The 144,179-nt window shown below is 42.4% G+C and overlaps 1 protein-coding gene across 3 annotated transcripts; it reads left to right on the top strand.

Annotated features, from left to right (window-relative positions):
- Positions 1-68,140: 68,140 nt before the first annotated feature.
- On the top strand, positions 68,141-140,265 carry E2F3 (E2F transcription factor 3). 3 transcript variants are annotated; one of them, XM_081143993.1, is made up of 7 exons: positions 68,141-69,779; positions 127,059-127,170; positions 128,416-128,617; positions 129,888-130,046; positions 133,280-133,394; positions 134,625-134,760; positions 136,883-140,265. In XM_081143993.1, the coding sequence occupies exons 1-7, from the start codon at positions 69,378-69,380 to the stop codon at positions 137,143-137,145; spliced, it is 1,389 nt and encodes a 462-aa protein (XP_081000119.1). In that variant the 5' UTR covers positions 68,141-69,377; the 3' UTR covers positions 137,146-140,265. The 3 variants fall into 3 exon arrangements, with proteins under 3 accessions (XP_081000119.1, XP_081000118.1, XP_081000120.1); XM_081143992.1 differs by having other exon boundaries at positions 128,398-128,617; XM_081143994.1 differs by lacking the exon at positions 68,141-69,779 and adding an exon at positions 70,691-70,972 and having other exon boundaries at positions 128,398-128,617.
- The last annotated feature ends 3,914 nt before the right edge of the window (positions 140,266-144,179 follow it).

Here is a 144,179-nt window from a genome sequence, read left to right as displayed (position 1 = left end):
GAGACAGGGTCTTTACAGAGACAATCAAGTTAACATGAAGTCATTAGGATGAGCCTTAATCCTATATGACTGGTGTCCTCAAAAAGAGGGGGAATTCAGAAGATTCACACATAGACAAAAGACAATATGAATAGATGCTAGGGAGAAGGCTGTCATCTACTAGCCAAGGAGAAAGGCCTGGAACAGATCCTTCCCTCACAGCCCTCAGAAAGAACCAACCTGCCAACACCTTGACCTTGGACTTCTAGCCTCCAGGACTGTGAGACAATAATTTTCAGTTGTTTAAACCTCCTAGTCTGTGGTGCTTTGCTATATAGCAGCCCCAGGGAACCAATTCATATGCCAAGGAACATGCGTGGGGGAACACTGAGGAAGGGTGGGCATGGCATGACTGTTTGATTATTTATAAGAAAAGTAAGAGTTGCTATCACACTGTTTGATTTCAAAGTGAAATAAATAAAGTCATTGTATAGTAATAAAAGGTACAATACACAACATATTTTCCTTGCACGGTGTCCTAAGAACACCAGGACACCATGCAAGGAAAATATAGGCAGAAATAGAATTGAAATTTGAAACATTAGTTCCTACCTGACAAATCAGGAGGATCCTGATTTAATGAAGTGTGGCGTTGATTCATATAATAAATTAGGTGGAATTAACAGACAGTTTTTCCAGTGTAGTGGGTCACCAAAAATATCAATCAAATAAGGCATGAAAATGTTCTTCACATGAAGAAAAAAAGAGAGAGATTCTACTTATCACATTCCCAAAGTAAAAAGGAGTGTGATTTGAAATAAAGAACAATAGCAGAATTCATTAAAATTTTAAATTAATCTCTTAAATAATAACCTTCATCAGAGAATAAATAAACTACATTATTCTAATATATGTAAAACAATATATTCATACTGTATAATACACACATATGAGCAACAATATATAAAATCATACATATGGCTGACATACTTATGTAAACAATATGCAAGTAAATACATCAAAGTTATCTTTGGGTTGTGAGACTGAGCCCTAATTTTTCTTATTTTATAAATTTTCTAAATCATCTGCATTTTAAAAAGATTTAGCATCAAGAGAAACTAAGAAAAGGAAAACTAATAAATTAAAAATAAATAAAGAAGGAAAAAGTTGTAGGATTAATAGCAAGAGGTTTCTTGACATTTTTTAAAGTATTAATCGTTGAAATAAGAGGAAAACCTAAATTCAGTGACAGAATAAAGCTATTACAATTGGAATCAAAATTATTTTATTTCACTGAAATGGAGAGATGTTTTTTCAATTATATATTAAAACACTTGATAACCAAATTGAAATGGATGAGTTTTCAAAAATATAAACTATAAAAGCTGACAGAAATAACAGATCTATAAGACCTCATGCCCACTGGTGTAGCCTCCTGAAGACCATCTTATGAGGTTTTCTGAGAACTTTTTTAAAAAGTAGTCTACAGGCACCAATTACCTCTCTTATTCCACCCTCGAGTAAAAAATTAACTACAGAAGATAGTTTATTTTAATAGGCTTATTATAGTAGAGAGAGAGAAAAAGCCAACATAACTAAACAAGAAAATTGTTTCAACATAATAAAAAGAGAGGGGAAGGAGGAAAAGAGGCACCTGGCCCTGCTGAGTTGGCAGGTCTTTCAAATAAAGAATTCTGTTACATGTTGTTTCAAAAAAACTGGAAAAGACGATACGTTTTCTGAACTGATTTTATAAGTTAAACATGGATTTTTTTCCCTAAGCCTAAGGCCAATATCAAAACAGTAAATTATAATTATCAACATAGATGCAAAGGAAGAAAGGGAGAAAAAATTAAATTATTCCAAACATCTAGATACAAATGATCACAAGTTCAGCTTATTCCAGGAGTGCAAGGTTAATAGAATACATAAAACATTATCAAGATGATTCCTTATGTTAACGGGAAAGAGTAAAGATCATATAATTATATGAATAGGTACAAAGCAAGTATTTGATTGAATACAAAATATTTTCTTGGTTAAAATTCTAGGAATTTTTCTTTCTTAATTTAATAAAGAGTGTGTCTTTTAAAACTGATAGTAACGATCACACTTAGCAAGAACATTAGAAATGATCAGCTTAAAAATAGGCATATGTCAAATTTCCCTTTGTCATTAATTCTACTTAGTATCATACTGGAAAGGTTGTCCATTGTCATTTTAAATAAAATCAAAAAGCAAATATAGAAAAAGGAAAAAATAATGTTACTTTTTACAAAATATTAATGAATTTCACAAAGAACTAGGTCATAAGGAAGATCCATACATTTTCATTGAATTGCCATAAATTAGTGACATACCTTGAAAACAACCAATGAAGCAGATGTAGGAGATGTTTCTTCTAGAAACCAGAAAACAATAATAACCCAGAAGAATACAAATGAGGAAAGGGGTCACTACTTAATGAATATTATTGGGATAACAAGATATCAGTATCAAGAATTATGTGAATTATTACCTTATATTGTACAAAGAAATAAAGCTTAATTTACAAACGTGAAGATATGAGAGTATTACAGCCATGGAGGGTTGGTGGTCACTATTGTCCATCAAAGATAAGATATCACAGTAGCATGAAAAAATATAACAAAGACAACATATACAAAATTCCCAGGCTAACCATTCATTATGGAAATCAAGATATAAATAACTCGAGGATCCACCTTTTAAATGAGCTAAAATTGATTTACATAATAGAAATCCAGTATACCAGGACGAAGTACAGATCTGTGCACTAACGATAGCTGGTAAGCTCTGAAGTGGACTGTCTTTCCAGAAAGCAAACTGACAATATTTTCAAACATTATTAAATTGTTTTGCATGTTGACAAAATAGTCATAACTTGTAGATATAGTCTCATTTCCCTCAAAATTCCAAATTTGAAAAACATCAATTTATATATGAATGTTCAATGGCAGCAGTTGAACAGCAGGATATCACAGACAGCCCAAATGCTCCACAGTAAGTAGCGGCTTAAGCAGATGATGGTGACTGTCATGTGGAGCGCCTTCTTTCTCTTAACGCCCTCTCAGGGAATGACCGCACCACCACCCAGTAACCCAACGGAGAAACCAAGGACTTCTTTCTGTATCTTATTCCAGCCCTTCCCCCATCTATTAGCTTCCTAGATGGTCTCGGCCTTCAATGTCATATTTCTCCAATTCATTTAAAGAGAGAAAGAGAGAGAGACAGAGAGAGAGACAGAGAAACAGAGAGAGACAGAGAGAGAGAGAAACATCGATTTGTTGTTCCACTTATTCATGCATTCATTGGTTGATTCTCGTATGCGCCCTGCAGGGATCAAACCCGTTGCAACCTTGGTGCATGGAATGACACTCTTAACCAGCTGAGCTACCCAGCCAGGGCCGCCAACTCATTTTCTGTAGTAGTGCCAAGGTGTGAATTCTGAAACTTGAATCTACATAAAATCCTGTCATGCCCACCCACCTGCACAATTGCCCATAAACATAAAATCCAAACAGCCTGTCATCCAGTGTCCTTCAAGACCTGACCCTACCTACTAGTTTATTTCCCCACTCCCACCCCAGTGCCTCACACATCCCATTCTCTAGCCATCTGAACAATTCTCAGTTCAAGTCCATCATGCTGTTGACAACCCTATGCCTTTGCCTAAATGCCCTCCCCTGCCCTCTGGTCCTCCTGACACACTCCTCGTCTTTTAACCTAACTCAAGCTTCACTTCCTTATAAATCTTCCGAGCATAGCGGGGTTGAAATGCAGGCACTTCATCTCAGACATGCAAAAATATATTACTGTATTGATTTTCTCTATATTATATTATTCCTGCTAATGATATGAGCTGTGGAGTGGGAGCACCCAACTTGGCAATTAAAGGCAATTCAGCCTCTTTAGATTTAAAACTGTCAATTTTAGGAAGATAGGGAAGGTTCCAACTCTTCCTGAGACAATTTCTTTCCCTGCAAAGGAACTCATGTGCCACCACCCCTACTTCCCAGGGTAGCACCTGGATGCACAGAAATACCCGTCTTCACTGTGGTGAGGTGACACACCTCAGTCTCTTCCCTGGACTTGCTGAAGCATCATTTGCCTTATGAGGTTTCTTGGGGTACTAAACTGGTAGCTGCTGAGACACGGCTTGTCCAGCCTGGTTTTGGACATTGTGATGATACCAGGTGCAAACATGTGTGACCTCTGGCATCATCCCCAATGAGGAAGTCTCCTCATTCTGAGCCCAGGGACGCTCCCAGTCCCCTCGTTTTTCAGTCCTTTAACAGCTGTGCTGTGAGGCACATGGAGCTTCTGGGGGTCCTCAGTCCCCTGTGAGGCTGCAGGCACCTGGAGCACTGACTCAGACTCATCAGGTGAGACCAGCCCTCAGCCAGTGGCAGGCCTGCTGTCCTTGTGTCAGGCTGGAGGTGATGGTGTCATGAGTCGACCCTGAATAACACCCAAAGAAACAAGGGTGCTTTTTTGTGTGTGTTAAGCCTCACCCAAGGATAATTTTTCCATTGATTTTGAGAGAGAGTGGAAAAGGGAGGCGGAGGGAGAGGGAGAGGGAGAGAGAAACATTGATGTGAGACACACCAATTGGTTGCCTCAACGGGGCCAGGGAGCGAGCCTGCAACCGAGATATATGGCCTTCACCGGGAATCAAACCCGAGACCCTTCGGTGTGCAGGCTGATGCTCTAACCACTGAGCCACACCAGTCGGGACTGCCCCAATATTCTTGGTTGCTACAAAACAACCAGGCTGTTTTAACACCCTTTTCAACCCTGAAGAGAGTCCAATACTCATGGCTACACTCTTTTTAAAAATATATATATATATCTTTATTGATTTCAGAGAGAGGAAAGGAGAGGGAGAAACATCAATGATGAGAGTCATTGATCGGCTGCCTCCTGCACGCCCCCGTCTGGGGGTGGAGCCTGCAACCAGGCATGTGCCCTGACCGGGAATTGAACCCAGATCGCCTAGATCCTAGGTTGACGCTCAACCGCTGAGCCACGCCTGGCTGGGCTCATGGCTAACCTCTTGCCCTTCTCCTCTCTCCTCAGCACCTTCTTTTAGTGCTGGAGTGGGTTTCTAATTTACATCAGTGCTTCTCAAAAATTGATGTGGCCTGGCCAGCATGGCTCAGCAGTTGAGTATCGACCTAGGATCCAGGAGATAGAAGTTCAATTCCTGGTCAGGGCACATGCCCGGGTTGCGGGCTCGATCCCCTGTGGGGGGCGTGCAGGAGGCAGCCGATCAATGACTCTCTCTCATCATTGATGTTTCTATCCCTCTCTCCCTCTCCCTTCCTCTCTCTGAAATCAATAAACATATCTAAAAAAAAAAAAAAAGTTGATGTGAATATAAATCACCTGGGGATGCTATTCAAATGCAGATTCTAATTCAATCGGTCTGGAATCGGGCCTGGAAGTTTGCATTTCTAACAAGCTCCCAGATGCCGCCAACTGGGCAGATCAATGACCCCTCTTTGAGAAATAAGGCTGGTCCATTCTCTCTCACTGGATTTTATTTGCTTCCCCCACTCCACTTTCCTGGGACAATAATAGCAGAGGAAAATAGGTGAGCAATGGCGAAAGAGGTCAGGAGGTATTCCATAAATACCCAGTCACACTGACTGCCACCACCTTCCCCTCTCCCACTGGAACCCACTGCTTCTTTGAAACTCCTTATCCACTGTACAAACTTCAGCCGTTGCTCCTGTATTTGATTATATGTGTTTCTCCCTAACTATACTGTAATTGCCTTGAAGGTGTAGAACAGAATCCCCAAACTGGTGGTGACAGGCTGCATATGGCCCCACAGATGTTTTGTGTTACCATCACAGTGTTTTTGAAATATATGAATTGGTTGCCAAATGCAAAGCACTGGTTCTCAATCCCAAACGCACGTTAAAATCACCTGGAAAACTTTCCCAAAATGTCAGTGCTGGAGTCCTACCCTCTTAGTGATTCTGCTTTAATCTGTCCTACACATCATTGTTTGTTTTTGTTTTGCTTTGAGTATTTTAAGCATGAATTTTATTATCTGTCACAAGTAAATTTATACCTCTTCAAGTTCTCCCTAAATTGATGGAGTGACTATTTAGTCTGTAAAGCTAAAAACAGCAACAACAGTAACAACAAAAACACCGCCCCCCCACCCCCAAAAAAGTCTTGGGCCCTTAATTCACTCTATCTGTTCTCTATCATTAGTTTTTCCTCTTATCTTTCCCACAAAGTATCCCTATAAAGTTGTGCAGTCACGAGTAAAGTGGCTAACATATGTTGAGTACTTTTGATCATTACCATTTGTTTTTAATAAACCTTTTAATTCTAGAACAGTTTGAGATTTACAGTTGTGACTATAGTACCTGAGTATTTTCCTATACCCACACCCAGTGTCCCTCTCGACATCTTACGTTACTACGATACACTTGTGACTTAATGAACCATCCTGATACATTAGTATGAACTAATGTGATCCTTTATTCAGACTTTTGTGGGTTTTCCCGGATGTTCTTTTCTGTTCCAGGGTCCTATCCAGGTTACATTACATTTAGCTGTCATGTCTCCTTAGGCTCCTCCAAGTCCTCAGTTTCTCACACTTACCTTGGTTTTGGTGGCCGACACTCCTAAGGAGAACTGGTCAAGTATTTTTAGAATGTCCCTCACTTGGGATTTGTTTGATGTTTTTCTCTTGATTAAACTGGGGTAGGGATCAGTGGTTTGTTTGTTAAGATCCCTAGGTTATTCTAATATGCAGCTAGTGTTAAAAAATAATTGATTTTAAGAATGCGAAGAGGTCACTTGAAAGTTCAGATCCTGGCTTCCTTTGACCTGGGGGGAGATGTGAAAACATTGGGACAGCACAGAAACAAATCTGTGGTTATGAGAAGGGGTTGCCAGCACCCTCCAGTTCTCTGCAAATCACTTCGCCATTGGCCCGCATCTTCTCACCCCCAGTGCAGGCCTTAATGCTATCTTTTATGCATAGCACCTAACGTGGCAAGTGACACAAAGCATGCACTTGATAAATGTTTACTAAGTGAACGAACAAATGAATGAGTTTATAAAGGAAAGAAACATATAGTTACTGAAAGTGGCAAATTTGTGTGTTATATGATCAGGTTAAAATATTCGGGCAAATACTGCCGGTTGATTTACTCAACACTCATTTTAGCCTGCTTTCTAGATTATACAGACTCCAAGGCTAAAAACTCCGTTTCCAGGGCTCCCATGCACTAGGTTTCCACATGAGAAGGCAGTCCTCGCCGAACTTGGAAGGAGAAACGGAGCCACGTGAGGAGGCGGCTGTGCACAGGGAGAGGGGTCTCCCACAGCCCAGTGGTGGTGACACTGGGTTACTCTGAGGCCAGCGGCACCCTGGCTGGCGCAGAGACGGCGTGGTTCTGGGGCCCGGAGGCGGGCTGGTCCCGCTGTGCGGTTCTGGGCGCTGCTCCTTCAGCACAGCCTCAAGTCGGTTCTCCCTTCCTCCCAACAATTGCTCCAAAAATTTACAGGATGAATCTGGGGTTATCTTCTTTGGCTCATCCTGAGTGGTCCGATAATCGGTCAGAAACTGCTAATTGCCTACCCAGTTTCTTCTTCACTAACTTCTATATTTGGGAGGTGTGAATATGTCAGGCTCTAAAAACATACGCTCTATTCCCATATCCCCCTGCGGAGTGAATGGGCAAGGAGGTGAAGTGGAGGACTTTGGACAGGGCTTCTGGGAAAGCTTGTCAAAGGGGTCTTCTCAGCTGGCAGGCACCCACTTGTCCTCCTTTCCAACTTGGATGTGATGTCTTTAGCACCAGTGGCTTCTGGTGAAGATGGAAGCCACGTGCTAAGCATGGCAGAGAAGAAGCCAGGGAGGCTGGATATTGATGCCACTGTGGTGCCATCTCAGCAGCCCTTGACTAACTACCTGCCTCCACCCTTCTTATGTGAGACAAAAACAAAATTGTCTTGCTTAAGCTACTAATATTTGGGGGGGTCTCAGTTCCAGTATAATATAATATAATATAACATAACATAATATCCTGCTGGAAGTTAAACTTTTTGTGTATTTTTAGCTCTAGGGAAAAGGGGTCAACTTGGCCATTTCACCTGCCCAGTCTAATCTCCTTTGAACCATCAAAAGTATCTCCCTCCGCTTTCAGAGTCAGTGTAAGGTCTCTGGATACCTGCCTGGGTGCTCAGGCTGGGAGGGTAACGGATAGTCTGATTATCTGGCAAGAGGATTCAAATCAGTCCTTTCACGTTTTCACAGATGCAGACAGAGCCCTAGGGGGAGACTGAGGGAAGGCTGGTGGTCAGCGCTCTGGACTCCCTGTTCACACAGTGCTCCCTCATTGCTCAGTGGTGTGGACTGCATGCCAGGCGCCCTCCAGGCGCTGAGGCCCGGGGATCAGTGAAAGGTCAGGTCTCCACCCTCAAGGAGCATGCGCTCTAGTGGGGTCTCTGCAAAGAAGCTGAGCTGTGTCGCAGAATCAGCCTAGTGGCGGTGACTGTGCAGGTAGAAAACAGAGAAAGAATCAGCCACCTGCCCTCAGCCATGAAGGCTCTGCAGCCTGGAATGGAGCCCCCGGTCCTTTCAAGGAGGGCTTCTCTCAGGCCAGCTGTCATTCTCTAACCTGCCCTCCCCACCGTGATCCCAGCTGGACACACAGCTCACCAGTTTCCCTGTTACCTTGCAAGTTAGGGATTGGAGCTCCTGCCCTCCTACTCTGGGAACAGAAGAGAACAAGCTGGGGTGCACTGAGCTTGGAGAAGGGAAAATAGAGGGCTGGTGAAATATTTAGAAAATGTTGGCTTTTAGAGACAGAAGTCAATTAAAATATACACTGATTGTAGCCATCCTTTGTATAATGAACATAGAATGTGACCAGCAATCTGCAAGGCACTTGATCTCACTCTTCACAGAAACGCTGGAAGTGAGGTACTTTTATTGTCATTTTACAAAAAGATCAATGTTCAGAGAAGTTAATTATCTTGATTGGCTGCAGTAAGAAATCAAAATAGATCTATCTGACTCTGAGGTCACGCTCTTTCCAATTCACTATTCTGCCTCTCCCATGCCAGCCTGCAACTAAAGACAGTATGTCCTAGAGAATATTATCAATCTCTATCAAGCAAATCTTGCAAATTCAACACACAGCCACAGCAGCCATTCCACAAGAACCGTTGCTGACGGCTGAAGCAGGCTGTCCAGCTTGGAGACCACAGGAGTCATAGAGCATAGGATTTTAATGTTTTTCAGTAGGATTTGTCTCGAGTATATCCAGCCACAAGAAACACTGGACAGTGCAATAAGTTGCACACTTTTTGTAACTTACATGAACTATTCTTGTTATGGAGGAGGTTCCGTAAAGAGAGAAAAATACTTCTCTCAACATTTTCACCCGTTCAGTCTTTAACTAAGACTGTAGGGTCCTCAGCAATATCCTCTAGTTAATGGAAATGCACAGACTAGGGGAAACTGGAGAAAGAAAGGAGTTGCCAGAAATTTTTACCAGACTGCTGGAACCTCCTAGAACTAATTAGCTTGAGGCACGTAGGAAGAGAGATTGCGTGTCCTACGGTCAGTAGGAGTGTAGGCCAGTCCCCAGCGGCTGTCCTTCCTTCCCAGGCTGAGGAAACTTACTCCCCCAGACAGAGCCAGCGGCTCCCCGTCTGCTCTACCCCATCGCACTAGGAACGTCGCTCTAAATGTGCACTCACCACACACCTGCCGCCTCGGTATTAAGAATGATGCCTTTTCATTCTTAACGGAAAGGGGGGTAAAACAAAGGGAATCAGTTGGCTCATAAAATTGGAAAGTTCAGGGCCAGGGCCAGGCTGCTTTAGCCTGGATTCAGAGGCTCTAATAGCATCTTCAGAATTCCACTTTTTTCCATCTTAGCGCTGCTTCCCGCAGTGTGGGGGTTTGTAGCGGCTCCTGGCAATTCCAGGTCACTTCCTTCTTGCCGTTAGTAATCCCGGGAGAAAGGACTCTTCCCGATGCTCCCCTCTTAAACCCTGGATTCATTCTGATCGGAGGAACCTGAGCGACTCGGCCCCCTCTGAACCAGCCTCTAACTAGGTGAGGCACCAGCACCAGCCCAGCTGGGGCAGGGACCCTCTAAACAACTGTGGACTTTGTGAGGATGGGTGGCAGTGGTTCCCTAACAGAAAATCATAGAGTTCCTTCTTATCACAAGGAAAGGTGAAATGGATAGCAAATGACCGAAAACACACACGTTCCTGCAGTATCCTCACTGCCTAAGTGTTTGCTACATTGTCGGAGCTCAGAAGACTTTTTTCGATTTAACGTTGAAGGAGGAGATGCTGTGTGGTGCAGACCTATGCTTGGAGCGGTGCCCAGCCCCAGGCACCCTGTGGTATTGGTGATGCCCATCTTGGCTTTCTTTTCCCTTGGCTCCTCTCCTCTGAATTCTGACTCCAGCCTGCTAAGGTGCACTTGACCCTGGATAATTTCCTCTGTGTCACAGCATGCCTGCTCTTTCCAGTCATGCCCAGGGCACCCTCTTTTCATCAAGGGAGAGCTCTTTAGAAGGCAAGGCCCAAATTTCCTCCCTTCTTGGTCTACAGAACTCATCTGGACCCGAGCCGTCCGGGTGAGACACTCATTGGGCTGAGTGCATCGCTACACCAGGATGAAGGGCAGGAAGTAAAGGAACGCCAGGCTGAAATTATCTTTTCTAGGTCCTCCATCCCATCCTCCAAGCCACCTGAGGCCTCTTTTACCCCCACAGTTTATCTGGGTGATATCCTGAGAGTAAGTCCAGTGGCCTTTCCAAGTGGCAACAGTTAGTGTCTAAACAGTTATAGCGGCACTGGTTAAGTTCCATCTCAGAGTTTTTAATAATTGGCCAGGAAATAGTGTGTCCCTGAAACAGCAAGTCAGTAGCTAAACCCTATATAGCTTCTGTGAAAAGACACCCTCATTTCCAGCTTGCTGTGATTTTGGAAGCAGTCTTCTATTACTCCCAAAGCCCTCAGGCTTGACTCAGTCTTCTTGTATTATAAAACTGATATGCTAGGTCAGCAAAGCAGGATGCTAGCAATCCTCTTTGTTTTTCTACAATAATTACTCTTTCCCACCTTTCTTCCTCATTTATGTACCCATTTAAAATTTTACATTGTACATAACAATGATAAAACTAATCATAAAATTGTGCTCCAGAGGATAAAAATTCAGTTTATTTAAAACACTAAATGCAGCTATGTATTCCAGTTCAGGCATCATTGATGAAGCATGGAGTAACTAATAAACTTTTAAAAATATGTTTTTATTGATTTGAGAGAGAGAGAGAGAGGAAGGGAGAGAAAGAAACACCAACAATGGGCTGCCTCCTGCACGCCCCCTACTGGGGATCGAGCCTGCAACCCGAGCATGTGCCCTGTCCGGGAACTGAACCAGCAGCCCCGAGGTGCATGGGGCAAAGTTAAACCTACTGTGCCACACCAAGGGCACTACTAATAAACTTTTGATTTCTTACACGTTCCAAATAAGAACTTGTGAAAGAAAATGAAGAAGTAGTCGTCCAGGACAAGGAACTTTGATAAGCGCCTGAGGATTTGTCTTGGAATATTACTTTAGTACACTTTAGTCAGAGAAAACTGAAAGTAAAATACAATGAAGCTTATAATAAGGCCTGTAGTCCATATCTGTGCAGTGTATTGCTTCATAGCATTTTTTAAATCTTTATCTTGGTCGTCTTTATAACCACAAGGGGAGTAGGCAGTCAGTGACTCCATTTTACAGATAAAGAAATTGAGGCACAGGATAACCGACTTTCTCAAAGTCACACACATTAGCGATAACACTGGAAATCAAATCTACTCTTAATTATCAGTCAGCCCAGAACTTCACCTACTCCTATTTTTAGATGCTAAGATCCACCCAGCTTGGTTATTAACCTTTATCCTAACACCTTTGTTCTCTGTGTCTTTCTGAAATCCTTTGCTTAATTTCTTCCCAGATGTCAATTCTCTTCCTGACATCAGAACATTTTTTTCTAATCCTTACTTTTCTCAATATGAATCGAGTTCCTGTTTGTGTTGCTGAATCTCAAGAGTGCATTTATTTTACAAGCTAAAAGACATGAGCTAAAATCCTTGTGACATACATTGAAATACAGTGAAGTTGTTAAGTGGAGCACGAAATGTGGAAAAAATAAAAATTCCAAGGTTGGTGGGTGCCCAGTATACAGGTTTGATGCTATTCAGCATTGATTTCCACGAGGCATATGTCTGCCCTTCTCTGATGTAAGTCTAAATATGAGTTGTTGTTTTTCCCCAGCCAGTTTTAAATAACTACTAATCTCCCAGGAGTATAACTTCCCTTAGGGGTAAGAGTGAAATGTCTTTGCAATGCCTGTCATGGTTGGGTGACAGAAAACTTAATTCTTTGGTTTTTAAATAGGCAATAAGTATAATGTTCAGAATGCTTCCTATGGCTTGTACTAACTACTATAAACTCTTTCGTGATCATACCATTTGCTCTTACACAGATTGCAGCTTCCGAGAGGGGAAGCATTTATTTAGCATTAATTGCCTTCTGGATTGCAGGGTTTTCTGGGCGTTGTCTCCCTAATTGAAAATGTATTGTTGAAAATTAAATACAGAGAATAAAGAATCATTATTTGATTAGGCCTTTGATAGGAGGGTAGAGCATATTGATTAGCAGCATGGGCTTCAGAGAGACGTGGACTCAGAGCTCAGCTCCGCTGCCTTGGAAAGTCTCCTGATTTCCTGTGCCTGTCTCCTCACCTGTAAAACCTAATGATTCCCACCTCCTGGCGTCCAGGTGAAGCTGAAATGAGATGATGTATGTAAAGTGCTTATTATACTCAATGAATAGCAATTAGCTGAGGGTATGTTTACAAATAAATCAGGCTTCTAATTGCCCTTGTGTGTATGAGAGTGTTCACAGCGATTTGTCCCTGATGATCAGTGATAACTTGAACCCCGCATCCCCATCTGCCCACTGTACATGTATTGGTATATATCAGGCAAGGTGGCAAGTCACCAGGTGTCCATTTATGATTTGAAAGAGTACAGACAGTCAGTTCTCTGATCTGCGTGTGGTGGAGCTTTATGCTTCCGTAAGAAATGAGAGAATTGATTTCCTGTCTGTACAAAGAGGAGAGACAGAGTTCCTTCCGCTTCCCCAGGGTCACAGAGAGGCAGTGGTATATCCTGGAAGATTAGAGAACTGTGCTGGTCACCTTTTTTTAAATAGAAAATCTTTGTAGATGTGATAGAATTGAACTGTTTTTGCCAATGCTGTAATTTGAAGCTCCAAGGTTAAGGCAAAAACTGAACTAGAACTGGAGCTTAGGGATGTGTCTTTTGACACCACTGTGGCAACAAGGCAGCTGAGCCACCAGGGCTTGGATGTAACCCAAACTCAGTTTCTCTTCCATCTCCTTTTCTGTCTGGTATATTTGATAAATGTGCAGGAAAGCCCTGTGGCCCATCCGCACCTCTTTACAACCAACAAGGCCCCTGGAATTACCAGTGGCTGCCACTAGCAGGGCTTTATTGGGAGTCTCCAATTGTTTCCCCTCAGGCTCACAGTTACAGGTGTATAGAGCCCTGTGGGTTCCCTGCCGATCAGATAGCTGGTGCTCACAGCATGGATGGAGCTCATTAGAACTTCCCTTTTCTGTGTGAATAGGGCCAAAGCCATAGTGCTCTATTGATGGGAATCAGTTAGCTCCAGTCAGACCAATAACCACCTGCAAGCCACTGGCCCCCCACCAGCTGGCCTGCCTGTGGACAAGCGGAACCATCGCACCTCCATCATTTGGCCATCGCCACCACTGGAAGCAAATCAATAGGCTCCTCCGTGCTGGGGGAAGCGGGCAGTCCTGGAGAAAGATCCTCACACCAGCACTGTTGAGAACAGCCATGCTAAGCGTGCATTAGAAATACGGTAGCAAGGGAGAGGATGTGGAATGACTCAGGAAGCGGGGAGCAGAGAAATAAGCCCGAGGTAATGTTGGTTAGCTGTTATTATTATACCTTTTTTTAAAACCACAAAATGTACTTGTGCATATATGAGGGCCACAAAGTCAACTAGTATCTATTAAGCAACAACTTTGATCGCAATATTGAATTGGATGTGGTTGAAAGTACATCAGAAGTACCTAAATTCCACCCATGTTTTAGGCCTAACTTAAGTACCATGGCCCTAAAAGCCTACCAGAACATGAAGAATCTCTCCCTGCCCTGACTTCTATTCGACTTAGTGTCCACCCAAAGGTTTCATACTTTTTAAAGCTATAAAAGTCTTTCTTGAGGACAAAGCTTTGGCAGAAGCTAGTATGGAAACCAGATATAAGCAGAAGGGCTCTGCAGAAGCAGAGATGTTTTTCCCTATGTATCTCCACTGATAGCCCGAGGAACCCTGGGCTCCCAGAGAACACGGTCTGAGAAATGCTTGTCTATGTCATTTACTTGGCAGTTCATCGGCATCACTATCATGTTTTTTCCTGATTCTTGTAGATATGCTAACTAAATCACAAATTTCTGAAGGACAAAGATCCAAATGCAAGAAAACAGAAACAGCAAGGGCCGGGAGCCAGGAGCCAGAGGTTCTGGGCATAGCACTGCCACCAGCCGGACCTTACGTGTGAGCCCACTCAGTTCACTGGGCCTGCAAAGGCCAAACTGGACAGTATATGAGAAACGTCACCATGCTTCCCAGGCTCCCGTGACAGTCCTATAAACCTGGTTCACACGTGCTATAAACCATTAACTTAATTGTTTCTAAGGCCCCATTCACTCTCAAAAGTCTCCCAAGTTAGATGACCAATCATATGACCTCCCTAGATACACAGCTGCTTTTTGCTACACGATGCTATGCTTGTGCTTCACCCAACCACTCACCTACACCCTAGGATCGAGCTTAGGACTAAGGACATAGTAAGGACTCAATGTATATGAAATTAGCTCAGAATAAGACATGTTTATTAACTAAAGGGGCTCGAAATCCAATTGAGGAGATGAGTTACATATACGAAGCTTCTAGAAATCAATATAGACCAGTGTGTGGTGAAGGCGGGTAAATGGTGAGACAAGCAAGAAGGGACACGAGCAGACCCCATGTTCTCTGTACTGCAGGCAGGCATTCCCATTATAGCACATTAGATTCTGAACACGAGAACCAGGGGCAGAGGCCAGATGAGGAAAGGCCAGGACCAGACACTGGACAGACCACCATGTGGAACATGTGATTGGGCGATAGGAGTTACAGGGTAGTGGGTGTCAGGGAGGCAGAGTGCGGGCCTGGTTAGATGTCCAGCCGGCTGGCAGTGCTCCACTGAGTGAGGCAATCAGCAGCAATCCAGGGAGGCAATTGGTGTCAGTGAGATCCGTGTGTGGATGGACCAACTGCAGTGGGAATGGCATCATATGAGAAAGCCAGTCCTTGGGTCCTGGCCACCCCATGCAGCCTCCAGCCCTGGGGAAAGGGAGTCCTGAGGCAAGAATAGGGCACAGTGGTTCAGGCAGCTACATTCTGAAATTCAGGGGAAACTGGATGCTATAATTTGGGCTGACATGGCCACAGGGCATGCTGGGATCTCAATGGTGGGTGAGCACTCAAAGAAAGAGCTGAAAATTGGCAGTGACAAAGCAAGTGGGATTAATTTGGTCTTGGGCAGAGCCCCAAGGAGAGAAGTCAGCTATCCAAACCACAAACTAGGATCTGACATGGGTTGGTGCCAGTGTTCAAATCTGCCAGCAGGAGCCTAACCCTTGCCTCTTCTGTTAGGCAGAACCAGGCAAAACCACTAGGGCAAATCCCACGAGTTAAGATAGGTCACTGGGCATGACACGTCCTCCCCAGGGTGATAGCTATAGAGGGGTGAGGTTGAAGATAGAGACTGGGAATCATGTCAGATCTTAGACAGCCAATCTAAACCTGGGTCATAAAATAAGAATTTGACTGAAAATAGTTTTTAAGTTAAAGAGCCCAATGGGAAATCATGAAACTAGAGGGGGGAGGAAGGTAAAGAGTAGAGAGTGAGGGTACATAGAACATCTCCCAGAACAATTTCATAACCAAGTGCAAACCCCTATGGTGGCCTTATATATAGCAGTCCCAACGTGGACTGGCATAGATGCGCTTGAACCACTGGGAGAAAAGCCAATGGTGCATGGCAATGACCATCTCCAAGTAGAGATCATGCATGTTGTCAAGCAGGAGGAAGGTTCATGGTTCTAGGAGCATCTAGACAATTGAACATAAGACTCCATCTAGCAGCTGGAGGGAAGAGGGGCAGCCCTCCAGGACAGGAGGTAGTCAAGACCCAAGGCAGAGTGTGAAGGCCTTGGCAAAGTAGACAGGGGGTCAGGGTGGTGCTTCAGTCCAGGAGTAGAAATCAGGATCTAGGACAGAAGCACAATCACACAGACAAGGCACACACATGAGGTGAGATGGGAAGCAGGAGTGTGTTAGACCTGCCCCAAGCCTACCCGATACTGACAGGGGTCAGCAGAACTGTGGGGTGGTACAATTTGGTCAATGGTCTGGACTCAGACTAATTGGGGTTTTAATGATTCCACCATTCGCTGGCTGTGAGACTGTCAGCTAGTTAATTAACATCTCTGAGTTTGGTTGCCTCATCCTTAAGATGTGGATAACAGCATGTACTTGGCACGGTGGCTGTGAACCGTGAGTGATGTAATGTGTATGACGCACCAAGCTTGGTGCCTTGCACCATTATAGAAGCTCCATAAACAGAACTATTACTATCATTAAGTCTAAATCCAAACCACACCTACTGGAAGGGAGGCAGATGGAGCTTTTACTACACTGCCAGGCTGGTCCAGATCACCAAAGGAAATGGTTGATGTCCAGCCCGGAGATTTGAAGTTCCATGTGCTGAATAGGCGGGAAATAGGTGTGGGCTCAGTCTTATGGAAAGAGCAAGGGCCAGTTTTCTAAGAACAGGAGTTCAGATTCAGAGAAGGACCAGCTGTGAGGTACTGACTTACTGGCCTCTGTTTCCAGCACTAGGAGCACTGAGCCTACAGGAAGGGTCCTAACAACTTTTTCACAAAGAGGGAAGGGACATGGAATTAGGCAACCAACCAGCTCATTACACTGAGAGCCAGTGTGCCCTGTCCTACTCCCACCCTCACACTCCTTAATTCAGGACCAATGGTACCTAAAATTCCACTATTATGGTAAAGAGTGTTCTCTAGTTCCTTCCAGGATGTCGTGGATCTAGTTTACACATTCAGATCTCTTTGTGGAACAGAGGGTCCTGAGAAAGATGACTAGAGCATCTGGTCCTGGGGAAGATGGTCTAGAAAGGTTCACAATTTCCTTTCCCTGGGGTTCAAACCCCTCTATGGTCTCCAGACTTTCCCTGAAGAAGCGCATACCTACAAGCCATGGACATTAAGCTGGCTGAGGCAGCTTTGCATTTAGGCACCAAAGCTATGTTGGAAATGTATGTGTGTGCTAAGGTTGTCTTGCAAAGGTTAAGTTTTGACTTGTGCTGTGCAACATATGGGAGCCCAAGCCATGCATGTCTCCCCAGCCCTTAAAATGTGGCTGGTACAAATTGAGATGGGCTATAAGTACAACATACACACTGGATTTCAAAGATTCCTTACAAAAAGAAAAAACAATGTCAAATGTCCCTTTAATAATTTTATACATTGATTACATGTCAAAATGATAATTCCTGGGATGTGTTGCATTAAATAAAATAAATCATTAAAATTAATTCCTCTTTTTAAAGTGACTAATAAAAATTTTTAATCCTGTATTTGACTTGCAATATGTTCCTATTGGACAGCACTGTTTTTTGTTTTGTTTTTTAATATTTTTATTGATTTTTAGAGAGAGAAGAGGGAGGGAGAGAGTGAAACAGAGGGTCCTGAGAAAGATGAGGAGAGAGAAAAAGAAACATCCCTGTGAGAGTGGAACATCAACTGGCCGCCTCTTGCAAGTCCCCCACCGGGGATGCAGCCCACAACTCGGGCATATGCCCTGACCAGGAATCAAGCCGTCGACCTCTTGGCATATGAGACAATGCCTAACCAACTGAGCCACACTGGCTAGGGCATGGACAGCACCATTTTAAACTGATGAATTAGTTTTGCCCAAGGAGCCCCAGCACCTGAAGGTCTGGGCACCCGCATTGTAATGTGTCGATCTGGCAGGGACCTGACCTCTGCCCGGTCACAGAGAAGTTAACTCCTCTGGTGAGAGGGAGGGTGGTAGCTCCAGACAGCCAAAGATAACTGAACATTCCCTTAATCCCTACTGTTGGGATCCATTAGGGACGTGCTGTCTTGCTTCTTTTTAGACATGAAGGGCACTCAGGGAGTTGAGAATCTCTCCTAGCCCTTTGCCACCACCACCACTTTATGGCTCCTACCTGTGTTGAGAAACAGAAACTGAACTCTCTTCTTCGTCAGCTAGTGCTCTGGAGGACAGAGACTCCTTCAAAGCATCTTGTGCTTTTCTATCTCAGTGAGCTCAAGACTGTGTTAACACCCTCTTATTAGATCAAAAAAACAAAACAAAACAAAAACTGTTCTAGCTCCACCTCTGAAACCAGAACATTTGTTCTTTGTCAGATTAATAAGGACACCTCATTTCTTTATTCATTCAACACATATTTGTGTAACATCTACAACCTGCTCAGCATCAAAAAGAAGCGATAGCAAAGCAGGCGCCTGACTCTACCAGCAGCATCTGATGAGTCCATCACTCTGTCCTTGTTGAAAAACTTGCTTCCTGTAGTCCTCAGACATCCTTTACCTTAGTTCTTCCTATTTCACTGTCTACTCCTCCCTCTCCTTAACTAGTTCCTAATTGCCCTGATCTTTGAATATTGGAGTTCCCTCAGTCTTCAGGCATCCTCTTTTTTATTGTCACAAACTCCCTAAGTTGTCCCTCTGTTCCAATGGCTGTAAATGTACTCGGTGCACTGACATTGCCTCATCTTCTTCATGACCAAATGCCTGGTCCCAACCTCTCTCTTGGACCCCAGACCCATATGTACAGCTCCCTCTTCAACATTTCCACTTGCATGTCTACTAGCCATCTCAAAAGTAACATATCTAAAGCTAAATGCTGGTTTCTCCTCCAAAATCTGCTCCAATTCTGCATACTGAGAATTCATTCTTCGAGTTGTTTAGGTTAAAAAAACAACAATACACCTTGGGATCACCCCTGACTCCTAGTTCTCTCACATCCCACTTCTAATCTGTCATCAAGTCCTATGAGCTCTTTTCGAAATCTGTCCACATCCTGACCACGCATTCTCTCCATCTCAACCTTTGCTCCCGTGGGTGAAGCCACTGGCATTGAGTTTGGGGGTTATTGTAATCGTTTCCAATTGGTCTTCCCATTATCCTTGCCTTCCTACGTAGTCTATACTTAGGTCAAAAGCCAGAGTGACCCTCAAAAAGTACAAGTTCTAGCATGTCATTCCCCTGCCTAGAACCCTCTAACAACTCCCATCTCTCTCTAAGTCAAATCCACAGTATTTACTGCACCTATCAGCCTCCCATACTCTCCCTTTCTATCTCCAATTCAGCCACTCTGGCCTCCTTGCTTTCCTCAGATATCCCGGCCAAGCTGCTCCCGCTTCAGAGGCGTTGAATTAATTTGCCTCTACCTAGAAAACTGCCCCCCTCCCGATATCTGCAAGGCTTTCTTTCTCACCTCCTTCAGGTCTCTGCTCAGATGTCCCCTTCTCCAGGGGGCTTCCCTAACCACCTCTCACAAAGCACACTCTGCACCGTGCCTTTCTGCCCCCTTACCCTGCTTAATTTTTCTTCCTGCCACTCAACACCGCCTGATCCATCCCCTATTCACTTACCTGCCGGTCGCCTGCGAGCTCTGACAACAGGCAGCACATTCTTTTGTTCAGCACCGTCTCCCAGTATCTGGTACAGCGCTCGGCACATTGTAAGTACTCAGTAAATATTTGTTGAATACATGAAGGTAAAGAAATGGTTTTCCTTCATGAAGATCATCATTGTAAGAGGCAGACAATAAACAAGGAAAAGAATAAATACTTATAATTCCAAGTGTGATGGGCGCTGGGAGGAAGCTAACAGGTGCAGCGGGGGAGAACCCACTTTAAACAGGGTGGTCAAAAGCAATCTTCTGAAAGAAGTGACATTTAGTTTGGGATTCGAAGAATGAGATGGGACCAGCCCTGCAAATAGTGGGAGAGAGACTATTCTTGTAGGAAAACAAATAATGTATTCAAAGATCATGAAGTGGGAATGAGTTCGACATCTTCAAATAATTGAAAGGGGACCAGGGATAGTGAGAAAAATGGCAAGAGATGATTCTCAAGAGGTGTCCAGAGACAGAGCATAAAGGGCCTGGTGGAGAATGGTGGAGTTTAGCTCTGATTCACAGTTTGTCTAAGGCTAGACATGTTACTAGCAAGGTAAGAGGCATATCTGAGAAGGTGTCTAGACATGGAATTTGGATTTCTAGACCATTCACTTAAGCTTCTGCATAAAGCTTCTTAGTTAGGAATGGAGTGGTCTTTATAAGAGAGAGTACACTGATCCTCCTGCAGCAGGGCTTCCAAGAATCCCTATGCAGGAAGCAGCAGCATACACCCTGCCCTGTCAGGGGAGCCCATCTGCTCCAGCTCCTCTGTTCCTTGGTCCCTCTTTCATTACGTAGCCAGTCTGATCTCACTCTACAACCAAATATCGCATATGACATTTCCAGTCCAATTGGTCCTATGTCTTCACAGTTGCCCCTGGGCCTTTGCTCATGCTATTTCCCTGGAAAGAAATGCCCTGTACCTCATCCACACCTAAAACCCAGCTCTAGTTGTAAGATAACATGAGACCAGGTTTATAGGCCTGGATCATGATTTCAAATTTACTTTGTTTATTACTGTCATAGACTGAATAATGCCTCCCCTTCCCCCCTGTAAAATACCCACATCCTAATCTCTAGAATCTGGAGATGTTACTTTATGCGGCAAAAAAGGACTTTGTGGATGTGACTAAATTAAGGATCTTGACGTGGGGAAGTTATCCTGGATTATTTGGGTGGATCCTAAATGTAATCACATGTCTTTGTAAGGGAGAGAACACAGAGAAGGGAAAGGCAGAGATCAGAGTGATACAGCTACAAGCCAAGGAACACCAGCAGCCACCAAAAACCAGGAGAGGCAAGAAACAGATTCTCCCCTAAAGCCTCTAGGGAGAGTGTGACCCTGTAACACCTTGGTTTTGGCCCAGCGGTACTGACCTAGAATTTCTGGTTCGCCAGAACAGTAAGAGAAAACATTTCTGTTGTATTCTGCAAACCTGTGGCAACTTGTTATAACAGCCACAGGAAACTAATGCAACTGCCTTGCCCTTGACCTTGACACCTTGTCCTCCGCTTCCCTGTTGGCTTTCCTGGTGACTTGCTAGATATTTCCCATTCTCTCGCCCTTCTTGATGTCATACCCACTCATATTTATTGTATACTAGTTTCACAGGTTTGCGTAAGTATTGTCTTCCTCTCGCTCTCTCCATCTTAAAGCCACATGCTCAAGCCAGCCAGACTCCGGGCAAATATCTCCTGGGTAGCAGGATCCAGGAGCGATCATGCTCAGCAGGACTGGTTGGCTACAAGGTAGTTCAGTACTCTGTACGTGAGGCGACTAGTAGATGGTTTGAGTTAGTGAGGTTGTTTTTATAACTTTGACAATACTAGGTGCCTGGAACTGCGATGACTAGAGGCAGAAAACAAAGGCTCTGTACCTTATTGTACCCAGGGATTTGGGGACTGAAATGTAAGGAAAAACTGACAAGAGTTAATTGCTGATTGGCTCTAGGGGAAGAAAACAGAAACACCAGGTTTTAAACCTGAATCACTGGGAAAAATAAATAGTAACACTATTTACAGAAATGGACACATTAGGAAGCAATGAGAGTTTGTGAGAGGAAACGATTAATTCTTTACTTGAAATGTTGAGTCTTAGGTAAGTGGAAATGACCCTTTGAAAGATTGTCTCCTATAGAAAATTCCCTCCCCAACTCTGGTGCTTCCAGGATCCTCTGGTTATGCCTTTGTTGTAGCCCTGATAGCCCTGTATCATGATTAGTGGCTTTTCTGTCCCCCTAACAGTCTTTGAACTTCTTAAGGAAAGACATCATGTCTTATTATGCCTCCATCACCAATTATACTAAGTAGATTCTTGATAAATAAATTGGAAATGAATTAATAAATGAGACTGATCTCAGCCAAAAGGTCCATGCTGGAGATTAAGAGCTTGGAGTTCATAGCCCGCTTGCACAGGTGGCCGTCGAAGCCATGATCAGCAGGAGACAACTGAAGGATGGCAGTGTGATCTGTCATCAGCTGGGTTCCATAATGATAGGAGGTAATTCCAGTTAAGTCCATTTTTAAACTTTGACCTAATACTCGGGTGTCAGGGATCATAATAATCAAATAAGGAAGCAGACAGGAGTCTGGGACACTGTCATCTATCCAGAGCTTTCACGAAACCAAAAGTAATTTTTCATTTGCCAGCCAGTTCAAAGTTCACACACCCTTATCCCAGTTGTCACGCAACATTATCATAAGCATCAGTCAGAGGCATAGAGGTATTCTGCGAGTGACGTATCTGACTTCTGGGTACTGGTAATTCTATTTTATGCCATATCAAAGATCTGGTCAGGTGAAATGCTCTATAGGAAATATACTTCTTTGTTGGATATTACTTCACCTAAAATGCTGCCAAAGGTATGGGGCATTCTTAAAATTGCATTTCAAGCTGTACTGCAGAATGTTCTCCTTTATATTCCCAGCCAGATCCTTTTTATACCTCCTGTAGGCATCAGGATATGGAGATCAACTTGTTCTGAATGCCAAGAGAGATAGATAAGAATCCTAGCTGTTTTAGACACTGTTCTTACCTTCCTGGCCTGGACCTATAATTGAATTTCCCTGGGAATTTTATGATCTATTGATTGAACCTAATTAAGTCAGGGATTCGCTCTCCGTTATCTGCCTTAGCAGTCTCTACACAGAGCTATTCAATTCAAACAACATTTACTAAGCTACTAATAAGTACAAAGCCCTGTGTTGGGCCTTAGCTAGACACAAAGAGAAATAAGACCTAGTCTCTGTCATCCAGCAAGCCACAGTCTTAGGTGTTAGGGTTTATGTACATATACTCTTATACAAGAGACCTAAGATAAATAATTTAAAAGAAATGTAAAGAGCTACCAATTTGGCCTGGCCAATGAACCAGGAGGTCACCATTCAATTCCCGGTCAGGGCACATGCCTGGGTTGCTGGCTCGATCCTCAGTGGGGAGTGTGCAGGAGGCAGCCGATCAATGACTCTCTCATCATTGATGTTTCTCTCTCTCTCTCTCCCTCTCCCTTCCTCTGTCTGAAATCAATAAAAACATATTTTTTTTTTTTAAAAAAAAGAGCTACCAACTTGATCACAAAGTTTACCATTAATTATTGGGTTGAATGGTAAAGATGTAAGTTACTTGTGTGAAATAGTAATGACTCTACCTACAAGATTTTAAGCACTTTTTCTTTACACAGAGAATGAGGAATACTGACTCACTGGGTATTATGTCTCCCAGTCACTTCCTTCATAATGAATCCAGACACAATCTTCTGGAAACCATCAGTCTCGTTCCTGCACTTCTGAAGCCCTTGTTTGAACTTATACAAAAAGACTGTGGTATATCTCCTAGGGAAATGCAGGAACATTTTCAGGATGACCTTGGGTAGCTTTTGTTTCTTTTGTTGCAGAATTCCTTCCTCACATTCTTGTTATGGTATTTGATTTCCAGTTCCATATTACCCAGAGCTTTCAACCATTAAGTTTCAACACTCATGTGTGTGGCTTTCCTCTCTGGAGGACCATTCCTAGGATCTTAGCAAAGACTGTGGTGCTGACCTAACATTCTTCCCAACTGTTTCCCACTCTTTCCTCTTGAGAGACACTAGTATTCTTACATGTTCCCACCACCACCAAGGCTCTAAGCCTGGCATTCAAGAATTGGATGAAACCAATTCCAAATAGATATCACTCCACTCCAACTTTTGAGAGAAAATTATATTCAAGGAAAATCTTAGCTACTTCTCAATGTCATTTTACAAAATTCTGTCTTATAAATTCAAGGTAAATCAAAGTACTTGATTGTGTGTGTGTGTGCATCCTAATGAGTAAGTCCTCACTTAACATTGTCAATAGGTTCTGTGACTTTAAGTGAAATGACATAACTAAGCCAATTTTACCATAGTCTAATTGATATAAACAAGAGTTAGGTTCCTACATTGTTGTAATGAAACAACATTAAACAAAACAACGTTATACAAGGACCTGCTGTGTGTGTTTCCTAATGCATGTATATGGTGTGTGTGTGTAAACTTGTAATTTCAAACTTCCTGGTTATTTTCAGAAACTGCACCCACAATTAGAGCAGACTGCAATGAGGCTGCAAGTGCTTTGATTGTGTCGCACAGACTTCCAGATCGAAACTGTATGTGTGGTTAATTTAGAAAGAGATTACCATGCTTTTCCTCCACATAGTAGCTTAAGCAAGTCGCTTAACCTAAATCTTAGTTATTTTTACAAAACGGGAGTGATAATATCTGCCTTTCTGAACTTTCAGTGGTTACGAGGAACAAATAGGATTATATTGATAAAACCACTTTTTATAAAACAAGGGAGTTGTGACTATTATTACAGTCATGCGCCACTTAACAAGTGGAATACAGTGGGGACACGGTCTGAGAAATGCATCAATAAGTAATTTTGTCCTTGTGCAAACATCGAGTGCACTTACACAAACCTAGATGTTATAGCCTACCACACACCTAGGCTGTATGCTATAGCCTACTGCTCCTAGGCTACAAACCTGTACAAACAGTATACAGCATATTACTCTAAAACAGAGATTAAAGCAAGCACAAGAGAAAATGTTGCAATCAAGAGACATAGTAAACAGGAGCTGTTGCTGCCAGTGTAACATAGCACACTGTTTTACAGCAAACTATTTTTTATAAGTATAGAGAATACACTCTAAAATAACGATAAAAGTATAGTATAGTAAATACATAAACCAGTATATAGTTGTTTGTTATCATTATCAAGTAGTATGTACTGTACATAATTGTATGTGCTATAATACTTTTATATAACTGGTAGCTCAGTAGGTTTGTTGACGCCAGCATCAACACAAACACATGAGCAATGTGTTCCACTATGATATTACGATGGCTACAATGTCACTAGATGATAGGGATGTTTCAGCTCCATTATAATCTTATGGGACTACTGTCATATATGTGGTCCATCATTGACCGGAATGTTATCATGTGGGCATGACTCTATTCAAAAGTGTGTTTGAGACCTTTGGGAGCTTTGCTACCTATAGACCATTAGCAACGTAGCTATTGTGGGTATTGAAGGTGACCTTCTTTGTCTTTCCATTAAAATTACTTATAATCTTAGACCCAAACATGTAAGACCAGAAGTTATTCTAATCACAAAATTCTAGAGCCTTACCAGTCATTTATTCAACAAGTGTTTTATTAAATGTTCCTCTATGCAATAGGCATAGCATTAGACTTTGGAGATGCTAAGACAAATAATTCAGAGTCCCTGCCTATAAAGGGCTTGGAATATAGCCAAAGGAAACAAATAAATACATACGATAAAATTTTATAGGTGCTATAAAGAAGCATGTATGGAGAAGAAACAGCACAGAGAAGGGAGTGGTTGAGTCCAGTGTGGGCGAGGAGTGTGACAAACTTTGCCGATTGCCTACTGAACAGTCATCCTTTCCCCTTCCCCCACATCACCTTCCACTAAATAGACTTGAAAGGCAAAAACTCCCTTTCTCACCCTCCCTAGCAACTTACCGTGCATATGACATAGATGTGTTCAGTGAGGTATGTGTAGCCCTGGCTGGGTAGATCAGTTGGTTAGAGTGACATCCTGATATGCCAAGGTTGTGGGTTCAATCCCCAGTCAGGGCACATACAAGAATCAATCAATGAATGCATAAATAAGTAAAAAGCAAATCCATGTTTCTCTCCTCTCTCTCTCTCTCTCTCTAAAAAAAAAAAAAAAAAAGTCAATTAAAAAATAAAAAGAGCCCTAGCCAGTTTGGCTCAGTGGTTAGAGCGTCAGCCCACAGACTGAAGGGGCCAAGGGCATGTACCTCAGTTGCGGGCTTGACCCCCGGCCCCAGTCCAGGGCACATGTGGGGGGCAACCAATCGATGTGTCTCTCTCATATTGATGTTTCTTTCTCTCTCTCTCTCCCCCTTCCACTCTCTCTGAAAAGCAATGGAAAAAATATCCTCGAGAGAGGGTTAAAAAAAAAGAAGATACTGTAAATTTGCCAGGTGGTTTCCGGGAAAGCGTTGCTTTCTTAATAAAAGGGCTCATGGCAGATTGCATTTTTCAAAGATGGCCAGAACAACATCTCCCTTCCCATGAGCTCTTCCTACAATGATCTTAAATCTCCTCCCATTAAGGGACAGGGTCAGTGTCCTCTCTCCCTGGATCCTGGAGTGAGTTTTGTGATTGTCTTAGCCAACAGAGTACAGTGGAAATGATCCTGTGATATCTGAGCCTAGATCATAAAATTGCCATGCATCTCAACTTCATTCTTTTGGGAGACTTGCTTCTAGAAGCCAGCACCCATGCTGTGAGGAAGCCCAAATTAGCCTATGTCAAGAGACCACAGGGCCCTGGCCGGGTGGGTCAGTTGGTTAGAGCGTTGTCCCGACACACCAAGGTTTCGGGTTCGATCCTGGCCAGGCAGGGCACATACAGGAATCCACTAATGAGTGCATGGATGGTGGAACAACTAATCGATGCTTCTTTCTCTCTCTCCTTTCTTCTCCTCCATGTCTAGATGGTCTGGGTGATAGCACAGTGGAGGCCCCAGTCACAGTCAGCACCAACCACAAGACATGTGAGTAAGGACACATTGTAGGCCCCACCACTGAATCATGCCCAGCCATCTAGCCTTCCAGACACTGTGGAGCAGAAGCAATCTTTTCCCCACAGTGCTCTATACAAACTCCCATGCCACAGAACCTGTGAGCATAATAAAATGGTTATTTTCATGCTACTTAGCTTTGGGGAGATTTATTTTACATCAGGGATGTGGATATGACTGACGTTACTCTTTCCCTCTTCTTCCAGCCTTAATTCTAGGAGCTGAGCAGAGTGGAAGTGGGGAAAATCTTAAGACCACATGGTGAAAGTATGATGTTGACCTTGACATTGTTTTTTTTGTGTTTTTTTTGTTTGTTTTTTTAATATATCTTTATTGATTTCAGAGAGAGGAAAGGAGAGGGGGAGTGAGAGAGAGAAACATCAATGATGAGAGAGTCATTGATTGAGCCCGCAACCCGGGCATGTGCCCTGACTGGGAATCGAACCCCGATCGCTTGGATCCTAGGTCAGTGCTCAACCATTGAGTCATGCCCGGCTGGGCAGACCTTGACCTTGTTGATCTGCTGAGCCAACACCCACAACTGTCCATCTCCAGACCTCTGGGGACATGAGAGAAATAAATAAATTCTTGTTTGTTTATGGCACTGTATGCCATATCATCTGTTACTTATAGTTAGAAGCACCCTTAACTCAAATGATTGACTGGTAAGATTTGGTAGACATTTTGAGATGATATTTGATTTTAAAATATCAAAGGCTACTCAGAATAAAATTAGAAATAGCAATTTTAGCCCAGTCTTCTGAGAAGTTTGTGAAAGAAATGAGAGATTTTTATTACCAACAGATTTTTGTCTTAATGACATTATATTCCTCTGATTTTAAAAAACATGGTACATATTGTCATACAGACATGTCTTCAGATGGCCATCAAGACAGTGGTCTTTTTCATCTGGGAAATTTTCTAGCCCCATGGAGTCCTGGGCAGATGATCACAAACCTAGTTAGACTCCTGGCAGCTTCTTGTTAAAACCCTGGCACTCCAGGCCATGCATCCTTTGCCCAGCACCTGAAACACTATGGTTAAATGGATTAGATCCCTGTGAATCAATTCCTCAAGAAGTATACCACATAACACCCAGATAATGGGGAAGCTTAGTGGCCCACAGCTGACTAATACCTTCTGTACGACCAGCTGAAATATTCCTTCCATAGTAATTAGGAATTCTCTCATCCATCCTTCTCATTCACGCCAGAACTACAATTGTACCTAGAGCAAAAGATCCAGGTCAATCTCTGGGACACACTTCATGGGGCAAAAGTTTGGTATGAAGTCTCTTAAAAAGTGCAGCCAACTAAAGGGGATTATCTATAGATGAAATGACCTTGGTTGCCATACTCTTTATATGTCATCTCTCCAGCTCCAGAAAACCTCAGGCTGTCTCTCTGAAGACACGGGTAGCTAAAAATGATAAAGTGAGAGGTTTCAACAACTTTCACTGATGTGGAAAAACCACCATTCTCTTTTTCCTGTGTCAAGATTACCAGAACCTGGGACTTCACCCATTGCTCCCCATAGACACTCCTTGAGGTGGGACAAAGGGAACATCAGAGCGTTCTGCAAAACTGTTATTTTGAAACCATCAGGAATGTGCCACAACTATAGATCCGGATTTCCTGAGCCAGAGTTCATTCCATTTCTAGATACAGGCACGGTGATGATCAGGTCTCCAGCCAGCTGGGCTGAGTTTCAGTCCTACTAAGAATGAACACCAGGAATAGGAATAATCGATCTGCTCTGTGCATGGGCCACATATGATGAGGGTTCTTTGATAGAGACAGATGCAGTGGATGTCCATGGGATGTCTGTGGCCCCATCTCCCGCTGAAATAAAGTAGCAGGCTGCCACCAAGCTCCCTCATGCTCTCCCCCAGTGGGCGGGGAGCTGGTAACATGCGCCACCTGACCTGACTCTAACTGGCTCAGGGCCTGTGGGGAGGCAGATGGTTATTTCTAGCAGACAGGGGTGTGTTGCTGTGAGTTAGGGACAGTGAAGGCAGGAACTTGCCTTCTCTCCCCTCTCCCAGTGCTAAGGAAAATGACTATCACTTTTTTTTAATTGAATTTATTGGGGTGACATTAGTTAATAAAATTATATGGGTTTCAGGTGTACAATTCTATAACACATCATCTGTATATTGAATTCCGTGTTCGCCACCCAAAGTCAAGTCTCCTTCCGTCACCATGTGTCCCCCCTTTACCCTCTTCTACCTCCCCGTTCCGTCTTTCCCTCCGTAATCACCATAATGTTGCCTGTGCCTATGAGGGTTTTTTGTTTTTGTTTGTTTGTTTGTTTGTTTGGGGGGTTTTGCTTAATTCCTTCATCTTTTTCACTCAGCCCCCTTATACTGCATTTTTATTTCCTTGAGTTAGTAATTCACTTTGTTTGCATAGGTTTCCATGTACTTATGCTAATTCAACCCAAAACTCTACTAGATGTATGTATATTTTCTTCATATGTTCATTTTCATCCCTCTTCTTGAAGAAATTGTTACTGTTTTGTCCTGTTTGGATTTCTTGCCTTCTGTGGCTGGTACCTAGCTGTCATCCTAGAATTTCCTTTCACCATCATCCTGGGATTGCTTGCCTCTCCCTATGTTGGATTGCCTGATTTCTCACTTCCTGTATCATGTCTTTCTTAGATTTAGTCCATCATTTGTATGGATCATAGCCTCAAGTGGCTTCCTTTCTTCTAAGGAGTAGAAACATCTTGCTCTTGCTTAGCCCAGGCTGCTTCACCGTCTCTTGCAGGTTTCTTTTATCCTTGCCTACACTCTACTTACTCCTCTGGGGTGTGCCATCTCTTCTCAGCTGCAATTCTCGATCTGGGTGGCTTAAACAGCAGAAACTTATTTTCTCACATTTCTGGAGGCTGGAAGTCAAGATCAAGGTATCAGCAGTGTTGGTTCTTTCTGAGACCTTTCTCCTGGCTTGCAGATGACCACCTTCTCACTGTGTCTTCACATGGTCTTCCCTCTGGGTGTGTCAAGGCTAGCATGAAGTTATGCCTGCACTTTTATTAACTAGACTTAGCAACCACTGATAAAATAAATTTTAGTATTTCTTTTTAATTACAAATGGACAAATACTAGCAGAAAACCAAAATCAGATAATGGAATTCTACCCAGCCAGAGGAAAAGCCAGTAAAAATCCTGGGTATTTGATATATATCATCAAGACCCATTTCTATGTCCCTGATAGAGAGACCATATGGCTCAAGGCCTACATATTGTAGCAGCCTGAAATAATTCCAGCCCAATTATCTTGAAGAAGCATGTGGTCCACAGCCATACTTTTTAAGAAAAAAAAAAAACCTTTTTCATCTCCCACCCACTGTCCCACACACAACAGCTCACTCCTCACTTCTCAAACCCTTCAGAAAATATGCCCTTAGCCCCAGCCAATATGCCTCCCCTCCTTCTCTCTCTTTTTCTTTCATCTCAGTTCTCATCAGGACAGCCCAAAGGAGTTCATCTGACAAGGTAGGTCCTTCCATAAAGAGTGAGGAAGAGAAAGAAACCTACTGGGCAGAGTTAGGATTCTCCTTTGCAGGTGGAGAGAGGGGAAAGCTGAGATTGCATACACTAACAATCATTTTCTTGTCTTATATGTTCTTTTTTAAAATGAATGCTTTTCTACATCAATAAATATTCTTCTAAGTAATATTTTTGAATGGCATCATATTATTTCATTGTATAGATGAATTATAATTTCTTTAACCAAACCACTATTTAGTTTATTTTTAACTTTCACATAAAAACAAATTTCATTTTTACCTAAGTTTTTGCACATATCCTCAATTATTGACTTAGGATAAATCCCCAAAAGTAGGAATTCCGATGCATTAGTTAGGATATTTTTGGTCACATGTGTGACATGCAGTGGCTTAAATAACATGAGACTGTATATATACCTGGGATAAAGTCAGAGCTGGTATGGTAATTCTATTCCATGATGTCAAAGACCCAGGTTCTTTCTATCTTGTGGCTCTGTCATCCCTAGATGCTGCTCTTGTTCATGTAACCCAAAAGCACATCTCTATTCCAGACAACAGGACAAGGAAAAGGGGAAACAAAAGACCACACCCCTGCCTTTTTAGGGCTCAACCCTGAGGCTATACACCACTTCTGCTCTCATCCTATTGGCCAGCAGGTATCCATGTGCCCATTCCTACCTGCAGGGGAAGTTGGGAATATAGTCTTTATTTTGAGCAGCCATGCTAAAAATTTTAATACCATGGAAGAAGGAGTTAACTTGCTTACATGTTTTTAAGGTTATTTATATATACTACCTTATTGGTCTGCAGAAAGATTGTAGGAATTTGTACTTCCATCACCCTGCCAACACAGGACATTTAAAATATCTTGCAGAATTAATACCTGAAGAAAAAGATCATCGTACTATTTTATTTTGCATTGTCTTCATCTCTGGTAATGCTTGCATCATTTTTTTTTTTTTCTGTTGAAATACATGTCAGAAGTGGCTTCAGCAATTGACTCTAAATGCAGAGTTAAGTGGGAAGCCCAGATTTCAAGATTGTAGACTCTCTCTTCCAGCTTGTCCACCATCTTCCAGGGCTGATTTGTTAAAGACAATTCTATAGGAGCATCTGAGATCTTGTTCTTAGCATATGTCATCACTTTGGCTCAAATAAACTCTTATAAAAGTAAAAAAAAAAAGACAATTCTAATCCTAGTCCTCAGGGATGGTCCCTTTTCTTTCACTACTATTGCCAAAGTAGGTCTTCCCTTGGGTTTTACTATTTCAAATATTTTTATGGCACGGTGAGCAATCACTCTGAGGCTAAGAGGAAATTACTCAGAACTTGAAGAATTGTTTCTTCTGGAAATTCCAGCTAGACAAAGTTGAATGTTATCTTTTGTGTGTGTGTGTCTATGTGTTTGCAATTATCTATGCAGGGTGTGTCTCTATGTCTGGGTAGTGTGTGTATTGAGCTTAATTGAATGTATGTCCGTGGTTAGGGGCGTGGGTGTGGGGTGTGCGAGGTGCATGGTGGGAGGTGTGGATGTGATGTGGAGTATGAGTGTGAGCTCTGTGACTTTTCTCAATGTTATCTTCATTCACTTAGTGTTGCAGGTCACCCAGGATCACCAGTTCTAACTCAGACTACATAGCCTGATCCAGGGCCACAAAAACTCTTGCCAGGTCTGGCAGATATCCATTGTCTCTCTTAGGAAAGGCTAAGTTATGTTGAGGTAACAAATACTCCCAAGTTTCAGTGACTTAAAACAACAATTATTTTTCATGCTTTGACCATTGTCTATCGAGGTTCAGTGTAGGGGGCTCTTCTCCAATCACCCTTATCATAGGACCCAGGCTAATACAGCCTTACCTCCCGGAACATGGCCAGTCAGTAATATGGCAAATCATGCATTCACGCATAAAGGCTTTTACTCAGAAGTGGCATATGTTACTTCCACTCACATCTCCTTGGCCAAAGCAAGGCCAATGGCTCCACTTAACTTTAAGGAGGAGAAAAGTGCAATTCTACCATGTGCCCCGAAAGAAGAGAATCAGAAATATTGGGGAATAGCACTAATGACTACTATGAAAGTATAGGGTGAGGAGTCGACTTCAGATTTCAGCCATCTCCAGAGTCATCTTTGGTTAGTTTCCTAAAGGTCTAGGCATGTTTTCTATGGTCCTTATGAGCCTATAAACTCCTTAAAGACAAAATCCTTACTCACATTGGATCCCCAGCACCTGGCATATCTTCTGGCACATGGCAATTGCTCAGAAAATATTTATTAAATGGGGAATGAGACAGGGAATGCCATCCCTGGAATAGCTATTATATAAAAATACTGCAGACTAAATAGTATAAGACCAAAATGCTAGGAAGGGTGGCTACTTGCTTGGTGCACTCCAAGTCACCACATGAAAGAAGCCAGAAATAACAAGTCCAGACAATTTAACTAGAAGGTGCCAGTAAAATGGTGGGTGGCTAGCTAGATTAGATGGATATTGAAACACTATTCTCATTAGCATACAATCATACCCATACAACTTTGACTCACACATGCCCCAGTCTGTCTGAGTTCACGTATTTACCAGCTTAAGTTCCAATGATCACATAACACTATGTGTGTGTACTCAAAAACATACACACACATACACCCAGCACTAGTTGATTATAAATGTCTTGTTCAATCTCTAAAGAAACTTCAGAATAATCACCACCACCTTGAAAAAGGCAAGAACGAAAACACTGAAAATTTCCCATGATTTAACTCTTCATAGGTAAGGGACAAAATAAATCCATTCTTTATGTTTTATCTTGTTAATTTTTTAAACTAAACAAGTAACTCATGTTGTCAGTAAAGACATTTTTGTTGCAAATCCCCATATTTAGGCTAACTTAAACCGAAGGCAAAACAAATAGAAGAAACTAAATAACCCTAAAAAATCAAAGTAACTCCTAAAACCTCAAGAAAGACAGAAACCAAGGGAAGTCCCTGGGATCTGTTTTGACAACACCAACAGAAGATTTGACTCCAAAAACTATGCATTTTTATGTGTCTGTATCAAGATTCAGATTCAAAGAATATCTGATTGGCCAAGTTCAGATGATATGTATCCATTTTTGTGTTGGGTGGGATGGGGAGGTGGGAGATGAGAGGGGAGAAATGTAGGACATACAGACTTACACAACTGAAGGCAGGGCAGTTGCCCAAAGGAATGGACACTGATTAGAACAAGAGTAATAGATGCTTATGACATATACTTCTATTTATTTATTTATTTTTAAAATATGTCTTTAGTGATTTCAGAGAGAGAGCAAGGGAGAGGGAGAGAGAGAGAGATAGAAACATCAATGACGAGAGAGCATTGATCGGCTGCCTCCTGCACGCCCCACACCAGGGATTGAGCCCGCAACCTGGCCATGTGCCCTGACCGGGAATCGAACTGTTATCTCCTGGATCATAGGTCAATGCTCAGCCACTGAGCCATGCTGGCCAGGCTACACTTAAAACAGAAAATAAGTATACAGAAAAATAAATAAATTCACCTATATTCCCACCACAGTTTGCACTTTGGTATATAGCCTTCCAGACATTTTTCTAGTCGCTATATATTTTTTCCTTGAAAAACAGTCATATTATATATCTTACATTGCAATCTGCTTCTTTTCACTTAATGTACCTTTCAAAAACTCTATATATAGCAACAGAATTAAAATATAATTTTTAATTCAGGGTAAGGAGACTCAGATGAACTATAATCAATGATAGTGATCATAGACTAATTAATCAATATTAATGTAAGAATTTTGGAGTCATGATTCCTAGACATATAGTTCTATCCATGAACAACTACTACTGTATATCTGAATTTCCATCTCTCTTGTATATCTGTCTACCTACATACACACCTACCCATCATTTACCTCGCTACCTACTTTACCAGTCATGATGGACTAAGCTATGCTCTAGTAACAAGCAACCCTGAAATTTCAGTAGCTGAATAACTGCATTTCTCACATGTCCAGTGTAGTTAGGGGAGACTCTTCCCATTTAGGCATTTGGAACCAGGGAAATCAAAGCTCCATTTCAACCCAGCAGGGGCACAGAACATGACAAAACACGCCCTGGTTGTCAAAGCTTTGGCCCAGAAGTGATACCTCTTTTTACTTCCACTCACAGTTCATTGGCCAAAGCAAGGCCCATGGCCAAGCTAACTCCAAAGCAGCAATCCTGCCATGACCCTACCATGTCCACAGAAGAATTACAATATTTGTGAGTGGCAAGTGGCAAAAATGACACTTTGTTTGCCTGAGTTTACAAACAATTTAGTAGTAGAAATTGGGTTGGAATGGGGAATAAAATCTTTATTGATCTGCAAATCTTTTAAGAGGATCAAATGATTTAACCATGGTAGGCAGAGTCTGCATCATAAACCATTTCCATTTCCATCTTAAACTATATTTTGTCCCTCCCCTAATCCTCTGCTCATATAGCATCACACAAACCAGAAAGTCAGCTGGTGCTGGTAACTCACACAGAAGGTGATTTTGTGATACCCTAAAAAGCCCACTGTCATTCATTCTACATGATCTAAAACCAAATAGGAATAGCTTTGATTATTTAAACTGTTTTAAAAATTATCCTGAGGGACTGAATGTTAATATTAGAGAGCGATCATCAGTGAGTCTGACCAGGAAACTATTATGAAAATAATACCGATAATAATATGTAGCTTTGGAACTAGTTCATTTCAAATGTTGCCTACTGAATATATTAACTGATTAAGTGTTAGAGGGTCCTTTTAAAAAGTAACATATTATAGCCCGGCCGGGCGTGGCTCAGCGGTTAAGCGTCGACCTAGGATCCAGGCGATCAGGGTTCGATTCCCGGTCAGGGCACATGCCCGGGTTGCGGGCTGCAGCCGATAAATGACTCTCTCACCATTGATGTTTCTATCTATCTCTCTCCCTCTCCTTTCCTCTCTCTGAAATCAATAAAGATATATATATAAAGTAACATATTATATAGAATATAAGGAAACTACATCTGTGGCCACTATATGGTGTGTCTAGGGTATTTCAATCTGTTACATTTATTGACGGATCCCGAGAGACCTTGGGGAAGAAAAAGATGGAATAAGTCATCATCAGAGGGCACCTGAGCCAAGAATAAGTTGCGTACCTCTGGAACCAAGGCATACAACCACATACATGTCTTAGGTGGAATCTGAAAGAGAAGCGAAGGTGGCCGACCGAGTCCTGCCGAAGGCTACAGATTGCGGGCACACGGTTTCCAGGGATGACCTCTGATGAGACTAGACACAAATGCTCATTATATCCAACCTCATCAACTCGCTGGCAAACGTGCATCTGGCATGGGAAGAGAGAAAGGGGACAAATGACAGGACTCCAGAAACAACAGTTTGCAGCTCTCAGAAAGGGGAGCTGAGCCAGTGGGGGGCACAGCAGAGGGCGTCCTGAGGCCCAGGGAAAGGCACAGTGGGATCTGGGCAGGGAAAGACTTCTGCGTGTGGGCTACTGGAGGAAGGATGCTTCCCGGGAACAACCATTGCAGAGGAAAACTCTCAGGTGGGGGTAAGGGGCTGGGGTTTAGCTTCCTGGTCCTGTCTTCTATTCCCGACCAGGCAGGAAGGGTGGAAATGTCCTGTGTCAAGCACACACTCTCGTGCCAGGCCTCCACTACTCTCAGGGGAAAGGAGAAGAGCTCCCAATCCTAAAAACAGAGAGAAGGGTGAGGGAAGAGGTATGAATGAGGCCAAACTGCATTCAGAAAAACCCAGCCAATTCTTTACTGTTCAGTTAGTCTACCCTCCCTTTGGAGTCCAGAGGGCTTGGTGATGTAAATGAAATTTAAATCAAGTCAGCAAGCATTTAGTCAGTTCAATATAACAAGCAAAAATGGTTAAGAGCCATTATTATTTTTCAAATGCCTCAAAGTATTGGAAGTTTTTAAAAGTTTATTTCTAATTACATAAGTAGTACATGGAAATTGTAGGAATTTTTGGAAAAGCAGAGAAAAAAATCTTAAGTAACAATCTCATTGCCTGGCGATGGCTACTGTTAATATTTGATGTATTTCCTTCTTGTCTTTGTCTATGCAATTTTTTTTAAAAATGACTTTAGAGAGGAAAGGAGAGAGAGAGAGAAACATCAATGGGAGAAACATTGATCGGTTGCCTCCTATATATGCCCCGACCGGGGATGGAACCTGCAACCTAGGTATGTGCCCTGACTGGGAGTTGAACCCACCACCTTTTGGTGTATGGGACAATGCTCCAACCGAGTCACGCCAGATAGGGTTATGCAATTTTTAACAAATTAGATTTTTAAAAATATTTTAGATTGTATGTTATATACAATATGAATTCTACAGTTTTTCAAAATTAAAATATGAACATTTGCCTATGTATTAAAAACTCTATCACTATTTTAATGACTTTACACCATCTTAGGGGTTCACCAACATTTATTTATTTATTTTTCTATTTTAGTCATTAAGCTAATTTCTAATATTTTAATATTATAACATATTGAAATGTATTATTGTGTGTATATTTGAACATAAAACTTTGTCCACATTTTGAATTATTTCATTAAGATAAATTCTTAGAAGTGAAATCACTGGGTCAAAAGACAAACATATTGAGGCAGTTTTAATCCATGACCTCAAGCCCTGACCAGTGTGGATCAGTGGTTAGAGCATCGGCCTGTGCACTGAAGGGTCACGGGTTCCACTCTCTCTCTCTAAAGACAAAAAGAAGAAAAAGAAGAAGCAATGGGGAAAAATATATATATCCTCAGGTGAGGATTAATAAAACATGACCTCAAAATTCTCTGACTCTCCTACCATGAGACCTGGAGTCTATTTCCTCTCTTTTGAATCTGGGCAGGTTTGTGGCAGCTTCAATCAATGGAGAACTGATGCTGTGTAATTTCCAATCTTTGGTAGCTTGGAGCATTCACACTTGAGCCACCATATAAACAACCTGACTGCCCCAAGGCCACCATGCCTCGAGGGAGGCACTCCAGGGGATAGTCCTAGTCCCTGCATCACACCAGTCTTGGTACCAAACTTGTAAGTAAACAGCTCCCAGCCACTGAGTCATCCCCAGCCTTCAAATCTTACAGAGGCCCTGCATGTCATGGAGCAGACAAGCCATCTCCTCTGTTTGAATGCCTAATTCAGAGAATCTGTGAACTTAATAAAATGGAGTTCTAAACCAAGTTCCTGGGTAATTTTTTGTGTAGCAATGGTAAACAGGAACAAACATTTTTAAGGCTCTTGATGTATCCTGTCAAATTGTTTCCTAGGCAACTTGTAGCAGTTTGGCCTCCCATTTAGAGCATATGAGAGCTCCAATCTCACACTGCACTTTATCCACACTGACATGGTTGAGAGTTCATCTTTTGCTTAATTTTTTAAATTTTAATATGGAAAACAAATATTCACAAAAATGAGAAAATAGTATACGAACCAAAGCCCATGTACCCATCATCCAGCTTCAACAATTCCCACTCTTATTCCATCTCTTCCCCTTCCTACTCCCACCTCCTCTTTCTCTCATCAGAGATATTTTATTTCTATATCACTCTTCTTAAATAAAAGTATATTTGCTCCTCTTGGTCAATGAAGACCAAAACTTGCCAGAAATAGATAGATTAAACAATAAACACCAATGGAGTAAGGAAACAAGATATTAGCCACTACACGTAAAATAGTTACTGGAAGCTAGAGTCCATTTTAAACATCACACATAATAACTCATTTAAACTTCCTAGGAACTCTAAAAGGTAAAAATGATTATCATCATCCCATTTTACAGATGAGGAAATAGAGGCACAGGAAAGTAAGTAACTTGTTCAGGTTTGCACAGCTAGCTAGTGAGTGGTAGACAGAAACTGACACCAAGCAGTCTGGCTCCAAAGCCCAGGCTGATAATCACTCTACAACATCACTGCTCATGAAGGTGAATGATTCCTGGGAAAGTTTAGAGCAAGCTAGTTTGCATGCACACTGAACTTGTTCTCTGATCCATTACCCCCCGTTATTGGGGAGATAGTTGAATGCCGGAGATAATATATGGAGCCATTTTACGGGATGGCTCAAGTAGAAGTATTGCTGGTTTATGTGTGGAGGCTTGTAAAGAAAAAGCCAGGCCAGAAAAGAGGAAAATGTGTTATTGCCCATTAAAGTCAGGCTAATAACACCCTACTATATGTGGAGTAAGGGTCCATATATAGTATTACTCATATAAGATATTACTCATATTAAAGGGGGGCGGGAATCCAACTTCTGGATTAAAATGGAGGAATGGAGCTGCCTCACAGCTAATTCCTAAGGAAATAATGAAAAAAAAAAAAAAAAAGCAACTCTTTTAAAAATTCACCAGCAGCAATCAAATGAGGAAAGGACACACTCTACAACATAAACCTCAAAAAGGTAGTCCAGGAAGGACACAAAATCTGGGAGCCAAGCATAGCAGCATCTTGGTAGGGCTGCCAGTCCCAACTCGTCCTGTCATAAGTCATAAAATGCTAAGCATTCCCATCAATACTAAAATCTCCAAAGAGCTGATCTATGCGGTTATTCTTATCTTTCTATTTTCCGATAGCAGTGAATGCAAATTGCTGTTGAGGCAAAACTAGGTGAAACAGTCAACTGGAAGCACGTGGATGGGAGAGCTGTGGGGCCACCCTCTTAATATGAGAAGGGATCCAAAGCCTGTGGAAATGGAGTGTACTAGATGGAACAAATTCTCAGATAGAAATAAGCACAGGGCTTAGGGTTCCTAGTGATGAGTGCACCCACCTTCAGCCAAACCCCCTACCATACAAGGTGCAAACAAACAGGAAACATTAAGCCTGCCAATTATACCACTTTGGGGAAAACAAACTGGTCTCAGATAAGGAGGGAAGCAGTCACGAAGTCACCCACACTCCATGGAGCAAACAGGGAACTTGAGCAAGACGAAAACAATCAGCCCTGGCAAGGAGGCACCAGCCCTGCGGGGCTGGGGGTGGAGCGGGGGTGGGAGGAACAGAGTCTAACAAAAGACAAACACACACCGCAGCCTGCAAGAAATTTAACTTTAGGGAAAGAAAGAACTGTCCTTACCTGAGTTTCAAGGACAAGGCAGAAGCACCGGGTCATCAGGACATCCAGGAGAAGACTAAGAGGAGGGGTTAAAGGGAAGAAGCGGGCCAGCAAGAGAATTTCCACATGAGACATCCTCTTAAGGCCCAGCCTGGGAGGTATGAGACCCAGATTCCTCTCAGGGGAGTTGTGCATGGGGGGAAAAAAGGAGGGGTTCTACAGAAAGAAGTCTCACGGGGTCATCTGACCAAACATTTGTGACTGGGTGGGTTTTCGTGGGTAGTCATGCCCCAGGCATAAAGCCTTTTTACTAACACGTTTATCTTTGCCTTAAGCAAGCCCTGTCCATTGTTTTTGTGCATCTAGGTTAACACACCTTTGAAGTAAGTGAAACCACCCTTAAGAGCACACAATCTTGTTAACTATCCAATCCCCGCCTTGCTTTCTCCCACCTTCCTGTCATCTCCCCTCCTTAATCCCAAAGGCATAAAAGAAGCATTTGAAATCTTGCTTCTCGGCAGCAATTGTCATCAGTATTGTCTCAAATACACTCCTATAAAGATTGTCTACAGGTTTGCACGTTTCTTACATCCACGGAGTGAACCAGCTCCAGATTTAGGACCCTCACTAAGCCCTTCAGAAAGAAGGTAGCTATTTGAGCACCGCGCTGTGTTAGCTCATTTAATCCTTACAGCGACCCAAGAAATAGGTACTATTATAACTGGATTTTACAGATAAGGAAGCTTTTGCCCTAGGCCACGCAGCTAGTAAGGCGGTCTGGATCCAGAGTCTATCCTCTTATCCATTCATTATATTCCCTCCGCTCTCCTTTACTCAAAACAGGTTTAATCTCCCTCCAGAAGTGGAGGAGCCTCTGTGGTTTACGAGGTAGACAGGAGACTACCCAGGCTGCCTCACCTCGGAGAAATTCAGTCCTCTGATTCTCCTCCCCCCTCCTATCCTCAGAAAGTAGCTGGGAAAAAGGGCACTTGCCACGTGGTTACACTTTCTTTTGCTAACAAGCTTCATTTTACATGTAAATAACCAGTTGAAATTAACCTGAGCTTTATTAAGTGTTCAGATCTTTCTCTTAGGTAAATGAAAAATCCCTTCACCAACAGGTTTAGCTTCCCAGGCTGTAGACTACACCCCTACATAAAACACCCACACAGGTACACACAGCTTGCAGCAGTGTTTTAGCACAGACATAATTATGACTCACAAATAAGCGTGGCTGGAGCAGAAAGCACTCAAACAGGAGCTCCATAAGCATCGATGACATCCATTTTCACTGGAGCAGCGCTAACACCACACACAGTGGATTGGAGCTTAAATGAACAGAAGGCAGGAATAGGCCACTGATGGTAATGAATTCCTGAAGTGAGGGCTCTGTCCTGTAATCGCTAGTTCACTGTGGGGAGGGTAATTTCCACCAGTTAACAATGAGCTCGATGATAGGCCCAAATGCTGATTTTAGAGAGGCATTTGGCCTGCACACCTGTGGCTCTAAGATGCTTTTCCTGTGGACTCAGTATCTTGAGTAACCTTAAGTAACTCCCACATGTGAATGATGATGAATTTTAATAACTTCAAGAAAAAGTACCTAAATTGTTTCAAACTCCTCAAATCAAGGATAAGAAAGAGCACTCGGCCGGCGTGGTTCAGTGGTTGAGCATCAACCTATCAACCAGGAGATCACGGTCCAGTTCTGGGCCAGGACACATGCCCAGGTTGTGGGCTCGTATCACCAATAGGGGGCGTGCAGGAGGCAGCTGATCAGTGACTCATCATTGATGTTTCTCTCCCTTTCCCTTCCTCTCTGAAATCAATAAAAACATATTTAAAATATATATATATATATATATATATATATATATATATATAAAAAAAAGAATAGGAAAGCGAGAAAGTCAAGAGCCTGAGGGAATATAAAATGCCTACAACGGAGCAGCAAAAGCATTTGGCCCAAATGTCACACTTGCCTCTCTGTTTAGTCCCCTCTATCTTAATTGTTCCTTGATCCCTGTCTGAAATTTTTGATGTATGTGTGGATGGAAAACTTGTGAGAATAGGAGGGGCAGAAGAAGTTGATTATGGCCCTACCACCAATGATCTATTCTTTATAACTATTTACCATACATCATCATCATCAACATTATTAATTATTATTATTCTCTATTGTACACCCACCCAAATATTAGGCTCTTGAAACTTTTCACTCCTTAAAAAAAGTTTTTTTTCTGGATTCTACATATTCTCCTCACCAGCTCTCCCCAACTATTGTCCAACCACACACACTCTTCCTGAAAAGAAATCCTCAGACCTTTTCTCACTCCCGACCTGTCGCTGAGTAAGCCAATCCACCTGCATTGTTTCAGCCACTCCCCGACTACATGCTGAAAACTCCCAAATCTATTCCTCCTGCCTAGACCTCCCCCTGCAGTTTAGGCTCCTGTTTTTCAACTACAGGCATACCTCAGAAATATTGCAGATTCAGTCCAGACCACCAAAATAAAGCAGGTTTCCCAAGAAAGCAAATCGTAATCATTTTGCTGCGGAGGGTCTTGCCTTCAATTTGTAAAAAACACAACATCCATGAAACGCAATAAAGTGAAGTGCAATAAAACAGGGTATGCCTGTTCTTGCCAAGCATTTTGTTGCTAAGCATTTTCACCTGGATGTCCCACAGACCCATCCGAATCCTTCATTATTCTCTTTAGTCTGCAACTCTCAGCTGGACTCACCATTATCGATCTAATGATTACCCAAGCTGGAAACCTGTGGATTATCTTTGATAACTTCTTCTCAACCCTCATTTCTAATCCTGAAGCTTGCCACTTTTGACTCCTAAACATTTCTCAAATTCATCCCCCCTTTTCCAGACTGAGTTTTAGCCACACCATTTCTCTCCTCTACCACCACTGTGGTCTTCTGTTATTGGTCTCCCCATCTCTGGTCCTTCCTCCCTCAAATCTGTCCTTCCCGAATTCTCAGAGTCACCTGATTGCAAACCTCACCATTTCACTCCCCTGTTTAAAACTGTCTATCGGTGCCCATCATCTATGGACACTGTGAAAGCAACCTAAGTGTCCATCGATGGAAAAATGGATAAAGAAAATGTGGTATGTATATACAATGGAATATTACCAAGCCTTAAAAAAGGAAATAAATCTTGTCATTCGGGACAGCATGAATGAACCTCGAGGGCATTATGCAAAGTTAAGTAAGTCAGACAGGGAAAGACAAATATCATATGATATCACTTATATGTGGAAGACAAATTTTAAAAGCCCTGGCTGGTGTGGCTCAGTAGTTAGAGCATGGGCCCATGAATCAAAGAGTTGACGGTTTGAGTCCCAATTAAGGGTATGTACCTGGGTTGCAGGTCTGATCCTCAGCCCTGGTTGGGGTGTGTGTGGGAGGCAACCAATCCATGTGTCTCTCTCACATAATGTTCCTCTCTCCCCCCACCCCCTTCCACTTTCTCTAAAAAGCAATGGGAAAAAATATCCTCAGGTGAGAATCAACAAAAAACAAAAACAAAAAACAAGCTCATTGATACAGAGAACAGACTGATGGTTGCCAGAGGCAGGGTAGGGCAGAGCGTCGGGGTGGGCAGAATGAGCGTCAGTGGTCAAAGGTACAAATTTCCTGTTATAAAATAAATAAGTCATGGGGATGTAATGTACAGCATGGTGACAACATTGTACATTTGAAAGTTGCTAGGAGAATAGATCTTAAAAATTCTCAGGAAAAAAAAATCCTACTGATGTTACTGATGTTAACTACACTTATTGTGATTATTTCACAATATATACAAATATCAAATCATTATGTTACACATCTAAACCTAACATAATGTTATGTGTCAATTATATTCCTTTTCTTAAAAACAAAAGAAAACATAAAACATCCATTTGCTGCCCAGCAGCCACTGGATAAAATGAAATGGGTCCTTTACCATCCAGCCCCTGCCTGCGTCTTCAACCTCCTCAGTGCTCCTTCCCCAAACTCCAACCGCAGTGAGCTTCATGGGTTTCCAGCTACACGTGATGTTTTTATTCCTCTGTATCTCTGTGCGTACCCACTCCCCAAACCCAGATTAGCCTGACCAACTCACTCCATACTCTAAGACTCATCTCCATTCTGCTTCCTCAAAAAGCTTATCTGATCCTTCCAGACTAGTTTTCTCCCCAACACCTTGTACACTGTAGGCTCATTGAAGGTAAAATACTCAAAATAGTGCCTGACATATAATAATCACTCTGGTGTACTGTATACAGATACCCCATTACATCCCATATTGTATTAGAAGAGCCTGTTTCTATCAGATCCCGACCTCCTGAGGATACCAGCTCCACTCTAGCTCCTTCACACTCTGCTCCGGGAAGCTGATGTATCGATTGCATCAAATGGCTTCCCCTACACACACACTGACTTCCATTGACTTCCAGTTGGTTTGGAAGGTACACGGGGGTGAGGGGGGTCGGTAAGGAGAGTAAGGTCAAGGTATTTATTCCCCAGCTCCCTCCTGGCTAGGTTGACAGCTGCTGACCGTGCTCTTGACTAAAGGCCACTCCCTATCAGGAAGCTTCTCTCCATGGCTTGCTGGTGCCCCTCCTTTGCTTCCCATGTTCCAGTAGCTATGCCCCGCCCCCCTTGCAGGCCTAAGGTTGGTAATCTCCACTATTACTAGCCTAACACTATCCCATGTGGTTTCCCTAAACTCTCTCTACATTCTCCTCAAATGATCCAATTTGAAATGCCATCTGTTTCCTGCTGGGATCCTACCTGATACAAGGACAAAGGTGGTTTCTTACTCATCTCTGTAGCCTCACATCCAGCCTGGTGCTTGGCATACAGCAGGTGCTCAATAATGGTGGAATGAATAATGAAAAAAGGTATCATCCTGTTGAAGTTTGCCAAGTCATGGTCAACTGTGTCTGAGATACAGAAAGTGGTGGTTATTAATGAACTATAAACTTAGGTTCAAGACGAGATAGAAGGAGATGCTACCAAAAGCAGAGGTGGAGGGTTACTCTCCACAGGGGGACTCAGATTGGTTAGGATTAGAAAAAGTGGGGGTGGTCCGAATGTTCCTGGTAGATTTAGAAGTTCACTTTTGGAGTGTGCTGAAGGTTGGAACAATTGATGTGAAAGGTGAGATATGGAAGATACAGAAAAATGAACTATTAATTAGCAGAAAAACCTGAGTTGATGTTAGGTTTTCTTTTGTGTGTGTGTTTTGTTTTTTTTTGCATTTGCATTTGCATGTATTTATAGTATGCCAGGGCAGCAATTCTCTGACTTGGACGTAGGAACAGAATAAAACAAACATTGTATTGAACGCTTCCACATGCTAGACGTTGTGGTAGGATCTGGAGACACAGGAATAAATAAGACAATTTCTATCCTTGAAAAGTTCACATTAGAGAGAGGAAGACAAACACATAAACAGAGCATTTCAAGGCCACCTGGTAAGTATTATGGTCTGTGGGGAGTGCCAACAGGAAGGGTCATCTAACCCAGCCTTGGGAGAGAATGGGAAAGAAGTCCAGGAAGACGTCCTGAGGAGCTGGGCTCTCTGAGATATCCTAAGACTCAGTAGGTGAAGGAGTGCAGCCTAGAGATGAAGTCTAGTGAGAGGAAAAGAAAGTCAAAGTGGAGGAAAGCACGAGACCCCTTCACCCAAACCCAGGCCCAAGATCCAAACACTATGACCTGCTGAGAAAACACTATTGTTTTTATCATTAGTTTTAATTACAAAAGATAGCATTAAAACATGTCTATAAATCATTCAAAGAGCCCTAGCCATTTTGCCTCAGTGGTTAGTGCGTCAGCCTGTGGACTGAAGGGTCCCGGGTTCTATTCCAGCCAAGGGCACATACCTCGGTTTCAGGCTCGATCCCAAGTGGGGGAGGCAACCCGTCGACGTGTCTCTCTCACATTGATGTCTTCCCCTCTTCCTTCCACTCTCTCTGAAAAGCAATGGAAAAAATATCCTCAGGTGAGGATTAAAAAATAATAATAATTCAAAGAAACCAAAAGAAGTTTTCAGAGTAAAAATAGTAAGTCTGTTTTCACCTCATTGTCAGTCCCCTCCATCCCTCAGAGGGAAAGCCTGCTAACTGCTAGGTCAGTTTCCCAGATTTTCTTCTATGTGTGGTGGAATAATATTTTGGTATATTAATCAGAATGGTTTGTCTTCAGTGTTTGTTACTTTTGCTAATTTGGGGGGTAATTCTTATTTATTTGTTGGCCCTTTCAGTCGAACTTCTCACGTCCATACACCATTAAAGAAGGACCCTAAGGCAGGGGCATCACAGGTACCAAGGTGACGCATGGCCAAAGCTTTAGATTCCAAACACCTGAAGGAAAGGTATTCTCAGCTGCCAAATTTTGATGTTATGGATCAAAATCAAAGCCCTGAAATATTGGGGCTAAAAGCTCATGGCATGACCAGTAGTTTGGAAACAGAATAGATGAAGAGTCCAATTTCCTGCCACCAGAGACTAGATAGGAAGGGGAGAGGTGGAAAGGCCAGGGGTGGGGGTGGGAGTGTCTGTGTGGCTCAGGATGGCAGGCAGGACGTGGAGCCACCACACCTATAAAAGAGGAGTCCCCACCTCCCTTTCTGTGAGCAGCAGAGAGCCAGCAGGGGCCAAGGCGGGGTCTGCAGAGGGTCCAGCAGCCATTTAAGGAAGCGGAGCTAAGAAACCCTTTAGCTGTTCTTCTGGTTGCCTTACAAACAGAAGCCTGGACAGCCATCAGATGTCCAGCAGATATGATGACAGTTCATGTCCCAGAACCTTGCCCTTTTCAAGGCTCAGGCTACTTATAGGCCTCTAACATGGACGGCAGGGCCAGGATACGAAAGAAGAGTCAATGTGGTAAAGCAAACCCCAGCATCCACATGAGGTAGCCTGGGAGAGCCAGCTTGAGGCCTCTCCACTGCCGGGACAGAGGGACCACAGCCCAGTGTACATTTGTACACAGGTGCAGAATATTGGTTAGCACTTATTGATCATACTACATGGACTATGCCATAATTTAATAGTTTTAATGTTCAGCGTCTGGAGCAGTAAGGAAACGTAAGTCCTCAATAAATATTTGTTTAATAAGTGAATATATGGTTGATCTTTCCACACAGAACATGCAGATTTCTATTATCTTTTAACTGGCTGCACAGTACTCTATCATATGACATAATCCAACTATCTCCCTACTAATGAACATTTCAGCAAGTGCATTTCTTTTTTTTTTTTAAATATATCTTTATTGATTTCAGAGGGAGGGAGAGGGAGAGAGAGAGGTAGAAACATCAATGATGAGAGAGTCATTGATCGGCTGCAGCCCGCAACCAGGGCATGTGCCCTGAACAGGAATCGAACCCCGATCGCCTGGATCCTAGGTGGATGCTCAACCGCTGAGCCACCGCCGGCTGGGCAGCAAGTGCATTTCTGTAGATTACATACAAAGTGCAACTGCTGGGCCAAAGTATAGACATTTTGAGAGATGTTGCCAAATTGTCCTCCAAAAAGGATATACCAATTTATACTCCTAGCAAAGGTAAATGATATGATAGCCAATGCTTATTGAGAGTTTATTGTACCCAAGGCAACTTCCCAAATATTCAGCATGGATTGATTAGTTTATTCCTTAAAACAGCCCTTTGAGACAGGTACTTTAATCTTCATTTTACATAGTATTTAGAAACTGAAGCACAGACAAGTTAAATAACTTGACCAAAATCATGGGTTACCAAAGCATATGTCCTTAACCATGTGCCTCTCTAAGGAAGGGTGTATATATCCCCACATCTTCATTAATAATAGGGGTTTATGCATTTTGTCAATAATGTGGGTGAACATAACATATGAGCTGGCAGCTCAAAGTGGATATAAAGGATAAAAGATTAGAAAGTTGACTCCATTTGGCTGCTTTTCCAGTAGGCACAGATTTTAATATTTTTGTGACTAAACGAAAAGTTCTAACGTTCTTGCTGACAGCGTGAGAGTATCAATTGGGGATTGCTGCCTGTCACTCAGAACACATTTTGTGTTCGTGTCTTTCACCCACAAATTTAATGCCTTTTCCATCTTAACTAAGCACTTATTAGTGTAGCCATAAGTTTTGCAGTTTGAGGTGTAAGAGCAAAACTAGCACAATTTTTTTTTCCTTCATAATTTCACAAATTTAAGATTTGTATGTTTTCTTGCCGTAGATCTGAGCAACCTCAGCATATAATTTTTTTCTTTCCTTATCAAGTTGAGAATGTTCACCTTTTCACTCAGAGGAAGCACTTCACGGCTTCTCGTCGGCATATCCCAATTGCCAGCATCACTCCTCTTGTGCTTTGGAGCCATTATTAAGTAAAATAAGAGTCACTTGAACACAGGCTCTGTGATACTGGGACAGTCCATCTGAGAACCTAGCCAGTTCCAAAGTGACTAAGAGGAATGTATACAGCACGGAGACACTGGACAAAGGGATAATTCAAGCCCCCAGGGGGACCTCAGGAGATTCCATCACATTACCCAGAATGGCACACGATTTAAAACTAAGGAATTGTTTATTTCTGGAATTTTCCATTATATATACATATCTATATATTTTATAGAGAGAGGAAGGAAGAGGCAGAGAGAGAGAAAGAGAAACCTTGATGTGAGAGAGAAACATCGATCGGTTGCCTCCCGCACCTGCCCCAACTAGGGACTGAACCCGCAGCCTGGGCATGTGTCCTGACTGGAAATCAAACCGGTGACCTTTCAGTGCACAGGATGACACTCAACCAACTGAGCCACATGAGCCAGGGCTGGAATTTTCCATTTTATAGTTTTGGACCTTTGTTGACCATGGGCGACTGAAACCACAGAAAGCAGAAGCATGACTAGGGCGGGACTACTACACACATAAACTTTTTCTCCCTAAAGAGTCAATAAAATTTGCCCTCTGAATGAGAAAAAAAAAGTGATCTATATACACCTTTATTTTTGCTAAATTGGCCCCCTTGCATTGTGTTGTACAAATGAGGGCACTGCTATGAGTGAGAACTAGTGGCCCTGGCTGTGAGAAGAAGGAAGAACAGAACTGGAAAATGGCAAAGACTGAACATTCCCAACATAACTGACCACCTCTTAGTATACATATAACAGTGGTGGGTATCAGTGGCATTGTCCCTCTGGCATGGACCTCTCTGCTCCTGAGAAGTGCACTCCCACCACCACAGCCATCTACATGGCTACTATGGGGACTTCCTTATTTATTTATGCTCTTAATAATTTTTAAACCACTACATCTCCCCAGCCAAATGTGACCAATATCAGGGAAGGCACCTGACCCAAGCTACGACAACAAGTGCCTTTACTACTAGTTTTGAATTTGTGATTCAGAGGTGGAACCCAGAAGGTATGAAACTAAAAAGCTATTGGTAGCCCCATCTCTTGCATGTAGAGGAAGCCAGTCCGCAGTGAAGGAAATGAAGCCAACCCAAATGAGGGAAGCGTGGTCATAGAGAGAAAGTTCTAGTACTGTTTGAGCTTCTGGTTCAAGTAGGCCCTGCGTCCCAGCTGCATTGCAACCTCTTGTGACTTCCCATATCTGATCAAGTTTAAGACACCATCAATTAAAAGATGCATCACTATGGGCCCTGGCTGGGTAGCTGAGTCAGTTAGAGCGTCATCCTGATATGCCAAGGTTGTGGGTTCCATCCCCAGTTAGGGCCCACGCAGGAATCAACCAGTGTATGCATAAATAAGTAAAACAACAAATTGATGTTTCTTTCTCTCTCTCTCATGTTAAAAATTTTTTTTAAAAAGATGCACCACTATGTTATATATACATATATATAATGTAAATACACTTGCAATTAAAGTATAATATGCGATGAGTTGTTACTCATTTTATTTCAGAGATATTTTTTTTAATTGTAAAGCAACTTTAAGTTATTTATTTATTTATTTATTTTTGTTTTGCTTTGTTTTCTAATGTCAATTGACATTTTACATTCCCATCCTCTCACTCTCTGCCCTTTGGCAGCCATCAGCTTGTTCTTTATATCTATGGGTCTGTTCTGTTTCGTTTATTCATGTATTTTGGGTTTTTTTAGATTCCACGTATAAGTGAAATCATGTGGTGTTTGTCTTTCTCTGTCCGACTTATCTCACTTAGCACAATGCCCTCTAGGTCCATCTATGTTGTCGCAAAGGCGAGATTTCATTCTTTTTTAGTGTTGAATAGTAGTCCATTGTACATATACCACATCTTCTTTATCCATTCATGTATTGACAGACATCTAGATTGCTTCCGTATCTTGGCTGTAACAGGAGTGCATATCGCTTTTTGAATTAGTGTTTTTGTTTTCTTCAGATAAATACCCAGAAGTGGAATTGCTGGATTATATTACAGTTCTATTTTTAACTTTTTGGAAGAATCTCTATACTGTCTTCTGTAGCATTAATTTACAATCCCACAAACACTGTAAGAAGGCTCCTGTTTCTCCACATCCTTGCCATAAAACTGAAATGCAGATTTTTAGAATTAGTGAAATAGAGCTGTTGTTCAACTCCTTGATGTCTAAGCAAATTCAAGTTGGCCCGCTTGACTTACATTTGCAAGAGCAACTCATATAGTATGGGCTAACACATGTGAATATAATACAAAGATAAGCTCCGGCCTGGGAACAGAATAATGTGAAAAAGACACAGCAGTAGGTATTTCTTAGGGGGGAAATTATTTCATGCAAGGATTATAGAGAGCATAAATTACTTGAAGTTATTGTGATTGTAAGTGTCCTCATTTGCTCCTGGATTACTTGGAAGCTCTCCAGTGACCCATTTTGAGGTGAAGAATTAATGGCAGTAACAATAGTTTCAAGCAAGTGGATTAAGCTGTTTTCCTATAATTATCTAACGTAATTTGAATATTGGTTCATATACATGAGCATCTTTCCAAGTGTTAGCCAGTATTCAGAATCCATCCTCCTAGTATAATTAAATTAATTCTAACAATTAATGATTCAAACTAAAGAAAGCTTTGAAAGAAAGAAAGCCTGAAACTCCACAAATAAGCAAACTTTTCTTTGGTAACAAAACAATTTGGAAACTCAGATTTACCTTTGTCAGAGCAGGAAAAGGACCCTATCTGAAAGTCTACAGAGATTTACAAAATCAGAACACCAAAAAGAATCTATAGAGCTAAACGAAAATGCATCCTTATGTGCCCAACTGTCCTGTAGCCCACTTTTACTTTAAATTTGGCTTGTGGTCTTGCTCTGCCATAGTCTGAGCTGTGAACTCACACAGTCTGCCAGATGGCAGTGGGAAGCCCATTAGTTATGCATCACACATCCTGATCAAAACTGAAAGAAATTATGCTCAGATTGAGGAGAGATGCTCAAGAGTGAGACAATGATTAGAATTTTTCTGTATTTTTACAGAAGATTTCACATAATCATTGTCCATAAATAAACTTATTCTTATGATCTGCAGACCCAAAATCTGGGATAACTTCCAAAGGAGCGCTTCTCATTGTTTGGGTCAAAACGTGTATGTTCCCATGATATTCATTAGAGGATGCCATAGAGCTGATGATGCTCTTTCAAGGTTATCTTGAAAAGTCTGAGAATCAAAGTGTAAGTTAATACACTCAGTGTTGCGCCTTTCAGAGGAGGTCCGTTCTGTAATAGGTACTGGGGAGGAAATAGAGGAATTCAGTTACAAAGGAAGCTTATTAGAATCTTGGAGAGAATGGGCTTGATGAAAATAAGTGGGAAATGCAGTGTAGAAATACTGCTAATGAGGAAGATTCTAAGCAGTACTTTGAAAGGGGCTCAGGGACCCAAAGTGTATAAAAATCGTAAAGTGTGTAATCTTTGAAATAAAATATAAGATTGTGTTTGTTGCGCAACAAAATCATAAGATTGTATTGTAACCATACATTACCAGTTTTCTGCTAAGCAGAAGACATTTCTATAAGGGCTTGTTCTAATTTACTCTCCTGAGAAAGCATCTTCCTTTGTGTTGCTTGAGGAGAGCCAATCACTGTAAATACGTCCATGGAAGCTAGTTCCAGCTCTGCTTTGAATTGTCTTTTTGGCAAGGAGAAAATATATACTCCTAGCCCTCTATTTCCCCATCTATAAAACAAGAATAAAAATGCCTGTCTTTCCCCACCCACTGAAATGCCTTGAAGAAAAATGTCAGAGAATGACATTTCAAAGGGGGAAAGCCCTGTCTCAGATGAAGAGAGGAAAAAAATATCTCTCTCTCCTATCCCCAAATTGTCTTAGAAAGCTAGATGAAATAAACAGATATTCAGCGAGCGTCTATTATAACTTCCAGATCAGCTCTGAGGGGAGCTTAGAAGACCACAACATGCAAGTGCAAAAGTAGAAATAGGGAAAATAGTGCTGGGGTCCAGGGTGAATGTGGTCATCTAGTCATGGGGGATACAACACAGATGCCCTGCTCTCATGCAGCATCCAGTTTGGTGCCCTGGAGAGCCCCTGGTGCTTGGGTGTCCAACCCTGGCACTGCATCAGAACCATCTAGGAAGCTTCCTAAGAACACAATCTCAGAGTGCCTCTCTCAGATCCAGTGAACTGGGCATCTGGAATGAAGATGGTAGACTGGTAGAGATGATCTGATGGCCTCATTGGACTCCCCATTTGAACTTGCATCGGTGTCGATGTGCCCTGATTTATGTTCAGCAAGATTTTGTTTGAACAGAGAATTCAGTGTCTAAAATGAAATAAAATAAACCTTTGACTTTGAAAAACCACAGTTTCCTCATAGGGAGGAAATTATTTCTAGAGTTTTATTCATTCTTTCATCTATTCATTCAACAAATATGTATATTGTATGCCTATTGTGGCACTAGGTCTCAACAGTGAAAACAACAAAGTCCCAGCTCTTATGAGGCTATCACTAATATGCACTGGACATCCAGGCCTCCAGTTTTTGTGGGTTTTTTTTAAGATTTTACTCTTTAACTGAACCAGATGTTCTTGCCATAATTCCACACATTCCTTTTTACCCCACCCCCTTTCTGCCACCCTTTGGTCCCTCCAGAAAGTCATTTCTACTTAGTTACAAACACAGATTTTGACATTTGCTCATCTGAAGTATATTAGTCCCTTCATATTTATGCCATTGGTTCTGAACCAGGCACTCAGTAAAACAAGTACGTCTGTGTAGCATGTGCTCATTCTCTCGTTTCCTTTTCTTCTGTTTTATATTCAATATGACATGTGGGAAATATGTCTTGGAGCAGGATGTTTACATGTACCTACCCTGGGTAGATATGACTTGATGGGCAACATAGACATAAGCAATCAATCAACAAATATATATGGAGACAGTCCCGAACATAGAAAACAATGTCCTCATTTTCAGGAAGCATATTGAGTTTCCTGTGAGGGACAGCTCAGTAAAGGGACCCGTGGCCTACCCTCTCTGTTCAGTCATCTAAGAAGAGGGGAAGGAAGAATTTTAAAGGTTCTGGGTAAATTATTTCTTCTTGGTCGCCAAAGCCAAAATGACTGCCTCAGCACGAACAGTTTCACATTAGGTTCCGTGTGTGTGTGTGTGTGTGTGTGTGTGTGTGTGTGTGTGTGTTGCTAAGAACAGGACTAGTGGGTACCTAGAGGGAAAAACTTTTCACTGTTCCTGGTGGATAGCTCACCAACTTTGGGCAGGATGAAAATGAGGTTAACTCTAGATAAAACCAACCAAAGGGAAGGTGGCCCTCTGAGTGTCTCCTCCTTTGTTCCTCCTGCTCCTCCTCAGGTGGGCTTTCTCATGGCCTCATCAGCCCCAATACCCATCTTTCTGCTCCTACAAAACTGCTCCTCAAGACCCCACTGTGTGTCCTGCCTTCTTACTAGGATATGAGGATTCAACATTCATACCCACCCCTAACCTCCATTCATTAACAGGGTGGATCCAGCTGCTCTTTGGTAGGTAGACCTTGCTTCCTCCCTGCTGCAGAATGTAGCTGGTCAAAGGGAGAAGATGCCCTTCCCTGATAGAGAATGACCATTGTCCACGTAAGGAGTCTACCAGCATCTCCAACAACCCTTCAAGATCTTATTGTGCTTTGTCCGCCACCAAGTTTAGCCTCTCCAATCCAGAGTCCTTGACATTGCTGGTAAATTTTAGCAGATCAAGTAAGTGGTTTCATGCTAATCAGCCAATGGGAAAAGAGCCACAGAAAATCTGAACACTCACCCTCTACCTCTCTCAGGTATCATCTGTGAATTTTTACACCCTCTAGAGACAATATCACAACGTTTGTTCTCTAGCCCAAAGAAATGACTCTAAGGGAAGGAATTTTTGGCCAGAGTACAAAGGAATGTTAATATTACTCATTCATAGTTGAGAGTGAAGTAAAAACAAAGGACGTCAAATAATCATAATAATGTTTTGTCAAAATAGCAAATATAGAATATAGATGTAGGCAAAACAGCAGCTCCTAAAACTCATGAGTAAGAGGCTAGATGTAGGGTAGGTAACTTAAATACCAATCTGCTTCTTGGAACCTGCCTCTGAGATCACCCCACAAATTCCAAACCTGGCTCTTTCAGAGCACAACAGCCCAATGTGACCAAACTCCCCTTATAGGTCATCCCCAACCTGAAATTAGTTCAATAAAAAAAATTTAATGACCTTCTTCCAAGCCCTCTTCTGCAAGGAGAGAAAAAAATTAATATATACTTCAAGTAGCATTCATGCTTTATAAATGTTCTGCCATAGTTTAAGCTGAAAAGGTCTTCACACTACCATAATGTATAAATATTTCTCTCTATGTTTCCAATAAAATAACCTCAAAGTTCAAAAAATTTTCTAACGAAATGTTGGGGAAAATAACCTTAGGAATTAAATATCAATTATTTGCTCTAAACCAAGGCCATATTATTTTTCTTTGAATTCTTAAACCATCACTGAGCAACTGAAAGACAAAAATCATAGTATTTCTGGCTTTTCATAAGAGCTTTTGTTTTGAGCAACTTAGGATATAAACAGAAATTTGTATCCTGACCAAAAGAGTGTGGTCATTACTTACGAATAAGTTGTTAGCAAAGGCAGTCACCTTCGTTATGGAAAATTTACTTGGCGTATTAGTAGTCTAGGGCTGTTGTAACTTGGTGGCTTAAAACAACAGGAATTTATTGTCTCACAGTTCTGGAGGCTAAAAGTCTGAAATCAAGGTGTTGTCAGGACCATGTTCCTTCTTAGACCTGTAGGGAAATTCTTCCCTGCCTCTTCTAGCTTCTGGTAGCTTGCTGGCAATCTTTAGCATTCCTTGGCTTGCAGCTACACATTCCAACCTCTGCCTTTGTCATCACATGCATTCTCCTTGTGTCTCTGTGTCTTTTCATGGCCATCTTCTTATGGGAACACCAGTCATATGGGATTAAGGACCCACTCTATTCCAATATGATCTCACTTAATTAATTATATCTGCAATGACTCTATGTCAAATAAGGTCACATTCCGAGGTACTTGTGGTTAGGACATTGAGCTATTTCTTTTGGGAGGTTGGGGGTACATGATTCAACCCATAGCTTTTGGGATCTGCAATTTTTTTGAGAATGCCTTGGAAACAAGATAGATCTTGCTGTCTAGAGAAGCTAGCTACTCAGTTGAAACCAGTTATCTCTTTCCAGAGCGGTGTCATCCATAGGCCACCGGGCTCCCATTTAGAGTGTCATACACTTAAGAAGGATCACTGACAAACATCTGAGTCAGAAAGTCACCTCAGCCATGTAGCAGGTGAAAGACTTTGAGCTTGGCATTTAATATCTATAACCCTCTGTATTAAGTTTTTCAGGTTAGAAACACCTACACATTACAGAGGGTAAACGCTCCTAGCCTGGTGTTTTATTGTAAATATTCTTTAGAAAAAAAATTTTTTTTAAATATATCTTTATTGATTTCAGAGAGAGGAAGGGAGAGCGAGAGGGAGAGAGCTGAAACATCAGTGATGAGAGAGTCATTGATGGGCTGCCTCCTGCACGCTCCCTACTGGGGGTAGAGCCTGCAACCCGCGCATGTGCCCTGACCGGGAATTGAACCATGATCTCCTGGATCCTAGGCCGATGCTCAACCACTGAGCCACGCCTGGCCAGGTTAGAAAATTTAAAACAAGAATATATATTGTAAAATTAAAATATTTTAATGTAAAAAGCATAAGGCTTTATAATCTGTAAAGTTCTCACAAATTGAGATAGCATTACATTTTATAAATCATACCCAAATTCTTAAAAATACTATTCCTTCCAAAGAACCTACTATTCACCTTATATTTCATGTGTGTAAAGAAAGCACTAGCAGCAGTTGTTCATGGCACTCTCACAGCTCCACATTCTACCTTTCTTTTTCTCCATTTTACCTTTCACCTTTTGCATTTGCTCTTCTGCTGTTCTGCCGTTGTTTCTCTTAGGGCTTCTTCTCCACTCAAGGGCATTCCTAAAACCCCACAGGATGCTCTCATCTACGTGCCCACCCTGGCCAGTAGGTTCTGTCTCCCACGTGTGTGTGTGTGTGTGTGTGTGTGTGTGTGTGTGTGTGTGTGTGAGCACATTCCACTCAAGAAGGGGACTCGTGAGCACCTAGAGGGATAAACTTTCACTTTTCCTCATGAGTATCTCTCCAGCTTTGGGCAGAATGAAAGTAAAGTCAACTCTAAGCAAAATGAAACTAACAGGAAAGATGGCCCTATGAGCTTCCGAGTATTAAAACCAAAGACTTAGAGAAGACTTACTAGCCAGGCCTGGATCACAGTCCCAGCCTTAGAGTAGGGGTAAAAGGGCTCAGCTTTGACTAAATCATGTGGCTCCTGGCTGTGGGGAGAAGGGCCAGCAAGCAAAAGCAGCAGATGCTTTATGTGTGTCTGTGTGATGATCACACCCAGACAATCCACATATATCTATTTACCCAGCAAACATTTACTAAGCATATACTATGTGCTAAGCTCTGGAAAGATAAAGTGGACTGAAGAAAGACATCTACTTTCAAGATGTTCACACTTTTGTGGAAGAGAGAAAAATAGAAAACAAAAAGAAATCAATAGTTTCATTTTATTTTTTTAAAATATGTTTTTACTGAATTTTTAGAGGGAGAGGAAGAGACAGGGAGAGAGAAACATAGATCAGATGGGCGAGCTCTCGGTACACAGGATTATGCTCAGCCAACTGAGCCACACCAACCAGGGCTAGAGTTTCATTTTAATTCATATGTTATGGAAACAGGAAAAAGGAGACATCTAAGTCTGAGTTGTCTGATCTAGTTCACTATGATGTCTCCCTTAAATAAAGCAGAGGTGGGCAAACTCTTTCTGCAAAGGGCTAAATAGTATTTTCAGCTTTATGAACTAACTGCCTCTGCCACCACTACTCAACTCTGCCCTACTAGCCTGAAAACAACCATAGACAATCTGTAAGCAAATATGCTTGGCTATGATCTAATAAAACGTTATTAATGGAAACCAAACTTTGAATTTTATTTAATTTTCATGTGTCATGGGATATATTCTTTTTTTTTTTTTTAGTAGACCAGCTGCTAACTTTATTAGGGTATTAACAAGAAAGCACAAATACTTCAATATCATAAATTTGAAAAGTATCTAATCACTGCATCTCATAACCCCGTGTATTTAATTTTATACATGTAAAAGCATTATTCTGGAATATATTCTTTTGATTTTTTTTCAACTATTCAAAAGTGTGAAATGTGTAAAAATCATCTTGATTGTAGGCTGTACAAATACAGATTGTGTGTGAGATATGGCCCAGGGCCAGTTTGCCCATTCTTGACCTAGATTATTGCCGCAGTTCTGGCTCCTCAAATGCATTCCCCGTATCCCAGCAAGGAGTCCTTCTAAGACCAAATCTCACCATGTCACAACTCTGTCACAATGGTTTTTCATTGTCTTCAGGATAAATTCCAAATGTCTTGATGATTATTTATAAGATTCGTCACAATCCCCTGCCGAACCATTTTCATTTCCTTCAACGAGCCATGCGTTCATGTTCCCTGCTCTCATTCTATATTACCTAAATAATTCCTAGTCATTCCTCCACCAATTCCCTTCCCTGCGAAGCCTTCCCTAAACTCTGCCCCAAGCCTGCGTTAGGTGTCCTTCTGCAGTGTTTTGATAGCACTGTGTATTGCTTCACATTGCAGCACTTACTGTATTATAATTATTAACATATAGTTATACTATTACTGTAATTCCCTATTTACTAGCCTATATCGTCAAGCTTGATAAGGACATTGATGGTTAAGTGTATCTGATTCTCACTTATACCCAGTTTCTAAGTTGGGGTCTGGCACGAAGCAGATGCTCAATAAACATTTATTGGATAAATTAGGGGTGATCTGAGGAGGCTTCACAGAGGAGGTGTTCCTTCAGATGATCTTAAAGGATGAATAAGCCCTAGCTGATGTGGCTCAGTTGGTTGCAGTGTGCTCTCATACATGGAAAGGTGGTGGGTTCAATTCCCAGTCAGGGCGAGTACAGAAGGCAACCAACTGATATTTCTCTCTCATATTTATGTCTCTCCCTCCCTTCCTTTCTCTAAAATCAATGAAGAATATATCCTCAGGTGAGGATTTTTTTTTTTTTAAAGGACTAATAGTTTCTAATTGTGACAGGAATTTATGGGTATTTTCAAGCAGAGTGGCAGCTACATCAGACACTGAAGAGGGAGAGAGCACTTGAGAAACTTGGGTAGTTTGGGATGGTTAGAGTGCTCACTGTCAGAAAATGATGTGAAATGAGACTACTGAGATAACTGAGAACTTGCAGGCTGAGATAAGGAATTTTGTCTTAACTTCAGGTAATGGGAAGTTTCAGAAAGACAAAATTTGTTGAATTTACATTTTATTTTATTTTTAAAATTTATCTTGAAAGTATTACATATATCCCCACTTTTTTTCTCCATTGATCCCTTTCAACCTGCATCCACCCCTCCTCCCCTAGGCCTTCACCACACTATTGTCTGTGTCCATGGGTTATGTATATATGCATATAAGTTCTTTGATCAATCTCTCTCCACTGACTCCCCCACCCCTGCCTTCACACTGAGATTCATCATTCTGTTCCATGCTTCTATGTCTCTGGATCTATTTTGTCCTTCAGTCTATTTTGTTTATTAGATTCCACATATGAGTGAGATCATGTAAAACTGAATCAGGAAAAATCAGAAAATCTGAACAGGCCAATAACAACTGATGAAAACGAAGCAATAATAAAAAAAAACTCCCAGCAAACAAAAGCCCTAGTCCAGATGGCTTCACAGAGGAGCTTTCTACTTCTTTAAGTTGTAGGGTTAAATAGTTTACTAAAAAATTTTCTTGCTTTTTGAGGTAGGCTTGTAGTGCTATGAACTTCCCTCTTAGGACTGCTTTGCTGTGTCCCACAGATTTTGGGTTGTTGTGTGTTCATTTTCATTTGTTTCCAGGAAATTTTTGATTTCTTTCTTGACCCTATTGGTAACCCATTCATTGTTTAATAACATGTTATTTAGCTCCATGTGTTTGAATGTTTTTGAGTGTTTTTACTGTAGTTGATTTCTAATTTCATGCCCTTGTGATCTGAGATGCTTTATATGATTTCACTCTTCTTGGACTTGTAGAAACTGGCTTTGTGACCTAATATGTGGTCTACCTTTGAGAATAACCCATGTGCACTTGCGAAGAATGTATATTCTGCAGCTTTGGGGTGAAATGATTTGTAAATATCAATTAAATCCATGTGATCTAGTGTACCATTTAGTCACTGTTTCTGTGTTGACTTTTTGTCTGGAAGATCTATCCAGTGAAGTCAGTAGGGTGTTAAAGTCCACGACTATGACTGTATTGCTGTTGATCTCTCCCTTAAAGTCGTTAAGGTTATTATTGATAGATCCTTATTTATTGCCATTTTAATTCTTTATGTCTATGTGTCTCTCTCTATTTCTTCTTATTTCAGCAGTCCCTTTAACATTTCCTGCAATACTGGTTTGGTGGTGATAAACTCCTTTAGCCTTTTTTCATCTGGGGAGCTCTTTATTTCATCCTCTATTTTGAATGATAGCCCTGCTGGATAGAGTAGTCTTGGTTTCAAATCCTTGTTTTGCATTACCTTGAATACTTCATGCCATTCTCTTCTGGCCTGTAGAGTTTCTGAAAAGAAGTCAGCTGACAGCCTTATGGAAGCTCCTTTGTAGGTAACAGATTTCTTTTCTTTTGCTGTCTTCAATATTCTCTCTTTGACTTGAATTTTTGGCATTGGGCCTGAACCTCTTTGGATTCTTCTTGCTTGGGATTCTCTGTGCCTCCTGAACTTGGGTGACTTTTTCCTTGACCATGTTAGGGAAGTTTTCTGCCATTATTTCTTCAAACAGGTTCTCTAACCCTTGCTTACTTTCAACCTCTTCTGGCACTCCTATGATGTGAATGTCATTACATTTCATGTTGTCCCACAGTTCCCTTAAACTGTCCTCCTGTTTTTAAATTGTTTTTTCTTTTTGGATCTCTGACTGAGTGATTTTTTTCTACCCTGTCTTCTAATTCACTGATCCAATCCTCAGCTTCCTCTAATCTGCTGTTTATTCCTTCCAATGTATTCTTTATTTCTGCTATGTCATTCTTAATTTCCTTCGTAGTTTCCATATCTTTTTTTCATGCTGCTGAGCAGCCTTATAATCAGTATTCTAAACTCTATATCTGGTAGATTGCTTATCTCCATCTCATTTAGCTCTTTTTCTGGAGACTTCTCTTGTTCTTTCATTTGGGGCTTGTTGTTTTCTCTCCCCATTTTGGCTACCTATTTGGGTTTGTTTCTATGTATTAGATAGGCCTGCTAGGACTCTGTCTTTTTGGATGGTCTCTGGTGCAGGGCAATGTCAAATGCTGTTTGTGACTGGCCTTGGGTACCCTGTTTGGGGCTATCCACAATGCACGGCTTGAGGTCCTCTCTGTTGGGGCTTGGTGCATTTGGACAGGACCAAGATGGACACCAAAGTCTGCTTTTCCAAGGCCCAGGTCTAGAAGCAGATCAGGCAAAGACTCAAAGCACTCTGAAGTCTGCCTCTGCCTGCAGGCTTATTAATCTGATTCTCTTAATGAACCTCAGGCTGTAGAAACTCCACGAGACAGGGTGAGGGATTTTCCAGCAGGGTGGGGCAATTGCTTCCCCCTCAGGCAAAAGCTGCTTGGAAGGTAAATGTCTGCCTATGAAAGATGTCCTCTGCAGAATGGGGGAATGATTCAGCACAGGAATCCAGAGGGGTGCCCTCTGAGCACTATCTCCAGAGCCTACAACCCTAGATTCTCCTCACACTGCTCTAGTCCACTCTGCCTCCACTGGAGCCAAAGGTGAGTAGCTGCACATGAAACTTTGTGCACTGGCTCTTTAAGAGGGTGCCTGCATTTCCAGCTGTCTCTCCCTGGCTGACAGAAACCCGGCTGCTTTTCACAGCCAGATGTTATGTGGGTACCTTTCTCAGTTCTGGTGCTCTTGGCTGGGAAGCCCAGCCTGGAGTTTAGATCCCAGAGTCCTCAGTGGGAAGCCCCCACAGCTGAGATATCCCTCTGGACCTTAAGCTGCTATCTGTGGGAGCCCAGCCAGCCCTCTCAAGCCTCCACACTTCCTATGAGTCTCTATGAGGTCTCCACTTTTCCTCCTTGGTTATGAGGGTGCTCTCCAGCTTGTCTTCAGTTGCAGTTGATTATTCAGGATGTTTTTTCTATATCTTAGTTGTAATTCCAGTTTGATCCCAGGAGAGTGTCATTGTAGCTTCCAATCAGTCTGTTGCCATCTTTAATCCTTGAATTTACATTTTAGAAAGTTCACTTAGATCTCATTGCCCATGTAGATAGTCTAGATCCAATTAAAGTGCCTGGAATAAAATAGACAAGATCATTTTGGGAGTACAGTTGACTGGAGTTTGATGCCAATTTCACATTTAGGAAATAAATTTGGTGTCTGCAGCAACAGTTCATGTAAGAAATAAAGACCACATGAATTTAAAAATGTTAGTGAGCCCTGGTGTGTGGCTCAGCTGGTTGGAGTGCCATCCTGTACACCTGGAAAAGGCACATACCTAGGTTGTGGGTTTGATCCCGGTCTGGGCTTGGTATGAGAGGCAAGCAATCAATGTTTCTCTCTCACACTGATGTTTCTCTCTCTCTTCCCCCCATTCCTCTCTCTCTAAAATCAATGAAAACATATACTCAGGGAAGGATTAAAAAAATGTCAGTGAAAACATAGTGGAAGTGTGTATTTGAAACTCAGGAAAAGTGGCCAGGTTGGAAATACAGAATTAGAAGAACTCAGAGCCTATAGATAATATGCTATCTGATTTGCTAGCCCATATATGGCTACTTAAATTTGAATTTAAATTAATTTAATGGCAGAGGGGGGTCAAAATCTACAAATTTTCAGTTATGAAATAAATAAGTTGTGGAGATGTAATGTACAGCATGGGGACTACAGTTAATTCTATGTTGCAAAAAATAAGTAAATAAATAGAGCTTAAAAATTCCATTCATTGGTCCCACTAGCTACAGTTCCTGTGATCATCAGCCACATGTGGCAAATAGCTACTGTATTTGATAGTGCAGAATTACAGAACATTTTCATTATTATAGAAAGTTCTATTAGAAAAAACTACATTGATTGTAGTTGAAGTTTAGCTAAGGTCAAAATTGTCCAGGGAGTTACTCAAAAAAAGTTAAACAGAGCACTACCATATTACCTAGAAATTCCCCTGCGAGGTATATATCCAAAAGAATTGAAAGCAGGGACTTGAACAAATATTTGTATACTAAGGTCATGACAACATTATTGGCAAAAGCCAAAAGGTGAAAGTAACCCAAGAGTCCATCAACAGATAAATGAATAAACAAAATGTGGTATATACATATAATGGAGTATTATTCAGTCATGAAAACAAATGAAATTTTGATGTATCTTACAACATGGATGAACTTTGCAAACATTCTGCTAAGTGAAATAAGCCAGACCCAGAAGAACAAATATTATATAATTCCATTTATATGAGATACCTACAGTAGTGAAACAGTAGTGAAATTCAGAGACAGAAAGTAGAATAGTGATTATCAGGGACTAGGGGAGGTGGGAGGTGGGGAGTTATTGTTTAATGGGTACAGAGTTTCTGTTGGGGAGGGGATTATGCAAAAGGTTTGGGGATAGTGGTGATGGTTACACAACATTGTGAATATATACTTACAAGTGGTTAAAATGATAGCGTGTTATGTATATTTTACTATGATAATAATAATAATAATAATAATAATAAAGATCAAGAAGAGATTTTTAAGAGATCCAAATAGTCAGGGGAAGAACAGTAAACAAGAGGGGGTGCTGTCAAAGAAACCAAGGTGGAGACAAAAGTAATTTTCTACCCACAGGCCCACAAATAATATGTTGCCAACAATGTTCCCTATTTAAAACCCACAAGAAAGAGGTACAGCCAGACTACCAACTATGAAAAGGTAGCTTGTGTTCCTCTGCTTCCTCCTATTCCAGGTCGCATTCTAATCATTGCCTAAGTGAACTGAGTATCTGGACTCCACTTCTCTCTTCAGCTCCCATTTCCAAGTTCTTTCTGAGAAACTGGGAAGAAAATAGCCCATAACTTTCCTTTCCCTAACGCTTGTGGAAATGTTTGCCTACATGGCATTGTGTCAATGCCAATCCAGTGTGGTAGGTCCAAAGTTAATTAAAAGGAAAGGGAAAGTAAATCTGAAGACGGTGATGAGGCAGCAACATTTTTGTTGTTACTGTTAATCCTCAAATGAGGATATTTTTTCCATTGATTTTTTGTGAGAGTGGAGGGGAGGGCGGGGGGGAGAGACATTGATGGGAGAGAGACACATCAGTTGGTTGCTTCCCGCACTCGCCCTGACCAGGGCCAGGGATGGAACCTGCAACCAAGGTACGTGCCCTTGACCAGGAATCCAACCCTTGGCCCTTTGGTGTGCGGACCGATGCTCTAACCACTGAGCCACACAGGCCTGGGCAGCAGCCTCATTCTTTCATCTCTCCTTACCCTCACATGAAAACAGGAAGGACATCTAGATAGGAAAAACAAAAAAAATCCCTGGGCAAAATTTACCACAAAAATTGGTGACAGAGTAGTCCCATGAATCCCAAAATAGGAATGAGTGGGGGGCAAAGTACCAGTTGTGTGGTATGAGGAAGGAAGAAAGAACTGAGTGGTGCCTGTTGGACCTAAGAACAGGAGAAGCCCCAAAGAGCCAACAGATCTGCACTGCGACGCGAGTGGGCTGATGTGGGAAGGGCAGCTGAAATCGAGGGGTTTTGCCCTTCTAGAGCAGGTGAAGCCAAGTGACAAGGAAGGTCTGAAGGCACTGCAGCAGTCTCCCACATGCCCCTCTCAAAGCTGACCCTCAGGGCTCCCTTTTAAGACAGGAAGGCACCATGGAGGAACTGCTGGGGATGGAACCAAACTGATCAGGACAGGGGCAGGAGATGGAGGAAAGGGAAGGTCTAGACTAGACTGAAGTAGGGGGTGCAGGGGGCACCATAGGAAATCAGAGAGTGAGCTTCCATATTCTTGACAACAGAAGACGGACCTCTGTGCAGGTAGACAAGTTTATCTGAACCCTCCTCACTCTGGGAGCCCAAGAATACTAATTTCACATGCAAATGAGCAACAGAAAAGTATTGAGGGCAAATATCACATAAAAACATCATAAAAAAGAAAGTAAGGAGCATGAATGACTGCTAAGATCACAGAAAAGCGACAAGCAAACATTACACGCCACAGATTTGCCAGAGGAATAAAACCAGAGTCTGATCCAGACTGTGGGTCCAGCTGCAAATCTGTAGGAAACACAGAGGACAGGGGAAATGATCAACTGCACCATGAGTGTGCAACCTGCCAAATTCACGCCGTGAGGTTACAGGGCCCAGGTTCTTTAAATGAGTTCCCTGGAGTTGCTATAACAAATGACTGCAAACTTGGTGGTTTAAAGCAACAGAAATTTATTCTCTCACAGTTCTGGAGGCCAAAAGTCCAAAATCAAGATGTCAGCAGGGGCCCTGGCCAGGTAGCTCAGTTGGTTAGAGTATCATCCCAATACACCAAGGTTGTAGGTTCCATCCCGGGACAGGGCACGTACAAGAATCAACCAATAAGTGCATAAATAAGTGGAGAAACAAACTGATATTTCTCTCTCTAAAAACAATTAAAAAAAAAAAGAGAGATGTTAGCAGGGCTAGTTCCTTCCAGAGGCTCTCAGGGAAAAATCGATTTTTCTCCTAGCTTCTGGTGGCTGCAGGCAACCCCTGGTGTTCCTTGGTTTGTAGACACACTATTTCAGTCTCTGCCTGTTTTCACATGATCTCCTCTGTTTCTCCTCTCCTCTTCTCTTCTAAAATAACTGACATTGGATTTACGGCCCACTCTAATCCAGAATAATCTCATTTTGAGATCCTTACCTTAATTCTGCAAATACTCCTTTTTAAAATAAGGTCAAATTCAGTTTCCAGTGGACATATTTTTTGGGAGGGGCCACCACTCATTTCACTACATTCTTCAAGGTAAGTTCTAAGGTAAGTAAAAAAGGCTGGATGAGGAGCCATAGATTAAGAAACTCAAAAATGTAGCAACATTTCTTAAATGGGCAAGCTTGAAGATGTAAATTTGGGTGACTTAACTTCAAAAAGCCCCCAGAAAATGAAGGCTAAAAATATCAGGCTAATAGTTAATTTTGGTGGGAGAGGAGGAGTTGTTATGAGGATGGGCATATAAAAGGGGTGCAGATCAAGTTCTATTTCTTCTTTAAAAAAAAAAATCTTTATTGATTTCAGACAGAGGAAGGGAGAGGGAGAGAGAGATAGAAACATCACTGATTGGCTGCCTCCTGCACCCCCCACTGGAGACCAAGCTCCCAACCCAGGCATGCGCCCTGACTGGGAATCAAACCGACATTGCCTGGATCATAGGTCGATGCTCAACTGCTGAGCCATACCAGCAGGGTTTAAGTTCTATTTCTTGAACATCCTGAACAAGGATGTTCAGCTTATAATAATTCATTCATCCAAACATTTGTTTTGTTTGGTGTTCCGGATCTTTAATTTTTTTTAAATTTTTTTTTTTTTTTTTACCATAAAGATCTGTTTCAAAAAGGCAAGGAAACACACACTTTTGAGATAATACCTTTCTTTTCCATCCAGTATATTTTATCTTTTCATTGGATATAGATAATCTGGAATGATTTTATCTAGAGATTCTTAATTATACCAGCAAAGACCCTTTTTCTAAATAAGGTCATAATCACAGATTCTGGAGATTAAGATTTAGTTGTATTTGGGGGTGTGGAGGCACCATTCAACCAACTACACAAGCCAACTATCTGCCTTGGGCCACTGTCAGAGCAAGGGAAAGGGGAGTAGTGATTGGCAAGAACATTCTGGCTTTAGTGCTGGAACAGCCTAACCTTTAAGGGAAGGTCAAGAGGGCTCAGACTTAGGAACCATCCAGAAGCTGGCCACTAACAACAGATGAACAGGTTAGAGTGCAAGAGCAGCAGAGCTGACTTTATTTTATTACCCTAAACTTCCGAGTCAGGATTCTGTAATCCCTACTAACCAGGACATGGCTGTGCTCCTACTTGGACAAAACTAAGCTGCCACAGCAAGTGGATATCCAGGGGCAGTAGGAAGATTAGAGGCTAGGAGTCAGATTGGACTACAAAGAGATGCAAAGCACAACCACACAAATAAGTAGAATCATAAATAGCTGCCACCTAGTGAGCACCTGTTACATGCCTGGCACTTTGCATTTATTATTGCCTCTTTTCATCATAACCTTTCCATATGGTTACTGCAATATGGGTTCCCATTTAACATGAGAAAACAGGATTTAAAGATTAAAGTTATACAGCTCATAGGTGGCACAGCCAGAATTTAAACCCAGATTACTCTGGCTCCAAAGCCCATTTTCTTTCTACTAAAGCATGCTACCTCTCCATAAATTAATAGCCTACATCACATTTTGGCATCTTGTATTCCAACACCTCCTCTTCTCTCTTTGAACACTTCCCTCCGCCTTCTTATCCTGGGGTTCACTAGACATGAAAGGTCAAAACATCTGTTTCTCTGCCAAATATCCTACATTAAAGAATATAGCTTGGGCCCAGCCAGGCGTGGCTCAGCGGTTGAGCATCGACCTAGGATCCAGGCGATCAAGGTTCAATTCCCGGTCAGGGCACATGCCCAGGTTGCGGGCTGCAGCCGATCAAAGACTCTCTCATCATTGATGTTTCTATCTCTCTCTCTCCCTCTCCCTTCCTCTCTCTGAAATCAATAAAGATATATTTTTTTAAAAAAGAAAAGAATATAGCTTGGGTAAGGTAGAATGGTAACTATTTCAAAACTTTCTAAACCAGAATCACAGGTGTGGATTTGGACTGTGAACACTTGCTTCCCTGTGGCTGTGTCCCTCATGGAAGCTCTAGCAGGGATCTTGCACAGTCCCAAGTCCTAGGTTTGTCTCTAATCTGAAGATGCAGGTCTATAATGACTGTATATTGTAGCACCCTCCACCCACAACCCTCACCACCACATGAATGCTACTAGTGATGTTTTGCAGGTGGTAAAATCCAATTACAGTACTAGTTTTCTCCATAGTGACCTACAGTCGAAAGCAACGTTTAAGAAACAATATCAAGGAAGCTGGTAACACATTAGCCTCTGTCCCAACCAGGAATTGATATACCACCTAATCTGCCCTAAAGAAAATGTCAGTTCTATCTATGATAAATATTTGGGTCAATAAATGTTTGGGTACTAGGCCATGGATCCTCAACTAGCTTGAATGCAAGACCAAAATATTCCTCCTGGTGCAAGATTTAACAGTACGTTGTTTAGCTCATTGTTTCAGACAAGGTAATAAGACTGGAATATTAAGGAGTTTGAGCCTGAACTGACACATCTTTTCAGGCCTTTCATAAGACTGAATATATGAGTTTTTGAAAATTAATAATAATAATAATATTAGTAGTAGTCTTGGGAAAGGGCTTGAGGTATTGCAATCCTTCATCACTCAGTGAACACCAGCTCAGCAGCTATTTTGTACGGTTCTCAGTGACTGGAACCATATATGACTTAACACATACATCATAACCTGCATTCCTCCAGGGGTTCCTTTCCCTGCTCAGTCTCACAGAGCATTCTTCAGTTTTAGGACCCATGAGTACTTGCACCAATACAGACGTCATTTGACAATGTAGTGTTTTTCCAGTGACAATTTCTAGTTTACTAAAAAGATTTTTTTTTTTTAATATTTCGAAATAGGTTTGGGTCTTGTTTGCTTTTAGTCAGAGAACTTGCTAGGAAACGGAGATTGTGAAGTGCTGGTGCCCGGAGGTGCAGCAGGTTTGGCTGGGAGCAAAACGTCGTGGTGAAATGTGTATTTCAGGTTACTGCTTGGAGGATTAGAAACCCGCAGATCAGTCCTAGGTTAGCCCTGATTAACTTGCCCTGGGTGCTTCTGGGCCAGTGTGGGGTGTTTGCTAGATTCAGACCAATACCGGCGGTGATATTTCACTGGACAAAACACTGAGTTAATTTTTACTTAAATCCAACGCAGGCTAGTAATGAAGCTACCAGGAACGATCTAGAATGTTAACTAAATGTTGCCCGCTATCACGTCACTCCAGCCTTCCGCCACCACGATTCTGCCTGCCCACATGCTTCTGTCTATCAGCCTCGGCCTCCGGATCAGCTCTCGCCCTGGCATTGGTTGGATTCAGGGAGGGAGAAACCCATGATTTAAAGGGCTCAGTTTCCACCTGCCAGGCATCGTCCGCATGGTACAACTTGCCTTTGGCACATATTTGGGAAAATCTTCGGTTGTTCTTCATCTATTACACTGACTGGTGAAAAGGAAAGAGTTCCCGAAGGTGTCCCCTCAGTCACCTTGATCATTTCCAAAAGCGAAACTTGCGCTCCAGATTAGCGACACTGAGTCTGCGGGGCGCGGAGTCCCTGCCCAGGTCAGCAGCGCCCATCCGGCTGGTGGGCGGGGACTCGGGAGGAGCCGGTGCCAGGCGTGGTCTTCCGTGGGAGAGAAGGAAAAGCTTTGCCCCACCTTCTAAAACCCCTGCTCCCTTCCAGCCAGTCAAAGCGGCCTATGCAAATGAAGCCCCTGTCGCCCGGGCAACCATGATGCCCGGCAGCCAATGGAAACCATAAAGTCGTGGTCCTGCTCTACGATTGGGACTAAAGTAGGCGCTAGAGGCCCAATGGGCTGTGGGAACGGTCCTCGGCGGGCTGAGGGGCGGGGATATGCAAATATGGTTTGAAAAGCCGGCGGGAAATCTGAGTTTCGCGGGAGGACCTTGGCGCGTAAACCGTATCCCTTCATTCATTGTCAGCAGCAGCTTCCTGGAGCCATTTTTCAGCTGCCGGCCGCAGCGCCCGGGCTGCCGCCGCCGCCTCGCAATCCGTTGCATCGGCCGCCCCCGACGCCTCCATCCTCCCTCGGGGCCCGATATCCGTGCGGCCGGGACCCTCCTCTCTCCAGAGCCCCGATTATTTTTGGCCCCCGGGGCCCGTGCGGTGCCGAAAATAAAAAGAAAAGAGAGAGAAGGGGCTCGGAAGCGCCGGGCGGGGAGGAGAGAAGGAGGAGAGACTTGGAAACTCCGACTGCAAATAATAAAGAAATTGAAAAAATACATTAATATACTATAGCAATAAAAAGAGCAGGAGCGAGAGATGAGAAAGGGGATCCAGCCCGCCCTGGAGCAGTACCTGGTGACCGCCGGGGGTGGGGAGGGGGCGACTGTCGTCGCCGCCGCTGCTGCAGCCTCCATGGACAAAAGGGCACTGCTAGCCAGCCCCGGCTTCCCCGCCGCCGCCGCCGCCGCTGCCGCCGCCGCCGCCGCCCCGGGCGCGTACATCCAGATCCTCACCACGAACACTTCCACCACCTCCTGTTCCTCCTCCCTCCAAAGCGGCGCCGTCGCCGCCGGCCCCATCCTCCCCAGTGCCCCCGGCGCGGAGCAGACCGCCGGCAGCCTCCTCTACACCACGCCGCACGGACCCTCCGGCAGAGCCGGGCTGCTGCAGCAGCCTCCAGCGCTGGGACGCGGCGGCGGCGGCGGCGGCGGCCCTCCGGTAATGCCCTCCCGTACCCCGTCCCCAGCCCGGGCGGGGGGTGGGCGCGCCCGGCGCGGGCTGCCCTGGGGGAGCTCAGGCCGCGTCCCGCGGGCCTCGGGGCTGCCCTCCAGCCAAGGCTTATTGTTAGACTCGTGCGCTCCCCTCGGCGCCCCTGGGGTTGGGGGGCGCCGCCGGGCGCGCGGGGCCGTGGGGACCGCCTGAGCGCGAACCACATCAAACACTCTGAAACTTTTCGTGCCCCCCCCTTCTTTTCCTGCACTTTTCCCTACCCCCACTCTCCCCTCCCCTCCGACTCGAAGCTTCCTCTTTCTCGGGCGTAGGATGGGGTCACGCCCCGGATGGAGAAGGGGGTGGGGGAGGGAGTAGTGAACTGGGGAGTGGGGGGCTCAGGGGGGGCACTGGAAACCGGGGGACAATTGAGCTGATCGCCCCTCGCCGGCCCCCGAGGCCCATCGGCGGCCCGGGGTCCCTGAGGCGTGCTCGGAGCGCAGAGGCTGTGCCCGGCCGCGCTTGTCACATTTGGGGATCTGTAACTCCCGGCAACAAAGGGGCTGGAGGCGGCGGGGGGGATGCGTGGAGGGAGGCGGTGGGGCTGGCATGCGGGTGCGGGCTGCGGCGTGGGCTGTCTGGGGGTGAGGGGCTGGCGAGGCGGCTCCCCGGCCTGGGTGCATCCTGGCGGCGGCGGCGGCGGCGGCGCCCGCGTGGCCCGAGCGCCCGGGCCTTCCTCGCCGGGCCCCGGGCCTGCCCTTGACCCGCCTCTCCCCTCACCCCTTCCTTCCCCGCCCTGTCCCCCCTCCCCGCCCCCCGGTGACGGAGGGCGGGTGCAGCCGCGTTCCCGTCCCGCCGCCCGGGTCTGTCCCTCTCTCCGGGACCCGCCGGTGACGTTTCGCACACGTGCGCGGAGGACGCGCCTGTGACTGGGGAGGAGGCGGCGGCGGGAGGGGGCGCTGGAGGGGAGAGGGGGCACCCACTTCCTCCTGCTCGCCGGCTCCCTGGCTTGGGACGGTCCCGGCGCCCTCGCACCCGCCCCGGGCACGGCCACCCTCCCTCTCCTCTCCCTACCTCCCCCCCCACGGGCGCCCGCCCTCGCCCGGCGCCGCCGGTCTGCTCGGCCCTCCGGGCCCCTCTCCAGCCGGCCCCCCACCTCTCCCGGAGCCTGGCTGGATTCGGAAATGCCCTTACAGCAGCAGGTTAGTGACCGGGACCGCGCGGGGGCTGCGGCCGCCCCGGGGGCGCCGGGCTCTGCCGGGGGCTGGAGCCGGGAGGGTAGGCGGTTGAGCGGGGTTTTGGAGTGGGAACGGGGGGTTGGGTGCTTCAGGGAAATGAGTAAGCAAGAAAAATCTAAGTAAGTAAATGCCCCGGCCTCCGGTCCTAGGGACCTCCGGGCGCGAGTGCCCTCCCCGGGGTGCTGGTGCGGTGTTTACGCGTATTTTCCTCCTAGGGGGCCTGCGGCTGGCGATGGAAAGGCGGAGGGGGCTTCTCCAATGGCCGAGTTGAGCTCCGCGCTCGGTCTTCCTTCCCTTGTGCTGGAGGGGGAGGGGGCGGGTCAGAGGGCTGGTGTCCGTCGGCTTCCCAGGCCACCCCCTCCCTTTGTCCCTGTAATTTATAAAGCGCCTTTGAGAGATGATTTAGGTCAGTATGCGGCTTCTCTTTTTGTTGGTACTAGAAAGAAGTGTGGCCCGGAGGTCCGTGCACCCCCGCCCCCACCCTGCTTTTCTCTTCTTCATTCCCTCCTCCAGGCCGCCTGTCTTCACCCTCGTGGTCAGGCTTGGCCCCCACGAGGCTAGAAACGAAATCAGACAAATGGTTGGTTGATCATACCAATCGTTGACCTCGCCTTGTCTCAGCTCCAAATGGGTTTATTTTTTGGAAGATCAGGATTTTGCGGGGGGTCCTTAAGAGAGTCAGCACATAAGCCGGACTTTGGGAAATGAGGTTGGGTTTTGGAATAATGAAAAATTTTATTTCCTTACTCTTCCCAGTTTCTCCCCTTGTTGAATCTTAACTGCTTTACCAGCCCCAGAGATACTTGCTGGGCATGTGTGATACAGCCTCAGTCAAAGAAGGTGATTTTTTTTTCTTTCTTTTTTTTTCAGTGACTAGGGTCTGCCAGCAGAGGGGAAACAGTACAAGTACCTGCTCACACATATAGATCCCCGTCTGCTGGATTCTCGCTCACAGGAATACCCCTTGCTTTTATTAGCGTTAAAATTCTATTACTGATTTAACCTAAACCTGCTTGGACATATTTTAAGCATATTTGCCCACTACACAGTTCTGTGACTACATCTGTAGCAAACCTAATCTTAAACAACCAGCTATTGACATACTTCTTGGATTGGATTCAGATTTATCAGGGAGCGTAGTTTTGAATTTCTGAGAATTTCTGAGACCACCAGATTGCCCCCCCCCCCTTAGCCTGCTTGTTGGGCCAGGTCTGCAAAACTCTCATAGCCAAACTTATATGTAGTTCATTGTATTTAAGCATTTAAAGTATAAAAAGTTACCCTCACCACCGTCCAAGTTATTTCAAAACTGCCCTCCTTGCCATGAGAACATGTATAGTTCCAAAGTCATGAGCCCTGAGTACAAAGTTTGATTTGCTTTTTTCTTACCAAAACTATATTAGACTCCTATTTAATTCTTGAAATTTATTGATATTTATTCCCTAAGCAGGAATGACAACATAGAGATAGCTGAGTGATTGGCTGAGCAAAGAGACCATTTTAACACTTTGTGTCCAAGCTGTGGTTGAGAACTTGTGTTCAGGTGACCAGAATTGCAGACCAACCTGGTTCTTCTTCCATGTTCTGTCTCAAGAACATCTGAAAACTTAACCAGGAGCAAATTCTTTATTTTTTTTAAATGAGAAATACATATATATGAGTACTATCTTACTAGCTGATTGCCTCTCATTTACGAGTTGTTTGATCTTAGGCAAGAAACTTAGTCTCAAAACAATTTTATCTTCTGTTAAATACGGATGGTAACAATACTAACTTGAAGGATTTTGTTTTTTTAAGGTATAAATATGATAATGCATGTAAAACACTTAGCACAGTGCCTGACAGATAGACACCCAATAAAATGATTGCAGAAGTAATATTTTTTATAACTCAGAGAAATAGTGTAAGACCTTGTGTACAGCTGCTCCTTTGTTTACACATATGAGCAAAATGATTAAAAGTTTTCTCAAGTGAAATGTAATTAATTATTTCCACCTCATTAATTGGGGTTTTTAAATCTATAAAACATGGCTATCCTAGCACTCGGTAAAATAGGGACATGTCAGTACCACAGGCCTGTATAGAGATGGTGGTGTTGAACTGCCCAAGCATGAGCTTGTGCCTTGCTTGTGACAAATTTAGGCAACTCATTCTCACTTTTTTGCTGAGTTCCACTCCACCCATGACTCATGGACCTGCCAACTTTTGAGTGCATCTATGCTTAGTGGCTTTTAGATAACTGAACACTCAATTTTAGATGGTGAACTGCTGTTGGAAATGGAAGAGCTCTGGAGAAACCAGTCAGAAGTGCTATTTACTGGAACAGAAAGGGCGTCTTCATTTTCTGCCTCTTCTAAAAAGAAGCTGAAATGATTTCATTCTACTTCTAGAAAACTTGGGCTCTATTAATGCAAGAGACAATGGCCTGATACATCTGATTTAATGTGATGCAGTCATAGCAACCCACTGATTATACTTCTGGAAAGAGCCCACAATACTTGAAATTTCCATGTAAGTGTGGAGGTGCTATAGCTGGGTCTCTTTTCCTGTGCAAGTATAAAAGAAGAAAAATGCTGGGCTCCTGTGGTTTAGGACTCAATATATTATCTCGCTTCTCCTGAGGTATATGATTGATGCTAAGTTTAAGCTAGGAGATAATTTTTAGTCGCTACATACCCCGTAATGGAAGTTTTAATATGATGCAGTGCCCAGACTTGGGCAGTACAAAGAGCTCAGTGCCATAATCAGTACCAAGGGTGCCACTCTAATCATGCTCTGAAACAAAGCACCCTTACTTAAATGTCGCACTGCAAGCTAAGGAACCCAAGCTTGCAAGCAGGAAAGGCTTTTTTTTGTTTTTCTATAAATCATCACCTTGTGTAATACTTGGAAGAGTAGATTCTGAGATTAAGTTGTGCTGTGTAAAGCTAACTTGAAAACAATAATACTCAGCTTAGACATGACTAACAGCATCTGGAGAATGAAAGACTGGGGAAAAGTTGCTTTTATGCTCATTTCTCGGAGATAAAATGCAGCAGTTTTCTTTTCACTCTTCAGTCTTTATTGCCATCCCCATAGATTAACCATCCACACCTTGAACTCCTTTCAAAGGACTTAGACCCATTTGGCAAAGCTTCAAATACTCAGTTAACTCTCTGGCTGTTTTTCTAATTTAGCGGGATTTATATATATTCCATTTGTATGTCCAGTTTACACCCACTTTCCAGGCTAACCAATTTCCATTCCTTTTTAACCACCCACTTTCTACTAACATCTTAAATTAGGATGAGTGAAAATCAGTTGCCTCTGCTTATTGAATCAAGTTCCTCATAAAATCCCATGAAACTACCCCAGATAGTGCCAGGCAAAGAAGGTAGATTTCAGTTCTTAACAGGTTACCTGTTTCATTTTAGTTTTTAAAGAGAACTTCCCTGAATTCTTTGAGGCACTAAGCCTGTGGTTTAATGCATATTAAAATGCTTGTTAGCTTAAAAATAGTGTTTCAGGGACTATATTTACAATTGCTAAGAAGCATTTTTTTTCTACTAATCATTTTTCATGGAACTAAGAAGGTATGATAACTGGGAAAGTCGTAAATATAGGAAACCACTAATGGTATCTCTTTCCTCCTACTCTGATCCTCTCTCTGGCTTCAGAGAGTGACTTGGAAAATGTATCTTTCACAAGGAAAAGTTGTATGGCATAAGGTACAAAAAAGCAACAATTGAGATGGGGACAGGAAACTTGAAGGAAGTAGGTGGGGGTTAATAGAAAGATAAGGCAAGGCTTATAGCTTTTGCTTTAGTAAGAAGGAAATCGGTTAGTTTTCTGTTCTCACTTTTGCTTCAAACACTCTTCCCCCAAGGCAGTGTGCTTTTAGAGTTCAGAGTGCAGGTTACAGGAATGCCTTCTCATTCTCCCAGCCGTAACTGGGGGGGTCAGTCTTGGGGCCATAGTGGCCACAACAGTCTACAATATAACTTTGAAAGAGAACGATAAAGCCCACTGGTTGCCAGATTGTATCACAAAGCCCATGCACTTTGCTTTATGAGAGAACCTGAGTGAAGCAGGCCACTGCTTAGCTTTGAAAACTAAGGCAGGGGTTTATGTCAGTGGGAGGTTGATAGCAGTGAGAATTGACAGCTGATGGAATAGGAGGGGATAAAAAGAATAAAAGTAATTGACTTTAGTCTGCTTTCAATTACTGTACCCCCACTCTCTGGGGCCATTTGTAATGTCCAGGCAACGTTCTTATAACTTGACAGTCCCTAGGAACAATACTTTAGGTCAGCATAGGCCATAGTCGATGTTCCCAATGGTCTCGATATCGTATTTGAGAGCCGTAAAGCAAGAGTCATCATCTGATCCAATCCCCTTCATTTTGTGGGAGAGGAAATTAAGGCCCAATGCAGTTAAGTTACTTGCCCAAGGTCACGGGCTAGCTAGTGGCCAAGCCAGAACTGAAACTGGAAACTTGAATTCTTAGAAGCAGCTTGTGTCTCATGTGCCCTATATGTGAAAATTGGGGTGTGTAGAATACATTTTAGATTGCTTTCAGGAGTAGTTACAGTTTTAAGAAAGGTGCACACAGAAGTGTCCTTTGAACAGTTAGTTTTCAAGTAACAACTCATTCTCAAAGATTCAGAATAAGCAAAGCTACTTTAGATGTGAAATGCAAGGGAGTCTTTTTTAAATGGAAGGAATGACCTATAAAAACATAATTGTATTTTTTTTTTTAAGCTCTGTTATATGCAACTATGATTGCTTTTCTGTGGAAATGACAGTTTTGGTGCTCAAAAAGTGAAACATGTACTTCATGGAGAATAGAAGAACCTAAAAGGACTTTGACAGTTTTTCAGGAGAGAGGTGCAGTGTAGCTCTAGAATTAGAGGGTTTGTCCCAGGCCATCCACATCCTCAGTGCTGTGGTTTGCCCAGGTCCCTGTGCCCTTGCCCACCAGCGTGACACCAGGTGCTCTTCCCCCAGGTTTCTGCTCTAACGAAGTGGCTGGTCTGTTAACTCTTTCAGAGGGAGGTACCATGCCCTAAAAGACAGAACTAATTTTCTTAAAATGTCTTCTTTTACTTGTGGAACTGAGAAAGCTTAAAAATAGAATCACTTCAAGTCCCGAAGCCTAAAAGTGAAACATAATCCAAGGTGGCTGTAGTTCACCGACTCATTAGGGGCAGGGATATATGGCTTGCCTCTAATCCACAAATCAGAAAGGTGCCACGTGTAGATATGGTCTTACAGCCAGTGAGCAGTAAGTAGCAATTAATGATGAGAGCTGTATTTACCGGTGGAGCTGGTTTCCCCTGGAAGATTTTTTTGGTGGACAGAGTTCATCTTTCAGGGAGTGGAGGAACTAAATGCCCTTGGTCTTCCCGGCCAGCTCATGCCTGGCTACCCTGGAGATCCTTTGGCTCCTCCAGTACGCTTTTGAACTGACAGCTGAGAAAGGCTTCACCTCACTCGTTTTCAGGATCCTGGAGGTTGTGGTTCTGGACAGCGGGGGGGAGGGGTAATGGGAAGTGACCCCCCCACACACAGATTTTACCCCTCCTTTGCCCTTTTCCATTTCTTATGTTTTAAGGCTTTAGAAATATTGACTCAGAGCGGCAGCCCTTAGGAGAGGAGCAGGCTCATGACCCTCCCGCACCCTCCACCAAAAAGGTGGCGTGAAGGGCTGCTGAGTATAAGAGGGAGTCAGTGGCACCTGGAGCCTGAGTGCCTGGGTCTTTTTCTGGCTCCGCTTATTTAGCTTTGTGTCTTTGGACAAATCACTTACCCTCTGTGCCTTAATTTCCTCTCCTGTAAAATGGGGAAATAATCGTGCCTACCTGTGTGGGCTTCAGAGGATTAGTTCACGTTTCACGTTTGTGAAGTGCTCAGACCTGTGCCTCCCATGTGGAAGGATGAGGGAGTGTTCAGTAGACACCTGGTGGCACTCCCCTTCCTTGCACAGCCTTCTGTCCTCTTGTGGTTTATTTTCTGAACTTGCCCTAGTGTTCATTGAAACCCAGCACCTTTCTAGAAATGGCGGTGATGGGGAGGAATCAACCAGGGGGTGGCTTTCTCCTGTGTATTCTTTAGGATCTTTGTATGTCTTTATAAGATGCTGTCCATTAAACTTCTTTTTTTTAAAGTATATATATTGATTTCAGAAAGAGGAAGGGAAAGAGAGAGAGAAACATCAATGATGAGAGAGAGTCATTGGTCAGCTGCCTCCTGCACGCCCCCGACTGGGGATCAAGCCCGCAACCCGGGCATGTGCCCTGACTTGGAGTCGAACCTTGATCTCTTGGATCCTAGGTCGATGCTCAACTGCTGAGCCTCGCTGGCTGGGCCATTAAACTGCTTATTAAAATAGCACTTTCAGTAGTAACAGTGTTGTGACTAAAGTCTTTATTTCTGTGATTAAATGTGTTGATACAGTTGCACTGTTAACATTAATTGCACTGTTAACATGATTTCGCTCCTGTACAGTAAACTGTGGCTTAAGACTGAGTGACAGAAATCAGGGTGTCTGACGTCTCTGGGTCCTGGCAGCCTCAATGGGGGTGGGGGTGGGGCTGTCTCGCTCTCCAGAGTCAGGGATGGGCCTTCCTTTCCCATTCTCACCTCCCTTTCGTCCTCGATTTTTGTGTTCTGGCTGTTCTTTCCCTTACCCCTCACCTGACCCTCTGCCTGGCTTTTAGAAGGATGCCAGGATTGCAGCCTGCACTGGCTGCTCCCATGACTTATCAAATTAATTACAGCCTTTTCCATGGTGTTCGCTTCCCATTGCTCCCAACACAGATGCTGGCATGGCTCTGGTTCAGGTGGCTGAGGCTCCCTTCCAGTGCATTCATTTGCTCAAGGGTTCTTTCTCCTCCCACTCTGCCTGTCTCTGGCTGCCATCCTTCCCACTTGGCCCATCAAGGAAACCTGCACAGAGACCCCCTGATTCCCCAGGGGCTTGGATGCCGCCTCCCCTCACACCACTGCTTTCCTATTGCACACCTCGGGCCGCCTTGCACCTGCGCCATAGGCATCCTTGACATAATCCTTCACACCTGCGAGCTGTGAGAGGCCAGGCCGTTTCTTTCATCACGTAGCCCTTGCAGTGCCTTCTGCACTGTAGACTCTCAAATATGTAAGTAGAGGCATTTTCATTAGACACCTACAGTGTGCTTTGCGTCCCAGTCGTCCTGTTGAGGATACAAAAGTATGAGGTGTGATCCACCCACTCTTGAGTTTGCAGTCTGGGGAGACGGGCGTTAAACACAAGCTGATTCGAAAGCAAGACTAAACAGGAGTCGGGAGGAAAGCAAGACTCATCTAGTCCTCAACTGGATGGTTTCAGCAGCAAGTGCCAGCTGGGCCTTGAGGATGGGGAGGCCATGGCTCCCTGGTCATCAGTCTTAGAGCACATTAGGGTACACATTAAAGTCACCCAGATTATTTTTCAAAATTGCTAATACTCAGGCCTCACCCGGATTGATTAGAATCCCTGGGGATGGGGTCCAGACATGGGTATTTTTTTAGTGCCCCAGGTCATTTTGATGCACTCTCTCGATTGGCATTACTGAGCTAGGTTGAGAGGGAAAATTGGGGAGGTTGTTCATTCATGGCTGGGGAAAAATCATAAGGCAAAGGGAGGCAGAAAGGAGGTTAGCACAAACAGAGACCAGTTGGACTGGAGTCAATATGGGGGAGATCCTAGGACCTAACATTGGCTATGATGGTAAAATCGGTCTAGAATAGAGATTGCCTTCCTTTAAGGGCTGGGCAGGAAATTGGGTGGCTAAGTGGTATTGGGGCTAAGCTTTAACAGAGAAGAAATGCCACATCAAAAGCGGGGAGGGGCCATGGGCCTGGCCGGTGTGGCTCAGTGGTTGAGCATTAACCCATGAACCAGAAGAGATCAAGGTTTGATTCTGAGTCAGCACATGCCTGGGTTCCGGACTCGATCCCCAGTAGGGGGCGTGCAGGAGGCAGCCAATCAGTGATTCTCATCGTTGGTGTTTCTGTCTCTCCCTCTCCCTTCCTCTCTCTGAAATCAATAAAAACACATTGGGGGGGCGGGGCATGGGACCCTGCCCGAGGCCATCGCCGCCACAGGGGAAGGCAGACCTCATTTGTTGCCAGATCTTCTACCTTAAAGTGCCAGAAATCTACCAGTTTTAAAATGTTGGCTCGATTGAAAAGGAAAAAGTGAAAGCCAAACAAAATAGGTCTCTAGGCCAGATTTGGCTTAAGGGTTGCCACTCAGCAGTCTCTGGTCTCTTGGATAATAATAGCTAATGTTTATGAAGTGCCCGCGTGTGTGGAGGGCACGGAACTAAGTGCTTTACGCGCATTAGCGCATTATCCACATAACAGCCCATGAAGTGGGTATTATGACCATGCTTGTTCTGTGCAGGAAGGGACAGACACTGAGGGGTTAAGGGCCTGGCTCGGTGCTCCACTGATGAGTGGGGCGTCTGAAACCGAACCCAGGAGCCCGGCTCCAAAGCCTCAGCTTGTTCCTGGTTTTTAATCCTCTGTTCTCTGATATTGTATTAACTACATCGTAGGGACCCGAGATACTTGTCCGAAAGAAATAGTGCAGTGCTTTTGCAAGCTTACCTGATCAGAAGAATTGCCTGTAGCACTTGTTCCAGATGCCCATGCCCAGGCGCCATCTCTACGCTCCTCAATCGGAGAAGCACCAAGGCCTTATGATCTTCCCGGACACTTGGGGAACACTGCTGTAGGTAGTTGAGCACAAGCAAAGGTTTCTGGAAGCTGGAATGACCAGGTGATGCGGGTGCCGACTGCAGAATCAGTGCCCGTTTTGTCTGTCTCACCTGCTTCCTCAGTGGAGAGAACAGCCCTGCAGATCCCAGGGACCTGGGTTGATACCACACCCACCCTTGTGGTATCAACGTCTGGATTTCCAGGTCCTTGCCAAGGCAAGCCATCCAAAGATGGGTTACCCCGAACCCAAAGGAGGTCAAACAAGAAGGGGTTCGCAAAGGGTTGAGAATCTTAGCTCAGGAGGTCGCAGTGAGCACGGTTGCCGTGCTCCAGGTACCAACACCAGCTGGGAACCCAGGTGATATTTCTGGACACCCTGCTCTCAAAGGTCAAAGGGTGCACTTTACCCTATTATAGGAAGGCTTTTCATTCTGTCAGGTCTGGGCCTGCCTGGAACATGTTACCAAGTGGACAGAAAGCCAGGGATTTCCCTGGGAAGAGAACCAGGACATACCATTAGAGTGTGCTTGCTATAGATTCAGTAGGTCTGGAAGCAGGACAGCTCTGGTAACTGAAAAGGCAGGATGGAAGCGAGGGACAGACTAAGGGAGAAAAGAAATATCAAACCTCCACCTCCCAAGACGTTTTACTCCCGGGGCTGAAAGAATGGATGAGTTTAAGCTTTTCTTATGTCAGGGTGTGCGCTTTGTGGAGGGAATGCGTAGTTTGGTCTGAATTGGTTGTGACACCAGAACCCATCAGGCTTTCTAAGAGGCTGGGGCTGAGCACTGGAAATGGGGCTTGGGCATATAGGTTTTAGAGGAAGTCGGGATGAGCAATCGCAAGTCAGGAACTGGTCTCCCTAGCTTTAAAAAAATGAAACCTTTCACCACCTTCACTTCTCCCTCTATGGTATGAAAACGAGACAGATTCATCAGGTTGATTTTGGGGGATCAATATTGTCAGGGCTCCCAGAGATGAGCCATCAGCTGTTATTTATTAGGTGCATTACCAGGTCTTGGCTGGCTCCTATGTGCTCTGAGAAAGCCCACAGTTTGCAGCCTCGCAAAGCAGAGGGCCAGCTGCATAGTGCTGTGCGTAAAGAGAGGTCTTGAACTAAGATGGATCTTTTGACCATTGCGTCCTATGCTCTCTGATTTTGCTGATTAAAGAAAGTCTTGCATTTTTAGCATATTAAAATTTAAAAATGAGAGTCTTTGAGGACTGTTCTTGGGGAAAGAGCTGTGTAAATTCTAAGTATCTTTGTAATTGATTCTTGAATATGTAACTTGTGTTTAACCCTACTAATTTTGTTGCTATATTGACTAGAAAAACTTGTGGCCATCATACTAATAATATGGTGAGGTTCCCAGCCTTTCATGTTGCTGTTTTCCTTGTTCCTCAGATAACCTAATTCTGGGACTACGCTTGAGGTGGTGAGGTTTTTAGCCCTGGGAGGTGATGGTGGGTATGGAAGGAGCATAAGACTTGAAGATCTGGCTCCAGAAACATGCTCTGTCACTTACCAGCCTGTGACCTTTTACAAATTATATCTGAACTGTAGTTACCTAAAATAGTGTCCCTGTTTCCTTCAATGGTTGGAAGGATTAAGTGAGATAGGGTTTATAGGAAATGTACTGTGTGTTCCTAACTAGCATGTGCTCCCCACCATGGTAAGAACTCTTTAGCGTTGGTTGAATCTATATTCTCAGCTTCTTACCTGTTTTAGGAAAAACAAACTCTTGAACAGCCACTTGGTGTAGAATGCAGCTCCCAGAATTCTGGGGGTTACAAAGGGGACTAAGGTGCTCCAGCCCTCAAGGAGTTTGTCAGGAGAAAAGGGAGATGAAACATGCTCAGGATCTCAAGACAAGGTGAAAGACAGTGATCGCCATAAAAAAATATTGATGAAGTCTTAGGCATCCAACCTTGGGGAGTGAGGTGGGGAAGAGGCGGCTCTAGGAAGTTTGAAACTGGTGCAGGGTTTCATTTGGCACCACTGACATTTTGGCCAGATACTTCTCTGTGGTGGGGCTGTCCTGTGCATTGTGGGATGTTTAGCAGCACTCCTGGCCTCTAAGCACTAGGTGCCAGTAGCATCCCCCACTTACAACAATCAAAATTGTCTCTGGACACTGCCAAGTGTCCCCCGGGGGCAAAATCAATTCTCCCATTGAGAGCTACTGAACTATACCTTCATCATTGGCATGCCTAACCGTGGAACCCCAGAGCTGCTGCTCACTGGCCCCAGTCTTCCTGGATGATACAGCTGCTCTGTGTAGCCCTCCCTGTCTGTTTTATGGTCTTGCGTTCTATGAATGGAATAGGCCACTTGGAGCTTCTCTGTAAGTTGGAGAAGCAGGGATCAAAGTCTGCAGTTCAGGGCAGGCCAAGGAAGTTTCGCATTTATCATTTACTCAACGGGGTAATGAAGGGAGACCTGCTCAGTACTAGGGTCGCAGCATGGTGGCTGATCCCAGCTTCGCCACGGCCAGTTGATATGGGCACATCATTTCCCCTCTAACCTCTTTCTCACCTATTAAATGAGGGTGATCAGGGCTCCCACCTCATAGGGTTGTTGTAAACACTGAATGCCACTGTGCCTGTGAAGTGCTGGCTGCCCCGGTGCTGGTCAGTGCTAGACACTCGAGATGTTTGTCACTTATTACTACTGCTGCTGTTGTTACTGTCATTGTTATTAAGCTGAGCTTCCCTTTCAGGGCAGTCCAACTGCCAGCAGCCACTCTCCCTTGCTGGTCCATCCCCGCGCTGGCCGGCCTCTGCCGTGGGGCGCCGGACTCACTTGGTTGGATTGTTCAGCGCGTGTATGAGGCACCTCTAGTGCATGTTGCCTCTACTGTAGGTGCCGGGGAAACAGGGTCGGCACAGACAAAACTCTCTGCCTTTGTGTGGCTTCTGTCATAACCGAAGAAGATGGTGCCACATAAGAAGTACCCTGTTCCTGACTTTGATAAATTCAGATCTGTGTGTTTAGAACAGTGGTTATTGTATGGTGCGTTTGGACCAGCAGCACTAGGGAGCTGGTTAGAAATGCAAAATTTCAGCTCATTCCCCAGACCTGCTGAGTCAGGAACTCTGGGGTGGGGCCTGCTGCTTTCACAGGCCCCCCAGGTTGTTCCCATGCACCACGTTTGAGCCACTATTTAGGGAAAGATGCTTCTTAACAAGGACTGGGGAAAGCCCCGGCCTTCACTGGGCTACAGTGTTACATATGGTGCATCAAAGAAGGTGTTGCTCATACAGTGCAATTCCAACAACAGCGGACCTTTCAAAAGCTAGTCTTTGGCGTGTGAAGGTAGTTCAAAACCGGCAGTACCCTGGGATCTTTCCCTGGGCCTGCAGTCCCTCCGTGAAATGGGAGGTCCTGCGTGCCCCACGCTGTGCTCAGTAACAAACGCTTGGCCCCTTGGGCTAACTATCATCCAGTGGACAGGGGATCTTCCTCCCGCCCTTTTCTCGGGAGACTTTGACATGTTCCTTTCACAATTATTTTCCTTCTTTTAATTTCTTCTCTCTTAACCATCTTCTTATCTAGCACCATTAAAAAATCTTTATGCCTATAATCAAATAGCCAGCCAGATGTACCAATGAAATGGTTGCTCTCCTTAGGTAACTTGGGTATTTAAAGATATTAGTAAGGAGTAAATGAAATGAGAGACCATGGAAAGCATCCAGCCTGAAGCGGGGCACAGAGTGGCTGGCCACTTGACAAATGTGGTGCAATTCTTGCCCCTACCCCCAATTCATAAAAACCAACAAAGGCAGAATAAACACCACGGTTCTTTGTACAAAAAGCATTCGACTACCCACAGTTGGAATGGGTGTGAGTAACCATTGTATAAATTATAAACAAAGTCATGGAATCAGAAGTTTTGATTATTTAAAACTTACTAAATTTATATGTAATTAAACTTAAACACTCAAAAAAAATAGGTGTTACCTGATTTGTTCTCATGAAGATGGGGGCAGGGAAACACCTTAATCAGATTGGCAGAAATTCTCCTTCACTAGCCTAAACCTGGGTCTGCTTATAAGTAACTTGTCAGTATAACAGCCATCTTCAGTTTACAAGTGCCAGTTAATTACTACCATTTAAAAGAGTGTTTGGGATGGATGGATGGATGGATGGATGGATGGTTCCTTTGACAAAATTTTGGCTGTGTCTTGAAAATGCATGTGAGAGATTATAAGGCTTTATAACCTAGGTTTGTCATGGTGGTTTTCTTCTAAAAATGTCCCCCTGCCCAATGGTGGGCATTTCATTCCCTTTCCGTCCACCTTCAGCCAAAACAACTTCTGGTTACAGTGACAGTTTTAAGTTTGCCATTTGTGGCTATTTATATTATAGAGGTTGGGAAAGGAAGGCAAGCAGTACTCATTTCTTGCTTCCTGCCTTGCTTGAGAGGGTGAGAATCAGCTTTTTGAAGTCCTTAACTTTAAAAAGTTTGCTGCTTTCTACAGCAGCGGTGGCCAAGGTGTGGCCCTTAAGTGTCCGCCACCTCCGAAGTTCTCGTGTGACTCAGCTACTGCCGTCCTTTCCAAAACCAGGTTTGCAGACCAGAGTGTGAGCCTTCCCTCTACCCTGGGGGGGTCAGAGAAATTGGAATAGAGCCATGCTGTCCACATAGTTGAGTTTTATAAATATTTGTTACGATGGCTCTAGACATGTATTGTCACATTTGACAGTAACAAGTTGCCAAGTGTTGAGCTCTTCTGAGCCTTGCTTTTCCTTTGCTCTAACATAAGAATAATGTTGTTAAAATGGGCGGCTAGTTGGCTGCCCCTTTTAGATAAGGTAGGTCTCCTGCTATTTTTGCACCTTAGAGAAGGGATGTCAATAGGAATAGTTATAGGTCCCAACTTTGCATGGTTAGGAACTCAGATATATTGCTCAGGGGGACTACTTTGTGTTCATCAGAGCTCTGAAGACCCATGAACTAGAATGCGAACTTGTTAATTTACCTGAAGAAATAATACCTGACAGGTGGACAGTTGCAGAAATTGGTATTGCCTTGTGTTCCCGATCAGAAGATTATTAACTGAGTCAGAGTAAAGGAGCCGAATGACTGTTAGTGTCCTCCAGGTGTGACGGCTGCTCTGGAGCGCACCTGCAAAGGCCGAGTCCTGGGCTGTTTAAGGAACGGAGTGGACACTGGCATTTAGTCGGGTTCAGGGATGACTGTTACAAAACACTGACTTTGTTGCTTTCCCTCCCACCTCCCCCCAAAGAAAATAACTTATTTTTAGTACATGCTTGCTATTTAAAGGAATCAAAGAATATATGTCAGTGGAGTAAAATTTAAAATATCCTCCTTCCTCCTAGTTCTGCTTTCCTTCCTAGAGGTAACCACAATAACAGCTTGGCCTTTCCCATTTATATCCATTTGCAAATATACTATTTTATATAAAAGTGCACATTGTGGCTTGCAGTTTGTACTTGGCAAGGAATTAGACATATATTCGTGCTGATGTCATTCTTCTTGGTAATAGCTGCACTACCACCCCTGATACAGATATGCCCGAAAGTAGTTAGCTCTTCCCGTTTGATTGTTATTTCTGTTATTTCTCATTTTAGCTGTCGGTATTATAAACAGTGCTACATTCAATATCCTTACACTTATGTTTGTGCACGTGTGTCTTTCTGTAGGCTAGATTTCTATATATTGAATTTCTGTCATGGGGCACATACAGTGAAATGCTGGTCGAGAAGACCAAATTGTCCTCCAAAACAGCTGAACCTATTCTTTTTTAAAAAATTTTTTATATGTTTTTATTGAGTTTAGAGAGAGGAAAGGAGAAAGAGCGAGAAGCATCAGTGATGAGAGTCATTGATCGGCTGCCTCCTGCACGCCCCCTACTGGAGATTGGGCCAGCAACCTAACCGGGAATCAAACCTCCATCTCCTGGCTCATAGGTTGACCCTCAGCCTCTGAACCACGCAGGCCGGGCAGGCTGGACCAATTCTAATTCCTATCACCAGTGTAGGCAGTGCCTGGTTTCTCATATTCGTTCCAGTACTAGTTAACATAGTTTTTTTGCAGTTTTGCTAGTGATAGGATGGCATCTCCTGATTTTTATTTTGTGTTTCTTTAATGATTACTACTGTTGCCACCACCACAGGTACTACTCTTACTGCTACTGGCTAATATTTATTGACAGTTTTTATGTGCCAGGATTGTTTTAAGTGCACTGTGTGAAGTTTAAAATTCAGTATCCCTGGGAATTTGGTACGATTATTGTCCTCATTTTGCAGGATGAGAGATGGGTTAGTACATTTAACCCTGTATAGGTTTTACAAGGCTCTTTGTAATTTTCGCATTGAACTATTGGAACTTTTAATGAGTTGCAGATATTGGACTTTCTCTGGTGTGTGTATGTGTAGTATAGTAAATATTTTCCCTTGGTTTGTCTTTTTTTCTTTTAATTTTATCTGTGAGATGCATATCTCGACAGAAATTTTACTCATTTTTAAAAAAAACTACAATCTTCACAGTTTATGAGTTTGGTGGCTTATTTTGGGAAAGCCTTTGCTCGTCCCCAAATTATGGCAATATTCCATATTTTCTTCAGGCTTCATAATTTTAATATTTTGACCTTTAACATCTTTGGAAGGGTGTGGAGAGGGGTTAAAAATCTGATTTTAGTCCTGGCCAAGTGGCTCAGTTGGTTGGAGTGTTGTCCCATCCACTAAAAGTTTGTTTGTTGGATTCCAATCAAGGTACATACCCAGGTGGGGGGTTCAATCCCCGGTCAGGGCACTTATGGGAGGCAACTAATCCATGTTTCTCTCTCACATTGATGTGTCTTTCTCTCTCATAAATCAATAAAAACATATCCTCAGCTGAAGATTAATTAAAAAAATCTGATTTTTATACTTTTCCCAAATGGATAGCCAGTTATAATAGCACCATTTATTGAATGGTTCAGCCTTTCCCCGTGAATTGGAAATGCCACTTGTATCATAGTGAAGCAAGTGTTCAGGCGTGTGTGTGTGTGTATGTGTATGCGTGTGAGGTTCTGTGTTGGTTTGTGTCTGGACCTTCAACTCCACTCCTTGATATCTATCTCTTTCTAAGGAAACAGCACACTGCTTTAATACAGTAGCTTTGTGGTATGTTTTGCTATAAATAGGGAAAATCCTGCCCCCTTTCATCTTATACTTCTTGTTTTTTTCCATTAAAATTATAGTTTTTATCATTGTGCTTTTATTATACTTTCTTGAAAACTTACAGATCCCCCCATCCGCTGTGAATTGAGGGTAATAAGAAAGTTAATAATTGCCTACTTATTGGTAGTTGTATACACCGGGAATGGGAATGAGCGTTTTACATGTTTTATTTCATCTAATACCACAACGCTTTCCCATCTGTAAGTGAGGAAGTGAGGCTCAGCAGGTAAGCCCTTTGTTCCAGGCTACACTTCTTGACAGTGAAGTTTCTTTCTCCTGAGGGCTCGCATACTGGGGCAGCAAGAGTTGAAAAATTCAGCTTTGCCAAGGGAATTTGTTTCAGCTTAGAACATGAGTCCAAGTGGGACCAACTGTATAAACTGTAAGTGAGAGGGGAGGGAAGTCGTTTAGCAGATACTTCTCCTTGGGCCTCCCTCAGCTCTGAGAGCTCGGGGTCTGGTTCGGAACACAAAGGTGAGGAGGGGACACAGCCCTGGACATTAAAGGACTGGGCACTCTGGTGGCAAAAGCCATACGCAACCCCAGGAGTTGTACCTTTTCAAAGACAAGGCGACCTGTGTTCGCTGTGGTGGAGGAACATGGGTCTGTGGAAGGTCTGGAGGCGCTTTGCAGGAGAGGGAGGGGCATTTAAACTGGGGCATCTTTCCTCTGTGTCTCAGTCTACCTACCAGCCTAAGTCTAAACCTTCCCATCCTGCAGATGGTTGTCTTTTGAGTCAGTTTCTCTTGGGTGCCTTCTGTTGATCCTTACGGGTGAAAGCACTTTTCTTTGGAGAACTTTGAAACTGTCTCCCTCACGGAAGTTCAGCTGAGCTCCCCCTGGGAGCCTCGGGAAAAGTAATCCTATTTAGTAGTAGTGGTAGTATATTGATTTTGTGTGTAAAAATGGACTCAGAGGCCTGTGACAATGAGTGCATTTGAAATTATAATTTAAAATATCTCACAGAATAGCTGTGCAGAAAACACAACCACAGAATATAAATGATTAGATGCTTAGTGAATTTCTCGAATGCGTGTAATTAAATTGGCAATGAGTAGGTCAAATTCGTTTTCATATCCTAAATCCTTTAATTTACCTTTTCTTCAACAATCACTGGTGTAAGCAATGAGGAATAGCTTTTAAACCTTACAGGCCTTTATAAAAACATAGTTGTGCTTTGTTCATGTATTCATTTAATCAGTCCATATCGCCCGATCTGTTATAAAATAGAAGGCATCTCATCAAAGAATTTTCCTTTTCACTGCATTTTGTGAGAGCCAACAAGGTTTCCTTCCAGGTTGAAAGGTAAATGTATAATTATTTTATTCTTTACTTAGCACGTGTTGCCCAACCCTGTTTCTTACGTCCCAGCCTCCCCGTTCCTGGTATCTCTCTGATCACCACCTAGTGTCGCTCGGGGATTGTAATCACAGGTGGGCCTGCCGGGCTGTGCTGGGGGTGTCCGCGGGTGCTGGTAACCCTGCCGTCCACGGCTTTGCCTCGTCTGACCCGGGCTTTCTCTCTCTCCCAGGGCTTAAGCTTTCATCTGCTTGCTCTGTTAGCCATTTTCTCCACATTTCCTTTAAAACAGACTTTCGCTTCTTCCTTCCCATTCCCCCCACCCCCAATACAACTGTCCTGGCATCTTGGCTTTTTCCATTCTTGACAAATGATCTGTCCACTGTAACTGTAGCTCCACTGTGCTGATATCTGCTGAAATTAGACCTAGAATCTAAATGTGGCTTCATGAAACGATGGGTGAGACATTTTCTCTTCAAATAGTCTGTGATCTGCTGGCATCCCAACTCCTCTGTACCTTCTTTCTCCATTGTGATATTGGGGGGAAATGGGATAATGTGTGTCTGAAAGTGACTTAGCATGAAAACCTTCTGAATAAGGAGCAGTGCTCGCCATTCCTTTGCATCCATAATAGAGCGGTGTTCACCACCTTTGCTGCCGGCCTCCCCCAAGCATATTGAATGGACTTCAGCCTAATTGCATTTTTTTTTCATGTAGCAGGAATCAAGAACCCTCCCTGTGTTCGCTCCTCCAGCTACTTCTTACTTTGATAATGAGACTTTGTAACCCAAAGATCAACTGTTTCATTTATGCTTCTTGGACTGAGTTACACAAACATTTTTGTATTTGGTCGTTTTTCTCTTAGGAAGAACAATAATTTGGCCCTGAAACAACTCCTGCAAAATAGATAGATGGCAAGTGTGACTCTCTTTGTGCTGGAGGCAGGCCAGACTGTATGGTGATTACTTACCTGGAAGAGGAGGTTGCTTAGGAAAGGGGTTGGCCGGGCCTGGGCAGCAGTGAGTGGGGTTTACTGTATAAGTCAGACTCGAGGGATGTGGAACCTGGCAGGGGTCACAGCCTGGATGGGGCGGATCAATTCTTTAACCTTTCGGCTCCCGTTTCTTATCTGTCAAATGTGAGTCATCTTTATGACCCCCTCCCATTCCGCTCAGGCCTTCCATGACTTCCTGTAAGCCCCAGGGGAGGTTTTGCAGCTCAAGGTGGCCACTCATTCCACCACCGTGTGCCAGGCACCCTGCACCTGAGAGGGAGTACCATTACAGGTGACTCAGACCTTGTGCAAGGAAGGGAGTGTCACTGGGAGTGGCCTTCCTCCTACCACTTGCCATACCCCTTCCCATCCAGACTTGATGTCTCTCACTGCTCTTTTCAAAGTCCTAAGGGTTAATTATGATGTTCACTGTTTACATTTGCGTTCCTGATAGTGCTCTTTCACAATGAGTAGGCACCAGTTCTTTTTCTAGTCTAAGTAGGTCTCAGAACAAGGGTGTGGTTCTCCTGGTGTTGGAGGATGTTACAGTCCCTCAGAATCTGAATGTCACTGCCTGCAGGTTGCCAGGACTTTGGTTCTTACCCTCTAACAACTCATGAACTGCCTTTAAGTTCTTGCAGCGATTCTGAGAAATACTGAGAAACGTTATTTCTGGTTAACAGGTGAAGAAACAGAATTCTGGTCAGAGATGCTGAGTGGCTTTTCCCCTTCGAGATGAGGGAGGTGGTTCAGGGGTTAGACTTTGAAGTTGCTTAGGTTTCAAATCCCACGCCTTTGGAACTCGGGCAAGTTATTTCACTTTGCTAGACCCAAGTTTTCCCATCCATGACATGGGACAATTAATGACCTGCCTGTCAGGGTGATGGAGGCAGGGACTGAATGAGAATGCATATCTGGAACATAGAAAGTGTTCAGAAAGGTTCGCTCTTGTACAGGGATGGGCAAAAGTAGGTTTACAATGTTTTTATGGAAAAAGATGTACAGGTTATATTATTACAATAGCTTTATTAACTGTTTTGTATACTCACGGCTGTAAACTTACTTTTGCGCACTCCTATATATGTTGAACAAGTGGAGAGATGGGACTGAAAACAGGCCTCTGCTGTAAATCCTGTATTAGCATACAACTTCCTGTGTATAAAGAGAATTAGAAGCATCTTTAGATAGACCTATTTATTTTAGAACAATTTCAGTCAACATAGATTTGATGGGAACTTAGTTATAGCTTTTTTTCTCTCTTTTGTTATTCTAAGCTGCCCTGCAATAATATTTTTAAAAATTGCTGGGAATTCAGGGCTGTAATTGCCAAGACACTAAAGGTTTTCCTAGGCCAGTGGTTCTCAGCTGGGCACAGTTCTGCCCCCCAAGGGACATTTGGCAATGTCTGGAGACATTTTTGGTTGTCATAACTGTGGATGTTGGGGGAATGCTACTGACATCTACTGGGCAGAGACCCTCTCACAACAAAGAATTATTGGGCCCAAATGTCAATAGTGCCAAGGTTTAGAAGCCATGCTCTTAGGTAATCCTGTTCCTATTGTTGGCAGGCTTTCTCCCCTATTGCAGTCAGTTAAGTCCTTTCAAACAAGGTGTATTCCTTTTCTAAGGTATATTGGGTTTCCATATGAAAAATCTTCAAAATCTTGAAAACCTAGGACCATTACTTTCATATACCTTGAGGTATATAAAGCTTTTAGATCCAATCAGAAATTTTCTCAACAGCTTTCTTTTTTCTGTGGGTTCCCCCCCCCAGTATCATATAATCCACATTGCTGTTTTAGTTTTTATTACCACTAAATAAACAGTAGCAAGTTATGCAAACAAAATGTATTCTTACTACATATTAATTGCTCTTTTTAATATAAATAATACTTGGCTCTATTCTTACACATTGATTTCTAGGGCAAGCTTAATATTTGTTTTAAAACTATTTTATTTCTTTCAAATTGAGCTACCCTAATTGTTAGAACAAGCCATCAGTTCTAAAATGAATCCTGTTAGAATAGCAGCTTGTTCTAATAGGTCATGCTTTGGGCATTCTGCTGTGGTTTATTGAAGTTAAAACAGGAAGTTTATATTTTAAATAGAAATTCTGCTTTTAAAATCTAATTTTTCTAATTTTTCATTCTGGAATATTAAGACAATGGGATGCCAAGTTCAATTTGAATTTCAGGTATCACATTTATACTTATACTTTTAGTATAAGTATATCCCGTGCAATATTTGGGATTTACTTATAATAAAAGTTATTTGTTGTTTGTGTTTTGTTTGTTTTTTAAATATGTCTTTATTGATTTCAGAGACAGGAAGGGAGAGGGAGAAAGAGAGAGAGACATCAGTGATGAGAGAGGATTATTATTATTTAAATATATCTTTATTGATTTCAGAGAGAGGAAAGGAGAGGGAGAGAGAGGGATAGAAACATCAATGATGAGAGAGAGTCATTGATCGGCTGCCTCCCGCACGCCCCTGACTGGGGATCGAGCCCGCAACCCGGGCATGTGCCCTGACCAGGAATTGAACCCCGATCGCCTGCATCCTAGGTCATGCTCAACCGCTGAGCCACGCCCGGCCGGGCTGTTGTTTGTTTGACATTATAATTCATCTGAGTATTCTGCATTTTTATTTGCTAAATCTGGCAACCCTAAAGGTAGGACTTGGGTAATTAGAAAATACTAGGAAATGCCACTCACGTCTGACATCTTCCTGTATAACTTCATCTCGGATGTTGTACTTCCCAAAAGTATTAAATAATAAATCTCAGACAATTGTTTGCCCAAAAGAAGGAAGTAATTTTCTGAAGGTAACTTAGAAAATGTGTTCTCTAATCACATTCATTGATCTTTAAGGATATCTTGAATCAACTGGAATTAGAAATCTCTTAACCTGATGTTCAGAAGTACCGTATATTGAGCCTAAAAACTCAATTCTAGAGGTAAAACCTGGATAGGAGAGGGAATCCTTTCAATGGGTTTGGCTTCCAGGAATTACCTAGAACTTAAATTAGGTGATTTAAATTCGTTCTGCTATTCATAAGCAGTAGAATTTATTTTAGAGCTGAAGGGCCAGTTACAACTGAAACAGGTTGATTGTGAAAGAATTCAGTAAGCTTGGGAAAGTAGCAAAAAAGCCCAACCAAAAGTCTCATTTAAAGTACAGAATTTGCTGAAAGTAAGCATATCCAAGTGAGTGTTCTTCAACACTCTTCATTGTCTGATACCCATAGTTACCTTTTGGGAAGAAAGCATCTGTCAGAGGATTCCAGCATCTTAACATCTTTGTGGCCTCAAAAGGGGTCCATCAGAGAATCTTGCTGCCTTTGGCTGCCTTAACCATGTTTTTGCCTCTGGAGAAAGAACCGGCGGTGTCGACTACGGTCAGCTAACCGCACATCCCTCTGGATCCCACTTCACATCCTCCTGGCCTACCTCCCTGGCTGCATTCGTCAGTGTCCTTGGCGCTCAGACGCCCGCCACTTGCCCCGCTGACAGTACCTCGTCTCAGGTGCAGGCAGGCACTGCTCGCACGCTTTCCCCAAGGAGCCTCTCTAGTGCCACCGCCCCCCACTGCCTCCCGCAAGTCAAGGGGGTTACCTCCTGGGGGCATCCCCCCAGCCTTTGGGAATAGAAGAGGCCAGTGAGTGGATAAATGTTCCTGTCTCTGGAACAATTCAGGGGACATTCTTTATGCTTCTAGGGAGGTCCCGGCAGAGTTCAGCTCCCGTTACCCATAGCCATGACCTGGTTCATGTGCCCTTAAATAACTCACCTGCCTCACTCTTGCTCCCTAACTTCTCCTTCCCGGGGACACTTCCAAATAAACTACCTGCACCCAAGTCCGTATCTCCATCTCCACATTTGGAAATATTGAAATTTAAACACCTGTTATATTAGTTTTCTGGGGCTGCCATAACAAAATACTACTGACAGGGGTGCTTAAACAGCAGAAATTTATTTTTCACAGTTCTGAAGACTGGGCAGTTCAAGATTAAGGTTGGGTCCAATCAAGGCCAAAAGGGTCGGTTCCTCTGAGGCCTCTCTCCTGGGCTTGCAGATGGCCACTCTCTTGCTGTCTCTTCACATGGTCTCTGTGCATTTGTGCCCCAGTGTCTGTCTCCGTGTGCCCAAATCTCCTGTTTTTATAAGGACACCAGTCAGATTGGATTAGGGCCTGTCCTAAGATTAATTTCAACTTAATCACCTCTCTAAAGGCCCGTCTCCAAATGCAGTCACATTCTGAGGAAGTAGGGGTTAGAGCTCCAATGTAGGACTTTTGAGGTGGACACAATTCAGCTCATAACATCTGTGAAGAAGAAAAACTCCATCCAGAATACAAGCTACCCTAACATAATTATTTGGACTCAAGCTTGTAGCTATTTTCATAAAACTTTTCTCTTGTCTACTATATGGCCTTGGGGAGATGCGTCTGTGAACTTAGAGGGAATTAAATTTCTAGAGCAGCCTCTCTCTACTTCTCCGTACATTCTGGAGAATATAGCACAAGGCAAGGTTGCTGGTAGCTCGTAGGAGCTTATGGTCTAAATAAGACGAGACCATTAGACATTTGTGAGCAGAGAACAGTTTAGGTTTGACACAACCTATATGGCACAAACTATAAGTTTAGAGGAGACATGCTGCTTCAGTGTGTTTGAGTTTCTTATCACCGAAAGAATGGTCAGATTATTATGAGTGTGGAAAACTTAGATGATTTATCTGCCCTCTGCCCTGAGATTTACTGATTGAGAGATTCGTGTGTCCTGGAGTATTTGAAAATGTGATAGATGGAGGGAAGGGTATAGGAGAAATGAGTAGAGCCTCTTCCAGGGTCTTAAGAAGAGACCAGAGTGTTTATGTGAAGGACTGGGAAGGAAATTTTGATCAAGGTGTGGTATGGTCAGGTGTATTGAGGAATAGGGAACATTTTATGTTTTCAGCAAGGGGCCCCACTATACAGAAGTGTTTAAGGAAGATGCATTGGGCAGTGTTGTGCTGGAAGGAAGACAGGGCCAGGGAGGACAGCAGCTCTTTAGAGTACACTAACTTATGAGGTAAGAAAGACCTGTGCCCAGCTTCTTGCCTCTGAGCCTTTGCACATGTGATTCCTTCTGCCTGGAATGGCCCAGGCACATGCCTTCCCACGCTTCCCTTGGCTCCTTATCATCACTGACTCAGCTGAAACCTCAGAAAGTTCCCCACCATCCAGTCTAAAATGCCACTCCTCCACCAATTGCTCTTCATCCTGATCCTGTTTTCATGTTTTATTTTCTTAACATTAATCACCATCAGAAGATAGGGTCTTGTGTTCACCCAGTACCTGGAATGCTGCCTGACAGTAAGTGCTCCATGAATATTTGCTAAATGAAAGAACAACTCGAAGTAGGCTGGTAGTAGGTGGACTAGCTGAGATTTGGGAGTTTGGAATGTCACGCTAGGCTTCCTCAGCTCCTTCCTAATGGGTTTTTAAAGTCAAGACTTCTATTGATTGACTCAATTCAGCTGATTGAGTTCAATTCAGATTTAATACTCAGTGCATATTTTGTGCCATGTTTAGTACTAATTAGATCTCAGGAAATTGAAGATGACTAAGACCTCAAGGAGACCCTAGTCAGGTGTGTGGTTCTGAACTTGGGTCCCTGAATAGAGTTCTAGGTATTCTTTATTTTTACCACCCTCTAACTGCAATTTAGCATTTCCTCTCATTATAAGTGTAGGCAATAAACCACAGTAGTATTGGCAATGCTTATAACTTGGTGAACCACAGAAATCCCAAATATTTTCATACCATATTACACATTGCAGATATCTTGAAATATTGTGTAAGCTCATCACGACTTCAAAATTACAGTAATTTTTTTTTACCTACTACTGGATTGTTTTATTTAAAGCACATAGAGTACTGTTTCATAAATTTCTTTTTACTATTTTGAATAGCTATATTTTAATAAAGTGTTTCCTTTATTACAAAGGAAATAGAAACATTAGTATATGCAAACATTAGTTTGAGAAGGGGATCTATAATCTTCACCAGGAACCAAAGGAGTTAGTTGTGACACAAGGTTAAGAGCCCTAGTGGAATTATGTGAGAGGTCCTATCATTTCACCTTAAATTGAATTAGTAGTAAAGATTCCTATCGAAAATGGTCCCGCCCCCTGCCCTGGGCTTATTGCTTCTTGTTGACTCTCCGCCTCTGGATCTTTTGTAAATTTCAGGATGTACCTTTTGTGAGAGATTCTTTCAGTTTGTTTGGAAGAGGTACTCACCTTGTCAAGACTGTAAGAGGATATTGCAAGCTTTGATGATTGTGCAGAAAAATCTTAGGACAGCTGGTCAAAAGCTTGTCCTGCCTTGTGGGAGGGGTAGATCTTTTCAAATGATCATCTCGTTAAGACCTTATTAAAAACAGCCTGAATTCACTTGTGACAAGAATTTATTAAAATAATCATGAGCAAATCCCTGTTGTGGTATCAAGAAAGGAACACTCTGGTGGGAGTCAGGAGGCTTGAATTCTGAACTTGAGACAAGGGAGCCAAGAAACCTCAGACTGGTCACTTTATGATTTGTGATCCATATAATTAGGGGGTGGACTGGTCACTAAAATCTAAGAACTCTGCCCAGCCGGCATGGCTCAGCAGTTGAGCATCAACCTTCGATCCAGTAGATCGAGGTTCGATTGCCAGTCAGGGGACATGCCTGGGTTACGGGCTCGATCCCCAGCAGGGTGCATGCAGGAGGCAGCCAATCATTGATGACTGTCTCATCATTGATGTTTCAACTCACTCCCTCTCTCTCCCTTCCTCTCTCTAAAATCAATAAAGACATATTTTTTAAAAATTGCCTACTTGTTTAAAAAATCTAAGAACCTCTAAACTTGAAGACACTACCTTTTGTGGCATACTTAGTATAGTTTAAACTGTGATATCAAGGTACCAGAAGAAAAAATTTTAAGTAATACATCTGATTTGCTTCTCCTGTGCCACTTAAATCTTAGACCCACTAAAAGCATCTAAATGTATCTGTAGATTTTTTTAGTGTTACCAAAAATGTTCTGCTTGCTCTTACTAAAAAGTGTATAGAGAAACACAGGTTTCCTCCAAATGCCTTTGTTAAGTTTGTTGCACCTTGGAGCTTCATGTCTTTATTTCACTTAGGACCAGAAGGGGGGCCAGGTAGCTAAATATCCCTTCCCTGCCCAGATATTCTGTTTACTGCTGCAAGTTTTATAGTGCTTGTGGTCATACTGGTATGAGTGGGGGACTGTACCATGGGCAACACTGCACAGGACCAATGACTTCTGCTCTTCAAAATTAGCAAAGGCAGCCCTTTCCCGTTTGGCTCAGTGGTTAGAGTGTTGGCCCCCAGACTGAAGGGTCCCGGGTTGGATTCCGGCCAAGGGCACATGCCTCAGTTGCAGGCTAGATCCCTGGCCTCGGTCGGGGTCAGGGCTCTTGCAGGAGACAACTAATCGATGTCTCTCTCTCAAGTTGATGCTTCTCTCTCTCTCTCCCTTCCACTCTCTCTGAAAAGCAATGAAAAAAAAATATCCTCAGGCGAGGGTTCAAAAAAAAAAAGAAATTAGCAAAGGCGGCCCTGGCCTGTGTGGCTCAGTTGGTTGGGCCCAGTCCCCTGTAGGGGGCCTGCAGGAGGCAGCTGATTGATGTTTCTCTCCCGTTCACTGTCTCTCTAAAAATCAATAAAATATTCTTTAAAAAAATTTTAGCAACAAAGGCACGTGCATATATAATCAGCCTGGCAGATGGAGAGGGGGTAGGGAACCTGGAGTGACCAGTTCCAGGCAGAGGCCTTGGTGAGGAGGACACCGGAATGTGGTGCCAGAGCCAGAACAGTTGGCACTTGCCCCAGGTGCTCTGTACAGCACCCGTGTGCAAATGGGTGTGGCTTCGCGTGAGTGAGGTCCTGCTGGATCATTTCAGAACTTCTCAGGGTGGTTTTTATTGTTTCTTCCCAGCAGTATCTCTTTGAAGTAGTTTAGTGGTGTGCCCATTTACAGAGGAAGAACTGGAGACCTAGGTTGGTTGTAACTTGCCCAAAGTTGTGTAAAAATTAACAGTCAACTCCGAATATCGGGAGACTTGAGCATTGCTTGGCCTTTGGATTGGACAATGAAACCAGACCACTCTAGCATAATAAAAGTTAGAGAACTTTACCAAGCCAACTTATTAACTTTAAAGAGAAGGGACAATGAGCATTACTAAAATTCATTGAATTGCTGGATACCGTAATTAAAGGGATACAGGAGGTACAAAGAATGGGCTCCTTTTGTTATTATAGAACAATAGCAATAATAGTAACAATGATAGTAATTAGTATTATTGCAGCTCTTTCCTTGATTTCTTGTCCCTCTCAACCTTCCCTGGGGGGAAAAAGACCTTCACCAAACTAAGAGCATACACAACAGAACTCTCTTTACAATAAAGGAATGTTTGCGTTTTCTCCAAATACGATAGAATGGAGATTCTCAATTTTCATACTTTAGCTGTTCTCTCTCATTAATAGCCCTTTTCCCCCTGCTCCCTTAAACAGAAGTACGGGTAGGAATAGGAAAGCAGTCAAAGGGAATGCGCTGCCTGTAATTTAAGCCCTTGAATTACGGTCAAGTTCTGATGTGGACTTCTAAGAAAGTGTAACACTTGAGCCCATTTAGGGAGTGGGAAAGTCTTTCATACCTTCCAAAACATCAAAAATCACTATTTCCAGATGAGAAATAGAAGTCTCTTGGTTGGACCTAGCTGATATGGAAAGTAAAACATCAGTTATTGCCAACTATAGGTGATTGATAATTCTAAATAGAATTTATCAGCATTTGAAATGGCATCCGTTTAAGCGGAATAGTTTTTGTCTCTAGGGCAAGACTATTTCTTTTTCTGGCTTCTCATACCCTTGATCTATCTGGAGAGTAGAAAAATTGGCTGAGGCACATCAAGCATGGAAATGGAACTAAGCAGTGTTGTTAACCTACAGAAAACATTAAATAATTCTAAACATGTTTGTTCTAAAGTGCTTATGTACTGTCTTACTTAATGTGGGCAAAAGATGGTAAAATGCATATTAGAACCCTGTTTTCATTTAGTTGGGGAGAGTGGAGAGCCAGTAACTTGGAGAACCACATCTAATATCCAGAGAGAGAAGAAAGTTGACCCTCTGAATTCTGAGTAGGTGTGGACAGAGAAAACTGAAGCCACTTAGTTTCCTAATCAGTTTGGTGTTGAAGGGACTTCAGAGGTTCTCTACTCAGTCCTTTCACTTTACTGATTAGGAAATCAAGTCTCCGAGAAACCCTTGCCCAAGCTCACCCAGAGCCAGCGGAAAGCAGCCTTCATCACCACCTTCCCGTGCATTCTTGGGCCAACCTTGGTTATCAGATTTATCTAATGACGTGTTGACACTAGGACTATTTGTGATGGTGAATACCGCAGATTTGACTGGGTAATGTGATCTTTTTTATTTGCTTTAAGTTAACTTCAGCCTTTAGCATTGTGTGATGGAAAGGGCACTCAACTTGGATCCAGAAGGCTTGGGTTCAAGTTTCAGCTTCAACATTAGCTTTGCTTCAGCAAACCCGAGGGCCCTATTTTCTTAATCCATAAAATGGGAATAATAATACTCACCCATCTTGCCTTACACAGTGATGAGGCTAAATTGTGAAGGGTTTTGTAAAAGTATCAAGTGCTGAATAAATAAAGTTGCTAATCTCACATCTTTGGTAATAGAATAAAAAGACATTCAAATTTTAGCTTCTCATTTGCATATTCTTAAAAATTCTCCGTTTTTACACTGAGTGTTTTTTCCCTTTAGAATTTCTTTGCACTAGGATGGTAGCACGAACATTTTGATACTTTACTCAGTAGATGACAATTGCATCCTTTGGGGCCATACGACACTTAAGCAAATATCCAAATTTATATTGTGAAAATCCTAGCATGCTCTTCGCTGGGGAAGTGGGGCATCATCACCTTAAAACAGCCCACCTAGGCCCACGGCCTTGGCAGCACAGATTGGAAGAAAATTTGGTAATTATACTCTAGTTCTCCTATGAATATAGTCAATCTGGGCAATTTGGGCACCAGAGTGGATACTTAGGCATGAATTATCTGGCTAAGTTGGCCAGATAATTGCCAGCTCTCTCCTTTGCTCTTGCTCTGTAGACCCTAGCCTGAAAAACTCTCTTCTGTTTACTCCTGCAAGCAAGTTGCTGGTTTCCATTTTCAAACAAAAACGAACTGCATATTAGGATGGTATTTTAATTGAGCTATTTTTGCTGCTGATTCAGAGGTCCTCCTCCTCTTGCCAAAGGAGTTGCCCAGTTCAGGACCCATTAATTTAGTTGATTTGGGGGCTTCCCTTGTTGACTTTGGGAAAGACTTAAACATAGTAAGAGAGATCTGGAAGTTGACGGTATGAGGTTTTGTGAAACATTCACAACTTATCTTAAACTCTGGCTAAACATTTTTTTGCTAATTTTTCTAACTAAATGGAAACGCCAGCTGTATAAATAATGATTTTTGTTTGAAACTATTTCATTCCTTGTTTTTAGAACTACCAGGGGAATTAAATTATAAATAAGTAGCCGCAAAGAACTACTTCGTTGATGTGAAGCAGAATGCAGAACTGCTCCGACTCTGAACCGAGTTCTAGATTGCAGAGCCGCCCTTCAGACTGGGCCGATGCAGTGGGCTGCACTTGGGGGGGTGCTTACTGAGGCGTTTCCTTTTGTTTGCGCCTTTATCCTGCTGCTTAATTTATTTGCCCATTTCTCTCTTAGGCCTGATTTTAATACTGCGGTTCTTTCCGTAACTGCAGTGACACATCCCTCTGCAACCATCTTAATTTTTCCCAGCCTGTTTTCTCTTAAAAAAGAAAAGATGAATTCACATTTCACTGACCTCACAAATGTCATCCTATTTAAGCTTATATAAAGAAAATACTTAAATTTATGGCCAATACTGATACTTTTCTTTCTGTGTGTTTGTGTTTTGTTGATCAACTCCCATGGACAAAGCAGTGGCACATCAGCCCAGCCAGTGCTTCTCCGTCACCTGCCGCGGACTCTCCTTATCAAAACATGACATGCTATCTGACCCCGTCACAGTTTCTTGAACTCCTGTCACTATATACCAAGGGTTTATCCATGTTTTTAAACTGTGAGCTTCATCACATACAGGGTGTCCCAAAAAATGTATACACACACTTTGAATAATTATAAAGGCAGTGTTTATTAAAATACATTTCATTTTCAAAATTGAGCTATTAGCTGTTAAAGTGTGTATATACATTTTTTGGGACACCTTGTATTTTGAATTCCTCATTTGTTTGAGGGAGTTGTTTTTATTCTTCATTCCACGAATAGCTAACCAATGCATATTTTGGGACAGACACATTACTACCAAAGAAATCATAATGGTTATTTAACTTGGTAATCCAGAAAAATTATAATAACTTAGATTAATAGTGCCCACAGTCTCACATTGAACATATTCCCGAACTACTCAATGGAAATGAGTGGCTGCTGTGAGTTTTTGCCTGAGCCCCAGTGTGCATCTTTTCCTATCCAGGCAGTTATGACTAGAGAATTGTATCCATTCTTCCAAAGAAGAGAGGAGGAAATGTGGCCCCTGCGTCAGGCACAGCAGGTGATTCACCCATGTGCACGTGGAGCCCTGGCTCTTCTTCGTCTCTCTTCTCCCTTGGGGGTCTTGGTGGGAAGTCAGTGATACCAGTAGAAAAAGCCCATTTTTCTTACTTAGCATTTGGCCTGTTCTCTGGAACCCCCTGGAGAAACCGAAGTTTTCTTTCCATAATAATCTTAAGTGTTTGGTAGTTACCGTCTCTGAAAACTCGTTAACAATGACTTCTTTTCCTTTGGAAGGGGAGGTCACACGCTGGAGCCAAGGGCGGGACGTCAGGAGTAAGGGCCATAAACGTCTTGCTTTAACTCTGGTTCCCAGATTTATTTGGGCCATCTTTGGCCAGGAGTAATTTCAGTGGACACCTAAAGTGGGGAACTATACAGATGGTCAAGGAGAGGGAAGGGGTCAGAGGCAGGTGTGGGAAGACCCTGCGACCCAGTGTGCACACCCAAGGGAAGGGGGAGGGCATCCTTTGAGAATCCTTGTTTTGTTTGTTTTATTGTGGTAAAATATACATAGCATAAAATGTACCGTATTTTGTTATGTAACTCAGTGACACTAAGTACATTTATAATGTGCAACCATCAGCACTATTTATTTCCAGAATTTTGTCACCTTCCATCCCTTTCAGAAACTCTGTCCCCGTTAAACAATAATTCTACGTGCCCCTCCTCCTGCCCCAATCCCTAGTAACCACTATTCTACTTATTGTCTATGAATTTGTTGACTCTAGTTGCCTCATATAAGGGGAATCTGTTCTATTTCACTTTGCTTGTCTCTGAGGTCCATTGATGTCGTAGCATATATCAAAATTTCATTGCTTTTTATGGCGTACTACTACTACTCTGTATATATACCCCGGGTTGTTTATCCACTCACCTGTTGATGGACTCTTGGGTTGTTTCCACGTCTTGACAGTTGTGAATAATGCTGCAGCAAACATTGGTGTAGAGGTATTGAGTTCCTGCTTTCAATTCCTTTGGGTATATACCCAGAAGTGGATTGCTGGATCATAGGGTAATTCCATGTTTAACTTTTTTTTTTAATGTGTGTTTAACTTTTGAGGAACTGCCAAACTTTTCCACAGCAGCTACACCCTTTTACATTCCCACCAGCCACGCACAAGACGGAAACCCTGTTTTGACCCCTCTGGATGTCACCTAACTCTTAATTTGCTCACCGTGGCCTCATTTATCACTGGGTCTTCCACGAGTGACTGTTTTTGCTGCTCGGTGAGTTCACTCAGGTTGGGGAAGGAGCGTTTTTCTTTAGTTGTTGTTGGTTGGCTGTGCCAGCCTGTTTGTGAGGTGCAGGAAGGCTTCCTGTGGCTGGGCCGCTTTGTGTTCCTCGCTGGAAAGGGAGCCAGCGTGGGAAGTGTGCTCGCCCTCCCTCCTCCAGCAGCAGTCTGCCTTGGAGGCTTTTCATTCTCCTGGTAACCATCTTCTTAATAGCTGCGGGATCGTCTAAATGAAAAATTTATCTTGTGTTGCCTACCCATAGGAAGGGCTCCTCACATATCAGATATTGTTTTACCAATTATCTTGGGAACTTCTGTATTTTTTTTAAAGCAAAGTTTAGAATTATTCGAGTTTCTATATAACATTTAACTTTTTAATACCTTTTTATCGTTATATAGTAATAAATTAAGCAAGGTTTAGTATTATTTGAAATGCTCTTATACCTTCAGGTGTGTGTGTGTGTGTGTGTGTGTGTGTTTATATCTGGACATGATTCTTTTCATTGACCAATGTAGGTAAAACCCTTAGTGAACATTTAGGTTTCTTGAATAATAATTTTTATAAAAACCTCAAATCCATTTTTTTTTCTTTCATTTAACCTTTCAAACATTTGTGTGAAGTAGGTGGTTCATGAGCACCATTATCTTCTTTTGGCAGATAAGGAAATGAGCATGTCTGTCAGTGAGGAAAGCTGGAACTGCCCATGAAGTCCCTTTGGGTGTGGTCGGGGGGGCTGGGGGGTGAGTTGGGGCCCTGATGTCTGCTTTCATTTCTGTGACTCTCCCCATAAATGTGCCTTCACAGATCCTCATTCTTTTTCTCTTAATGGAGTTATTGTGTTGAATATGTACATAACTATTCAGCACCCCAACTCATAATTTCCCCATACCTTCACTTTTTACAAAACATATACTTTCTTATTCAAAAATCCTGTGTGGGGTTATAAGTAACATTTTTTGAACACTGTCATGCTTCTGATATTGTCACGGCTTGTATGAATTCTGACAGCTTTATTGCCTATGGAGATTATTTGACAGTTAATTGTGTTTACCTATATTGCATATCTTCCATCAAACTGAAAGTTAATTGTTCTATTTTGTTTATTTTACTTTAATTTCCTATCAGTTACTTTATTATTGGTTAGTCTTTTGAATGATAGTATGCTCCTTGCAGCTAGATTGTGAGCTTTTCTGCGATAAAAGTTACGTATTAGTGTCCCCGTGGTGTCTTGTACACTGTGGGTATACACCATATATTTATGATTTGATACATTGCTTTTAGGCAAGGGTATTTTTAATATTAGCTACATGCGAGTCATAACAGATTCAGTCTTTGTGAAATAAACTTTATTAAAATCCTAGAGATGTCCATTTTTTAGTAGAGTGACTTAGTCAACATCTTGGACAGATTTCTTAGGTCATTCCTTCTCAAAGTATCTAGAATGATCCCTAGTGGGCCCTCAAAAAGTAATAGTTTCCACTTCAAGTCCAGTTGCTGGTGTGTTTCTCTTCATTCCTTCGTGTGTGAGTGCCCTGCCGAAGCTGTACCTGGGAGAAGATGCAGGAGAGCAGGGTGAATGCTGTCCTTACCGGTCTGCACAACCGTTCACATCCTCTCCCAAAAGCAGGGCCCTTGAAAAGGAAATACTATGTCAAGATCAAAAAATGATCAAAAGAACAGAGAAAACACTGTTTCTTAACCATTTGATTCAAGACTTTTTAATTAAGTCTCAAGAGATGTTGCAAGTTAGCCCAAAGGTCTTGGGAAGTCCCCCTGGATTCATGGACTGGGTGGGAGGATGGGGGCTGTGAGCCTCCAGCGTGAGGACCTCCGGGCTTCTGCTCTGATGCTAAGCCCCTGCCCCCGCCCCGCCTGGCAGGCGTCACGCCCAGTACCCAGGCCCAGCACACTTGCTGTCTCTTGGCAGGTGCTCGCTCAGTGCCCTCCTTTGAACTGAACTTGGCCTCAGTTCCTCCTCAGTCAGGGTGGGAAGTAGGGAGCAGGTCATGGTGAACTTGTTCCTTTTGTGTAAGAGTGAGTGCATGTCTCCATATTTTTCTCATCAGTCTTGGAGATAAATTAATATCAGAAAAACTTGTTTTCAAGTCTCCACTTTGCCACTTTCTAGCTGACATCAAGTTTCCTCGTCTGTGACATAGAAGTTGAGGGAAGATGAAATGATATTGCTAAGCACAGCAAGTCGACTTTCAGCAGAGGCTCAGTATATATTAAGTATAATTATTTCACCACCAGGTTAGGGACTTACACTGGAAGGCAGTCAGAGGCCTACGTGACACATACAGGTGTTGTGTAATGGCCACGGTGGCACTTAAGGCTGGAAGCACTGCTGACCCCTGATATAAAATATTTGCTTCTGGACCAGGATGTGAAAAGTGAGATTTATAATCCACCTTCTATATCATTTTTGATGGGATAGACAACTCATACATTTAGAGGGAACCTAGAAAGTTGAAAGTAAAAAATAAATCTTAATAACAAAAGCAGTTTTGTAAAATGTCACTGTTCTACTGCATCTCTATAAAGAAATATAGTCACCTTGGACCCAGAAGATGATTGTTTTTTCAATCATATTTCTTGGGTAATATCAGGCTGCAGTATAATAGGTTAGATTAACGTATTAGCTTGTGTCTTCTTGTCAGGGAAAATAGATAGGTCCTCAGAGCGTAGAGGAGCGAGGAACTTAGTTATCCTGTTTAATGTCATTTTGAAGGGGACTAGGGCCCGCCAGTGCCTGGTGTTCTGTAGCTTTTGACAGTCACGGGGGAAGGGCGTGCCTCTCGTGAGGTTTTTTACCCAGGGGACAAATGAGCTAAGCAATACTGTGTTATTAGTTGTGTGTATGTGTGCGTGCATGCGTGTGCATGCAAGACAGAAACACACACACACACACAGAGACAAAGCCAAAAGTGTTGCCATCTTGCTTTTTACTCGACAACCAGCCCTCAGCGCAGAAACATCATAAACCCAAGCCACTGCTTTCTCTGCCTGGGCCCCTGAACTAGAGCAGAACTTGGAGGCAGTTCACCAGTGCTCCAGACTGAGACCCACAGCCATCTTTGGCAGTTCTTTTTTTCCAGATGTCAACGATTTGTACTGATCCAACCTCTAAGAATAGGGGACCAGGTGAAATAGAGAATTTGTCTTTATATTATGTCATCTTGTGCAGAGACTGCTATATAACCAGGAGTCAGAAAATCTAAAGCATTAGCCTGTGAAGTCATTTTGTCCACGAGTTGGGCTATACCACACTCATTCATTGTAAGCACTCACCTACAGAAGAACCCACAGTCATCGCCATAATTTATTCTTCCCAGTAAATGGGGTTTTCAAGTGACAGAGTAAGCTACTGGAATTAAGCAGCCTAGCGTTCCAGGCTCCGTTCATGAGTGCTGGGAACGGTGTTTGGAACCTCAGCTGCCACCACCACATTCTGGAGACGGCGGTCCAGAGGGGAAGTGACTTGTCCAGGGTCACACAGTGAGTTAGGGGCATAATGAAGACTAGAAAACTGGTGATCCTTGATAGCCTGTCCCTGGGTCTTTCTACTCCACTTCCTGGTGACACATGGATAGGTGTTTACTCTAATTTCATTCTCAAGAGTTGATCTGAAAGGTTTTTCACTTGCCCAACCCATTCTTTTTCCACGTAGATTACAGGTGGTACTTTAGAAACCGAGTCAGGGATGCTGAAAATCTCCTTTGTGCAGTGGGCTTTCTTTGGTTTGGTTGTCATGAGTACTCACCTTGCATAGCTTAGAAACATCTCCAGAGAAATGATAATCAGCTCTCCAAGGAGCGTGGTGCCGACTGGCATGTTCTGTGCCTGCTGGTAAATATCCTCCTGTAAATTCCTGGCAACGGGAGTGGGTACAGGAGAGGTCAGCAGACTTGTTTTCCTTCCTTGACATATGACAGACAATCATAGAAATGTAACTAGTACCTTGACATGTACCCAGAGAAAGTTAAATACATTTGTCTTTTTAAAAAATTTTATAAAACACATAGAAAGTTCATATTAAGTTTTTATAAATTTTATGTAACAACTATCTGAACATAGGGTATGATTTTAAAATATGTTATTTTAGGAAACATGTAAAAACTGGCAATTTCTTCAGGTGGACAGAGGTACTACAACCCTTGGGTACTATGACTTATTTGTATACTCCATGTGGTGTTCTTTGTGCAGCACCTAAAGATGTTTTCTCATTTTGAGTTAGATAAAATACAGGTTTGAGAGGTGGAGGGAAAGGCAGATTGTATGTCTTGTCTGATCTAGGAAATTTTATATTCCCAAAGTCTATAATTAGCTGCTTATGTTGATTGTTTATTTATTAAAAACAAAGGTGGGAGAGATTGCTACAGAGTGAAAAACATTCTATGGCAAACATCTGAGCTTCTCTTAAAAGCATGGGCTGCAAAGAAATGTAAATTCATTGGCTTAATTGGAAGAGAGTATTTATAGAAATTGAATGATCCAGTGAAACTAAAAGCCTGGCTGGCTTCTTTCATCTTCAGAGACCTGCTGTAGTAAATGTTCTGAAAAGCCCTTGCCTGCAAAGTGGACTTTGCCATTTGATGTCTGGCCCCCTGGAGGTCAATAACTTTGGCCTAGCTCGACTTGACTCATGTTTACTAAGTACTTTTTTTAAAATTTGGCTTTGAATTGTGCTAGAAATATCTAAAGGAAAATTAGTTCATATGTACCAATTTTTTCTTATTTTTTATATAGTTCTGCAATTTGATCTCAGTAACAATTACCAAGGAAGTTTAATAAGGTATACTTGAAAATCTTGCTCTCAGGCCAGTTCCTATTCACCCCACCCTCCTATGCTTTTTATAGGTCATTATTTCCATTCGTTTCTTTTGAATTTTTCCACTTTATGCAAACTCAGAAATTAAATTTTGTTATTTTCTCTATCCTTAGAAAAGATGACAACTATATACTATTCTGTTACCTGTTTTTACATTAAATGATATACTTTAATAAGCTTTCCATGTCAGAACATATAGTACTACCTCGTAATTTTTCAAGTTGTATAATATTCCATTGTATGGATGTATCATAGTTATTAAACCAATCTTTTATGAATAGACTCTTAGATTCTTTCAGTCTTTTGCTATTACAAACAAAATTGCATGTGTATTACTTCATACATGTGTAGGCGTATCTGCAGGTTATCTTCGTCTGATATGAAAAATATAATATTTTGGTATGGTTTAAATTTGCATGCCTTTTTAAAGAAGTGTGAGGTCAGACGTCTTCTCATACTTTTAAATGCCATTTGTATTTCCAGTGTGTGTGTTTTTTGTTGTTGTTTTTGGCAAACTGTTCCTGTACTTAACTTACTTTTCTGTTGTGTTGTTGGTCTTTTTCTTATTAATCTGTAGGGCTCTTTATTTATAAGGTCATTAATTAGCTTTAAGTCTCTGAATATTTTTCTCAGGTTAGCATTTTTTTAACCTTTGAAGTTTTTTGTTTGCCCCATACAAAAGTTAATTTTTACATAGCATGTTTTTTCTGTTCTTTTTTTCATGGCTGCCAGATTTTGAATCACAGAAAGCATCCTCCACTATCCCCCTTACATACAGAAATTGACATACACACACCGTTTTTCCCCCCCTCAGAATTTTTGTATTATTTTACATTGAAGTATTTGCTCTATTGGAGGCTTATACTGTTCTTCTGTGAAGTACAGATTCAACTTTATTTTTTTCCAGAGGTTACTCAGTTGACCCTAACTACTTAGTTAAAAAATCCAAACTTACCCCCATTTAAATGCCACATTATAAAAGGAACATTTTACAAATTAAAAATACCCACTATTCCCTTGGGAGACAAGAAACTATGGGTCAAGGTTTGGAGTAAAGGGATGTTTAAGTCCTTTTTTTTAACTTAAGACAGCTCTTGCACTGAGCCCATTGTTACTCTGTAGAGTAATGATAAAATTTTGCCTCGTGACATAAATCTTCAGGCTTATCCTAAGACAGTGTCTCATTTTATCACAAAGCCTAAAGCAAGATAGAATATTTCTAGTTACTCAAAGAGTGTGCTGTTTGTGAGGCCTTAGAACAGGAATCCTCAAAGTGTGGTCCCCGTACTAGCAGCAGGAGCATTACCTGGGAACTTGGCAGAAACTCCCTGATCTGCATTTATTGGGCCCTGCCGGTGATGCTGAGCATGCTCAGCTTTGAGGCTCATGACCTTGCAAGTCCTATCTAATCCCTTAATGGAAAATTGCAACTTTAGAGTGCTGCCCTCTAGCTGGATAGACTTGGTCCTTACCTTCTCGACGTGGGAAAATGTAAGGACTGGCAGGAAGCGACAGTGCCTGTTCTTTGACAGTGGTATTCTCAGAGTAGAAAACTCCTCTGGGTTTTTCCAGGAGTCGCCAAGATATCTCACTAGTGCTTTGGACTAGTACATTTTACATCCAAAATTCTGCCGGCTGGGTCACTGCTTCCCTCTGTCATATAGTAAAAAACCAGCAAAACTGGTTTCTATGATATGCTAGGAAGTTTTGTAGCATTGAAAACCTCTCTTACTCTACAAAAGCATCATTGTTCCTTCTTGTCCCTTGCCCCTCTGCCTTTGAAAATAACTTGATATCAGGACAGAATCATATTTACCTCTGATGACTGTTAGCCACACCATAATTGTGCTTATGCTTGGCAGGAAGGCAGGCTTCCCATAAATAGTAGTGTCTTCTGAGTCTGTCTGCCAACCAGCTTAGATCAGTGCTTCTGAAACTCTGCTGGACCTGAGAATCAGCCGAGTAGCTTCTCAAAATCCTGCTGCCCAGACCACACTCCCATAACTAAATTAGTGTAGCTCATGGCTAGGGCCCAGGCATCAGACATTTCTAAATTTCTCACTCGATTTCAGTGTGTATCCAAGTTTGAGAACCAGGATGTGTGCATTTGTTTGAAAGTGATTTTGATTCTAACAAAAAGGACTACAGCATGCAAGAATGTGGTTCTGAAGGTGCCAAATACAATCAGAACAAGAAATGTGTAGTTTAAATAGCAACTTGCTTGAAACTTAAATCTACTCATTTTTCCAAGACTTTCTCATCATTTGAAGAACCCATGTTCATTGTCACAGTCTATCTGGTTTGTTTGTTTATTTATTTATTTATTTATTTATTTTATTTGGTTAACCCTCACCTGAGGATACTTTTCCCATTGATTTTTCACAGAGAGTGGAAGGGAGTGGGAGAGACACAGAGAGACAAATCGATTCATTGCCTCTCACACACCCCTCAGCCAGGACTGGGGATCAAGGCTGCAACCAAGGTACCTACCTGCCCTTGACCGGAATCGAACCCGTGACCCTTCAGGCCTCAGGTTGACGCTCTAACCACTGAGCAAATTGGCTGGGGCAGAGTCTGTTGATTTTGTTGGCTGCAGGGAAAGTGACAAAGGACCAAGAAGGGTCCATATTAGACTTCCCCATTGGCCCTGCTTTGATGCATTTAACAGATTGATTCAAAGCCCCTTTGGAAACTTTGACTTCCAGAAGCTTCTGCTGACTTGGAGACACAGCCGTTTTTAGACCTTTTTCTGCCTCTGGTCCATCAGATATTGCTTTGTCCACAGCAGCAGTTGACAATCACCACTAGAAGTCCATCATTTTATTATATGACTCTACTGTTCAGTTCTCCCTGTAGCAAGTCATAGTTGGCTGAAAAGGGAGGTGAGGATTGTGTACAGGCCTTTCTAAAGGAGACAGCACCCTGCTCATCATAAAGTGAACATTCTTTTGCATTGGCCTTGGGGCAGGGTGTCCCAGATGCTTTGACAAGGGTGCCATTTGGTCATAAAAGTGTGGTAATAGGGTGGGGACAGAAAGATTCTGTCATCCTCTTTACAACGCCAGGCAACTCTAGAACCAAACCCTTAGGAACCCATGGAGAGAGCTCTTGCAACGACCCAGTGGCTGGGGTGTGCCTTGGCCACTCCTCCAGTTTAACAGCTGAAGGAGCTGGGGACAGAGCTTATGTGTTTGGTGAAGTCACAAGTCAAGGGACTTTTGGTATTAAACTTTTGGTTAGGGTTCTGTAATGGTTTTTGAAGTGTATTTTCCTTACCTGTGTTATTAACTGTAATCTAATAAAATTGTCTGGTGAATTTAGTGCTTGTCAGGTTTTGGTCAGTACACACTTGGGCAGGGAATGTTGCTCAGAGACGGCAGCGCCAGTGGACAAAAGTGGTAAACTTGCTTAGTAGGTGAGGCTTCAGAGATGCTCTCAGGCATTCAGGTCCTAGAAAGTATGCCAGGGATTTTTCTAGTTCTTTGCACTTTGTACAAACAAGAAACACACCCAGGAAGTCTCTGTAACTTGGCCAAGTTTTCTTGTCATTCTCTACAATCTCATAATTAAAAAAAAATTTTTAAGTTATATTTTGCAAAATGAGAAAAAGAATTACCACTTTGAGAACATCATAAAGAGAATTCTCCTAAATTGTGATTCAAATGGCCCTTGTCTGTTTTTCTCCTTGCTTTTTATGAAGTGACTGGCTACACACACACACACACGTGTGTGAGTATTTAATGAGCAATGCAATGTATGAGTGCAAACAGAAAAAGATTTTGTTAAAAGTTAGTCCATTAGTTGAAAAAAGTACAAAAGTAATCCCAAAATTCATTAATTGTATGTTTAATAAAACAAAAGGGTATTTGGATTAGTTAATTATTTTATAAAGCCCTAACATTCTCAGATCTGTAAACTTGAACCGATTTGTAGAGATCTTGAAGCTTTATCACACAGATGAGTATTCTGTGTTGTTTTTTTGTTTTGTTTTGTTTTGTTTTGTTTGTTTGTTGTCAAATTACCAGGTACTTATTTTGCATAATGATTAATTGCAAAAAAGTTAGCTCTCTTAATGGGATCCTCTAGGTGACTTCTCGGGAGACCACATGCAGAGTTCTTTGAGGGTCATTTGGGGTAATTCATCAAGAAAAGCAGTGCATTTCAGGTTTGTGAACTCACTTTGCCACAGGTGAGTTTTCCAGGTAGACAACCAGTGGCAGGAGAGGCAGTGGGAGGATCTGTTTCTCCTTCGCTCACCCCCCTTGCCTATATCTGAGAATAATTATAGATGAGGGAGAAATAGTTCTCTAAATTGATAGGTTCAACTAGAGTACTTTTTGAGATCCTGAGTCTCTGATTAACAAATGTCTATTGAGGTAATAGCTGGTGCCTGGAAGCGTTGTAAGGTGTATAGGCTAGAGGTAGTGGAAGACATAAATAGGTTAGGAAAAAACCCTCTTGTGAAAAAAGGAAACAAGCTGTCAGTGTAGTGACTTAGCTGCACCTGCCACTCACCATTGCCCCTGAGGGAAAGCACGGTTCAGATCCACATGAGAGAAAGTACAGTTCAAATCAACTTGCTTTTCCTGTGTTCCTCGAGCTGCTGAATCGAGCCAGGTCCTTTATAAACTTTATTGTTGGTTATTGATATTTGTCATTAATAAAGGTTAGTGTTATCATCATCCCTCTCCTTATACAACATACTAGCAGTTTTTTTGATACTTGTTTAAAGAACATTTTTCTTTGTTCATTGAATTCAGTATCATCAAGTGTTTTTATTTTCAGAGCTATTGTGCCACTACTATTCCATCCCACATCTTCATAGCACTTATTCTTAGTATGTTTTCAAGTTTTTTATATGTGCACTTGAAAATGAACACAATTTCATATGTATTCATTAGCAATCACTGCTGTAGGCCTGTGTGTGTGTGTGTGTGTGTGTGTGTGTGTATGTGTGTGTGTACCTCAAAGGCAGTGGTGACTCCTTATGAAGTAGAAAAAAGCTAAGACCTTGTTCTGAATCTTTAGTGGGTGAGAGGCTTCTGAATCATGATCTCTCTCAAAATGTTGGTCCACAAGTCCAATTCGTGTGCCAGAACCTAGGGAGTCATAAAATTGCCGAATGAGAGTGGAGGAATTTGACTCCTTTCAAAAAGTTGTGCCTTTTCTATGTTGATGGCTATATTGTTTTGCCCTGAAGATCTAAAATGAGAGGATGCGTACTTCATGCTGTCCAGATTGAGGGGTCTTTAAATTCTACATCAAGCAGACCCTACTAATGGAATCACTGCAACTAAACAGCCTGCTGATGGCTCTGCCCACGCACCCCACGTGGCTCCTCTCTGTACCACCTCCCAGACCATTTATCCATTTCCTCAGCCTTAGGAAGCTCACTAGTGGTCCTATTTGGAGACAAATTTCTATTCTTAGTTGTTTCTTTTAAGAGTGTTCACTTCTGCCCGTCCAGAGAGGCTCAGTTGGTTGAGCATCATACTGTGTGCCAAAAGGTTGCTGGTTCAATTCCCAGTCAGGGCACATACCTGGGTTGCAGTTTGGTCCCAGGTCTGGGCATGTAAAAAGTGTTCACTTCTCATCTGAGAACCAGTGCATTGTCTTATCGGTATTACTTGACTTGTTTTCCAAGGATTCCATTCTATCCTTTCAATTATAGCACATTTCTCAAAAATAGGTAGGCCTATTGGTAAAACTCTGTTATTACAAAGGGGGTTAACTTGTATTTGTGTGTGTGTGTGTAGTGCATTTTAAATAATCTGTTCCCCAGGAACAGGATGCTTCTTTGGACAATTAAAATAATGCAGGCTCTTTCATCATCATGTATTTCAATAGAATAGTACTGTGTAATGACATTAACAATACCGTTGAATACTGTCGTTTCCTTCCCCAATTGTATGGTCCCTTTTTTCTCTGTATTTCCCTGTATTTTTTTACAAATACTTTTTTATATGTGTATTCTTTTGTTACATATGTATTATAATGATGCTATTTAATGGCATGAGTACCGTTTACATTCTTTGATTTTTTTTTTTTTTTTTTACTCACTATTAATTGTGTGACTTCATCTATGTTGATAACTATGGTGCATACTGAAGAATTGATGGTTTTTACTAAATATTGATGAAATGTTTCTCCTAAGGGCTTCCACCATCACCCCAGTAACAGGATGTAACAATTTCGCATGTTTTTAACACTTCGTCTTTTTAGACTTTGCAATTTTTCCCAATCTGATGAGTACGAAGAAGTTATTGCGTTTTAATTGACATTACCCTGAATACATATTTTAATATTTTGACCACGTAGTACCCTCTTCTGGGAATTACCTGATTCCCATCTCTTAGCGATTTTTTTCTTGGGGTCTATGCCCTTTTCTTGTTGGTTTCTACTAATTCCTTATCTTTCTGGATAATAAGTCTAAGGAGAGTATGTGCATTGCGTAGATCTTCTCCAAATCTGTGGTTTGACCTCATTATTTTATCATGGTCTTTTGATGACCAGAGTTAATTTTAATATAGTTTTTTGCATGTATGATTCGTGCATTTCTGTTTTAAGAAAACCTTCTCTCCCATGAAGTCAAGTATTTTCTTTATTTCTTTTCATAACTTTAGCTTTAAAGTTTGGAGCAAAACTTTATTTAGGTCTGGTGTTGAATTTTGTGGGGGCTGAGGAAGGGGTACAATTATATTTTTTATTCTCAGATAAACAGTTGTTAGCTAGTCCATCCTTTCTAATGATCTGCAGTGTCCCATTTGCAATATCTGACATTAACGTGTATGTGTGGCATTGTTTCTGTGTTTTCTAATCTTGGTCTATTCACCCAATCCCATGCCAGTGCACATTTCACTAATTACTACAGCTTTACAGTAAAAGTCTGGGTATCTGGTAGGCCACGTCTCTCTACCATGTCATTTTTCTTCAGAATTGTCTTGGTTATTCTTGACTCTTTGCACTTACTCTATTCATTCTTTAGGTCTGCTTACATTTATACCACTTATCTTACAATAATATGCTTTTGTTTCTCACCTCCTGGACATTATGTTATCACTGACACGTATTTTATACACTTGTTATAAACTCCACAATACAATTTACTGTTTTTGTTTGAACAGTCAATTATCTTTTAAAGAGGTTTAAGTATAAGGGGAGGGGAGACCTCACATATTTACCCATGTAGCTACCATTTCTGATGCTCTTAATTGCTTTGTATAGATCCATATTTCCATCTGGCATTTCCTTCTGCTTCAAGAACTTCTTTTAATATTTTTCTAATGCAAGCCTGCTGGTGAAGAATTCTTTTAGCTTTTGTATCTCTGAAAAAGTTTCTATTTTTGCCTTTAGATTTTGTAATATCTTTGAAAGATATTCTTGCTGGGTATGGAATTCTAGTTTGACAGTTACTTTCAATACTTTTCAAGGTATTGCTCCACTGTCTTCTGCCTACATTGTTACAAATGAAATCTGCTATCATTTTCAAAAATATTATTACTGATTTTTAGAGAGAGAGGAAGGGAGAGCTGGGGGAAAAGAGAAACATTGATGTGAGAGCAGAACATCTGTCATCTGCCTCCTGCATGCCCACTACTGGAGACTGAGCCCATAACCCAGGCATGTTCACTAACCCAGACTCAAACCAGTGACCTCTCCATGCATGGGGCAACAATCAACCAACTGAGGCCAGAACAAGAAAATAGCTTTTCAGATAATTCCCTAAAACATAAAAAAAAAATCAGTGATTGAGTTTTCCTAGGGAATATTAATTATCTAACCAACTGCACCACACCAGCCAGGGCTGCTATCATTTTTGTTTCTTTGCAACATTTCCCTCCCATCCCCTGACCCCTGACTGCTTTTAAGATTTTCTCTCTTTGTCACTCATTTTGAACGATTTGACTGTACCAAGGCATAGTTTTCCTTATTTTTTGTGTGTTTGGGATTTACTAAACTTTTTGAGTCATAGTTTTATATCATCTATGTCTCTATTTAACCGTTTGAATATATGCAGTAATGTTACATTAGCTATTTTCTATGTTCTTATCTACTAATTCTAACATTTACATTGGTTCCAGGTCAGTTTTGACTGATTGATTTTTCTCTTGAATATGGCTCATACTTTCATGCTTCCTTGTAAACCTGGTAATCTTTTGTTAGATGATGGTCATTGTTGGGTGCTAGACATTTTTGTATTTCTGCAATTATTCTTGAGTTGTGTTCTGAGATGCAGTTAAGTTTCTTATAAACAGTTTCATCTTTCAAGTCTTGCTTTGTTAAATGGGACCAGAGCAGTATTTATTCTGGAGCTAATTTTACTCACTAATGAGACAACACCTTTCTGGGTACTCTAGCCTGTGCCTTATGAATAATAAGGGCTTGGGGAGGGATCAGTCTGGCTAGTAGGAATAGTTGTCTGAACCGTATGCCTTTTATTTCAGGTCCTGTGGAAGCTCTAGGCACTATTTTCTATTCCTTTCAGGTATTTATTTTTCCTGGCCTTGGGTGGTTTTCTCACATGCATTGTACTGATTAATACTCTGCTGAATCCTTAAGAGGGGCCTTCTGCAGATTTTCAAGGTTCTCTCTCTCAACAGTTTTCTCCTTTACAGTAGTCTGTCAAAATTCTAGATGAAAGTAACTAGAATTATTACCTGCATCTTCTCTACTCAGGGAGCTTATTGGCCTCCACCTTGGTTCTTCCTTATTGTGCTGCAGCCTGGAAACTCCCAACCCCCAAATACAGGAATTGAAGTTGCTAGTAAATGGAAGTTGAGTGAGCAGGAAAGCAGCACTTTTGGCTTTCAAATCATATCTTAGAGTTAGTTCTTTCTGTTTCTTAAAGTAACATTTTACTTCAGTAAGTTCTTAGGTTCATGTCTTTCAAGAGTATTCTTACTTCTTGGAGTCCTTTTATCATACTCGTGCACCAGGAGGTAAGTTTGTGAAACTATGTCCACCAGGACCAAGGGCCCTGTTCCTTGGAGCCAGAGTGATAATTAAACAAATGCTCTTTTTTTCGGAGAAAGGTGCTAGCACTGTACTGCAAGCCATTTAAGCAACTAGGTTATAAAGTAAACTCACTGGAACAGCTACGCTGATTGTGTCAACAATACCTCAATGGGGAAAGTTTACTGACAGATTTTTTTTTTTTTTTTGGTACTAGTAATGAAGCAGTTGAATTACTACTCTCTAAATTGATGAACCCATAGTAAGACTTTCTTTAGAGCTCTTCATTTCATGTATACACTATCCTTTTAGTTTTGAGTTGTTGACATAAAAAGGAGTATCTCCATGTGTTTAACTATTGTTTTCTATGGATGGGATGAGGTCCAACTATTCAAATGGATAGTTTATAGTTTCTTTTATTTTTAGTACTTGTTTCTAGTCCTTACATATGACCCAAAGTATGTCAGAGATATAATCCCATTATCCAAAAAAAGACTGGCTTTCTCACTTCATAAAATATTAGTATTTGATATGAATAATATAGATATCCTTTAATAAAAACAGTAGTAATGGCAGGAGGGTAATCGTTTAGCCCAAATGACCTGCCAGCCAAATCTGGCCTACTGCCTATTTTGTAAATAAAGTTGTACAGCGAAGCCCATTTATTTATGTATTCTTGCTACATTAGCAGAGTGGAGTAGTACATCAGAATTGTGACCCACAAGGTCTAAAATATTTACTATGTGGCCTTTTACAGAAAATGTCAGCTTCTGGTGTATTCCGTTGGTGTTGAAGTGAGGTAAAATCTTAAGACTAAAAACTAGGAATCGGAAAGGGAAGTAGAGATAAACTAAATAGTACTCTGGTGGGAGATTTAAGTACACTATTGTGGGTGGCATCTGAGCAGCAGAATTAGAGCCTAAGCTTATAACTGCCCATCACTGAATATATTTGAAATACTTTTGTCAGTCTCAAAATTGGAAATTCAGGTATCTGAAGAGAAGAATTCTTAAATTCCATTTTATGGTCAATAACTGCATATTTAAGGTTAGCGATAATTTAAAGAAAAACGCATTATGAATTTGGTAATATAAATAAATTAAAAACCCACTTTTAAGTTAGTGGTTTAATTGCAGTTTTCCCTGCTGTTTATTTTTCTGTAAAAGAACATAAAATTTAGAGTTCAAAGGGAGTAAAAAAGCTTAAACATTGTATGGGGGATGAAATCTTGTGCCCACTCAGATGAAAGACCACTGTGACTCACTAATATAAAGAGTCATCATAGCATTTCTCGTATTAAAAGTATTACTCATTTTCTCTTATTTCATCTGAGTAACATTAGGTCTGTTTAGTTTATTAATTTGGCCTTTCTCAAGCTTCTTATCCCTTCACTCTTAGTTTGGTATAGACTTAATGTATTATATATACACACACATGCACAGATAATAGATATAGAATTAATTTATAAAAAGGTTTGCAGAGGGTTTTGCTTTCTAAGATCAACATTCAATTAATTATTGGGGTAGAGACTTAGGTAGGAAAGATACTGGGCCTTTAGCTTTCTATTTTCCTAGTTTATTTACTAATATAAAGTGCCTAGCTCATAGTGAGTAGTCAGTACCACTTGCTGATAAATGAGAATTAAATACAGAGAGGGCCAGTTCTGGTTCAGAAAGGCAGATTGTCATACATATTTATCTCCTTCCCCTTGAAACCCTTTGAAAATAATAGTAAACAGTTTGTTTTGTTTTTTTAATCATTAAAATGAGAGTGGGGCCTTTAGTGGACAGGATAATTCAACAGATTTCTGGATTATAGAGAATGAAGGAGTGGCAATCATTATAGCAGAACAGAGGAAGCTATACCAAAGAGAGTCGCTCTGTTGTGGAGAACCATAGAAGCTCAAGTGTGGCAAAACCAAGAGTAAGGGGGGATTCATGTGAAGGTCTTTATGCGGAATAAATGTTCACAATTCAGGAGGGATTTTTCCAGACAAATAATTTTTTGGAAATCGCAAACTAAATGAATTAGCTCCATTCTCGCATTTAAGGGTATCACCTCAACTTGAATTATGCAGCTCCCACTCATCAGTATATTGCTTTATTCTTAAATATGAACAGACACAACACTTGACTAGATGTTTGAGAAAAGAGTACATTATACAGTGAGATCAGGGTTTTTTGTTTTTTTTTAAGGAAGGAGCAAAAGGCTTTATTGGTAAATATGCAGATAAAGGAGGGGGGGGAGAGATAGAAACATCAGTGATGAAAGAGAGTCATTGACTGGCTGCCTCCTGCACGCCCCCGACTGGGGATTTAGCCCGCAACCCGGGCATGTGCCCTGACCAGGAATTGAACGTCGATCTCCTGGATCCTAGGTTGATGCTCAACAAATGAGCCACGCCCGGCCAGGCAAGATTTTTTTTTTTTTTTAATGGTAGGAAAAGATGACTGAAGAAAACAAACAGGATATAAAAGAACACTTTAAAGGAAAAAGTTAGTGGCATCAGAGAGGCTGTCCTATTCATAAAATAAGGGCAAGTTGCTATAAAAATAGGTTGATCAGAAAGTAAAACAAATGTCATTGGAAATTCAAGTTACCCACTTTTAAAAAAAAATTAGTGAAGTGGAAGCTAAATTTGGTGTAAGGACACAAATAACTAGAACCAAAAAAATAAATAAAGAGCTTTAGAGGATTGATCCAAAAGGAATAGGAATTTTAGAAAGTTTAGACAGAGACAGCAAGGGAATAATTTACAACGTATTTCAGGTAGCTGAAGTCCAGACACGCCGTTTTGGGGAGCTCGTGAGTTTCTCCCTGTGAGAGGAGATGCACAGCCGAGTGCGTGAGATTTACAGTGCGGTGAGGCAGGCCTGCAGGGTTCCGAGGTTAATCGATTCCCGTTTCTCATCACCGGAGCGCGCCTTCCGTTCTGAGGCAGGTGATGTTCGGCCTTGAATTCTTTACCTGGCCAGGTTGCCAACGGTGAGGGTGAAATACGCACTTCAGGTGTACAGGGACGCGTGTTCTCGTCTGCACTACTGTGCAGGTATGTTCAAGGAAGACAGTTGGTAACAGTGCAGTCAGCTCTGGCCGACTGAGGCAGGAAAGGAATTTATTGCAAGGCTATTGGGTAACTAACTAAATTGTCTAGACGATTAGAGAATCGCGCTTGGAGAACAGGCAGGAAGGAGGAATGATCAACAGCCAGACCACAGCCAAAGCATCAAGCCCCAGAACCAGTCCAGCACCTACGGTTCCTCCTCCCGGGCTCCCAGCCATCACCTCGGGTCTGCTCCCTTGCAGGGGCCACTCGAGATTCCGCAGAGCGTTGTGCCTACCTGTGGCGGCCCAGGTGACAGCGCGGGGAAGCTGAGGAAGGGCACTGGGGGTCTTCAGCTTCTGTGGCCTCCCACCAGGACTGACAGAGTAGAGAACTTCTAATGATAGGGGGTGGGTTCAGAGGCTGGGCAGTCAAATAACATGACAAGTGTCTACCTCAGACACCAACAATGTATGACATGAAGGAAAACTGCAGAAAGGCAGCCGTGCAACAAGCATGGAGAATAGTCTAGCGTCTAGACAGCAGGAGGGCCAGGAGTTTCAGGCAGGAGAAGAAGTGGGGGCTAAATGGAATGTCTGATATGGCAGAAAGTTAGAAAGTTGAGGATGTGGTGGAGACAAATGGTGCCAAAAAGCAAGAAAGGCTATTTGAAACTCCCAAGTAAACAAACTTTACAAAAAAGGAAATACAATCTCAGTATACTATTTGACTCTGAAATGAATGATACTTGTATAGTAAAAGTGCACAGCACTGGTTTTTAATTTAAACAAAAGTAATGATGTAACTATTGGGAAATCGTGGAAGAGGTGGGTGTGGCATCATGAAGGAAGTCTACATAAAAAATGAAAATTGCTAAACCAAGAAATAGCTATGTAAGCTTATTACTCAGAGATAGAGGACCCTGGGCAGGTAGTCATAAGATCCCCGAGCTAGTGGATTTTTAAAAATCATGTGCGTTTAGTTTTAAATTGTCTTAATTATAATTTTTTTAAAACAGTGCATGTGTGTAGAAAGGAAAGCCGTTACCAGTTCATGAGTAAATGGCTTCTATTCCAAAGTTGTGAGGCAGTTTGAGATCCCTTTTCCTTTAGAAACGTTCGTATGTATGTGGTTAGATTTCCAAAAATAAACACAAGTTATACTGATTTAAAATACCCTAAGTCTGTAGTTTAAAGTTCAAAAAAAGAAAGATGGCTAAGTTTGCGGGCCATTCTAGTAATCCATTGAGAAATGATGGGGGAATTTAGCCGGGGCAGTGAGATGGACATGCATAGGAACACATCTGAGAGAGAAGAGAGATTCTGCTCACCAGCTGGTGGGGTGTGGGGTCTAAGGGGAAATCTCTACCGAGATAAAATGTGTGCTTGCTATTCCTGTCGCCCGCCATATGCCTCTGTCAGGGTTTTTTCCGTGTCCATTCAGTTCTCCAGTTCTCTGAGATAATTGGGTTTCTGATTAGGCTTCTCACCTAATAGCTCATAGAGATGCTTGTTCATGTTAGATTATGAACTAACCTCTCTCCCAAAAAGTCCGAGAAGGCCTTAGAGCTCTTCCTCTTAAGTAGTAACCTCATCTCTTAGAAAGGTTGATGTCTGAGTGTGGTTATTAGCGTGGTGAGTAAGGGACTATGGCCTGGCCCCTTCTTTATTCCCTAAGCAGGGCCCTCCCTACCGTCAGCATCTCCGACAGGGCTCTTCCAAGTCTCAGTGCTTCTGCTTGTGCTTGGCCAGCTGCGCAGGTGCCCCGACTCCATTTAGTCTCTGCATGACAGAGCCCATTGGCCTTCGAGGACTTGGCACAAGTACCGCCACCTCTAACTGCTCTCTCCAGATCCCCACCCACCTCTCTGTCCAGCCCCTCTTCCTGCCCTCCTGTCCCCAGCCGCGGGCTCATTTCAGTATTGGTCATGCAGTTCCTGTTACTTGTCTGCCCGCACCCTCTTATATAGTGGGGATCACTGTGTCGCCTTTACAGTCATCTCCCTGTGCAGGGAGGGCCTGGCACAGAGCAGATACTTAATAAATAATTGGATGGATTAAAAAATGGTTAGCCACATTGAGTTAATGTATAGTAGTCACTGGAAGCTAGGTATTCTTTACTCAAAGTCCCCATGCCCTAACCTGCTGAGCTGATGGCCAGAAACCAAGTGCGGTTCAGCTGTGGCCTGGGCTCCAGCTGGAGATCCCTCGTCTGGGTTATTTCACTAATGTGCTTAACCTATTCCTCATTCTCTCAATTTAATTTCCATTTTCTTCTATTTCCCTCCTTCCTCTGTTCAAAATGCCTGTCTCATGTTTGGCTTTGAGACAGAAATGTATCATATATCTAGTTCTTTTCCTTGCCCAGATCTCCTGTTAGCTGGGGTGAAGGGAGTTTATATTAGTGTTCACAGTTTGTTAACCTACAGCAGGCTGTGCCTTTTTCTTCCTTTAATTTTTCCGGTGGCTCAGCCAAATGGTAGATAAGAACACCACTTGCCTTTCCCCCACGAAGTGGGGATGCTCTTCCAGGAGCATAGCTTGTTTCTGTGTTGAACCCAGAGCCAGAGCCATATACGTTAGTACATAAGATTTTCAGGTCTAAAAAGTAAACTACCAGATTTGTTTTGTTTAACCTCAAATGGAAATGATTTTTGTTTTTCTTGTAATGCAAGTAACCCATGCTCACCTTAGAATAACTTAGAAATATAAAAGGCTAAAAAGAAAATAAAACCATAATTCTACCACCCAAAGATTAATGCTCAAACTATTTGGTGTGTATTCTTACGTACCTTATTCCTATGCATATAGTTTCCCTACAAAAATAAAATTTTACTACTCACACCTGCTTTTTAAAAACTTAATATATAACATAGTATAATATAGTACATAAGTATTAATTGCATGACATTTCATTATATAAATGTATAATTACTTACTGAATTATTATTCTGAGATTGTTGGACATATGTGGAAAAATGTAAGTATTCAAAACACTGGCTGTGCTGTTTTTAATAGACAAACCTTAGAAATAACATAAATATTCTCATAGTATACTTCAAGAAGTGGAATTGCTAGGTTGGAAGGTATGAATGTAACATCACTTTAAAAAATACAGATACTACAGGACTAGAAACATGAAATCAATACCGTGGGTTTTAGTTCCTAGAGATTACCTCCACTAACAATTGATGTGGATCTTTTACTCTGGATACATGGAAAATTTTATAGTGAGGTCTATAGTTTTATAATTTTTCATCTCTATGAGATCATATTATACATATCTTTCTGCAACTTTAATTTTTCCCCTTTGTATCTCTTAAGAATCTTTTGAAATACAAGGTGGGGCAAAAGTAGGTTTATAGCTGTTCATATGGAAAATAATACAATAATAAATAAATAATAATACAAGAGCCTGGCCAGTGTGGCTCCATTGGTTGACTATTGTCCCATGGCATCGAGAGGTTGCTGGTTCGATTCCCGGTCAGGGCATATGCCTGGGTTGAGGGCTCGATCCCCAGTAGGGGGCGTGCAGGAGGCAGCAGATCAATGTCTCTCCCTCATCCATGTTTCTATCCCTCTCCCTTCCACTCTGAAATTAATAAAGACATATTTAAATATGTATATAATAAACTTCAAATATTTTTATATGGAAATTTTTTACAATCATTTTATAAAGTGTTTATAAGCATTTTATAAAGTGATTATAAGCATTTTATAAAGTGATTATAAGCATGATTTGTAGGCATACTTACTGGCTGTGGGGTCTTAGAAAAGTTATTTAAGCACTCAGACCTTAGTTTCCTCCTGTAAAATAGGAGATAATAATAACTACCTTGTGAGGTTGTGTGAAAATGAGATAACACAATTATTTGGAAAGCAATTAACATGGTGCATAATATATCATAAGCTCTCAAATGTTCATTGTGTTATGTTAAATGTTTATTGTGTTAAGAGTCCATATCTACCTGGACTCTTCATTGCCAGTGGCAGTAATGTAAGTCACTTGTCTTCTTACAATAAAGGGAGTTTGTTGGCTCGCACAAATGGGTCTAGGGCAGGAGTGCTTTTCGGCATGGCTGTATCTAGCACCTCCCTTGAAGGTACTGGGACTCAGCCTCTCTCCAGCTCTTACCTCTGCTTTCTTCTATGTTGGCTCAGTTCCCAGGTAGCTCCAGGCTTATACCCTGCTACCTAATAACACCAGTACTTTTCAACAAAAATCCCAGGATTGACTGACTCATCTCGCTTTGTTCATGGGGCCCATCCCTAAACCAGTCACCTTAGTTAAGGAACTGGAATGCACTGATTGGTAGGCCCAGATTACAGTACTTACCTTTGTAACTGATGGCAACGGTCAGCTTAAGATATTGAGCAATATCAGACCTTTTGTTTTCAGGCTTTGAAACATAGAAACCACCTGAACTAAGTTCCTTCCCCAACAGAAAAAATAGGGGCAACAAATGCTGGGCAGGTGGAAACTGTGGATGTTCCCCACAGCCCACTGCTTGGCTGCCTGACCATGAGTCCTGGTATTTTCATATATGCATTTTCAGAAAAGCCTAACTGTGCAACTGTTAACAGAGGAATGTAATCTTAGTTGGAGCTGAGATTCCAGGAAGGTGCCATGTGGGTGATCTATCTACACAGCGTCTCTCATGTCCAGCCTTGATTCCAAGTGGCTGGGCCTTCTGTTGAGTGCCAGAAAGATTAGTTGCTTGACTAGTAGGGGCCATCTAATATGAAAGTCTGTTCATGAACAGAATAACTCAGTTCAGCAAGGTGTTCACACTAAGAGCAACCAGAAATTCAAATGAGCTGTGGCTGGTGTGGCTCAGTGCGTTGGAAGGTCGTCCCTTGCTCCAAAAGGTTGCTGGTTCGATACCTGGTCAGGGAGAGACAACCAATTGATGTTTCTCTCTCCCTCCCCCTCTCTCTAAAATCAATAAAACATTTTTCTTTTTAATTGAGATGACCAAAAGAGATTTTCATCTGCCCTGGTGCTCAGCCCCGGTCAGGGGGGTGTAGACAGAGACAACCTGCACTGTTTAAATCCTCCTGTCTAGTGTTTGGTTCGGTTCGGTTTGGTTCGGTTCGGTTCGGTTCGGTTCGGTTTGGTTTGTATTACCAAGCATGTGTGCTTGAATTTGCTAAACTAAAGTAATGTTGCTCCAATATATGTCAAAATTCTTAGCCTTTCCCAAATGCGAGTCTGATTATTATGCCCATCCTCAGATCCAGGACCTGCAAGGTCTGTAGGTCCTCTCAAGCCCCACTCACTGAACAGGGAGGGAAGGAAGGTAACAGGGAAACCCAATAGAAACATCCATTTGGAAAAGGAAAGTAATACACAGTGGTTGCCTCCCATAGCACGCTGTGTCCTCCTCAGCAGGAATGCTGGCTCTTGGAGACTGGTGGAGACTTGATTTGCTTGTCGAGTCAGTATAGCTACCTCACTTTCTACCCTCAAAGCTCGGATCTTTTTGCTAGATTCATAGGCTTTAGTGGTTGAGTATCTTAGAGGCTAAGACATCATAGGCCTTTGCTCTCTAGATGTAGAGATTGTCCGGCAATACAAGTGCCTTTAAAATTTAGTAGATTTTTCAGTCTAGTATTTAGATTTGGTTAACTCTGAGGTTTGGTGCTTGGTGACCAGTCACACATCATAACTAGTCCTACTCTTTAAAGTTCTATCTCAGTTTCTTAGCAACAGATTTCTGGAAATTGCCCTAGCCTACAGTTTATTGCTTCCATAGGTCCTTGCCTGCCTCAAAGCAATTTGGAACAATAGCCTCAGATGGGGAGGCAAAACTAATATTCCCCAGGCTGCTGACCAGTGGTTGGTTCTCTATTGTGAGGGTTCAATAGAGTTCAGCCTTAGGGACACAAGAGTTCCAGGTCCCAGACTTTTTTCCCATTTGCCTTTCTTCTGTGGACTTTAGCATGAGCAGAGAATACAGCTCTCTATCTTGGATTACTTGGTACAGAAAATAAAGGCCTCCATGGCAAAGCTCTTTTCTTCTCTACTTTTAGGTAAGCCAGCCTCAAATGGAGCTTGTCTCTGTCAGTAATAATTTCCTAAAGGCCACGAGAAGTGACCGACACACTCTGCCACTCTTTAACAGGCTTGCCAGCCCCCCACCATTGCACCACACTCAGCTAATCCCACAGGCTGTCACTTGCAACACCACGCTTTCAGAATCTCAACTCAAAGTGCTTTAAGCAAAAAGGAGATTTTATTGACTCATGTAACTGAAAAGTCTGGGGAAGACCAGTTGTTGCCCCAGTATATGACCTGAGACCCCTTTCCCTCCATCTCTCCACTCTGCTTTTCCCTGTGGAGGCTCCATTCTCAGGTAGTTTCCAGCTTACCAGCTTTACTGGGAAGGTACACCCCTTTCTTCCCAGTAATTCCAGAAAAATGCCTAGAGTTGGCCTTTGTTCACCCAGCTTTGGTCATGTGACACCCTGACCAGTGACTGTGGGTGAAGGGAAGAAGGGAGAACAGACCACAGTGACACCAGGCTTGGGTCACCTGTGTGCACTTAGGCTGTGAGAGGGAGGGGTACTCACCAAAGAACAATCAGGGAGCATTTTCCTGATGAAGAGGGAACTTTGCTGTGCCAACCAGAACAACAGGCCTACATGAGGATTGGACAGAATATTTGGGAGGGGGAGATGAAGCTGAGAAAACAAATTTACAGATTGTCATTCCTAGGCCTTTAGAGTAATGTTTAGCTAATAGAAAGATAATCTGTGCCACTAATCTAGGCCACATAGTAAAAAAAAAAATAGAGGCGAAATAACTTTAACACTATCTTAATTTTATAAAGCCAGATACTGGTTTTTAACATGTCAGCAATATTAAAATTAGGACATTTTACCCCTTTTTGTACTGTCTTTGAAATCCAGTACGTGTTTTAAATGTGTAGCCCAAGTCTGTTGGGATGAGCCACGTGTGGCTAGTTGTTTGCTGTAGTGAACAGTACAAACTGCTGTTAACCTTCCATAGAGAAGCTGAATATGTGTCAGCAGCTGATAAGTTATTACTTCCATTTCTGTGTCTTGGGAGGTTATTTTGAAATTGTGAATCTCATTAGAAGAACCTACCCTAAAGTAAGCCTAAGTATACATTGCCGTGTGGAGTGTCTAATTGGTGCCACTTGTGTCTGAACACCCGTCACACCCAAACAGTTAGTACTCAACAGTGACCTCTTTAATCCTCTCTCTTCCCTCGTGGCCTAGTCTATGCCCTGTGTAGGTAAGGACTCATCTGTCTTCCTTACCTCTCTTCCCTAAGTCCAGTGCCCAGTACATAGAAGATACTAAATGGATAATTTTAAAGTGAAATGAAAACAAATTGAAAACTTTCATGAGGACTTCTCATTTGCCAGGTTTGGTGACAAAATGGTGGAAGTAATACCAGTTGAAGCCCAAGATTGAGTGTTTACAATTTTTTATTCTGACGAATGACCATCTGTAGTCTGTGACTAGTGTTACCATTCAGTCACTTAGAGAAAGAGAGAGAGAGAGAGAGATTAAATACCTATAGAAACCCAGGCTGTTTGCCAGGCACAGGTATACAAAGATAAATGGGAAAACAGCCTCTGCCTGAAAGGAAATGGGAAACAGATTAGTAAAATAAGTCTTATATCCAGTGTTATGATACAGATAAACACAGAGTGTTTGGGGAAGCCCAAGGAAGGCGGTCCAACCCAGGTCAGAGATGGAGAGAGGTAGCAAAGGTTCACTGGGGAAAGTTAATCTCAGTTCCATGGTGCCCGCTGTATTCTTAGTATCTAGCCCCATGCCTGGCACATGTCGAATCAATGAATAAATGAACAAAGTGGCTCCTGCACCTAATCCTAAAGGATTGCTGGGTTTGTCCGTCTGAGTGTATATGGATGGTCATTGTCAATGGAGAGAGTGTTTGCAGGACAGCCCAGTCCCCAGAGCCAGAGCCTGGCTGTGGGGAACGGCGAGACCCTAAGCGAATGGAGCTGAGGTGTGAGAGCAGGCAGGAGCCTGCGGCACTGGGCGGGGGCCAGATCCCACACAGCCTCGCTTCTTGTGATTGTCCATGTGACCGGGACAAATGATTGTACTTTCTTATTCCAGGCCAAGCGAAGGCTGGAGCTAGGAGAAAGCGGTCATCAGTACCTCTCAGATGGTTTAAAAACCCCCAAGGGCAAAGGGAGAGCTGCACTGCGAAGTCCTGACAGTCCCAAAAGTAAGGATTCTTTCCTCTCTGGTTCTCCATGGTGTGGGCTCCCCACTTTCAAAGCTTGTGGCTGGAAGGATGCCAAGGTGTGGATAATTTGGGCATGTTTTGTTCTTTTTCATTTCTTACTATGCCTATCCAAAAAATAAATACAGTGTCTGCAGACACCCAGTGAAAGATTTAGAGTCACTCCAGTGCCTAAATACTGACTTAAGGGGAGGCCTCTTGAAATGTGTGCAGTTTCATTTCTCAACTCAGAATATAAGCTCCTTGTTATGTTCTATAATCCAATTTAATTTTAACGGACATTACTTCAGAGACTGAGGCTAACTGGGTGTAGACGAGCTGTGCCACGGTTGCTAAAGTCTGTGTCGGCCTAAATCTCTAGCTCAGCGTAAGGCAGCGTAAGAATTGGTTGAGACCAGTGAATTGCAGCTGGTTTCCCTCTCCATTGATACGATCATCATTTCTTCTGGGAGAGAGAAAAGTAGGTCAGAGATGGCTAACTAGTCCTTTATGTCTCTGGCATTTAATGTAAAGGCTAAATTAGACTGTGTTCTCTCCTGTCCTATAGTTTATGAAGTAGGCAGTCCACAGATTGTGTGTACTGCTAAATTAAACCCTTGATCTGTGACCCATAAGAATAAATGCAATATTAAATAAGAAATTTTATTCAAGACAGATGGGGAGACTTGATTGAAAGACTCTTCCAGATTCCAGATAATCTTCATCCAAATGAAGCATTAGTTGAAATATTGGTGAGCTCGTTACATACACGCACAGACCCTTGGAGCCTGAAAGGCCAGTGAAGTGGGTCTGTCTGCACCCTGTCACGAAATGCTGGAGAGATTTGCCACCTGGCCCCATCAGGTTAGACTCCACATGTGCTGGTGCCACAGGGCCACAGCACTTTTTCATTCATTCAGCAGACATTTTTGAGCACTTACTGTGTGTGAGATACTCCACTAGCCCCAGGGAATAGAGTGAGCCAAAGTAGAAACTACCGAGAAATTCACAGTACAATGCTCTAATCAAACAGGAATTTTTATTGTCCCTTCCTTTTCTAATAAAGCGGTTTCATAGCTTTCCCTGTAACTTCACAGAAGCAACAGCTTTGCTTCCGATACTAACACTCGGCTGCAGTGGGAAAGGGGGCTTGCTCAGCTGCAAAGAAACCCTTCATTTCTTTACCTTCCCCCTGTCCCCCACCCGCTCGGTTTTTGTTTTTCCTTTAAGCTCCAAAATCTCCCTCAGAAAAAACACGGTATGATACATCACTTGGTCTGCTCACCAAGAAGTTCATTCAGCTACTGAGCCAGTCACCTGATGGGGTCTTGGATTTGAACAAGGCAGCAGAGGTGCTGAAAGTGCAAAAGAGAAGGATCTATGATATCACCAATGTGCTGGAAGGCATCCACCTCATTAAGAAGAAGTCTAAAAACAACGTGCAATGGATGTGAGTATGAGTCGCACCCCGCTCCCCATTCCCTGGCTCGGATGGGGTCCATCCCGACGTTGAGCTTTCTCTCAGTCCCAGCTTTCGCACTCCTGCCCACACTTCATTTCTTTGCTCTCCTAACTCTTTTCTCACATTCTCTGTCCCTCAACTCCTTAGCCACGAGTTCAAAGTCTGTTTTGGAAGAGACCTGTTTAGATACTGTCAGAGATTAAAGGGTTTATACTCCATTAGCTTTAAGTAAGGGGGCCCTGGGATTCACTGGGGTCCTGCACGTGCACAGTGGAATGCTGTTCCCTTGTTACCGTGAGGTCCATGTGTGCCATCTCACAGACGCTAACTCCAGTAGGGATCTGGGAATTATGGCTGTGTGTTAACATATCTGTGTATACACACAGTCTCCACATATCTTTACCCATGGTTCTAGTAGCAGATTAACTCACTTCCTGAATAAATTAAGGCAAGAGTCAAATGCCTCAGTTCCTTCTAGAAAGCGGAGATGACGACGTGTCACCTAGACACCCACGTGTGAGATTAAATTTGTGAATTATGAACAGAGCACCTGAACAGCCAGTATTTTAGAAGAAACTATTAAAGTGTATTGGAAGGAGTAACTCTGTTATGGGGTTTGAAAAAATACCATGTCAAACATGATAAGACGAACAGGTAACTGTTTGGAATTTGCGGCCGATTCGGTGGTAGTGCATTTTGGCCTGTGGTTTAGAGAAACCCGCTGTGTTCGTGCGTATAGCACATCCAGTCTGTTCCCTGAACTCCTTTTCCTTTTCAGTTGTTGGTATAGGACCCTCAGAAATTACCTAGGCTTTTTGTGCTTGTCGGATGATGTTTGGCTGAATTTTAAATCATTCCATCTTTTCTTTCAAATTTTTCTCTTTCTGTGTTTTCCTATCTGCTCCCCCACCCCCACCCCACCCCCAGAGGCATGTGGCAGGAAGGAGCTGCCTCTCTTTGCCCTTTGAAAATGAGCCTTCTGCAGAAACAGGCCTCCTCTGTAGGAAAGAAACCTGAAAATAGTGGTTTTTCACTTAATTTCTATGGTGTGAAAAGTGAAGGACTGTATGTATAAATATATATATATGTATGTATAAATGTTCTAACTTTAACACTTGGCAAACAAGCAGTGTGACCTCCTATATCCCGAGGGGACATTTACCCAAAGGATCATGTCTCCCTTCGCCCTTGAGTGTTCATTTCCCCCTTCCCTTCAGCCTCTTGAGTAGCCATGAAGAGTCTGTGTTTGGATTTCTAGGGGCTGCAGTCTGTCTGAGGATGGGGGCATGCTGGCCCAGTGTCAAGGCCTGTCAAAGGAAGTGACCGAGCTCAGTCAGGAAGAAAAGAAATTAGATGAACTGATCCAAAGCTGCACCCTGGACCTCAAACTGTTAACCGAGGATTCAGAGAATCAAAGATATCCTTTGTGCCACCTGGTCATTGGGGGTTAGTGCCTTCTAGACTGTTTCCAGAATGGGCAATCTGACTTTTATGCACAAGGTAGAATTTTACTCTGGTTTCGTGCGCACGCATGTGGGGTGTGTGTGCCTGTGTGTATGTGTGTTGTGTGTGTGCATGTGTGCTCATATGTTTGAACCCACTTATCTTTGTATTCGAAGTCAGTACTTATGGAAAGATAATCACCTTTTATGTCTCTTTTATAGCAAGGAGGGAACCATTTTTAAAATTGTTTTATTCATGTGTGGTTGGCACGTATTGATACTCATAGCGTAAGGTAACACTATTATAAGATACAGATGGTGTCAGTATTAATATTAATGGCAACACTCCACAGGTTTGTCTTTGGCTTCCCAGATTTTGGGTGGGTGTTAGCTGTCATTGTTGGGGTTCTCACATTCTACTTTCTTTCCATCAGCTACTGGAGCAATTGGAAGTTGTCGAAGCTGTCTGATTGAGCTGTAGTTGAAGAAATAGAGAATATAAAAGAATTATCTGATAAATTTTAAAGAGCATTATGCTGATTCACAACACCAAAAATTGATTTTAGATGCACCGCAGTGCCTGAGAAATCTCAATTTATCTGTTCATCTGCAAACAGTAGTTCATGGAAATAAAAATGTAAAAAGCCAGTTTTTGTTCTCAGTAGGCTAACAATCTGTTGGCCATCTCAGGACAACTTACTCTTCATCTCACTTCAGACAAAAGATTGAGGAGATTATTTCGTTGTTTTGCCAAGAAGATTTTGCAGTATTCTCAGTTATTAGTAGGAGACAAAAAGCAATATTTTTAAATTACCCCATCTCTAATTTTAGTTCCAAACTTTAACTGTTCCACATTTACCTTTGTGAGGCAGACAATAAAATGTGTCCTGCCCACTTTCTTCTAGTGTCTCCTCTCCAATAGGCTTTCCCTTGGAGGGTGTGGGGACATTTATTTTCCAATTCAGGCTGTTTTTTGAAACTGCGATTGTTCATTTCCTGTTGACCAAAAGATTAACCTTGTCAGCTGATGATTAGTGAGATGGAGAAAGAGGTGTGCTGATATGAACCCCCAGTGGTGGCCAGAGTGGGTTTACAGGGGAAGAAACCAGAATAGCTCTCGTTGGGCTACTTCGTTCATTGCTTAGTTGGGAGCCCCAGTGAGGAGGAGATGTGGTGGTTCCACATGATTGGCAGCTTGTAGTTTATGGCATTGTCACCTACATTAGCTTTCTCTGGGGCCTTTGTTGCAGAAAATGAAAGCTTCCTAGCAGGGGACTGCTAACCCAAGAAGCAAATGCAGGAGGCAGCCACAGTGGAAGCACTTTTAAGTCTATAAGATTAGAGAATATGCTTGCACGGTTTATTTCCATGTGCCATTCAGTTCCGAATTTGGTACAGCTTGTTCACAAATGTGTTGAAATTTTCTTTCCTGCAGCATGTTGAGTAATTGCAGATGAGCCTTTATGTTAATGAGTTCTTGTCACGTAGTTTTTTCACTTTGGGCTGTGGTGTAAGTACCTGGTTATCAGTTTCCCCAGTGTTCTCAGTAAAAATTCCGAACTGTCAAGACTTGTTTTAACCCTCACACAAGGATACGCTTCTAGTGATTTCAGAGAGGGCGGGCGTGACGGAGGGAGGGGGAGAGGGAGAGGGAGAGAGAGAGAGACAGACAGAGAGAGAGAAGCATCGATCAGTTGCCTGCCTCCCGCAGCCCTTTGGTATACCCGATGATGCTTCAACCAACTGAGCCACCCGGCCAGGGCATGTCAAGACTTTTTATAAAGGTACCGGTTGGCTTTCATGGTGAGATAAATATGATGACCTAAAACCTGGAATCCTGCTTGAACTGTACAGTCAAGCTCAACGCTGAACTGGCTGTTGTCTCAGTTATTGAGACTTTAGCTTTGATAAATGCCCATAAATGTATGAGCAGATTTGTGGTGAATGTGCTTTTTTTTCTGGTGAGTGTGTTCATAGCTTCCTTCAATGTCTCATAAAAACTACTATTCTAAGGGACATTATTTCCTCTAGGTTCTCCAAGTCCTGTGTCTGTGATAAACATGTTAGATCACAGACTCTATTAAGTACATTATTATATTACCTATAGAAATGCCTTCATTGAGTTGTGATTTGCTGTTTTATCGTAGGCATTTTTTTGGTGGGTTAACATAAAAAGAATGCTGGCTAAAGACATTGTACATTATGTTACTCCATGTTCCTTATTTAAGCAAACCATGCAACCTGTTCTTTTAGTGCCAAGTAAAAGCTTGTCTCTCTAGGCAAGCTTAAATGGATACTTTTATCGTATAATAAGTACCATCTTCTTTCATTATATCCTCGTAGGTTTGACTGCCAGGGCCCCTAAAGGAACCAACCATTCAGTGCTCAAAAGTAACTACCAAGAAGTACTGAAATATTATTTTACTCTCTTTTCCTAAATCAGTGTTTCTCAAATTCATTCAGGTTACAGACCATCTGGAAGCTGCTTTCTTCCTTGTGAACACTGAAATATTGATAGAGTTAATAATGTCATAAAAAGGATAATTTTTCTAACAGAGAAAGACTGACACTCTTAATATTTAATCACAACCAGCCCCGGTACACTTTAAAAAACATGTTGCCTGCCTCAGCAGTATTCTGACTTCTTCCACTAATATATCTGTTTGCTACTCATTCATTCATTCATTCATTTGGGTGGCTGCTGACACTTGCTAATAGTCAAGTACAAGATAGCAATTGTTGGAATTTGAGAAAAGATATGTTTAATAGAGCTTATTTATTATTTATTTATTTTTCTGTAAATTGGGATCTGCCATCATTCAGTTTGAGTGACAGCAGACTTCATTAGAGGGCATGGAATACTTGTGCTCCAGAGGCACTTGGTTTGAAAATCCTGTACCAAATTGGGTTTTGGTTTTCTTTTGATAATTTTTTATTTCAACTATTCTGTTTCTGTGTTTATTTAAAAAATTTAAATAGCCATGGACTTTTTTTAAAACAGGCAGAAAAAGCTATACATTTCTGTTGTTGTCCCAGAAAATAAGATTCGTGGGAGATCCCATATATTTCAAGATATAGAAGGCAAGACAGATATATTCTTATAAATCATAAAATACTTCAAAAGTTTTCCATGCGTCTATTTTGTTATCCTCATAATGGTTATTACATCTGAGGCAATTACTTAGAAGATTTCCTTAACAGTCATTACGTTAGCTTATGTTACATATCAAGATATTCGAAAAATTAGTGGCCTTAAAGACCAAACTGTTATAGTTGTGAAAGCCCCTCCAGAAACAAGACTTGAAGTGCCTGACCCAGTAGAGGTAAGGAGACACCGTCTTTGTTCGTCTGCAGAGGTCTTTTGGGGACGCCTGAAGTTAAACAACCGTTAACTTCTGGTTAAAGCCTGTATCCCCCTAAAAACTGGGAAGCTCTTTCCCCCTCTATTTGACTTAACTCTAACTTTCAGAACATTTCAACAGTTCAGGGTATACTGAGTGTCCAGAAAGTCTAATTGTAACATAGCAGGGCACTCAGGTCAAGGTGGTGTAGAGTGGCCTGTCCCTCTTGTACTTTCTTTTTTATTTTTCATAATTTGTTGGTTCTGATCATTTTGAACTTTTGGGGAATTTTATGTTGATTACTCTAGATATGGTTCCCACTACGAAGAGAGGTATGTTTTAAAGCATCTCCCTAACTTATCTTAGCGTACTTAAGAATTTATCATTTACATCATGTTTACTTTTAAAAGATAAAATGGGACTTTGGGTTATTTGATAGAGGAGGATATTGTAAGAAAGTAAGGGACATATTTTTGTGATTGGTTTCAGGTATCATTTGATAATAATAGTCCCAGACTATAATTCTAAGGTAAAGAAATGTAGTAAAAAGAATATGCATAGGAAATAAAAAGAGAATGAAATGTGCAAGCTCCCATCTAGGGTAGCGTTCTCACCTTAAGTGATAATAATAGCTCTATGACCTAGATGAAGAGGAATTTTAAATATTAGTGTGCTACATTGTCTTACTAAACTCAGTTCCAGTGGTTTTTAAACTTCAACATAAAAAAAATGCCTATAGTTGTTTGTTTGTTTTTTTAAAAAAAGAAAGAATACATTTAGAGAGCATAATTCACCTCTTCTAAGGCAGGGGTCGGAAAAATTTTTCTTAAAAAAAAATTTTGAGACAGTAAATATTTTTGGCTTTGTGAGCCATATGGTCCTGTTGGAACTGCTCACGGCACAACTCTGCCGTTGTAGCAGTGAAAAAAAACTAGTCAGAGGCAATGCATAAATAATGGGAATAAGCGTGACTGTGCCAATAAAACTTTATTCATAAAAATCAGTTGGTAGACTGGATTTGGCCCTTGGGCTATAGTTTGCTGACCCATCCTCTAGAGGATGACAGTCATTGAAAAAGGTGGACTATCTGTGGAAAAGGAAAATGAACTATGAAAATTACCCTTACTTTACAGTTTTAGGTGAAAATTACTATAGCTTTCCTTTCTAAAGGAACTTTCATTCTGAACTTTTCTCACTTTTTTCTGTTCATAGAGCCTGCAAATACACTTGGCAAGTACTCAAGGGCCCATTGAGGTTTACTTGTGTCCAGAAGAGACTGAAACACACAGTCCAATGAAAACAAACAACCAAGACCACAATGGGAATATCCCTAAACCCACTTCCAAAGGTAAGAATGCTGTTTTTGTCATTTGGAAACTATGTTAAAAATGAAGGTGACTAGAAGGATCCTGTATCAGGAGCACAAGTCTAGGCAAGACACAAAATCTTCTATTATTATTGTTTTGAAGGTAACATTTTTTTAAAAGGCATTCTGACTAGTTTATAGGATAAAATAATGATCTTGGGCTAATGACTCCTCCACCCACTAATGGAGTCCCTCCGGCTTTTGCTATTGGCAGAAACCATTTCCTTACAGTGTTTGGAAAACCAGCTGAAGTGGGGAGTGAAGCTGGGCGAATCTTCAGCTACCCTTGGCCACACATCTCTGCCTGATGCTACAGAGTTCCTTAGAGAGAGAATTTAAAATGTTTGGGGAGAAAAGCCTTCTGTCAAAGAAGTTTTATCTTAATTTCCCCTCCTTCCCCACAATGTGATGGGGCGAGGATATGGGAGAAACCCCTAGCCAAATAAATCTAACTTTTCCCTGCACTGTCCCTAGAGCAAAGGCAGCTCTTTGTGGGTGTTTTTGTTTTGTTTTGTGGGGGGGTTTTTTTGTGTGTGTGTATGTGTTTTTCTCCTTCAGTTTCAGTTGAGGAATATGTATTTAGTTTTTTCCCCATCTCCCAATATAGCAGCAAGAATAGCAGTGATTTAAGTGAACAGATCTGACTTAATACTGAACAAAGAAATGCAGTTGATGTCTGAAACCAGAGATAGTACTGAACCCTGTACAGCTGACCCTTGAACATCAACAGGGTTAGGGGTCCCTCTGCCCTCAGTCAAAAATCCACATATAAACTTACAGGTCCCCCAAATCTTAAGTTGTCCCTCGGTATCCGCGGGGGATCAGTTGCAGGACCTCCGTAGACTCCCAGGTGCGGATCAAAGACAGTGCAAGTATTTACTGAGAAAAAATCTGAGTATAAGTGGGCACATGTCGTTCAAGGGTCACCTGTATATATTGTTTTTTCCTATACACACATACCTATGATAAAGTTTAATTTATGAATTAGGCACAGTAAGAGTTTAACCACAATAACTAATAATAAAATAGAACAATTATAACAATGGACTAATAAAAGTTACATGAATGTAGTGTCTCTGTCAGAATGTCTTGTGCTCTACTCACCCGTCTTGTGATGCTGTGAAATGATGAGGTGGAGTGAGGAGAATGGTGTGGGCCCTGTGAGGTGGCGTTAGGCTCTATAAGGGGCACTTGAACACAGCACTGTGGCACCACAACAGTCCGCTGATAACAGAGGTGGTTCCTAGGTGACTTAACGGGCAGGGAGTGTCTGCCATGTGGAGATGCTGGACAAAGGGATGATTCACATCCTGGGCAGGATGGAGCAGGACCGCTCGAGATTTCATCACCCTGCTCAGAACAGTGGCAATCTAAAACTTAGGAATGTTTACCTCTGGAATTTTCAATTTTAATATTTAATACTTGACTATGGGTAATTCTGAAACCGTGGAAGCAAAGCCACAGATAAGGTGTACAACACATCAAATAGTAAATCAAAAGACACTTTTCCTCCATAAATATTAAAAGTGAATATGTCTTATTATTTGTATTTTTAGAGGTATCTTTAATAAGCTGGTTGTTTGCCCTGGCCAGGTGGACTCGGTTGGTTAGAACTTGTTCCCAATACGCCAAGATTGTGGATTTGATCTGGCCAGGGCACATATAAGAATCAACTAATGAATGTGTAAACAAGTGGAACAAATCAATGGTTTTTTTCTTTCTTTCTCTCTCTTTTTCTCTCTCAAATAAATAAATAAATAAAGCTAGTGACTAAGTTAAAATCAGTGAGTTTCTACTAGGGAGCCAACTTTATAATATGTACCGCATGTTTTGTTTTTCTGAAATAATGACTAATTGATACTAGAGAAGTTTTTTAACTTGTTAGCCTCTAATCTTTGGAGCTGAGCAGGTATTTTAAGAGAGAAGGGAGGAGACTAGAACAAAGAAAGGCTGCAAGAGGTGATCTGTATCATAACGTTGTCTAATTGTCATTAGCAGAGGGTGAATGCTTTTATAACAGCAACCTGTGTATTCTGAGGAAAAAAGAATCATTTTGGTTTTCTCCTGATTTATTTTTGTGTTTCCACCAATTTTTTCCTTTCAGACTTGGCTTCAACCAACTCAGGACATAGTGATTGCTCGATTTCTATGGCAAACCTTTCTCCTTTGGCCTCCCCAGCCAACCTTTTACAGCAGACTGAGGACCAAATTCCTTCCAACCTCGAAGGACCATTTGTGAACTTACTGCCTCCCCTGCTCCAAGAAGACTATCTCCTAAGCCTCGGGGAGGAAGAAGGTATCAGCGATCTCTTCGATGCTTATGATTTGGAAAAGCTCCCGCTGGTGGAAGACTTCATGTGTAGTTGATTATGCTTTGTGAACTCCCCTTATAAACCAATATTTTTTTATTAATGGAACCAGAACATCAGTCATGCAGTGTTGTCCCTTCCTACCTTCTTCCTCCAAGATAGTATCATGAAGTAAACTACAAACTTCAGAACAAAGCTGACATTTTAATGGAATTTTTTAAATTGTCTAAACGCACAGTTGCAGGCTCCCTTGGGAAAATCCTGCTTTGCCCCAGGCTCCAAAATCTCCTGGATGAGTCAGCAAGTGAGAAAATGTGCAATCAGGTGTCTCTCACCCATACTTTTCCTCCCTCCCTCCCGGATTGGCTTGCTGTGCCTGACGGATGGGCTGTAGAATGGGGTCTGGCCACCTGGGCCACTGGAATACAGCAATCTTCCTTAATAGCATTTCAAGCCGTGCCTTCTCTGCAGAAAGCATGTCGTTGGGGTCTGCTAATATGGAATGGAACTACAGGAACTGTAAACTTGAAGTCATGCAAAAGTATGAAATGGATGTCTTCAGCTCTTCTTAGGAATATTTAAATTACTGTCATAATTCAGTGTAAGCTATGGACCGTGTGTCCCACTAGGAGGTCAAGAGAACCTCCACAGCCTTTCTGATGAAGAACCTGTTTTCGAGTACTTGTTGCAGATACAGAAGAATAGCCGAGTTCTGCCACTCTAAGCTGTTGTGGATTTTCCTGTCTCCATAAACCACTCCCACTCCCCTGCCCCCAGCGTGTTTGTGAGTTTAAAGTTGATTTGTAGCAAATGCCTACTTCGGAGTTCTTTGTGGATTGTTTTAGACTTTATTTTATCTTTTAGCTGCCATTTAAGCATTCCTGTGGCACCCATCACCATTTCAGTTTGTTTACTTTGAAGCGGTTTTTGCTAATTCAGATTATTTAAGCAGAGGTAGGGAACCTCTCTGATCGGAGCATCTAGCGTGTGAGCGGGCCTGAGGTTTAACAGCCTTTGCGGCTGGCTTCCTTTCCCGGAGGGGGGCTGGGAGCCAGGCAGGCCTGGAGCTCGCTGGCCCTGGCGGCCCATCCGAAAGGGGAACCGGGTCGGGAGACGTGGCAGGCCCAAGGGACAGCAGGCGGGGGCCCTGGGCCCTGGCCTCCCGGCGCCCCCGGCCCGGGCTCTCTTACACCGCACTCAGGGAGACCGCCCCTCAGGATGGGGTCGGATGGGAGGAAGACGCCCCGTGCGGGGTGGCATCCCGTAGCGGCTTTTGCTCGCGCTGGTGAGGGCAGGGAGCGCCCACTTTGCGGGGCGCCGTGGTACCCCGGCCAGAGCCCGCCCCCCCTCTGTGAAGGAGCAAGGTGGCCCAAGGGGAGCGCGGGCGTGGAAGACGAAGCGAGGGAGCGCCAGGGTGCCCCCCGCCTCGCCCTGCAGGAGTGCTGTCCCCCGCGGGGGCCTTTGCGTTGGCGGGGGGAGGTGGCCCTTCCCCACCGGGAATGCGCCCTGGTACCTCGTCCATTCCTTGGGTGCTGAAGCCCGCGGGGTGAGGGAGCCTTAGGGACGACGAGCCCCAGCGCGAACAGAGCCCGGAGCGCTCTGTGCCCCGCCCGGCGGCAGGCGCGCGATTCGCGTGCGGAACCGAGTTCAAACTACCCCTTAGGAAACACGCGAAACGGAAAACCACGAGCCCCCGGCCCGTTCACTCCAGGTAGATTTCCACAATATGCAAAGTGGTGGTGGGGTCAGAACCGTGACACCAGCACTTTAAACGATTCGTGTGGGTATGCGTGGGTGTGTGTGTGGGAAGAAAACAAAGGTGCAGATGACCGTCCTTTCCCCTCTGCCTCCAGCCCGGCCTCCTCCCGCACACACTGGACTTGGTACAAATGTGGTCCGAGATGACGACGCTGCGGGGCGGGGGGAGGGGAGCTTTGTGTCAAGTGCCTACTGGAAATGCACTGTGGGGTTTTTTTCCTGTATGGGAAACCGTTTATGCCAAGCTTTTCCCCATTTCCCATATTTATCTCATCCGGTTAGCTGCCTCTGCTTCCAGCCTTGTGTAATTCTCTGCCAGCTGCACAAAGCTGATTTTTTTTTTTTCCAAAGTCTAAAGACTGAGCTCACCTGGCTAGGTGGTTGTGTGTTTTGTTGAGTTTCTCGTTAAACCTTTCGTAATGTAATGCCGTATTTATTGTTTTAAAATGAAAGGAATACTAATAAGTCTTAAAAGTTCCTTCGTGCATAAGATTTCTTCAGTTAATGGGCGTTAACTGGTGGATATTCATGCAGTGTCCATACTGTGTTCTGTCTGCATTAGTCATTTTCTTTTTGACAAAGTGGATTAGTTCCCCAGTATTTGTGTTCCTTTAAGTCAAAGTATGCCGGTTTCCTGGTACCATTGAGTTGCTGCTATTAAAAGCTCACACATGAAATGGCTAAAAGTTACAAGTGTGCGAATTATGACTGCGTGAGCCTTAGAAAATAAACTGTATAAAGGGCAACACATGAGCTGTCAAACAGTGTTAAGGTGTGTGTTTATATGTACAGATGTGTGCATAGCAATTGTTCTATTTAAGTTGACATGTAGTCTACTCACCTTTTCATTAGCAATTTTGTACAAAGATAGCAATTAATTTGTAAACACTGCCAGAATATTTTCTAGCTGGTTTGTAATTTTTTAAGAGTGTTATATTTTGTTTTTGTTGTTTTGTTGTGGTTCTTGTTTCCATTTTTGTTTCAAGTGTAGATCTGTAAATAAAATTGCAGTATTTAAAGCTTTCAGGAAAAAGAAGTCAGAACTCAGCGTGTGCATGACAACTCGTGTGTGTGAGAGGAGGGATTTGAAGGGGAGGATGCCTTGTAGAGTGAGTCAGGTGGCAAGTGTCAGATTGTGGGAATTTCTTTTCCTATGGGGTACGTGATTTTATCAAAGGGAAATATTTCTCCCAAAATTGGGAGAAGGCAAACTACTAATCAGTTTAGCTTTGTGTGTTGTATGCTAGTTTAAAAAAGAAAATGTGTAATATAATGTAAAAAAAAAAGCTTTTATGATGGATTTTGTAAATAGATTTGTTACAGGGTAACCTGTTCTCTAGCTGTGATCTTACCACTTCAAATGGGTGTAATTTGAATAAATTTTGTATGGTAATGGATCAATAAAATGATTTTTTTTTTTTAAGAGTTGCGACTTGTGGCTGGATTTTCTTACTTTGGTCTTACTCTCCTATATTAATTTCATTTTTAAAGACATGCTTTGCAAGTAGAGGCGAAAGCTTAAGACACTGTGCGTTCCCCGTGATTTGGGGCTTCAGGAACACTGAGCAGGTATTTGTGGAGCACCTGTGGTGTGCTCCCCACTTGGGAAGCACAGGAACTTGCCGTGTCTGACCACCTCAGAGACCACTCCCAGGTACTGAAGAAGGATTTTTATACTGAGAAAGTGGCAAGTCGAGTTCTGTTCCTCATAAGGAGTATGAAGCCAATAAATGTTCTTTTTTCAATATTGGTAATTACCTCTGTTGTTCAAAATTCTGTATTTCTTGTAATGCCAAATTGGGGCTTAACTGCTGTGTCACACTCTTAACTCTGAGCTCATCTAAAAACTTCAAAATGTGTACCAAAAAAAATTCCCACGCCCCCAGTCTATTTACCCCAGAGGTAACCACTACTCTTTTCATTTTTCTTCACGTCTCGTTTCCTAGGCATATATAAACGCATGTGCATGCATATGTGTATTTTAACAAATTATACCAAATATATGCTGATCTTTAGCTTTTTTCCCCCCACTAACTACATCTTGGACATCTTTCCATGTTTCTACTTAGAGATCATGTTCATTCTCTTCAAAGGCTGCATAGTATTCCAGTAATTAAAAACATTTAATAATTTATTGATCTAGGTGATTTTCTATTTGAGCGATTAAAAAAATTTTTTTAATCACCCCAGGACATGCTTTTATTGATTTTCAGAGAAAGGGAAGGGGGGAGAGAGAAACATCAATACAAGAATGAAACATTGATTGGCTGCCTCCCACACGCCCCAACCAGGGATGGAACCCACAACCTGGGTATGTACCCTGACCAGGAATTGAACCCGAGATCTTTTGGTATATGGGACAACGCTCCGACCAACTGAGCCATGCTGGTCACGGCTTGAGTGATTTTTGTTTGTTTTGCTATAAAGTAATATATAACATTGAATGCTTATATTCCAGGTACTATTTATATTATGCCAGGTAAAATACATATGACGAAATTAACCATCAATGACATTTAATACATTCACAATGTTGTGTAAGATCACTATTTCAGGACGTTTTCAGCCCCCCAAAAAAACCATACCCATCGAGCCATCACGTCTCATCTATTCCCAGCCCCTGACAACCACTCATCTGCTTTCTGTCCCTACGGATTTGCCTGTTCTGGATATTTCCTATAAATGGAATCATACAATACATGACCTTTTGTGTCTGTCTTTTTTTACTTAGCATAATGTCCTCATGGTTAATCCAAGTTATAGCATGTGTCAGTACTTCATTCCTTTTTATTTTTTTAAATATATTTTTGACTTTAGAGAGAGAAAAACATCAATCTGTTTCCTCCCACACACATCCAGACGGGATGGAACCTGCAACCTGGGCGTGTGCCCTGGCCAGGAATCAAACTGGTTATCTTTTGGTGCAACGGACAATGCTCCAGCTCACTGAGTCACACCTGCCAGGGCTTCATTCCTTTTCCTACCTGAATAATACTCCATTGTATGGTCATGCTACATTTTTTAAACCCATTTATCAGTGGATGGACATTTGGGCTTCCACCTTTTGGCTATTGAGATGCCAGGTACTATTATTATAAGTGCTTTCTTGAGCACTCTGTTTTCAAAGCACACATCACTAGCTAATATGATATCTCCTCTTCCAGAATGTAAGCTCAGTGAGGAGAGGTACTTGGTACAGTGAACTGTTGTGTCCCCAGTTCTTAGAAAACATATTTATAATACCTAATATATGAATGAATTATTCCTGTTTTGCTGACGAAGAGTCTGAGGTTTAAGAATATTTTTAAAAACAATGCCCAAAGGCAACAGTGATATAATGAGCTCAAAGATTTTTTACCTTTGCTGTCATCTTCCTCATTTTGTACCTGGTACTGGAATTTTCATTACTATTGTTTTGCATTTTTGTTTTCATCCTTAGTTCTGCCTAGGAGTTCCATTTTCCCAGAATTTGGGCACCTGATTTCTGTCATCCGACACAGCTACTATCTACCCAGGGATTTGCACCGTCGGTCAGCGGGCATTCTATAGTTAAGCCAGTGATGAAATCAGAACAAAATGATGCATGATGTATTCCTTGTTCCAGTTAGACTACTGGAGGCAGGGGTGGTGGGAGCTAGCAAATAAACAAGAATTGCCGTCTGGCCAGCGGCTCAAGCTGAGCATCGACTTCTGATCCAGGAGATCGCGGTTCGATTCCCTGGCAGGGCACATGCCTGGGTTGCAGGCTCAATCCCCGGTTGGGGGCGTGCAGGAGGCAGCCAGTCGATGGCTCTCTCATCATTGGTGTTTCTAACTCTCCCTCTTCCCTTCCTCTCTCTGAAATCAATAAAGACATATTTAAAAATTAAAAAAATAAAAAGGCTAATGTATAACTAGAACGTGTAAATATTTTATAATTCAGAACCTTACTTGAGTATTGTTTCAGAAATGCGCTTATTCTATTCTGGGAACAATTTAGAAATCTGTCTCAATATTATTGAGACAGAAAAGAAAACCATTATAGAAAAGTTAATTGAATTCACTCATACAATATCCATTAAGAGAAACATGTTCAACTTATTTACTGCTGGCAGGGGTGTAAACTGGTCCAGCCACTATGGGAAACAGTCTGGCGATTCCTCAAAAAATTAAGACTAGAGTTACCATATGACCCAGCCATCCTTCTCCTGGGTATCTACCCCAAAAACTTGAAAACATTTATTCACAAAGACACAGGCACCCCCATATTCATTGCAGCATTATTCACGGTGGTCAAGGCATAGAGACAACCAAGGTGTCCTGAGAAAGAGGACTGGGTAAAGATGTGGTGCATACACACAATGGAACACTACTCAGTCATCAGAAAGGATGAAACACTGCGATCTGCAACGACATGGACGGACGTTGAGAATATTATCCTAAGTGAAATAAATCAGTCAGGAAAAGCTAAGAACCATGATATGATCTCATTCATATGTAGGATATAAAACTGAAACCCAGACACAAACAGAGGGAAGGGGATGGGGGATGAAGGGGGCCTAATATATGGTGACAGGAGAAGATGTGACTTTGGGTGGTGGGGACACAGTGCAATATACAGATTTTGTATCACAGAAACCCACACCTGAAACCTATATTATCCTATTAACCAATGTCACCCCAATAAATTTAATAAAAAAGAAAATACGGTGCACTGTAAGCACTCAATACATTTTCCCTTTAACTCCTTAAAAGAGAGAGAGAATCATGTTCATTTTTTTATTCTGTTATTCCTTGAACAAGCAGAAATGTCAGGGACTGTTGTAAGTGCTGGAGTCCGAATAGAAAAAGTCATAGTTCCTGTTAGCAAGAGGAAGCTTACTGTCTAGTTGGGAAGAAACAAGTTTAGCTAGGAGAAGTAAATACTGAGGGCCAGACACTGAATAAGTGACTTTTCTTTCTGAAGCTATGTTTGGAAGACTTGGAAGGACAGATGGTTAGAGGCAGAAATGGAAATGAAGGAAGGATGACGCCTTTACAAAGCAGGAGAGACTTGATCTCGGGTGGTTTAGGGACCTGTGCATCTGGATGCAGAAGTGCTTGCAGAAGACTGTAGAGCAGGCACAGCTCAAGTGTAAATCAGCAGATGCATTTTCTAGTCTACATCATGACTACAACCCTGATTTCATGGAATCATTACATGGTAGATCATGCATTGGGGTATTAATGAGAATTCCTGCACTGGCTACTTAGAATTAATCAGTCAGGAGTCAATCAGAAGTTAAAAGAAGTAGCATTCGTAGCAGGAAGTTGAATGCAAAAGCAAGCTTTTCATTGTGCCCTTAAATCTGGGCC

Source organism: Miniopterus schreibersii (genome assembly GCF_964146895.1).
Source record: "Miniopterus schreibersii genome assembly, chromosome: 8".
In the NCBI taxonomy this organism is placed as follows: Eukaryota; Metazoa; Chordata; class Mammalia; order Chiroptera; family Miniopteridae; genus Miniopterus; species Miniopterus schreibersii.
This window is presented reverse-complemented; position numbering and strand designations above follow the sequence as displayed.

Coding starts and splice junctions, on each gene's coding strand:
- E2F3 (XM_081143992.1), top strand. CDS start 69,378: ATGAGAAAGGGGATCCAGCCCGCCCTGGAGCAGTACCTGGTGACCGCC. Junction 69,780..127,058: donor GCGGCGGCGGCGGCCCTCCG/GTAATGCCCTCC, acceptor TTCTTATTCCAG/GCCAAGCGAAGGCTGGAGCT. Junction 130,047..133,279: donor GAGGATTCAGAGAATCAAAG/ATATCCTTTGTG, acceptor AACAGTCATTAC/GTTAGCTTATGTTACATATC.